Genomic DNA, 121,896 nt, shown 5'->3' on the forward strand with positions numbered 1-121,896 from the left:
TTTTAAAAAAAATATTTATTTATTCATGAGAGACACAGAGAGAGAGAGAGGCAGAGACACAGGCAGAGGGAGAAGCAGGCTCCCTGCAGGGAGCCCGATGTGGGACTCGATCCCAGGACTCCAGATCATGCCCTGGTCCGAAGGGAGGTGCTCAACCACTGAGCCACCCAGGCGTCCCTGTAAGAGGTCTTTATGTATTTTGGAGATTAGCCCCATATCAGATATGTGATTTGTAAATATTTTGTCCCAATCAGTAGATTGTCTTTTAATTTTGCTAATGGTTTCCTTTACTCTGCAGAAGCTTTTCAGTTTGACGTGTTCCTACTTACTTATTTTGGCTTTCACTGCTTTTGGTTTGGTGCCAGATTCAAAGAATCATCACCAAGACCTATGGCAAAAAAGGTTACCACCTGTGTTTTCTTCTAGGAGTTTTACGGTCTTAGGTCTCTCTTCAAGTCTTTCACCTATTTTGAGTTAGTCTTTGTGTATGATGTAAGAAAGCAGTCCAGTTTTCCCAGCACCATTTGTTGAAGAGATATCCTTTTCCCATTGTATATTCTTGCCTCCTTTGCCAAAGATTAATTGACCATATATGTGTGGGTTTATTTCTGGGTTCTTGATCCTGTTCCATTGATCTACATGTCTGTTTTTATGCCAATACCACACTGTTTTAATTACTATAGCCTTGCAATAATAGTAATATAGAAATCAGGGAGCATAATACCTCCAGCTTTGTTCTTGCTTTTCAAGATTGCTTTGGCTATTTGGGGGACTTGAGGGGTGTTTTCTGTAGTTCCATACAAATTTTAGGATTATTTGTTCTATTTTGTTGAAAAATGCCATTGGAATTTTGGTAAGGATTGCACTGAATCCATAGATTGCTTTGAGTAGTACAGACATTTTAAAAATATTGATTTTTCTAATACATGAGCATGAAATATCTTTCCATTTATTTGTGTCTTCAATTTCTTTCAAAATCTAACTTCTGATATACTTCCAACCTTGTTCTTCCCACAGTCTTTACCAATGCAGCTCCATCCTTCCAGCTGCTCAGAACAAAAACCTTGGCAACATCCTGAACAGAAATGCTGTGTTACACAACTCCAGAGGGCACCAGCCACATTTTATTCAATGCTATTGGTGTTATGCAACATGGTGACCCTGTTTCTCTTGATTCCTCTTTCTCCAACATCCTACATCTGATCTGTTAGCAAATTCAGTTGGCTCTATCTTTCAAAATATATCCCCAAATCCAAAAACTTCTCCCCAATTCCACTGCTATCAACCTGGCTCAGGCTTGTCCCCTTATAACTTATTATCCAAAAAACAACTAGAGCAATCCTTTTTAAAATATGTCAAATCAAATTTCTCCTCTACTCAAAATTCCCCAGTGCTTTCCATTTCACTCAAATAAAGAGAGCCAAAATTCTTACAATGGCCTCTAAGGTCTTGAATTGTATTTTTTTTTTCTTGTTGGCATTTTTCCCTATCTATCCTATGTATTTTATGTGTTTATCTCATTTATCGTCTGTTGCACACATATGAATATAGGCTTCATGAGTCAGAAACTTGGTATGTTTGGTCCACAGCTGAAGCCTCAGTATCTACAGTAATACCTGACACAAAGCACACGCCCAATACATATTTATAGATGAAATAAATGAAGTAGGTCACTAAGGGGAAAATCTTTACACATGGGCCAGAATCATACCAAAACACAATATAACAAGTGAAATGCTATTTGAGTGGCCAGCTAGTGCTAGGACCGAGTCAAATCTCAGGAGATGGTCAGTTCCAATCTCCTACTGTTTGTTTTTCCATTGCTTTGATATTTTTTACCTGATGAAGTCTCCTTTCTTTAGCCTCTTAAAGAAAAAGAAATTAATCTATATATAGTAAGGAGCTCCCCCTGGTGGAAGCAACTCCACCAAAGCAATGGAAAAGAAAATCCTAGAGCAACAGGCTATTTAGGTTACAAAGGAGACCACGGAGGACAAAGGAAGCAACTCCAACACTTCACAGAAAAAGTCCTCAAGAGAAACAAGGGGAACTAAAGATTAGATTCAAAGTACATGTGGGAACTTAACTTATTCTACTGTTGATGCTTTTTTGCATCTGAAAGTGAGGGGAAAAAATAATTCACTGAAAGATGAACAACCCAAGTACCTACTCCTGAGGAATTTTTCATCTGGTAGAGGATGGAAGTCTTGCATGCAAATAAGTACAAAGCAACGAGTGTGGCTGTGAATGAGTGAATGCAGGCCAAATAAGAGGAATAAACTAAGAGCTGTGACTTACTCAGGAAAGAGAAGGATGACTTTGTGTTGAGTAAATCCGGGAAGACAACCTGGAAGGGGTAGTTCTTGAGCGAGCCTTGAAAGACAGACAAAACCTTAATAAGAGAGTGTTCCAGGAAAAGGTCTAAAAGTAGGGAAGGGCACAGCATGTGGAAGCCCAGGTGGGCCAACAGGGCTCTGCACATGTCAATTTGGGTGACAACACAACTCAAACCCCTCCTTGAAAAGAGCAGACATAGACTCTCAGAGCCACCATCCTCTGCCCCTCAGTCTAGTGTGACAGCCTCCTGACTGGTCTCCCCACTTACCGCTGGCCCTTCTATGAGCCATGCTGTACATAGGAGTCAGCTCACCCAGGGATTTCTGGGGAGGAGGTAAATAACTCGCGTTTCATTTTCAACTTTTCCTCTTGAAATATAGACTTACCCTCTCATCAGAGTTGCAGAAATAGTACAAAGAGTCCTCCTATGCACTTCACCCAGATATCCCAAATATGAGCATGTTATATAACCACAGTACAGTATTGTAAGTCAAGGAAGTAATGTCCATGCAATACTATAACCGATAGACTGTACTTTCTCCCATTTGCCCAACAATGTCCTTCCTCTGGTTGAGGATCACATACTTTCTCTTGGGTTCCTTGAACCTGGAAGAGTTCCTCAGTCTTTTTTTTGGTCTTTCACTATCATGATACTTTTGAAAAACACTAGCTGGTTTCAATTTGGGGTTTATCTGATGATTCATCATGACTCAATTTAGGTTATGTGTTTTTGCAAGAACATGACAGAGAGGATGCTGTGTCCTCTTCAGTGCATCCTGTCAAGAGGTACATGGTATCAGTTTGTTCCATTACTAGAGATGTTAACTCTGATCACTTGGTTAACATTGTGTCAGCCCAGGTTTCTCCCCATGGACATCATCATTTTGCCCTTTGTAATAAATAAGCATTTTGTGGGGAGGTACTTTAAGACTATATAAACATACTGTTTCTCATCATACTTTTGTCCATTAATTTCAATATCCATTGATGGTTTTTGCCTAAAGTAGTTATTACTGTGGCACTTGCCAAATAAGTTCTTTTTAATTTTATTTATTTATTCATGAGAGACACATAGAGAGAGGCAGAGACATAGGCAGAGGGAGAAGCAGGCTCCCTCCGGGGAGCCTGATGAGGGACTCAATCCCAGGACCCCGGGATCATGACCTGAGCCGGAAGGCAGATGCTCAACCACTGAGCCACCCAGGTGCCCTGCCAAATAAATTTCTATTCCCATGATTCTTTCTACATTTTATTAACTGGAATGCTATTGTAAACTATTGCTTTTCCTTCTCCCTCATTTATTTACTTACTCAGTTATTTCTTTATATTCGTATGGACTCATAGATTCTTATTCTACTCTATGGGTTATGGCCCATTATGATCGTTAATTATCTTGTTGCTTATCACAGATTTCACCATCGGAAACCCCTTCAGGGTGACTCCTGCATCCTTCTGGCATGTCTCCATTATTCCACAGATACTTTCTTACTTTCTGGAGAAGGAAGACATTCCCAGGTCATCTTATAGTCTACCTGCCCCAGGCCAGGAATCAGCCATTTCTCCAAGAGTTCTGGTTCCTTTTATTTGGAGAATGTTATTTTGATACCCAGATCTGAGTACTAGGTGTGCTCGCTGGTGTTGGGGTGTCGCTGCTTCTAGGCCTTCTTAGCAGACAGAGCTAGGAAACATGCATATATACAAACAACTCTATTTATGTACCTATCTCCGGGTGGGTGGATGTGCACATATAAAATGATGCCTTTGTACTGATAACTGATCACCACCAGTCTTTTGTCTTTTCTTCTGTGTAACTCCTTCCCCCGACAGAGTAAGATCTGGCTCTCATTATTCACAATATATTATTTGCTCAATACTAGAGTCTACATAAAGTAGATTCGGACTTGCCTACCTATACCTCTGTGGAAAACAAAACTACTATTTTTAGAGTACAGGATTTACGTACAGTTTAGGGGAGGGGTTGGTTCACAAAGTGTGGTCCCTAAACCAGCAGAAGCAGCTTCATCTGGAAACTTGTCAGAAAGGCAAATTCTCAAGCCTCACACTAGGCTTACTGAATGAGAAATGCTGGAGCTGGAGACCATCAACCAGGGTTCTCCAAGATCCCTAGGTGACTCCGATGTACACTGAAGTTTGAGAACCACTACTGTAGGTACATAGTCAAAATACTGTTTTCTGAAGTTAGTGCATTAGTCGGCTTGGATTGACAAAACAAAGTATCTCAGATGGGTGACTGAAACAGTAGAAATCTATTTCTCACAGTTCTTGAGGCTAGAAGTCCAAAATTAAGGTGCTAGCAAGGTGGAGGGGGGCTTGGGTGGTTCAGCTGGCCTGGGTGGCCTGCTTCTCCCTCTCCCTCTTCCCCTCCCCTGTCCCCACCCCCACTCGTGTTCTCTCTCTCTCTCTCAAATAAATAAGTAAAATCTTAAAAATAAAATAAAAATTAAGAAAATAAGCTGCCAGCAAGGTTTGGTTTCTCCTGAGGCCTCTTTCTTAGGCTTGCAGATGGCTGCCTTCTTAGGGTATCCTACACAAATTTTTCTCTGTGCATATATATCCTTGGAATCTCTCCTTTCTCCTAGGGAGACTCATCATATTCGATTAGGGCCCCACCCTTGTGACCTCATTTAACATTAATTACCTCCTTAAAGGCCCCATTGCCAATTACAGTCACATCGGAGGTTAAGGTTCAACATATGAATTTTGAGGGGACACAATTTAGCCCACAACACTTAGGTTAGTTATTTTCTCCCCCTCCTTTATTATATTTGCTATTTTTTTGGAATACAGTTATGTTCCTTTGTTTCTGTCTATATTCCACTTGGGATCCCTGTGTCATCCATAGTGATTTAATTTTGTTTTAGTATGTGAAACATGACCATGGTTCTAGAAATCAGAACTCTCCATAAAAGGCAAACTCCGAAAAGTTCCCCTCCCTTCTACCTCGTTGCTAGTCCTTTCAACCCTGTTCTAACCCACCCAGTAAACTACTAATCTCGTTAGTTCGGGGTTTATCTTTCCACATAGGAGCATTGGTTTTCCATGGCTCCTGTAACAAATGACCACAAGTTTAGTGGCTTAAAATGCCATAAATGTATTATATTACAGTTTTGAAGGTCAGAATTCCATACTGAGATTAACAAGGCTAAAAGTCCAGGTGTCAGTGGGGCTGTGTTCTTTCTAGGGCTTTAAGGAAGAAGCTGTTCCTTGTCTTTCCAGCCTCTGCGCGCTGCCTACATTCCTTGGCTATGGCCCCTTTGCCTATCTTCAAATCTCTCTGACTGTGAGCCCTGCTTCCATGAGCACATCTCCTCCCTCTGTCTCTGCCCCTTCTGCCTTCCTCTTACAAGGACCCCTGCATCCTGTCGGACTCACCAGGGTAACCTCAGGTTTCCATCCTTAATTACATTTATGAAGTCCCTTCTGATATATAAAGCAATGTAGTCACATTCTGTGACTAGTATGTGAACATCTTTTTTTGAGGAGGGAGGACCATCATTCTCCCACACAGATATTTTTTAAGTTTTTAAAAACACAGAGTGACAAATCTTGGTATTCTCCTTCTTACAATCACTAAACAGCTTCCCTCTCTTCTTAGAATGAGCCTAGCCTCTTCACCCTGCTGGCCTCCTTTGCCTCCTTCCAGGTCTTTGACCCTGCCAAATCCTTGATGGCTTCCAGCCCTTTGCATGACTCTTTCTCTGCCTTGAATATTCTTTCTCCAGCTCCTCTCATGGTTGGCTCATTCTTGTCATCTCATCTCAAATGTCGCCTCTTTGAAGAAGCTATCCCCCCCCCCCAAAAAAAGAAGCTATCCCTGATCACCAAACAGGTAACAACCTGTCTCAATAATGGTGATTTTGCTGATTTATTTTCTTTATCATCGATCACAGCCTGTAATATATTATGTATCTACTAGTTTACTGACCCATCTTTCTCACTACAATGTAATCTCCATGAGGGTGGAGACTGTGTATTCCTGTATATCCCTAATACATAGCATAGTGTTGGACATACAGTAGGCACTAAGTGTTGACAGGACGGATGAATGCTGCTTCAGTCAATGGCCAATGTAGGATAAATGTGTTGCTGATCTAAATAAAGTAAATATAACAACAACCCCCATTACTGTAGGTACTGCTGATGCAGACTTTCACAATCCCCAGTACAATCCAATTTCCTATATGTCATTCATTTGTTCATTCATTCCACTAGTATTCACTGTATAGCTAATATACACACGTTTAATCCATACAACACCACCAGAGGGGAGCTACTATTACTATTATCCCCATTTTACCAACAAGAAAACTAAGGTTCATGAGACACCTGGGTGGTTCAGTCGGTTAAGTGTCTGCCTTCGGCTCAGGTTGTGATCCCAGGTTCCTGCTCAGCAGGAAACCTGCTTCTCCCTCTCCCTGAGTCCCTGCTTGTGCTTTCTTTCTTTTTTTTGTGCTTTCTCTCTCTCTCTCTCTCTCTCTCTCTCAAATAAATAGATAAATAAAATCTTTTTTAAAAAGAACAGAGAAGAAAACTGGGGTTCAGAGAAGTAGCATGGCTGAGGACATGCAGCTAAGAAGCTACTATACACTACTATATAGTAGGCTTTATGCTAGGCTCAGAGGCTATACCAGGGAATGAGTGAACATGGCCCTTGCCCTCTTGGTAGACAGCTTGAGAATGAATCCATGCTTACAGGGTAGCATGTTAAGTGTCATGACAGGGGTCTGCTCAGGGGACTGTGGGAACACTGGCCTGGGACAGTGAAATCAGGGTGAGGAGTGAGAGGAGGCTTCTGGGAGGAGGCAGCACTTGAAGTAAATTTGAAGCCTAAGTAGATCTTAGCTAGAAGAATGGAAGACCAACTAGCCAGCAACTGATAGGACTCACCAACTATCATTTATCTTGATGAAATTTCTGTTTTTCTACAGTCTGGCCTTCACCTCCACTTTGCAGGATAAGGAACCCAATATTATGAGCAACCTAGAGTTATCTGAAATTGGGAATGCTGGCACATGCTAACCAAGCTCAGGAGGGAACAAAGTTTATAAATCAGAGTGTCAGTTTGTTCATTGAAAGTGGCCATTGTCTCCACAGGCCTCCTGAGGCAGTTTTCTAGTGAGCAAAGAAGAGGGGTCCACATGCTTTTTCCTTAAAGGGCCAGACAGTAAGCACTTTTAGTTTTGTGGGTCACATATGGTCTCTGCACTGCTACTCCACTCTGCCATTGCAGGGCAAAAGCGGGGATGGGGAACTCAGAAAGGAATAAGTATGGCTGTGTTCCAACAAGACTTAATTTACAAAAATAGGTGGCAGGTTTATGGAGCCCTGGCCTAGAATAAGAGAAGTAGTTACAAGAATCAAATGCTTCATCACATCAATGTGCAACAGAGATAAACCTGCCTTCAGTATCAGATTGGGCAAGTTCTCTCCTAAACAGTGCCCAGATGGACACTGCCAACATTTGCCTCTCTTGACTTTTTGAATCCCAGCTGCCCTACAAAATCCCACCCTTTGCTAAAGTGTTGGGTATACGAAGGCTCTACTTAGCAGTAGAACTCCAAAGGGAAATGCCAGCAGTATCAGTTCACAGCTATTTCACAGAGGAAGCCTTGTTCCTTTGTTACCTGCAGGGGAGAAGAACAGTCTACATTCTTACAGAGGTTTCCCCCATAAAAAGTGAAAATTCGTCAATGTTAACACTTACAAGAGGCTTTGGCATGTAAATTCCATGAAGGGATAGATTTTTTTTAAATTAGAATCTTTTATTTTTATAAAAGCAGTATAGGCTCACTGTAGAAAATTAGAAAACAAAAATAAGAAAGTAGAAACATTATATTCCCACTTCCTGGAAATTACCATTATTAAGAGCCTAGTACAGGGGCCCCTGGGGGCTCAGTCAGTCAAGCGTCTGCCTTGGGCTCAGGTCATGACCTCCAGGTTCTGGGATGGAGTCCCACGTCAGGCTCGCTGCCCAGTGCGGAGTCTGCTTCTCCCTCTCCCTTCCCCCTGCTCGTGCTGTCTCTCTCTCAAATAAATAAAATATTTTTTAAAAAGGGCTTAGTACATATCCTTCCAGATCTTCTAAGTTTATGTAACACATAACTGCACTTTCTACCAAAATGAGATAACACGGGTACATAATGTTTGTAACTGCTTTTTATTAGTTGGTCACCTCCACCGTTACAAGTTAATAAATTTTCATCTCATCTAATCCCCATCCATATCAAATTTCCCTACTTTTCCTCAAATGTCCGATAAAGCTGGCTTGTTCAAATCAGGATCTAGTCTCAGACCATACTTTGCATCTTTAGTCTCTTTTCATTTAGAATAGTATCCTTTTTCAGGACAGGGATTTTGTCTCCTGCTCTATCCCCAATGCCTTTTACAATTCTTGGTACGGGGGATCCCTGGGTGGCTCAGAGATTTAGCTCCTGCCTTCCACCAGGGGTGTGATCCCAGAGTCCCCAATCGAGTCCCACGTAGTAGGGCTCCCTGCAGGGAGCCTGCTTCTCCCTTTGCCTGTGTCTTGGCCTCTCTTTCTCTCTGTGTCTCTCATGAATAAATAAAAATCTTAAAAAAAACAGTTCTTGGTATCTGGTAGTAGCTCAGTAGATGTTTACATAATTAATTAATACAAACTTAAGGCCGCCTGGGTGGCTCAGTCAGTGAAGCATCTGCCTTCAGTTCAGGTCATGATTCCTAGGTCCTGGGATGGAGCCCCACGACAGGCTTCTTGCTCCTTGGGGATCCTGCTTCTCTCTCTCCCTCTGTCTGCTGCTCCCCCTGCTTGCGTTCTCTCTCTCTCTCTCTCTCCTTCTCTATCTCTCTGTCAAATAAATAAATAAAATCTTTAAAAAAATACAAAACTTAGGGGACAGGGGACGGGGTAGTTTCACCCTAAAGCTTATGTCCTCCATCCATCACCCTTTATCTCCACTCTACAGATAATGAAAATTAGGACCAGATTAGGGAAGTGACTTCCCAAGGTCACGCAGCAAGTACGTGGCAACTGCTTTGCATTTCCCTGTTTATTCTATTAAAACAAGAGTTGGCAAACTTTTCCTGTGAAGGACAGAAAATAAACATTTTAGGCTTTATAACAAAATATAATGATAATATAATAATATAATACAATAATATAACACAATAATCAACTACAAGGTTTTGTAATACAGGTCTATTAATTTTAAAAATGGACTAGAAGACTAACATTTCATTTAGTTGGGGTTGAAAGTTAATGTTCTCTACAATCAAATGGATTGTAAAAGTTCATCTAATAAAACATTCTTAGCTCCCAGGTCATAGTTTGCCAACCTTTGTCCTATGCTATGCTGCTTGTCTGTGATTTGGCTTTTTCTTTGTTTAAGTGAAAATGACATCCTTCTTAATTAACAGTTATAATTGGGTTCTGGCTTAGTGATGTTATGTGGTAATAAAGTACCAATGAAAAAAATTCTCCAGCAGCTCCTTTAAAATGCACTCTCTGGTCTTCCTTCAGCACCTAACTGTTGGTAATGCCTGTTTTCTTTCGTTTAAATTGCAGGAAGGTAGGCTGTATTGTGACTGTGGCTTTCGTAATGAACCATAGGTTGATATTTGATGTGGCTGACCAATTTAGAAATCAGTGCAAGTGAAGATGGTAATTGCCCTATGTCAGGGCTATTTTTCTTTCTCAAATAAAAACATGCTATGCTAGTTAAAGATATAGAAATAAATAACCAAAGAGGTAAAAGACTAGAAAGTGGTTGCTTTGGGGGGAGCAGGGAAAGGGCAGGAAAGCTGGGGACTCCTTTCTTTAAAAAATATCATGGGGCACCTGGGTGGCTCAATGCTTGAGCATCTGCCTTCAGCTCTGGTCATGATCCCAGGGTCCTGGGATGGAGCTGCTTCAGGCTTTCTGCTCAGCGGGGAGCCTGCTTCTCCTTCTCCCTCTGCCCCTCACCCCTCCCCACCCCTGCTCATGTGTGCTCTCTCTCAAATAAATAAAAAATCTTTTTTTTTAAAAAAGTAGTGGGGCACGTGGGTGGCTCAGTGGTTGGGTGGCTGCCTTTGGCTCAGGTCCCTGGGGTCCTGGGATTGAGTCCTACATTGGGCTCCCCACAGGGAGCCTGCTTCTCCCTCTGCCTATGTCTCTGCCTCTCTCTGTGTATCTCTCATGAATAAATAAATAAAGTCTTAAAAAAATAACTATAATTATGTTTCTGTCTCCCTCTTGGAGCCATGAGCTCCTTGCATGGATGGGCTATGTATTATTCATTTCAGCAACTAGATTTTATAATATTTAAAAAGCCAGTCACCAAAGTGAAACTAACTAACCAATCACCACGCAGTCTAAGCAAATTAACATCACAATGAGATACCAAACAAAAAGACAAAGTAAGTGTTGGTGAGCATATGGAGAAATTAGAACCTTCTTCATACATTTACCAACAGCAGTATTTTTTTTATTTTTTATTTATTTATGATAGTCACACAGAGACAGAGACAGAGAGAGAGGCAGAGACACAGGCAGAGGGAGAAGCAGGCTCCATGCACCAGGAGCCTGATGTGGGATTCGATCCCAGGTCTCTAGGATCGCGCCCTGGGCCAAAGGCAGGCGCTAAACCACTGCACCACCCAGGGATCCCCAACAGCAGTATTATATGGTGCAGCCACTTTCGAAAAGAGTCTGGAAGTTCCTTAAAAAGTTAAACCTCCAGTTGTCATCTGATGCAGAAATTTCTCTCATATAGCAGGGAACGAGTGAACAGGGTCCTTGCCTTCTGGAGTGGAGAGACAAAGAATGAATTGGAGCTTACAGGGCAGTATGTTAAGTGTTATGATAGAATTCGGCTAAGGGTGCTAGGCAAGCACCAGCCAAGGGCAGTGAAATCAAAAGAATTGAAAACACATGTCCACACAAATGTTCCCAATTATTGGATTACTCTTAATAGCCTGAAAAATGAAAACAACCCAAATGTGCCCCAACCGATAAACAGATCAACCGACATGGTATATCCATACCATGGAATATTATTCAGCTAAAGAAAGGAATGACATACTGACCATGCTGCAATATAGATGACACTGGAAAACATCACACTAAGCAAAAGAAGCCAGTCCCCAAAGACCACATATTGTATGACTGCATTCATATGAACTGTCCAGAAAAAGCAACTACACAGAGACATTAGCGGAGAAATGGTTGCTGAGGGCTAGAGGTCGGAGGTTAACTGCAAACGCTTTATGGGTTTTTGTGCAGGGTGGGGGGCTGAGTGGAGTTGAAAATACCCTCCAATCAGATTGTGGTGATGGGTGCACGACTCTGGCAATTTACTAAAAATGTACACTTAAAAACGAGTGAGTTTTATAGTATGCAAAGCATACTCCAAATTAACTTCTTTTCCCCAGCTGGACTATCCCCCGCCTTAGAAGACCTGGTAAGAAGGGCGGTGAACCAAGTTTCGAGGGGTTTCTGTCCTTTGGGGCTGAGGGTTGTGCCGACCTACACATCGAAGGCAGCTTCTGTCTGTGGGAAATCGGCAGAGGTCTTGAGGTGTGCGAGGTTTTTCCCCGTGGGTGGTCCAAGTGTGGAGCCTGGACAGCCCGTGGCCACCTGCCAGGAGCAGCGCTGAGCGCGCCTGCAGCCCCTGCTGCAAGCAAGGAGCCCAGTCCGGCCAGGCACCCGCTTCTCGCAGCTCTCAAGCCCTGTCCACGACCAAGGGAACGTTCCATTAGGGCGGATCCGTGAAAATGCTGATTTGGGACTGGGGGTAATCTGATCAGCGCTTGGTGTGCAAGGATGTCCTGCCAGGACAGCCAAGTGATCCAAACTGCCCCCCGCCCCCGCCCCACGCTAGGCGTACCCCACGGCGCCCGGGGACCGCTCGTGCCCCACCGGCCATGCGGTGCGAAGGGCTGTGACAGCACCTCTCCGAGCTAGGGGAGAGCCAGAGTGAGGGGTCTCCTCCCAGGGGCTCCAGGGGCCGGGGGACTCCAGTGGCTGCATGTCAGGGGCGCCCGGAGGCGGACCCGGCCCCCCCCCTCCGCCCCGCCGCCCCAGCGATGGTGTCGCAGCGCCCCCCTGGAAGCCAGGAGAGCGCACAGCGGCGGCGCGGCGCGGGCGGGTTCCCGGGGCTCCCCGCCGCCCAGCTGAGACTTCCACGGGGGCTCGGAGTGCGGGGCGCTCCCCCCAGACCCCAACTGGGGTCGCCCAGGGCCTCTGCCTTCCGCCCTGTCCTCCTTCTCCCCGGGTACCCCAAAGAGCGCAGAAGGGCCCAATCATGATCTCGAACCTGGATCCCGGCTCCCTTCTGCCCAAGTGGAACAGAGTAAGGCAGTTTTGTTGGAGGCGGGTTTTTTTCCTTGATGTCCCTGGGGAAAAAAAAAAGTATTTTTAGGGGCCTGAATGTGAGCTAATTATGACCCTCCCCCCGAACCTCAGTTTCCTCCTTTATGAAATGGGGTTACTCTTAGGGCCTCCTCGACAAGGTGTTTGTGAGGATTAAATAAAATAATCCGCCTGTTCAAAATAAAACAGCTAGCTCCAAATGGAGTCGCTTATGCTAAGCCCCGGGTCACCAAACCCAGACCTAATTTCCTTTCCACCTCTCCCAGAAATGGAATCCTAAAGCCGGCAATCAGGAATCACCAGGTCAGTACTAGTGAAGTGACCTAAAGGAAAGTGACCTCCCCACAACCAGTCCACCTTTTGCTAGTAGCTTCCTTGCCCCTGCTCCCTTCAGTATGCAAAAGTCTTCCATTTTGTATAGCTCTTCCAAGCTTCTTTCTTCTGTTAGGTGGAAAGGTGCCCAATTCATGAATCCTTAAATAAAGCCAAGAACCTCTTTAAAATTTACTCAGTAGACACACCTAACGGGTTTAGCAGACTGGTTCAAGCTAATTATATAATTTGCTTCTCGGGGCTGAGCAAACACCTAAGAGTAAGGGGTCATCTGTCCTTGGGATTCAGGGAAACGAAAGGATTTTGACACCATAAAATAAACACATACCTAAGGTGAATTATTCATAAAAAATGGTAAATATATGGGAATTAAAACAGTCTGTTGCCACACTCAGTCTGGACACTGAGAAATAAAACCACATTTTAAGCATAACTTTGCTAGTCTGCTGTCTTCATTTGGGTTGCTTTGCCAGGACTCTCCATTCCAGGCAAAAATTTCTTCATTACAGGAACTTCCCCAAAGTCCCAACTCTTCAATGGAAAGCATTATCAGTCTACGCCCTAAGATCCTTCCCTTTCCTCGAAATTCTCCCCTTGCTGCCTCCACCAACCCTAGGATGTTGGCATCATGATCCTTATCCAATCCTCATTAAGTCTCCGTGTTGAAAGACCCTCTGCCTTAGATCAAAACCTTCATTTCTCAATAAACTGCGACCTTCCCTTTCCTCCCTGAAACACTGCCAAAGTTTGTGAGGTGGGGGGTCCCCCATACTGAGGTAAGGAATACATTCAGCCTGGTCAAACCAACAGGTCTGTCAGTGATACTTGGGGAGTCAGCACTGGACAGCTTTGAAGGCCCCATGGAGATCCCCTGGAGGCTGAGACCTCATCACTGTAATTCAAGACCTCAACTTGGAATGAGTGTCCTCCTCTGAGGAATTTTAAACTTCTTGCTTGGGACTCTCCCACTGCAAAGGTGGGGTATGTAGGTTTCACATTGGTTGAAACTCTGATCCTTTTCTTTAAGCTCCCAGTTGCTAAGGGTACTAGTCCTGTGGTCCATACATCACCCCTTCTTCTCTCCATTCCTGATCCCCTGGACTGTAGGGCCCTCCTCTGTGTTCCAACTGTCCCTGGCTCACCCTTGCCATGGCTCTCACTATACTTACTTTATTCCCAACGAGCTACTGTAGGTAAGGGTAAGCCTAGTAGGGCAGAAATACCCTGCGTTGTATTGTGAGGTCAACCTGTTTTGTGCCTGGGACCCAGGTGATCTTACAGTGATCTCTTTCTCTCCACAGGCGCCATGCCCACCATCCTGTAGCTGAGCTTGAGTTCTCTTCTTCCATTCAAATCTTCTAATAGAGCACACAAAGAGTTTTATCATTTTCTTCTCTCTCAGTTTTTATATTCATGTCCCTCATTATTTTCAGATGTTTCCACCAATTCTCTTGCTACTCCTGTGAAAACAATCATACCTACTACAAGTAATGCTCAAGATTTGTGGGCCAGTAACAACTGTGTTTATTTCTTGTAGGATTTTTCGTATGTTCTTATATTTGCTTAGACTTTACCTGGCACCCCCCCCCTCCTCTTTTTGCAAAGGATCTTTCCTTTCTGCTCTTGAAATTATTACATTTGTCATTAGAAAAAAAGCAAAAAATTATAGCTATGTATATGTAAAACTCTATAGACTATAACCTCAATAAAGTAAATTGTATATGTATCTATACTCACATGCAGAGTTAGAAAAACATTTTAAAAGAAATGTGCCAAAAGGTTCAGTGCTTACCGGTGTTTTTTTTTTTTCTGTATACTTTTATAGTTATTTAAATATTAACCATACAAAATCTTTTACATAAAAAATCTTTTACATAGTTTGTGTCATTCTGAATATCCTACCTTTAAAATAACTCTAAAATTATTTAATAAATAAAATAGTTGTACAAAACATTCTGGCAAGCAGCGAAGGAAAAACTTTGTATGTTGTCTCTTAAGTGTCAGCTATCAATGATACCAAAGAGATTCTATTTTCAATTATGTTTTCTTGAACTAAAATAGATCTTAGTTCATCCAGGATATTTAAACTCAACCTTCATTGGGGCGCCCGGCTGGCTCCGTCAGAAGTCCTGCGACTCCTGATCTGGGGGTTGTGAGTTTGAGGCACACGTTGAGTACAGAGATTACTAAAAAAAAAAAAAAAGTAAATGAACTTAAAAAAATTTTTAAGGATTTTATTTATTCCTTAGAGGTACACAGAGGCAGAGACATAGGCAGAGGGAGAAGCAGGCTCCCCATGCGGAGCCTGATGTGAGACTCAATCCCAGGACCCTGGGATCATGCCCTGAGCCAAAGGCAGATGCTCAACCACTGAGCCACCCAGGTGCCCCCCAATGTTTTAAATCGACCTTCTTCATGCTCCCTCTAGTAAAATTTCTTTTACTTACAAATTTTCAAACAGCTTTAGCCTGTGTTTAATGGACAGGAAACTGGTCAAGTATTTGTATCTGCCTATTACCCCTGCCCCAATAACTGATCTTCCACTGTGATATGGTTTTTCTCAGTAATGTCAATACATTTCTTTGAAATATATGATAGGAAGTTCACAGGCTTTGGTGGCAGGCTTACCATCTGTTTACTGCTATATAACCTTATTCTGTTGCTGTCTCTTACTGAGACTCATTTATATCCTCTAAAATGAGGTTATTAATTCTTACTAAACTATTGACATGTTCAACAACTAGCAACTGAAAATAATATTCATTGTTATTGTTATTACTCTTGATTATTCTTTATTATAAGGAAAAGAGCAAACAGTACCCCAAACATTCATATTTTGCAGGGCAGCTTTTTTAAATATTTACAACTGCACATGGAGTGACTGGGAATTTGAAACACCTAAACCTAAGGTCTGGTGATGTCACAGAGATGAAGCAGCAAAGAAACCCAAATCTCCCTCTCTGCCTCTTTAGGAGTGAATGGTCCAACTAATAAGCCACACCCTGCAAGAGTGAGAAGCAAGCAATTGATCCAGGATGTCTCCCAGGTTTCTTACTTCATCAATTAGGCGGATGGCAGTTCAATGTGCGCTGTTCTCTCCTTGCCTGTCTCCTCCCCAGCAGTGCCAGCTCCAGGAGAGCAGCCAGGCGCTTCATTCATTCCAGCTACAAACATATAATGAGAGCCAGCTTATGTTTCAGGCCGTGTTCTAGGAGGTGGGGGTGCACCAGTGAGCTAAGCAGGCTAAAACATCTGCCCTCTTGAGTTTATATTCTAGTGGGGAGAAACAGGAGTAAATAATTGATATAACACATCAGTAAACTATGTAGTTTAGAAAAGAGGCATGTGGTGGAAAGAGAGCAGGGAAGGGGAGTGAGGAGGTGGTGCTGGTGGCCAGGTGTGCAGTTTTCTTTTTATAAAGATTTTATTTATTTAGTCATGAGAGACACAGATGGAGAGATAGAGGCAGAGACACAGGCAGAGGGAGAAGTAGGCGCCATGCAGGGAGCCCGATGCGGGACTCGATCCTGGGACCCCAGGATCATGCCCTGAGTCAAAGGCAGACGCTCAACCACTGAGCCACCCAGGCGTCCCCAGGCATGCAGTTTTCAATGGGCTGCTCAGGGTCAGGCTCATTGGGAAGGTGCCATTTGAGCAGAAATTTGAACGTGGTAGAGGATCAAGGCACAGGGACATCTGGAAGGATAGTAACAACGACCACGAACACGCGTGGTGGGAGTGCGCCCGGATTCTGTACCAGAGTGTCCAAACAGCACTGCTAGGTATGGGGGTTATGAGCCTAGAGGGGGGGCCAGATGTAAGCAATGATGACAAAATGGTAAGTACCACCTAGGATATAAAGAATGACCTCGGGTGGAGCCAGGGAAAGCTGGCCCAAGGAAATGCCTGGGAAGGTGATACTAGAAGTTCCACAAGGGCTTTGCCAGGTAAGAGGAGCACCGGGCTGATGGGACAGCGCACTGGTCATCAAAGATAATACATGACTGGGGCATCCCTCTGCCGGTGTCTCTGCCTCTCTCTGTGTCTCTCATGAATACATACATACATACATAAAGTTTTTTAAAAAAAGATAACACATGACCTGGTAGACTGGTGATATTTTAAAGCCCTTTTCAAGAGGGGCCACACTTCACTTGTCTGGTTAGGCCCAGGGATGTGAAGGCACACCCAGAGTTCCGAATGCATGGCATTCCATTCCAAGCCAGGAGCCTAATTTATTCAGCCCAACCTTACTCCATGGTCTTTCAAGTTGTTTGCAGCTTCCCACTATTACCCAGGAAAGCTAGGGTAAACATCTTTGTTCATGAGACTTTTTACACTTGTTATTTTCTTAGCATGAATTTCAGGAAGTGAAACTGCTGGATTCAGGGGTTTTCATATTTTAACCTTTGATACGTTTCCCGCTTGGCCTTCCAGAAAGAATGTACCAACTCTCAGTCCTACCAGCAAGTGTGGGAGAGAGACTCTTTGCCCACATCCTTACCAACAGTTTGTTATTTTTAGTATCTTATCCCAGAAATTGTATATAAAAATAAATAGAAGGAAAGGATGGTTGCAGGCTCTGAGAAGGAAGTTTCCTAAACTGATCGGGTTTTTTCTGCCTTGTTCAATAAAAGAAATGAGGCTGAGGCCATCCTACTGCGCAGACTTTACATCGTGAGTATGACAGTTCAGAAATCCGAAGTCAGGATGCGGCCAATAGAACCATCAGCTCATTTTGTACCCATTCCCTTAGGAGGGACTCCGATAGCTTAGGAAAGACTTCTGGCTTGGGGGGTGGGGGGCAGGTCGGATGTTTAGTTCCAGCTCCAACTTTTTTTTTTTAAAGGTTTTATTTATTTATTCATGAGAGACACACACACAGAGAGAGGCAGAGACACAGGCAGAGGGAGAAGCAGGCTCCCTACAGGAAGCCCTACATGGGACTGGATCCCAGGACCCCAGGATCATGCACTGACCCGAAGGCGGTGCTAAACCACTGAGCCACCGGGGCTGCCCCTAGTTCCAGCTCCAACTCTTACTAGCTGTCTGATCTTAGGCAAGTTACTATAGCCGGTATGCCTCGATGTCCTGGTCTGTAAAATGGGGGTGGTGAACACAGCACATATCTGAAGGAGTGGTTGTAAGAGACCACATAATAAGCTGTGAGTTCTGGTGTGAGGTGACAAACTGCCCCTGGAGAGCCATACATCCTGTCAGCATGAGGCATGAGCCCCAGCCGCACTCTTCCTGCTCCCGTTTATGCCGCCCCAAGGTCCCTGGAAGTGACAGAATTTCAAGGTTACCTGGATCAGAAAGGATTCCTCAGACCTCAGTCTTGTCCCCTTCCCGCCACACACACACACACACACACACACACACACGGGAGCTTCTGTGTCCCTCAGAGATGAGCTCCCCTCACCCCGATCTGTTGCTCAGGGGCGTAGCTGGGGTAGAGAAAGACTTGGCTGGCATTGGGTTCTCCAAAAAGATGGCATGCCTCTGGGGGCCCCTGGGTGGTTCAGCAGGTGAGCGCCTGCCTTTGGCTCAGGTCGTGATCCCAGAGTCCTGGGATCGAGTCTCGCAGAAGCCTGCTTCTCCCTCTGCCTACATCTCTGCCTCTCTCCATATATCTCTCATGAATCAATAAATACAATCTTAAAAAAAAAAAACGATGGCATGCCTCTGATGTGTGGGGGAAGAAGACATTTCCGTTGACACATTAAACATTTAGTTAATGAATAAGTGTTCCCTTATCACCCTATATATCATTATCATCATATCTTCATCACTAAACTCTCAGGCATTTCTGATTCTACTCCGCGACTGTCCCTGCTGCAGCCCGACTATCACACTGTTAGATTCATACTAGATAAGGCCGGTCTGTGTGGCGTGGACAGCCTCTCATTTGTCCCTCTCTTCCCTTCTGTGGCAGAAGCATGCATTCTAGCAGAATAATAGCAACTGGCACTTCTCGAGAGCCTACAATGGACCAGCCAGGCCTGTGCCACTCAGACACAGGGCGCAACTGGGAAAGGCAGGTCACCTTATCCCAAAGGACCAACCTCAGTTTACTCAGAGACCACACGCAGATATGATCACGGCTGTGCGGTGTGGTGGCCACGGGCCAGCTGGGAAGCCACACTCCTCACGGCTCCCCACCTGCCCCGCCCTCCCCCCCCCCCAGCCTGACCTGTGGCTCCACCGCTAACTGGCTGCCTGACCCCAGAGGCAAGTCTCCGAACTTCCCAGCGTGTTTCCTCAGCTGAAATGGGTGCAAGTGGTAATGCCTAGTCTAGGGGGGTTGGTAAAAGGATTAAAAACGCTAATGCGGGACCCCTGGGTGGCGCAGCGGTTTAGTGCCTACCTTTGGCCCAGGGCGCGATCCTGGAGACCCGGGATCGAATCCCACATCGGGCTCCCGGTGCATGGAGCCTGCTTCTCCCTCTGCCTGTGTCTCTGCCTCTCTCTCTCTCTCTGTGACTATGATAAATAAATAAAAATTTAAAAAATTAAAAAAAAAACGCTAATGCATTTAAAAGACTTGGGCACAGGCTGCCAGGCCCACCGTGAGCTCTTCAGAAATCACAGCTGTAAGGATTTGTCTTTTCATTAGGAGCATGGAGGGATCAAGAAGAGGCAGGAGACTCAGCAAAGGAGATTGAGAAGTGGCACCAACAAGCTCAGGGAGGGGAGCGGGGGACCCTGAGAGAGGGGTGTCATGGAAACCAAAGGGAAAGAATGCCAGGAAGGAGAGAGAGCTAATGCAGAAGGGCACTCAGAGGCCGGTTTCTTCTGACAAGACAAAAGAGTAATTTTCATCTCTTAGCGACCGATCAGAATAAAGGCAGAGAGGAAGAAAATTAGCCTCTATATAGCTTTATATTTTTTAAGTTTTTATTTCAATTCCAGTGAGCTGACATTCAGTGCAGTATTAGGTTCAGGTGATTCCACACGCCCATGCATCACCTGGTGCTCATCACGACACACGTGCCCTCCTTCATTCGCATCTCCTGTTGCACCCCCTTCCTCTCCCCTCCTGAGGACCATCAGCATGTTCTCTAGAGTTCAGTCTGTGTCTTGGTGTGTCTCTCTCGCTCTCTTCACCCCCCACTTTGCTCATTTGTTTTGGTTCCTAAATTCCACAAATGAGTGAGATCATACGGGATTTGTCTTTCTCTGACTGACGTATTACTCGCTCCGCATTGTACTCTCTGGCTCCCTCCACCTCATGGCGAATTAGCCTATAGCTTTCGGTGAAGCCTTCCTTAGACTAACTCCATTAATCTACTCGGTGTCAGTTCCATGTCTTCTAATTAGGGAAAACACGTATTTCTTTTCTTTTCTTTAAAATGAAACAAAACAAGACAAAACAAAAAAGAAATGTCAGGCTACATCAGATTGGTGAAATAAAAATTGAGACAATCTCAAATTTACATAGCAGAGGGGAAGGGAAGGGGGGGAAAGGATGGATCACAGGACAGGTTTTCAAAGCAATGGTCTGTACCAAACCCCCAGACTGACTCCAGTGAAGAGGGTAGCAAATGGACAGAATGTGCTGACGTTCATTCCATCTTTCTGTTCTACCTGGTGCCACAAAGAGATTATGGCAGCATAAACTGGGTCTTAGGACAAATATTCAACAAGTATTTCTGGAGTAAAATTGAGAAAAAATAATCAGGAAGTGGATTGGTATTCTAATCTAGACCAGATGAGGGAGGGAGATACCTCCCAAGGGGAGATTTAGGGAGACATAGAAAGGAATTAAGTGCTGTCAAGTGTTGGGGGCTCCTGTGGCTTTGAGGGCCTGAGTGGAGCTTGCCTGGGGTGGGGGAGGGGGTTCCCTTTGGCTTGGGAGAGATGAGGGTGGCTTCCAGGGTCCCAGGGGTGCCCCAAAGAGATGCAAAGAGTGGCCCTGTCCTGGTCCGTTATCAGCTAAAGGATTTGAGGCAGAGAGGCCCACCCAGTCTCCCTCTGGCCAAAAGAGTTAAGAAGGCTGAGGCTTAAGGGGGATTTGGGGTGCTGTGGGTGGGGGAGGGGTGATGGCCGAGCACAGGAGGCTGAGCCTCCAGCCCTCACCACCATCAACACCCAGAGGTGAGTGTGGGTGGCTGGATTGCAGGTGTTAGGGTCATATGGTCAGATTGCCAACCATTGATAGAGCAGGAGCAAGAAGCCAGGGAGGAGCTGAGAGGCTGTTTCTGGAAAAAGAAGCACTTCGAGGCAGGTTCTGGGTATGGCAGCCCAGGGAAGGCTGCCCTGGCTCCTCCTGCTCCCTTGGAGCCTCATCCTGCACCCCTTTGACTCTACTGAGCTTGTCATCCCTACTGAGTTGTCATCAGCTGCTAGCCTAATTAAAACCCCAGTGTCTCTCTCTGAGCCCCTCAACCACCACCATTCATAGGACAGCACAGCCCAGAGTTCTTATGATCCCCTGGACTCTGCAATTGCTCCCAGGCTTCCTGTGGCCATGGATCTCTGTGTGTCTCCAGTCGCCATGGATCTCTGTGTGTCTCCAGTCATTGCGCCCTCACCCAAGTTCCCCTCACCCAAACAGCTCCGTGCTACTACTCCCCCAATGCCCCAGCTGCTGAGGCTCACCTCTCAGTTCGGTGGAGTCTCTATTTCCTATGTCACTAACTCTCCTGGGGCCTCAAGTCTGCGCGATCAGCTCCCTCCCCGCATCCCTCCAGCCCACAGGAATAGGGACATCCACACCTATGCCAGACACAGGGACCCTTGGGGGCGGACGTCCCACGTGTCCTCTTTTGTTACCCTCCAATCTGAGATCAAGAGATGGGACAGGGCAGATTGGGGGGGGTCCACCTCTTCTTTCTTTCCCCCCACAAGTACCGCACTGCTCACTGAAATGACTAAAAATTCGGTGTGGAGCTTCTCAATTGCTTATCACCAGGTGCCTGGCAACTACATGGCTTTTCATCCCTCCCCAGCTAGTCTCAATTCTTGGGGTGGCAAGGGGTTAGCTTGGGCACCTGCGTCCTCCAGCAGATCACTTCAGGGCTTATGGGGGGAGGCTCTGGTGCTATCTCTCAGGAGCTGAGCCTTGTGCTGGGCTCCCAGGAGGAGCTGCTCTCTCCTTTCTTTCACAGGGGAGTGCAGAGAGGGTGGTATCAGGCCACAGGAGAGATTCCAGGCTGTGACCGGGATGTCCACAAGCAGCAGCAGCAGCAGCAGCAGCAGCAGCAGCAATCCAAGGAATTCACCCAGAGGAGGAAGAGTGCTCCTCCCCAAAATGATCCAGGAACAGTGCCGCTGGAAGCCCCCATTTGGGGGCTGTTAGCTCAGCACCAGACCCCTCCTCCATCAGACTCCTTTGGACATGGTAGAGAAGCAAGCATTGGGGCAGTCAACCAGTGGGCACACTTAACCTGGCTGTGTGACCTAAGGGACAGGCCAGTTGTGGCAAGGGGCCCTGTCCATCTACCTTTGGGGACTATTTCAGCCCATTTCTTCTTCCCTTTTCCTCATCTGCAAATCAAGGTTGATAAAAACCCCACCTCAAGCTACAACCCCACTCCTTTATAGCTTTTTATTGTATTTCTCATTCCTTTTTCCTTAACTTTTCCTAAAATAATAACACAGAGGCATTGAAATAGATGCTGATATAGATATATATATATATATATATATTGACATAGAAAGAAGTCCACAACATATATCGTTTGGTGGAAAAATACAGACTATAGAACAGCACTTATATTTGATCACTTTTATCTATATGTATATCTATCTGGGTACACAGGAATAGGGAAAGTTCTAGAACACTCATCAAAGGGTTGACAATGGTTAGATCAGGGTGGAGAGTTTGGGGTAATTTGCACTTCGCTTTTTTGTACTTTGAAGATGTAACGATGAATTATGCCACTTTCACAGAGAATAAAGCCATCAAGGAAATGGGCACACAGAGAAAACAGACCCTTAGGCGGCAGAGAGGGGAGTGGGGAAGCAAGGACAGAGGTCAGGCTGTGTCTCCCTCCATAGAACTGGTATCCAAGACCCTTTCTACTCCGCTCTGAAAAAGAAAGCTGCTTTGTGAATTCATGCAACGAGAAGCTCCCCTCCCCAGTTGTCACACTGTTGGACACTGAGTACGGGTCAGGGTTCACTTAAGGCTAGGGGCTACCACCTCACTGCAGTTCAGAAGGGTCATTTTGTTCACCAGGCGCCTCTCTCGGCCCCTCCTCCTCTGTATGCGTCAGCTCCTGCAGGGTGATGATCAGATTCTCAAACACCTGGGCCCTGTTGCTCTCATTGTCACAGGTTTCCTTGGAGTGGCCCTCCTCGCCGCAATATGAGCAGCGGATTGTGTGTTTTCGCTTCCTGGCTCTACGCAGATTCCCAGAGCCATCATTCTTGTGCCCAGAACCCCCACTGGTGGAAGGAGATTGAGCCCGGGAACTGTCCGGGGAATCAATGACCAGCACTTGATCCTGAGATCTGGCCCTGCGTCTGGGGAGAGGGGAAGCTGAGAAGGACAGTGGAGGGTCCTGAGACTCTACCAGGATCACGTCCTCATCTGAGTCATCCAGGGCATCGTCTATCTCTATCACGTTGCAGTCAGCACCGTCCACCACTATCGGAGGGGAGCTCTGACATGCCACGGGGCTGGTGGCCCTCTCCACCATCGACTCAGATCTTTTGGGCCGTTTCTGTTTAATAAAAGTGTCATCCCAATCCTCCTCCTCCCTTATCATCTTGATTAACTCTAGGAAATTGGGGAGCCGCTCCTGCTCGTTTGCATACATCCTGAGAAGATGCTTCAGCCTAAAGCGCAGGTCCCCGTTCAGCTCGGCCCCTAAAAGGAGCTGGTGCAGGCGAGTCTGGTTTGCATCTTTCTGAGCTATGATCCCTGCCTGAATAGCATTCTGGAGCTGCACCTCTAAACGGATCACATAAAGGGAGGCTTTCTCCCCTTGTGCCTGCAGGGTGTTAAAAAATTTACCGTGAGCGGACACACTGCTTTCAGATTCCCCAAACACCAATTTCATCGCGCGCAAGAAATCTGCCACACTTAGGTTGGGGTTGGCCGCCTGGAGCAAAAGCATGACCTCCCTGGCGGGGCCTCGGAGGGTTTTCAGCAAGCGCTTGAGCTTTTCCTCCTCGGACATACTCCAATCGGGTAGGGCCCCATTGACTTGGATCAGCCAGTTTTCAAAGGTTTCTTCCCCCTGGGCCGGCACCACCCTCCCCGAGAACACCTTCATGTTTCTCTCTGCCATGCTGGCCATTAAAGGACCGAGACTCCTCCCCAGGGACCGCAGCATAGAATGGGCCCAGGGCGGCAAGGGGGCGTTTTGCCGCCGGCTATGAGCCATGCGCGCGATGATGCTAGCCATGACCGACTGCTCACGGCGATCGACGCTCCGGTATCCGAACACAACAAGCTGCTCAGGCTTTGTGGGGAAGCCTAACCTGCGGGCGCGCTGGGGCACTCTGCCTTCTTCCTATCTCGGTAGGGGCTGTGGAAAAGAAAAACAACGGGGAGGAGTTAAGAAGGGAACTGGCTGCAATTGGGTTTCTCCCTTCCCGAATGTCCTGCAGTACATTTTATATCTGCCCACTGCCCTAAAAATATCTTCTAGGAGACTGGCAATTACAACCTCACGGAGCCAGCCGGTGTCTCCGTGCTAGCAGGGTGCTTTTTACAGCCACATCCATCCCCTCCCGCCAGTCGTCCAGGAGGGCAACTGTTGCTTCTAATTCTAAGTATGAGAGTGTATGGAAGCTGACATTGGGCTCTCAAAATAGAGCACAGTGGTCACAGATTTGTAGGAATAAATAAGGTCTGGTCTCCTTAACCTCCTGGCCTCAGGTCCCAGCCACACCCCCTTCTCAAAGTTCTCCCCTCCCCCGTTATTTCTCAGAATCTTACAGGAGCGCAGGACCCGGCGCGCGCGCCTTTATTTCACTCCCAGCTTCTGCAACCGGTGGCCTTGGTGCGAAAGCTCGTCGTCCGGCTACGCTAGTTCTCTGTCCACCGGGGGTCGCCGATCCGGGACCTCGGGGCGTCCAGACTGCGCCGCCGCGGAGGGCAGGGGAGGGCAGGGTCAGGAGCGGCCTCATCCCTCATCCCCCTCCCTCCCTCCCCGCACCACCCCAGCTCCCCCCCCACCCCGCCGCCGCCTCCGCGGGCGGCGGGCGGAAAATTCCTCTCCCACCTTCTGAGGACGAGCCAAAGCGACCCCCGCCCCAGGACATCTCCCCCGGGAAATGGTCGGCCTACCAGCTCCGCAATCAGCCACACAGAATCCAAGTTCGCATCCGGCTTTAATGGCCTGCCACGGAGACAGGGAATAGGAGTTGGACACGCACACCCACATACTCCTCTCCAGAGGAGGAGATGCCAAGGGGGTTCAAGGCAAGACAGTTTGCGTCCGTACCCCCACCCCGACCCCGTGCCCCCTCCCCCCGAAAACGCCCCCTTCTCAATCCAGGCAAATCCTACCCATTGGGCAGCATCCAGCAGAACCCCACCTCCTCCCTCAGGCAGCCGGGCCACCGGAGTGCCCCTTCCCCCGCCACGCAGTCCTCGATTCCCCAAACGGGGAGCCGCCCAGGACCGGTGGAGCTTCCCCTCCTCTCTCCGCGCCGGGGCGATCGCGCACCCCCCTTTTTTTTCACCTGTGCTGGGCCGGTGGGCAGCGGACGCTCAGGCCTTGCGGGCGATGGATGCCGCCTTCCGCTCTCCGCGGCCCCGCAGGGAAAAGGCACGGGCACGGCCTCGGCCGCCAGGCGACCGGGAGCTGCCCGGGGAGCTGCTCCGCACGGCCTCCCGGCGAGGGGTAGCCGAGTCCCGACAGCGCGGTTCCCACGGCAGCCGCCGAGGCTTTTATCCTCTGCGCACGGAGACAAAAGAGCGTGACGAAGAGGCCGGCGCGGCCAATGAGCGGGGCGCGGGGGCGGGCTCCCGCGCAGTCTCCAGCCGGATGCTCGAGCGCGCCCGCGGAGGCGGCCGCCGGAGGGGGTGCGAGGCAGGCTGGAGGGCCGCGCGGCGTCAAGTGCAGCCTCACTGCCGGGCTGCAAGAGTTTGCGCCCCCCCACCCCCGCTTCCCCTCTTTCTCCCCTGGCTCAACTCCGCGCCTTGGGGCCGGGCGGGCGCATGAAACACAGAATGGCATCGAAATCAAAGGAACAAGAACCTTAGTTCACCTTGGGGGGCGGGGCGGGGGAGGAGCAGTAGCGCGCTCTGGGGCAAACAGGCTCGCCCAATTCTTCTGTGAGAAGAGGCCTCCCCAGGCCTCCAGGCTCTTGACCAGTACTCACTAAAGGATGGGTGCAAGGCTGGCTGCATGAGAATTCTTTTGGGGCGCTTGTTAGAAATGCAGATTCCTGGGCCCGGTATCTGGGGGATTCTCCTTTCCTAGGACTAGAGCTGGGTGTGGTTTGCGCTGTGTTATTTTTAACCAGCGCTGTTGTTCATTCTGAAAGGATGCAGGGACCATGGTGAATAAGTAAATGGACCTGCCTCCAGAGTATCTGTGGTGAAATGCAGCTCCAGAGCAGATGCCCCTACTTGGGGTCCATGGTCTTCCGGAAATTGTATGCAAAGATTCTGGAGTCCTTAGGAAACTGAATCATGGCCACCCAAATATACCAAGTCCTCATCCCTGGAACCGATAAATGTTACCTTGTAAAATAAGAGTCTTGTGCATTTGTGGGTAGGTTAGGGATGTTGAGGTGGGGAGAGTATCCTGGAGTATCTGAGTGGGCCCTAAATGCAATGACATGTCCTCGTGAGAGAGAAGAGGGAGAGCTGATGAATGCAGAAGCGGAGCAGATGGCATCAAGACAGGTGCAGGGGGTTGAGTGGTGTGGCCACAAGCAGAGGAGTGCTGGCAGTCACCAGAAACTGGAAGAGGCAAAGAACAGAGCACAGCCCTGCCCACATCTTGGGTTCCACCTTGAGAAACTGATGTTGGACTTCTGGGCTCCAGAACTCTGAGAGTATAAATTTCTCTTGGCTTAAACCACTGAGCTTGTGGTGATTTGTTATGGCAGCCACAGGAAGCCAATATAGACTCTGTCTTTTCCTGAGTCCACAGCTTTGTAGATTTTTCAATGGGCCTGTGGTCCAGCAGTGGTTAAAAACCACTCCCTTCCAGTCTTTCTTCATTAATATCTTTCTCTTTCGTTTTGTACTTGAGGAAGAAGTGTGAGGAATAGCACACAAGTGGACTGCACCCCCGAACCACAGCCCTCTGCAGGTGATATGCTTCTTCCATTTCCCAATTTGAGGACAAGGGTCTAGGTTGCCCTTCTGTGAGCTCTTGCACGAACCTCTCCTTTGCTTGATTTGGCATCACCAGCTTCAAAGAAGGAGTGACTCCATGAAAACAGCATGCAGGGCTGTCTGGAGTGAATGGGTCAGAAGCCAGTGGCTCCTCATATTAGTCTGCTAGGGCTGCCGTAACAAAGTACCACAGTAGCTAGAACAACAGGCATCTATTTTCTCACAGTTCTGGGGGCCAGAAATCCAAATTAAGGTGCCCACAGAATTGGTTTCTCCCGAGGTCTCTCTCCTTGGCTTGCACATAGTTGCTCTCTTGCAGCCTCTTCACAGGGTTGACACTGTGTGCCTGCTCTGATGTTCAGATTTCCTCTTCTTTTTTTATTTTTTAAGAATTTATGTATTTATCTATCTATCCGAGAGAGGGAGAGAGACTCTCAAGCAGACTCCACGCTGAGTACAGAGCCTGACGCAGGGCTCGATTTCACCACTGTGAGCTCATGATCTGAGCCGAAACCAAGAGGCTGATGCTCAACCGACTGAGCCACTAGGTGCCCTTCAAATTTCATCTTCTTATAATGACCCCAGTTGGATTAGACTGGGACCCACTCTAACAGCTTCATTTTGACTTAATCGCTTCTTTTCAGAGCCCATCTCCAAATATAGCTACATTTTGAGGTACTGGAGGCCAGGGCTTCCACACATGTACTGTGGAGGGACACAGTTCAGCCCATAGCACCCTCTTTTCCCTTCCTCCTGGTTCTAGGGAAGCATGTCTCCTTTCCTTAATGTACTATGTAGCTAGGAGATCCCTGTGGGACTTTGGGGGCTCAGAGTGGTGGTGGCATGCACTGCACAAGTGCAGAATTGTTGCTGTTGCTTGCTTGACTGGTGATGACACCTGGAAGTACATGAGCAACTGGATGCCCTTCCACTCCTGCTGGGTTCTTCTTTAGCCTGGCAAGATACTTCACCTGCTCTTTTCTGCTTTCATATTTCTAACCCTAGTACTTAGAATTCCTTGGCATACACCATCCAAATTTGGAGGTGAACCACCTTCCAAGCTCACGTTTGTGGCCTGTCTCTTGTGGATGGAACTGTGCAGGGTAAGGGGTGGTAGAGGCAGGGAGAAGACAGGCTGGTCCCCTTGCAGAGTCGAGGTAATGCCGGCAGTAGATTATGGGTTAACATCAGACTGTTCCTTCATTTCCCCAGCACTACAATTTCTGACCCTGGCCTCTAAGCAGTTTCTTTTTCTCAATTTGAATGGTTTCACCACCAAGTCAAGTGATCTGCCGCTGGACCTGGTGGCATCCAGAAAAACAAAGACTAGACCCCGGAGCTCTCCAACAAAAATGTTGAAAGGAAATGAATGGAGTATCAGGTGTCTGGGTTGGGTCATTAGAACAAAGAGAGGGTCTTTCCATGCAGGGCTGGGAGGAGCATCTGCTAAGCTGGCTCCAGCCGATTAATGAGCCTCCCTTATCTCTGGCTTCATGCTTTTGGGGGTGTCAGCGGACACTTCCAATTGCAACGATCCAAGGCTCTCTGGTAGCTCTAAGGAGGCCACATTTTATTTTCCAATTGCAAAACCTAAACTTTAAAAAACTGACAGGAGCTAAAACTTTCAGCTGAACCAGTAATAGCTACGTACCTTTGGTTGCCTTGCTTCTCTTTTTCAGGAAGTTTCCATCCATTATGTCACTTAAGCATCTCCAGCAGTCCTGTTGAGACAGACATTTTGCTTCCGAAGTAGCCAAGGGTCTGCAGACACTTCGCACCAGAGCTCTGGCTCATTGGAATTTAAAGCCCGAATGGGGATGTTTATGAAAGGCCCTTCCCAGACTAAGCTGGGACCCCGAGGGCGGTATCATTAATGAAAATATTCAACGAGACGGTGATAAAAAAAGATATTTTTAGACAAACAAAAACTAAGAGAGTTTGTCACCGGCAGATTGCACTAATGGAAATTCTAAAGGAGGCACTTCAGGAAGAAAATGATCTTAGAAGAACAAAATGCGGGACGGAATGAAGAGCAAGGAAAGTAATGGTACGTGGGCAATACAAGTGAACATTGATGGAGGAAGGAATCATAAAACGTCCATTCTGTTTTTTAAAAAAATAAAGTACTTTACAATATGAAAATACGTCAGAAGCAGGGTAAATGGAGCTCAAGTTTCCTGAGAACCTCATTTCATATTGGAAACAAGTTAGGTATTTACTAAACCTAGACTTTCATCAAAGGTAATTATGTATGTAGGAAGTAGTGGGATGTAGTTATTTAAACAACAGCAACAGAATGTAAATCTTCAAACTAGGAGAGGGAAAATAATTGAAAAAGAAAAAAATTCTCAATTCTTTTAAATCAAGAAAGAAGAAGCAAGAGAGACACAGGTGGAACCAATACAAGTGCAAAATAACATGGTAGCTTGAAAAAAAATGGTAGCTTAAAACCCCAATATATCAATAATTTATTAAATGCTTATGAGCTAAATGCTCAAGTATTGTCAGCTAGGATTATTAAATACATCCATATGCTGTTTAAGAGAGACAAATCCAGTGCACCTGGGTGGCTCAGTCGGTTAAGCCTCCAGCTCTTGGTTTCAGCTCAGATCATGATCTCAGGGTCGTGAGATGGAGCTGGCATCCTGCTCTGTGCTCTGCACAGAGTCTGCTTCAGTTTTTCTCTCCCTCTGTCCCTCCGCTCCCCTATGGTCTCTCAAATAAAAATAAATAAGTCTTTTCAAAAGAGAGAGAGAGAAAGAGAAATCCAAACTATAAGGATACAGGTAGGTTGACAAAAAGATGGAGAGAGATAAATCATACAAATAATTATGTAAGTGATAGAAAACTCGTATAGCGATATTCATATCAGACAAAATATACTTAAAAAGCAAAAAACAGGGATCCCTGGGTGGCTCAGCCATTTAGCGCCTGCCTTTGGCCCGGGGCGTGATCCTGGAGTCCCAGGATCGATTCCCGCATCAGGCTCCCTGCCTTGAGACTGCTTCTTCTCCCTCTGCCTGTGCCTCTGCCTCTCTGTGTGTGTGTCTCTCATGAATGAATAAATAAAATCTTTAAAAAAAGCAAAAAACATTATTAGAGATATAAAAGGTCATTTCATAACAATAAGAGATTCAATTTACCAAGAATGATCATGCATTTATAACCAAACCTCAAAAATATATAAAGGAAAAGTTAACTTAGTAGTAGGAGAAATAGACAAATATACAATCAGAGGGGGAGGTCTTTCCCTATCTCTCTCAATAGTTCATCAAAGAGACAAAAAAACATGTCTCTAAGGATATATAATTTTTGAAAAACATAATTAGTAACTTGAGCTTATAACCAATGTATAGAACACTGCAACCAGGGGCACTTAGGTGGCCCAGTGGTTGAGCATCTGCCTTTGGCTCAGGTCATGATCCCGGGGTCCTGGGATTGAGTCCCACATCGTGTTCCCTGCAGGGAGTCTGCTTCTCCTTCTGCCTGTGTGCCTCTCTCTCTGTGTCTCTCATGAATAAATAAATAAAATATTTAAAAAAGAAAAGAACACGGCAACCAACAACTACAGAATATATATACAGAACATCCATAAAATTTGACTTGCCAGAAAGCAAGCCTCAACACATTTAAAAAATTTGGAATCTGATCATAACACAGATGAGTTACAAATTGATAACTATAAAAGACAACTGGAAGATCTCTGTATGTCTGGAAATTAAAATAATACACATTCTGAAATAGCTGGTGGGTCAAAGAAGAATGATAGTGGAGCTACAAAACATCTGTAGTTGGACAATAATACAAGTACATCAAAACTTGTGGGATGCAGCTAAAGCAATGCTTAAAAGGAAAGAGTATCTGTTAGCAATGATGGAAGGCCAAAAGCTGATGAGTTAAGTATCCGTTGCAAGGTTTAGAAAAGCAAACAAGATAATCCCAACAAGATTAAGAAAACATGAAATTATAAAGAACAGAACTTAATGAAATAGCAAAAAGCTCCCCAAAACCTACAATTCAATATCTTCTCTTATCACTTCTATTCAACAATGTACTGGGGTACGACATAATGATTTATGAGAAATATATATTTTGTCATTCAAGTGACCAAAATATATTTCTCAAATATATTGAGTCTTCATTCACCATTCCTGCAAATGCTTCAGAGCCATAAAGGGGACGTGAGTGTCTTGTCATAATGCAGGTTACTTTTGGACCCCACACAAGGGCAGTAGCTGGTTGCTGGGAGGGCCAACCAAGTGATTAAAGTGTTGGAACTTTTAGTGCCACCCTTTCTGGAGAAGGGAGAGGGGCTGGAGGTTGAATCAGCCAATGGCCAATGGCTTAGTCAATCAAGACTATGTAATAAAGCTTCCACAAAAACCCCAAAGGACAGCTTTTTGGAGAGCTCCCATGCTTGGGAAACCAGAATGCTTTGGCATGCCAACAAGGCAGGCCCCGAGCTCCATGAGGACAGAAACTCCTTTGTTTGGGACCTCACCCTCTGTATCTCTTCATCTGGCTATTTTTTAAAAGATTTTATTTTTATTTATTTATTCATGAGAGACACAGAGAGAGAGAGAGAGGTATAGAGACACAGGCAGAGAGAAAAGCAAACTCCATGCAGGGAGCCTGACGTGGGACTGGATCCCGGGTCTCCAGGATCACGCCCTGGGCCAAAGGCGGCGCTAAACCGCTGAGCCACCTGGGCTGCCCATCATCTGGCTATTAATTCATATCTTTTATCATATCCTTTAATAAACTGGTGGACATAAGCATTTCATAAGCTCTTATGAGCCACTCTAGCAAACTAATCAAACCTAAGGAGGTCGTTGGAACCTCCAACCCATAGCCAGACAGAAACATAAAGAACAGCCTGAACTTGAGACTGGAATCTGAGGTGGGGGTAGGGGGCCCTCTGCTAGGACTGAGCCCTTAACCTGTGGAATCTGATGCTACCTCTGTGTAGACAGTGTCAGAATCAAGTTGAATTCTGACACCCTGGTGGTGTTTGAGAATTGCTTGGTGTTGGCTGGGGAATCACCTCCCCATGTTGGAATAGGGTCTAGAAACCCAGAAGATGAGGGTTCTAGCCAGGGAAATTAGGCCAGAAAAAGAAATACACAACATCCAGATTGAAAAGAAGCAAAATGATCTCTATTTGTAGATGGTATGACTTTGTACATAGAAAAGCCTAAGGAAACCACTGAAAAACCACTAGAACAAATAGATTGGTTCAGCATGATTGTAAGATACAAGATTGATACCCAAAACTCGATTGTATTTCTAATACCAGCAATGAACAAACCAAAAATGAAATTAAGAAAGTAATTCAATTTACAGATACATCAAAAATAAAATATTTATGAATAAATTTTAAAAGTGTGAGACTCCGACCCTAAGAACTACAAATCATTGCTGAAAATAAAGATCTAGGGGCACCTGGCTAGCTCAGATAGTAGACCACATGACTCTTGATCTCGGAGTTGCGAGTTCGAGCCCTACATTGGGCATGGAGCCTACTTAAAATTTAAAAAAATAAAGATCAGAATAAATGGAAAGATGTGCCATCTTCATGATTTAGAAGACTTAATATTGCTAAGATGGTGATCTACAGATTGATCTACAAATTCACTGTGATCCCTATCATAATTCCAGTTGGCTTCTTGGTAGAAATTGACAAGCTGATGGTAAAATTCATGTGGAAATGCAGGGGATCCACAATAGCCAAAACAATCTTGAAAAGGAAGAGCAAAGCTTAAAGATTCACACTCCACAGTTTCAAAACTTATAAAAAGCTACAGAATCAAGATTCTATGGTACCTACATGAGAATAGATATATAGATCAGAACAGACTAGAACTGAGCATCCAAAATTAAATCCATACATTTATGGTCAATTGATTTTCGACAAGAGTGCCAGATCATTCAGTGGGGGAAAAATAGTCTGTGCAACAAATGACACAGTGACAGGTATATATATCCACATACAAAATAATGAGGTTGAACCCCCACCTCACACCATGTACACAACTTAAAATAAAATAGATATAAGATATCTTATATCTTATATAGATATAAGAGCTAAAATTATAAAACTCTTAGAAGAAATCACAGTAGAGGTATATGTTTGTGAGCTTGAATTAGGCAGAACCTTCTATGACATCAAAGCACAGGCAGCAAAAGAAAATGTGGATATATAGACTTCATCAAAGTGTAAAATTTTGTGCATCAAAAGACACTATCAGGAAAGGGAAAAGACAATCTACAGAATGATAGAAAATATGTGAAAATCATATATCTGATAAGGGACTTGTATCTAGACTATATAAAACTACTTTTATAACTCAATAATAAAAAGACAAATAATCCAGGTGCCTGGGTGGCTCGGTCGATTAAGCGTCTGCCTTGGCTCAGGTCATGATCTCAGGGTCCTAGGGTTGAGCCCTGCATCGGGCTCCCTGCTCGGTGGGGAGTCTGTTTCTCCCTCTCCCTCTGCCCCTCTCCCCCTCATGTTTTCTCTCTCTCAAATAAATAAATAAATCTTTTTTAAAAAATACAAATAATCTAATTAAAAATGGGCAAAGGATCTGAATAAACGCTTCTCCAGGGAAGATACAGAAATGGCCAAAAAGCACATGATAAGATACTAAACATCATTAGTTATCAGCGAAATGCGAATGAAAACCTTAATGAGAGACCACTTTATACCTACCAAGGTGTCTATAATTAAGAAGACAGACAGTAACAAGTGCTGGCAAGGATATGGAGAAATTGGAATCCTCAGAGTTTGCTGGCGGGAATGTAGAATGATTCAGCCACTTCGGAAAAACAGTCTGGAATTTCTCCAAAAGGTTAAATACAGAATTACCATACCATGCAACAATTCCACACCTAGGTGAATACCCAAGGGAAGTGAAAACATATATCCATAACAAAACTTATACACAAATATTCATAGCAGCATTATAAATAATAGCCAAAAGATGGAAACAACTCGAATGTCCATCAACTGATGGATGCATAAAAGAAATGAAGTACTGATCCATGCTACCACACCAATGAACCTTGGAGACAAGATGCTAAGTGAATGAAGTCAGTCGCCAAAGGCCATAGATTGTATAGTTCCATTTATATGAAATGTTCAAAACAGCCAAATCCAAAGAGACAGAAAGTAGACTAATGGTTGCCAGGGGGTGTGGGAAGGAGAGAAAAGGGGGAGACTGCTAATGGGTACAGGGTTTCATTTCAAGGTGGTGGAAATGTAAAAATCGCTTGTCGTCATGACTGTACAGCTCTGAATATATTTTAAAAACCATTGAATTGTATATCTTCAAAGGATGAATTGGATGAGTGTACACTGTATGATGATAAAGCTGGCTTTTTCATTTTTTCATCTTTATTTATTTCCTTTTTTTTCAACTAGGCTCTACACCCAGTGTGGGGGCTCGAACCCATGACCTTGAGATCAGGAGTCGACTGCACTAGCGATTGAGCCAGCCGGGCGCCCCTACATTTTTATTTCTTCTTTTCAGATTGCTTTAACGTTTGTGTTTTCAAAATGTTTAAGCGGCTTACATTTTCTTTTACTATTGAGGTATAGTTGGCATGCAGTGTTATATTGGTTTCAGGTGTACAACACAGTGAGTTGACAGTTCCACGCATTACTCAGTGCTCACCGCGAGAGCGGCCTCCATCTGTCACCATACGGAGGTTATTACAATATTGTCAACTAAATTCCCTGTGCTGCACTTTTCATCTCCATGACTTCTTTATTTTACAACTGGACGCTTGTATGACTTAATTCCCTTCATCAATTTCCCTCCCTCCACCTCCCCTCTGGCAGCCACCAGTTTGTTTCCCGTGTTTTAGAGTCTGTTTGGGTTTTTGTTTCTTTGGTTCTGTTTAGATTCCACACAGAAGTGACATCCTATGGTGTGTGTCTTTCCCACGGAGCAGATCTAGAGCAAGAGAGGAAGGAGGGTGGCGTGCAGAGGCGGAAGGCAGGCCGGAAAGGCCTGGGTGCCCCCCCTGGCAGAGGGGGGCTGGCAGGTGAGCAACAGATCAGGCTGGTGGCCATTCCAAGAGTGTGTGATGAAAAAAGTGCTGAACTATGGCCTGGGGGCCTGGCTTCAAACACCATTGGGCCCACCCTTGGAACAATTCATCGGTCTCTGTGTGTGTCCCTTTCCTCTTCTTTAAGATGGACACAATAATGAAAGTATCTCTTTTATTAGATTGCCACGAGGATCGAATAAAATCATGCTATAGAAGTACTGTGGTATACAGAAAGATGAGGTGATGTGCTCGCTTGATTTCTTTACCTGTGCATCCCTGGCACCTGGGACAGAGTCTGGCACGCAGCAAGTTCTCAAACATCTGTTGAATGAATGAAGCAAACATGTACTAGATCATGAGTACTGACTATTGAGAAGACGAGGTGCTCGTGAGAAGCAAAACTAAGAGACGGGCAGAAGTTTCTGCTCCCTTCCCCTTGGAGCCCTGTCCTCTGTCCCTTTGACAGGAAGATGCCCTGGAGTTATAAATATCCAGTGTCCTCATGCTACCAGCCTTCCCTCACCCAGCCCACTTAGTACCCATCATGAAAAGAGCAATAGCTGCCATTCATCAAGAGCTTATTATGTTCTCGGCACTAGGCTTTGCATGCACATCCTCAGCTTCATCTTCCAATCTAGCCCCACGTTTAATGACTTTTTTTCCCTTGAGGGGAAAAATACATATTAATGGCTCTAAAGCTTGAGTTTTCTCATCTAAGCTGTTAAGACAAATCCTACTACAGAAACTGGCTGGGTTCCCGTCGGAGTTTCTGTTCTCAGGGCTCTTCCAGGCACAACCCAACCCCAAGCTCGATTGTATGTGACAAGGGGCCCAGCTGCCATAGCTGCGCCATCAGCTGTGATTGCCGGGGGCAGGGGCTAGGGCAGGGGGCGAGCCGCTGGATTCCTGGTTCCTGGTGGTCCCCGTGTTGTAATGAGCCGGCTAAAGACCCCCTACTGTTGATTGAGCTAAGGCACCAAGGCTATTCTATTTCTTTCACAGTTACATCGCTGGGACACAGCAGCTGTCACTCAAATCCAGGTCATCTCTTTTCAATGCTCTGTGACATTTAAGGGAGCAGATGGGACAACTTGTCAAATGCTTGTCCAAAGCTGCTCACCTGGACCCAGAAATCCTTCCCCTCAGCCAACAGATTTTTCATAAAGGAGCGCTAATCTCTCTGGCTTCCTGCCCTCTGCATCTCTACAACCCTAGATGCTGGGGCCATTTGCTAGGTTCAGAACCTTCTTGTAGGCACCCTCATACCACCACCTCCATTCTTCCTTTGTAATTCTTTCACAAGTAGAAAGAATAGAACTGCTTGTTGATTACCTTGGGGCTTCCTTGTGTCCCTACGCTCCATGACAGTAGATGGAATGGACTATCTTCTCTGCTCTACCTACAGTGCCCAGCACTGGGCCTGGCCCAAAGCAGATGCTTCGTCAGTGTTTGTCCAAGAATGAATGAACAAACCAACCAACAAGTGAGTGAGAGAGCAAAGTAGAATCAAATAAATGTGGTAATTGTTCTCAAACCTTTGAAGAGCTATCATATGGAAGAGGGAGGATATTTTATTAACTTTATCTTTTGAAATAATTTCAAAGTGACAGAACAGTTGCAAGAATACTACAAAGAGGGGCGCCTCGGTGGCTCAGTCGGTTAAGCATCCAGCTCTTAATTTCCGCTCAGGTCATGATGTCAGGGCCTTGGGGTGGAGCCCCGAGGTGGCCTCTGTGCTCAAGGCAGAGTCTGCTAGAGATTATCTCTCTCTCCCTCTGTCCCTCCCCCTGCTCACCCTCTCTCTAATCTCTAAATGAATGAATGAATGAATAGATAAATAAATAAATAAATACATAAATAAATACAATCTTTAAAAAAAAAAGACTACTACAAGGATCTTCCTAGACCATCTATCCTGGTCCCACCAATTTTGAATGTTTTGGGACTCTCACTACTTACATATTAATGTTCTTCTCTCTGCACCATTTGCAGAACCATTGTATATATCACTCCACTTTTCTCCTTCATATTTCAGTGGGCAATTTCCAAGGACAAGGACAGTGTCATAGATAACCACAGCACAGTTATCAAATTCAGGACTTTCAACAATGATACACAAGAGCAATCTGCAGTCCTTTTTCCAATTTTGCCAGTTGTGCAGGAAACTTTTTTGTTCTATTTGGTTCCCCAGGGTAGAAAGACGAACAGGTAGATAGATATACGAGGAAGATGAGTTTTGATTATAGAATGTGAAGAATGGTCTCTCTCCAACAGCAGAGAACTCCCTGTTGCTGGAGGTATTTAGGTGGAGACTAGATCACCTGTCAGAAATGAGGGAAGAGAGGAGCCCTTATGACCATGAGCTACAAAGGAAGCTCTCTGTGTGCATCTCTGCAAATGAGGTGATTTACACGCAACATTCTCAGCTTCTTTTTTTCCACTGAGCGTTTCTAGTGTCAGGGTTGGCCCTTTGTGCAGCTAGAGTAGCCAGTGTTTTCCATGGCGTGGTGTCAAAGCAACCTCGATGTTCTATCAGCCTGATAGTCTTTCCTCTGACATGTTCTACAAACAGGTCAGTGCCGAAAAAATAATACTAACACGTAGTATGTGTTTACGATGGGCCAGGCACTGGTTTAAAGTGCTTCATCAAGTGTTAAATCATTATGTCTCTAAAGAACCCCAGGATGCAGCTCCTATTATTATCCCTAATTTACTGATGAGGAATCTGAAGTTCAAGTGGATTTTTGATATCTTGCATTGGTTCAGATCCAATGCGCTAGAATATTTAAGGCAATATGTTCCAGTTCAAATGAGTATATGTAAAGATTTTTTAAATTAGATAAATTCTTAGAAAAGAAAAAAAAAGTGAAAGAAAATGAAACATAATACTTCAAGACTTTGAGAATATTAGTATTCCTTTATCTACTTGATATGTATTCTTTTCTAAAATAGGGCAAGCTAATTCAGAGTTTGGGGGGTTAATTTTGTTGTTGTTCTATATTTCTTTCTTTTTTTAATTTTTATTTATTTATGATAGTCACAGAGAGAGAGAGGAGAGAGAGAGAGAGAGAGAGAGGCAGAGACACAGGCAGAGGGAGAAGCAAGCTCCATGCACCAGGAGCCCGATGTGGGATTCGATCCCGGGTCTCCAGGATCGCGCCCTGGGCCAACGGCAGGCGCCAAACCGCTGCACCACCCAGGGATCCCCTATATTTCTTTCTTTAAAGATTTTATTTATTTATTTGAAAGAGAGAGATCGTGCACCGGAGAGGGCCAGAGGGAGAGGGAGAAAGAGTCTTAAGCAGACTGCACAGAGAAGAGAGCCCAATGAGGGGCTCAATCTCACAACCCTGAGATCACAACCTAAGCCAAAACCAAGAGTCAGACGCTTAACTAACCACACCACCCAGGCACCCTTGGTTCTATATTACTGTTTCCTGATTTTCTGATTGTTATTGTTGTAATTATTATTTTTATTTTAGACACAAACTTTTCACTGTAATTGACATGCTGATTCCAGATTCCAGATTCTCCTAGAGACCGTCTGTATAAAGCTGTTGAAGCTCCCGATTGCACTACCATCCCAGAAGGCAAAGGAACCAGGACAATGGCTCCTTTCCCAAGCCTGGTGGATTTCATATTTTTCAGCATAGTTACCTCCTGGCTAATTCCTATTAACTCTTCAAATTTCAACTTAATTCCCACATCCTCAGAAAAGTTTTTACTACCCTTCAAGATATGGTCGGATTCCCGTTAACTGCTCTCACTGCATCATTACAATCTTTCACTCAGAGGAACAGTCACATTCCATATGATTGTTTCCGGTCTTTACAGTTAGACTGTCATACAACTTTTTGAGGGGCTGCATCTCTTTTTTTCCCCAGTGTAGCTTCAGCTTAGCACAGTAGCCACTCAATAAATGTCGAATGAATGAACAAAAAAGATGAAGACCCAGTTCCACTCCTGAAACGGAGGCTGGCAAAAGAAAACATCAGTGAGTAAGTGGTGCCCCTGGAGGCACAAAGGAGGATGTTCTAGTATCAAAAGTCAAAGCCAACCAGTGACTCGATCAAAACAAGGGATTCGGTGGGTCCAGCAGAGAGCTGTGGTCCCAGTCAGAACTTCGGTCAGTAGGTACATGCAGCAGCAGCAGCAGGAAGGATCTCAATTCGGCGCTAGTATGCCACAGCTGACCGGAAGTAGTCTGCTCTCAAGGGTTAAACCCTTCTGGAAAGAAAGGATACTACAGAACACGTGCCCCATAGTGTTCTTCACTGGGGACAGAGAAATTGAGCCAGCCTAAAAAGACTTCAGGGAAGAACTCTAAAAAGCGTTTGAGAGGAGGGGTCTCGGTGGCTCCAAAATCATGTCCCCTGTCACCAAGGGGCAATCACAGAGCTGCCATTACCATTTCTCCACACAGCCCCCAGATGGCAGCAGCGTGTTACTCTTGAGCGGTGAGTTGCTGGCAAGTGCTCTGCCTCGCCTTCTTGCTGCCATCGCGTGACTGCCCTGTGGCAGGCTCAGATTTGGAGTCTTCACCTGTGCCAAGAGGCTTGCAATGTGTCTTTTGGGAGTGACCCCATTGGTCTTTCCTTGGGTGCAGGCTCCTGCAGCCCTGACCCTTGAAGTTGCTTTCCTCTCATTGCCACCCGAGTGCCCTCCGACCTGGTGGAAATCATGACCCAATGGTTTTCTCCAACAAGCCATAGTCCACATGTCCAACACAGGATTCACATTTCCCATCCACCGCGTCCCTTGCCTCTGCTCAAGCCTTTGCTATAGGCTATAGCCTATAGCATGTTGGATCTCTCCCGTCCACTTGTCAAGTCCTGGTGAGTCCACCGCTAAAATATTTCACATCTGAGCTGTCTTCTCGAATTTTCCTTGGCACAGGAGAGCCTCACCACCTTTCAACTAAGCTCCTAGCTCATCTGTTTATTTCTGTCATCTTCCTCCCATAATCCATCCTTGCCACCACCATCAGTGACTTTGCTCACACTGCTCCCAGGACAAGAATGCCCCCTTTTGCTAATCTGTTCAGATTGTACTCACCCCCCAAGGTGCATATCATTCTTTCCCCTGCTTATCTACAGCATTTCTTTTGGGCGTCCGTTTACAGCTCTGATTTTTCACACTCTGCCTTGAAGATTATGCATTATATGATAGATGATAGACAGATAGATAGATAGATAGATAGATAGATAGATAGATAGATGATAGATCGATCTCCCTCCATTCCTTAGCCCAGGATGCAACCATGTGGCACAAATTCTTCAAGTCATTCCCCCATCAGTACTCTAATGAGAGGCATCACTAGTAGATTTCAGCGGTCTTTCTACTGAGCCCAAACTCAATCTCAAAATCGTCCTTAAAACAGTGTCTCCAGGCAGAACTGGTTCGCCAGATGAAATAAATATCCATCCCTACCGTAAACTCTAAGAAACAATGAGACAGAAAGCACAGGCACATGGTGGGTGCTCAATACGTAGCTGCTGAGTTCGGTATCGTTACATACTAATCTGACTCTACCAAGAGATTACAGCTGGTGTCAGACCTGACTGGTTGGTGCCCATGTCATATAGTTTTAATATCACTCTCAGTCAAAGGAAAACGATCACATCAACAGAGAAGGCAATGGGCACCTGGGTGGCTCAATCGATTAGGCATCTGCCTTTGGCTCAGGTCGTGATCCCAAGGTCCTGGGATGGAGCCCCACTTCGGGCTCCCTGCTCAGCGGGGAGTCTGCTTCTCCCTTTTCCTCTGCCCTTCCCCCCAACTTCTGTGCTCTCTCTCTCTCTATCTCTCTGAAATAAATAAATAAAATATTTTTTTAAAAAATAAATAAGGCAAGCTTAGACTGTTCCTGGCTTATGGTGCCTTCTTCCTCTATAATTCTAGTTCAGGTCTCCAAGGGGCCCCTATGTATAGGCAAGGCAGCTCTTGGGTGTGAAGCTCACAGCAAACCCAGGCCTCCCCTTGGGGCTGAGGCTTGTCAATTGTCTGCTAGCTTCCTCAGTGGCCCTAGGTTCTGACCAGCCTTATTTTGGGCTGTGTGTCAGGGTACACATTAATCCTCAAATATTAGAGGTTTACCCTGAACTCTCATCTTGAGAAAATAGTGTGGGCTCCAAACAACCTATTGTACTGCCAGGAACAGCTATCTAGCATTTTTCCCCCAGTTTTCATCTACTCCAGGGGATGGAAGGAGGGACGGAAAGGGAGGGATGGAGGGAGACAAGGAGAGAGAGAGAGGAAGAAAGAAAGAAGGAAAGACAGAAAAATTACTTATGACCTGGGGCACATGGATGGCTCAGTCGGTTAGGCAACCAATGCTTGGTTTTGGCTCAGGTCATAATCTTGGGGTTGTGAGATCGAGTCCCATGTCAGGCTCAGTGTTCAGTGGGGAGTCTGCTTGAGGATTCTCTCCCTCTGCCTCTCCCCTCCCCCTCCCTTTCTCTCTCTCTCTCTCAGATAAATCTTTTAAAAACTACTTTTGGGGATCCCTGAGTGGCACAGCGGTTTGGCGCCTGCCTTTGGCCCAGGGCGCGATCCTGGAGACCCGGGATCGAATCCCATGTCGGGCTCCCGGTGCATGGAGCCTGCTTCTCCCTCTGCCTGTCTCTGCCTCTCTCTCTCTCTCTCTCTCTGTGTGACTATCATAAAAAATAAAATTCAGATTATTTTTTAAAAAACTAATAATAATAAAAACTGCTTTTGACTTTAAGTGTTTTTAGAAGCATAAAAAAGTTAAGATTCTAATATCCTGAGATTCAAACGTCAAAGTCTTTTTCTAACAACAGTGCAATTAGAAAATGACATGTCACTATCAGTTCAGTACAATGAAGGTAAATAGCATAACACAGTATTGTAGAAGCAAGATACATCACTGGCACCAGGATTATTATTTTCATATAAGGGTACAGGAGGGGCGCCTGGCTGGCTCAGTTGGTAGAGCCTGCAAGTAAGTTTGAGCCTCACATTGGATATAGGGATTACTTAAAATATATTTTTTAAGATTTTATTTATTTATTCATGAGAAACACAGAGAGAGAGAGGCAGAGACATAGGCAGAGGAAGAAGCAGGCTCCATGCAGGGAGCCTGATGCAGGACTCAATCCCAGGACCCTAGGACCATGCCCCGAGCCAAAGGCAGAGTCTCAACCCCCTGAGCCACCCAGGAGTCCTGAGATTACTTAAAATCTTTTTTTAAAAATGGAGAAGGGGGCAGCCCCAGTGGCGCAGCGGTTTAGCGCCGCCTGCAGCCCGGGGTGTGATCCTGGAGACCCGGGATCGAGTCCCACATCAGGCTCCCTGCATAGTGCCTGCTTCTCCCTCTGCCTGTGTCTCTGCCTCTCTCTCTCTAGCTGTGTCTCTATGAATAAATAAATAAAATCTTTAAAAAAAAAAAAAAAAAAAAAAAAAAAAAAAAATGGAGAAGGAATTAGTGCCAAAATAATGGTATGTGTTTCATAAGCTACTGTTTATTAAAGTTCCCTTTCTATGGTTTATTTCAAAACCTCACAGTAAAGTTTGAAATAGGTTCTCTTAACAGCCTATTGCAGATTAAAAAACAAAAAACAAAAAACAAAAAAGCGAGGCTCTTTCCCAAAAGTTGAACTCAAAGATAATTAATTGGAATAGGAGAGACAGATCTGGAAATTAAAGAATTCATCCAGGACACCCAATATCCAAATAATAGTTGTAGAAATAAAAAAATAGAATCATGATCATGTGAGAAATAATCCAAGGTGAAGTCTCAAACATGAAGGACGAGTTTTTAGATTGAAAGGGCTCATAAGGGCCCAGCCCCAGTAAATGGAAGGAGCTACTCAAGAAGGCATGCCATTGTTAAATTTTAAAAAACTAGAGACCCAAAGAAAACTTTTAAGGCTTACAGGTAAAGAAGAGTTAAACCTAGAAAACTGGAAATTAATAAAGGAATCAGACTTTTCAAAAGCAACACTAGAAGCAAGAATATAGTGGAATACAGTCTTCAAAATTCTGAAGGGAAATTGTTTCTAATTAGGAGTTCTTCACCGAGGGCTAGTTTTAATTATATGTGAAGCTATATTCAGACACAGAAGAGTCTTATTCAAAATTACATCCCTCACAATCATTCTAAGGAAGTTATCACAGGGTGTAATCCAGCAACGCCAGGGTGTCAAGCAAGAAAGAGGACCACCTGAAATGTGGGGAGCAGAGTCCATCAAAGAAGAGAAGCAAAGGGAGCTCCCTGGATGACAGGTGGGGGTGGGCCTTGAAGGCAAACATACAGAATGGATCAGGAAGCAAGCAAACTGCACGAGGGCTGTCTCCAAGAAAAAGAAATGGAACTCGTCAATTATGCATATGATATGTGACCATGCTGAATGGGGTTTTGTGGTTTTGTTAGTGAGTTTGGGGCTGAACTCATGACAGGTACATAGAAAAACAAACTGAATAAAAAAAAAGACAAAAAAAGAGACAATAAAGGGAAGACAAGATAAAGGAAATACAACTTAATGATACTCTACATGGATCAACTGTGTGCAACGATTATACAGTATAATGCAAATATTGAATATTTTGTTTCGTTTTTAAAGATTTTATTTATTTATTCATCAGAGAGACACACACACACAGAGAGAGAGAGAGAGAGGCAGAGACACAGGCAGCAGGCAGAGGGAGAAGCGGGCTCCATGCAGGGAGCCTGATGTGGGACTTGATCCCAGGGCCCTGGGATAATGATCTGAGCCAAAGGCAGATACTCAACCGCTGAGCCACCCAGGTGCCCCAATATTGAATATTTTAACCCCAATTTTTTGTATTTGCAGAAGTGTGAGTGCATGTGGGGTAGGTGTGTGTGCGCGCACGTGTGTGTATGTGTGTGTTGGGGACACATAAGAAAGCTAGATCCTCATCTTTCATAGCAGAAATTCAGAAATAGGTAGTTTCTAAACCTAAATAAAAATAGGAAATATAAAAAAAGGGAAATATCATTGTTAGGGTATTAGTCAGAAGAGTTATATACCAAAAGAACCAGCAAAAAATGTTAAAGCAGTTTAAAACAACACACATTTATTAGCTCACACTTCTGTAGGTCAGAAGTCCAACAAAGTATGATTGAATTTTCTGCTTGGAGGTCTCATAAGGCTGAAGTCATGTAGTTGGTCAGCCTGGGCTCCTATCCGGAGACGCTAGGGGAGAGAATCTACTGCCAGGCTCATTTATGTTGTTGTCAGGATCCAGTTCCTTGTAACAGTTTCTAATGACCTGTTCCATCCTCAAGTTGGCAACAGAACTTTGAGTCCTTTCGGTACTTCAAATCTGTCCTCCTCTTCCATTTTCAGCCAGAGAAATTTCTCTGCTTTTAAGGACTCAAGTGATTAGATTGGGCGACCTGGATAATCCAGGATAATCTCCCCATTTTAAGATCTATAATCTTAATCACATCTGCAAAGTCCCTTTTGCCACGTAACAACGTTTTTACGGGTCCCAGGGATAGGGTGAGGGCATCTTTTCTGGGAGCAGGAATCAGGGGTCAGGAGTGGTGGGGCAGGGGACCGCTGTTTTGTATAAGCCCTGTGGTGTTCTTCAACTTTATACATTATGTACATGTTTTATTTTTGAGCAAATTAAAACAAAAGGTTAAATTCAATGACCAAATGTGCAAGTATTGAATTCGAAAGGACTCTATTTTAGGTAATATATCAAATATCATTATACAAGCAACCTATATTATACAAAATCCATTTTTGTGTGTGTTTCTAGGCAAAATGACCTAAGATCTGCAAGGCAGGGTAAGGAATAGTTGTTAGGCATAATCATGGCTGGGCCCTTGTGAAAAATCTGATTTGGATGGACCACAGGGCTCATCCAATGTATCAATTCCTCTGTTCTTACCATTCTATTAAAGGAACCACTCTGCTTATTTTTGGCAGTTACTGCTCATAGCTAGCTACTTCCTGTAGCAACAGTAGGTGACTGTAAATGCATTTTCTTGATATGCAAAACAAGTCATTATCTTAGTTTTTGTTGGAAGTCAGAATAGAGCTAATCTAGTCCAATCTCCCCATTTTACAGATGACAACACTGATGCCCATAGAAAGGAAGGTACCTGCCCATGGTATTTCTAGTGTTTGTAGCAAAGATCCTCACTTCTGAATGAGTTCTACAACTTATGGCCAGTGTTATGAACTTTGCACGGAATGAAAAATTGCTAAGTCTAACATTTTCATCTTATAGATAGGGAAGCAGATGCAAACAGGAAGAAATGCCTGCCCAAGGTCATTTGGAACTCCTGAATTCTAATCTAGGTTACTTTGCCCTGTGTAAAGCACACTGATGAATGAATGCACAAATAAATCTGAAAAGCTGTAAAAAGCTCACCTAAATGGTTGAAATTCTCAAATAGCTTCTGTTTGATAAGCAATTTGACAACAATTTGAAATAAAATGTTTTTTCTTTAGGTAGCTTTCTTCCTATGACAAGTAAACATATCACTGGCCTTCTAATATAGGCTCTAATGTCAGGCTGACTTGGTTTCCAATTCTGTCTCCTTTACTAGCTGTGTGATCTTGCATATACAACCCATTTTATTTTTTTAAGATGTTATTTATTTGGGAAAGAGAGAGTGAGAGGGAGAGAGCATGAGCAGGGGGAGGGGCAGAGGGAGAGGGAGAAACAGACTCCTCGCTGAGCAGGGAGCCCAACATGGTGCTCCTTTTCAGGACCCTGAGACTATGACCCAAGCCAAAGGCAGACACTTAACCAGCTGAGCCACCCGGACACCCCCAACTCAATCATTTTATATCTCAGTTTCTTCATATGTAAAATGAATATAATAATGCCACCTATCTTCATGGGACTCACATGGGAATTTAGTGAAATAATCCATAGAACTTGGCACCTGGTAGCCACTTAATCACTATTTTCTCTGTTTATGTAATGTTTATACCTAATAAATGTTGAAAGCTAGCAATGAAATATTTTCCTGTTGCTAATAGTAAACTAATAGTGTGACCGTTAGGAAAGACAGTTAAAGGCCAATGAACCTTAAGGAAGAAATAATCTTGGAGACTGATATAAAAAATATCTAGCACATCCAAGTGACAATAAAACTCCTCCCTTGCTTAAAGCAAAAGCATGCCAAGATTTAGCCAGAGTATTCACACACACACAAAATACTTGTTTTTGATCTAATCATCATGGTTTAAAAGAAGAGTCTCTGAAATAAATGTTTCCTTTCTTTCTTCTAAAACTACTAATAACTCTAACAGCATAATGTGTTACTCAGTGAGCACAAAGTCGTGCTTATAAAAGAGCAGGACTTCATGGAAATGACAAAGTGGTAAATTATTCTGGAAGTCAAATATACTTCATTCTGGCTCCTCTCTCCGAGACAAGGTGAACATGTTTATGACTACAAAAATTTAGGGATCCCTGGGTGGCGCAGCGGTTTGGCGCCTACCTTTGGCCCAGGGCGCGATCTTGGAGCCCCGGGATCGAATCCCACGTCGAGCTCCCGGTGCATGGAGCCTGCTTCTCCCTGTGTCTCTCTCCGCCTCTCTCTCTCTCTCTCTCTGTGTGACTATCATAAATAAATAAAAATTTAAAAAAAAATTTGTTTTCCACAGATCTCCTATAGATATACAACCTTGAGTGTCTGTACTCAAATGTTTTCTGTCATAATACTCAGTGTATTGATGTAAAGCAGCAAAGCTTTCTTATTAAAAACACAACTATACTTACCTGGAAACAGATTTCTGGAATCTTCTTGGATCATTCTAGATAGTTCCAGAAATAATCTCTGAGATCAGCAGCCCCTACCCACTCCCTAGGGTTTGGCTCTTGTAAAGATTCAGGGTAATTCGTAAATGTGATCTGGCTAAAGACCCACTCGGAGAGCTTAACACTGTTAAATAATAAAAATTCAACCAAGTAAATTTTAAAGATCTAACTGGCTTTATTATTTGACTCATGAATAGAGCAATATCTCATCTATCAAGTAGAGAGGAGTTCCAAAGAGCCACAGAAAAGAGAAGGCTTTTAAAGGTAGAGAGAGCGTGGAGCCTAAGTGGCTCAGTTGGTTAAGGTTTAACTCTTGATTTCAGCTCAGGTCATGATCTCAGGGTTATGAGACGGAGCCCCACATAGAGACTTCAGATTCCCTCTCCCTCTCATTCTTCCCCTCTCCCACCTTCCCTCTAAAAAGAAACAAACAAACCAAGAGAGGGAGTGGAAAAAGGAAATTATCAGCAAGGAATCCATTGTTTTAAACAAGGTCACTCTCCTAAGAGGAACGGAAAGGGTCTATCAGTAAAATTTCCAGCACTGACCAGGAAATTCCATGTTGACGAGTTAAAGGTTACACTCTGGGAGGTTGAAACTACAGTTAGTTTAGGTATTAAGTCTTGATTTACTAGTTTATTAAGTTTGGTAAGTGACACCATTTTGGGCCTGTGGTTTTCTTTTTAACATGAATGGGGAAAAGAAAACCCCTCCATGACATTCAACCCATTTTGCTGTAGTTATAGAAAATATGAAACCACATGACCATCTCTTAAGAGGACAGCTGTTGAAAACTGATGATCAGTCTCACACCCAACCTTCTCAGCTGATTAACTCCTAACCGGGGGTCCCCCTGCCATGTATATACCATGACAGCCTCCTGAACAGTGTGTGTGTGCACACACACTTGTATTTTTCTTTTCCCATATGTTTCCTGCCACTGGTTGGGGGTCACAATCAGGTTGATGACAGACATTCTCTTCCTGGGGCAGGATGACATCGTTGGCAACGTGCCAGAGCCACTCTTGGTGAAGGTCACGCCCTGGACTCTGGCGACGTGCTGCTCTGCAGGGACGCATCCATGTCTGGGTGACACTCCTTCACTGGGAACACCCAAACCAGCAGGTATGTGGGGACGAAGACTTGCATCAGCCGGCAGAACTGGCCCCCCCTTCTTGTCCTTGGTAATGACGTGCTTTTCTGGCCCTTGGTTGAAGGAGGACAGGCGGAGCCCCTCACAGCCGCCAGCCCAGTGGTGCGGCCTCAGCTGCGCCTGGGGACCCGGGAGGCAGGTGTGTGCAGTGTGGGGAGCCCCCACCTGCCCCCCACCTCCCACCCTGGTGCAGCGCCCCCCACCCCGCCTCCCACCCTGGTGCAGTACCAGCCCCGTAGTGCATTTCCCTTAATTATCAGAACCATGATTCATCAAATACCTACGTCCCTTTTAGGTCCTGCTTGCACTGACAGTGTTGATACTAAACCCAGTACATGCTCTTATCAGAAAACACAGGTGGACCGAGAACAGCAGAGAAGCTTATGAGAAATGACTGTAAGATAAAATGGCCATCCTGGATGGTTGGGGTTTTTTTTCCCACAACATTTATTCTTTTAGCTACAATTTTTCCACCACCCACCCCTCATTAGCACTCTGCCCCCCAAAGTAAGACCAAAGGAAAACATGTGGATGACATACAAAAAGACAATATTTATTTCACTCAAGCTTTCCTATAAGAAGTTAAACAAAATGAGCCCTAGTTGAAGGCATTACCAAAAATATTGTTAACATTGTTTTGCGTATCCCTTCAGTGCCCAGATAAAGGAAAAACTTATCTGAATGAAAGAATAAGAATGACCATCCTTACAGTGGGTTTACTTAGGTATGTGGAGAAAAAAAATCCATACAGTTTAGGCATAACATAGCAAATGATCCTACGAGTTTCCCACAGGGGAAGGAAATTCCACTGATGTATTCAGATTCCCAAGAGCTCCCAAAGCCTGGGAATCACTTCTCAGCAATTATAGAACAGCCATAGGTATTCACATAACTCACTGCCCTTTTCCCTCAACTATCTTGCAGCTTAAAGCAAGAGAATGGAAACAAAATGCAATCTCCCCACTCCCGGGCTGTGACTGTCACCATCTGCAGTCCCCTGGCTAATCGTAATACCAAAGCATTCCCCCCTCCCCATTGCCATCCAAATAGGATGCCAGGAAAATTGGCTTTGGGTGAGGCGTTTAGGTGTTTTGCTTTCCAGAATTAAAAAAGACTTGACTAGGAAATAATCTTATCCCTACACAGGAAAACCAAACGTTCTTTTTAGAGAATCAGAGAACAAACTGGGACATCTACTCTGCCTGTCTCCCTTTTTTAGGTCTCAATCTGACCTAAAAAAAAAAAAAAAAGCACGGGAGGAAACACGTTGATCTCTTCCCTTGCCATGAAATTTCCTCAGAAAAGCCAGGGCACACTCCTCCTCCACTGCGGTGCAAGCAGGTGGCCACTTCCGCCCAAACCTCTGGAGAGCAGGCATCTCTGACGGCCTCCCTTCCCCTAAGAGCAGGAGTTGCAAGTGGCAGCATCTGATTGCCAACCAATGGGTGAGTGTCTGGAGAACTTGCGGTATCAAGTTTTTAAGTTCCTACCAGGAATCTGAGTTGGTGCACATGAGGAGAGAGAGTGGGGGGGAAGGGGAGATTAGCCTCTCACTTCCACACTTCCTTAAATTTGGAGGAAGGTGGAGGAGCGGAGGGAACACCTCTGTGGGTATGGTGTAGGGCTGGGTGAGAATGGAACCCTAACTTAGTATGCAAAAAAAAAAAATGAATACAAATATTGGAGCCGCAGATGCTATCCATATAAAGAAGCAGAACCTACTCATAACCAGTTGTGACTGTAAGGGAAAGGGGGAAGATATAACTATTCTTTTCTGAAGCAAACAGCGAAGTTTTAAGTGATGATAATACCTCCTTTCTGTTTAGAAAATGCATAATTAGTAAATGCTGAAAACCTTCAAAGAAATGCAGACTCACGCAGAAGTTACAAATATGTAAAAATCAGTCATTGTTTGTCTCCTCACACTTTACCTGAGATGCAAATTACTCCCTGCCCCTCTAGGTGTTCTGAGCAGCTTTAAATTCTAATTTCTGATGAACTGGGGGAAAGACACGCTGACAGGAATGTGGGCGAATGCGACAGGGGCGAGACTGGGTGTGGGAACCAGGGTCTGGCAAATGACCGGTGGAGATCAAATGGTAAGAACAGAGGAGTCTCCACGGGACTGTCAAACCCTTCGAGTGTTGCCTCACAGCCAGGGGCTGAGCACAGGCACACCTGGTGAATATCTGATCGGCAGAGATTAAGAAGACATGACCCATTGTGGGAGATGGTGTGGGGTTCAAACTCTCATACCCAACAAGTCTTTCTACCTCCACTGCCCCGAAAAGCCTGCCGCAGCTTTGAAAGGTAAAGGAGCTGCCTCTGCTGTTTCCCTAAATGTCATCTCTCATGGCCAACACTGATGCCTGGGCCTTTCAAAGTGGAGAAAATTGCTGCTCAAGGGGTGGATGATTCCAGACTGCTAAAAGTTTTAAGAGCCGCAAACATTCCTCAATGAGATCCTAAACAACAGATAATAGATTTTTACCAATTTCATTTGCTAGATGTTCTCTGTGACTCAAGTTTGGCATTAGCAACTGCACCCAAAATGAGTTTCACACAACAAATAAAATGTGTTGGTATTGTTTGACACAAAGAATACAAAGCAGGCACAGATCCCTCAGAAGTTGTCCCAACTCTTGATAAGATTAACTCTACCATCATCATTGTTGGCTGCTTTGTCCCCTCCTTTGAAGCCTTCGCAAGGGATGTCTGCTTTTATAATTCAACAAGGATTCCCCTCTCTTCACCAAAGAGCCCCTTGTGTTTAGTTTCTCAGTGCACGACTCAACATAACAACTGTGGCTCTTCTGAGCTGCCTGTTTTTAAATGGCCCAGTAGTTTTAGTTTCCATTGAACGAGTTCCCCGATCACAAACGCAGAATGGGATGAATCTTTACAAGGTCATGCTGAAGGCTAAAATAAGTTATCCCCATCACTGAGAGGCTTTCTTCAGGTTTTCAATCAGCACTACTGAGTCAGTTTCTTCTTTCGTTTGCTTCTCATAGATGTCGTACTTCCTCCAGTGCTGGAAGGGAGGAAAAAACACACACACATGAGATGTCTCTTCTAAACAATGTTCTCTCCCTGAGGAATCACAGCCAGTGCTTATTTTTAGGTTTGCGTGCATGGAACCATAAGTGTATGTTTTCCTGTTACAGTTTGGGGTTTGCTTCTTCTTTTTTTTTTTTGACTTAAGAACCATCTATTTGAGCAATTCATGAAACAAAACAGTCAGGAATTAACATTCAGAGCAGGGCAGGGGAGGGGGGTGGCGGGAAGCATGGGATTGTTACATGATGTTTGACAGCCATCTCAGAGAGAAGTTTGGACATCTCCAAAACTGGAAACAAAGTCTTTTGAGGACAAATAAAAGGGTGGTGGTGCTTTTCTTACTTAAACGTTACTACCTTTATTTTTATTGCTACTCAAATTTGCCCATTACTCCAGAGATATAATAGCCTCAAAAAAAGTCAACCAGCAGGGAGGTCAATGGCAATATATAAAATGTCCCCAAAAGTCTTAGTTGCAGTTAAAACTTTTGAAAGATCGTATATTGATAGTTTCATGTGACATCATTTGCTAGAACCCGGAATCATGTGTTTAAAAGGTAAGCTCATCTTGAACTCAATGTAAGCATGTCTCTTAACGGTGAAAGCCAATATTCTGGTCTTTGCCTTCTTTACTTATAAATCAAGAGAAAGGGTGGAACCTGAGCTCAGTCCCTTCATCTGTAAAATAAAGTTGCTAGACTAAACCAGGGATCAGCAAACTGCCGTGTCAGGGCTGGATCCAGCAGGCGGCCTGTTTTGGTAAATAAAGTTTTATTGTACCATGGCTACGCATCCGTTTCTGTGCTGTCTGTGGCTGCTTTCATGCTACAACAGCAGAGGTGAGTTGCCATTGACTATGACCAAATGGCTTGGGAAGTCAAGAATGTGGCTCTTTACAGGAAAAGTTTGCCACCCCTCCACTAGATTATTTCTAAGCTCCGTCTCTGCTCTGATGTTTTTTGGTTTCTCTAAGCCTCCAAAAGGAAACAGAAAGCAGAAAAACAGAAACAAGAGCAATGGTGACTCTTCAGCTGCCTTGGGCTGTACGATTAGAGCCTGACTGAGCAGGTCAGGAGCATCCAGTCTTAGAAAGCATGTGCAGGGATGAGTCGAGGAACACTGCTTAAAACAGCTAAATTATTCTAAACAATTTAACCTCATACTCCTAGTGGATTGGCTAAAATAAAAAATACTGACAATTTCAAGTGCTGACAAAGATGCAGAGTAACTGGGTCTCTCATATAATGTTGGTGGAAATGCAAAATCCTACAGCCACTATGGAAAACAGTTGGATGGTTCCTTATAAAATGAAATATACACTTATTCATGACCCAGTAATCCCACTCCCAGGTATTTACCCAAGAGAAATGGAAACATGTCCACAGAAAGACCCCTCCGTGAATGTTTATGGTAGCTTTCTTCATAAAAGCCCCAAACTAGAAACAAGCCCACTGTCCTTGAACAAGTGAATGGTTAAATAAACTGTGGCATGGTTGTATCAGGGAATGTTGCTCAGCAATGAAAAAAATGTACTGATAATATGCAACAACACAGATGTCTCTTAAATGTACCATGCCAAGTGAAATAAGCCAGACTCAAAAGTCTATGTATTTGTGTGACATTCTGGAAAAAGCAAAAATCTAGGTCTAGAATACAGATCAGTGGCTGCAAGGGTATAAGGTCAGAGGTGAAGAGGATGACTACTATAAAGGGGCATGAGGGAACTTTCTGGAGGAAGATGAAAATGTTCCAGATCTTGACTAGAGTGAGTGGTAGCTACACAACTGCACACATTTGCTACAGCTGCAACTATACACTTAAAAAGACTCAATTGTATTTTACATAAATCAAATCAACAAACCTGACTTTTAAAAATGTGAAATGCACATGATCTAATAAAAAGCAGTCTGAAAAAATTACATAACCTTGAAATAATGGCTTATTCAATAAATGGCACTAAGACAACTGGCTAAGCATTTGGAAAATAAAGTTAAACCCTACTCAATGGCCCACATGCATAAATTCCCGATAGACTCAAGACCTAAATGTAAAAACCAAAATCAAATACGTACTAGAAAAATATATTGCACAAAAGTACATAAATCTGAGTCAGGAAAAGTCTTTCTACACACAAAAAATACAGGAAGATTTGAATGCATAAACAGCAAAAACCATCACTAATCACCCTAAATACCATACCAAGGCAAGTGGACAAGCCAAAGAATTAATAACCAATAGATAAAAAGAGCTTTACAAACTACCAAGTTTCCAAAACATGCATATAGCAGGGAAAAAGAAATGGACAATGAACAAGAAATTCACAAAAAAATTTAATTCGAGCCCATGAACATACAAAACAATACAAAAGTTGATATATAAAATGAAAACAAGATGCCCTTTTCTCATCCGTCAATTGGCAAAAAATAAAAAAAAATTAGATACCCTCACACTGACAAAAGCATGGTAAAACCACCATTCAGACATCCTATGGCTGGGTGTATAAGTTGGTACAACCTACTTATCATCTCTGCTTCTTGTGAAAAATTTAAAAGTGTGTATCCTATTGCCCTCTTTCCTTAAAATGAAGGACTCATACTCTACATCTGTAACCAGGGTGTTTAGTTTAACAGCATATATTATGTATTTTTATGTGTCAGTAAAATTGAGCTACCTCATTTTCTTTACCCTCTGCATAATATTTCTTTGCATGAATGCACTGTAATTTATTGGCTCAGTGTCCTTAATAGATATTTAGCCTGTATATCCTTTCTGGATGACAATTCGTCAATATTAATCAAAGAGTTTAAAAAGTATAATCTCCTTTGATCCAGCAATCTTACCTGTAACAATATATCCCTCCCAAATAATAAAATATATATGCCAATATAGCTGTGAAATGATGCCTGTAATAATGAAATTTAGAATTCCTCTAAATGCCCAATAATAGGGACTTGGTTCAGTACATTATGATATATTCACACAATGGAATACTTACTAGGTAGCCAGTAAAAAGTATACTATAGGACCAGGGTTGGCAAACTTTTTCTGTCAATGGCCAGTTAATAAATATTTTCAGCTGAGTCTCCGTCTCCAAAACTCATTCTGCTGTTACAGCATGAAAACAGCCATAGATAACATGTAAATGAACAGGCATGGCTTGTGTTCCAACAAAACTTGATACTGAAATTTGAATTTCAAATAATTTTCACATGTCATGACGTTATAGTCTTCTTTAGATCTTTTCAACTACTTAAACGCATAAAAACCATTCTTAGCTTGCAGGCTGTAGACAAGCAAGCAGTAGACAAGATGTGGCCCACGGTCTGTAGTTTACAGAGGAATCCTGGGCAGAAGGTAGTGGCTGGCAGCAGTTTTTAAATGTCCCAAAATGCCACCATAAAAAACACAAGTAGGAAGGGTAACTAGGGTAGGTAGGAAAGCAAAACCCAAATCCACAGACACAATCTACAACAAAACTGGATCACAATGATTCCCCAACAAACTCTGAAATATGAACGGGTGGGACAAATCAGAGACAGCTACAAGACCACAATGAAATTAGTTATGGAGGAGTCTGGTGAGGGAACCAGCAGGGCATAGGAGAGATCTGAGAACTCTATAATAGCTCAAACCTCAGCAAGCTAATTTATGAAGAACAACAGAGACTGGCAGGGGTTTGCCTTTCCGTATAGTGACCAGGGGCGAGGAGCCCGCAGAATAGCCTGGGAGCTGCCTGCACCCCACAAACTCTCAAAATCATCCAAAGCTCCCTTCCAGGGCAAAGGCCCACTCTGAGGAGCAACTGGGGCACAAAGACTCCACACTGACCCAGACAGAGACAAGAGAGGTCAGAGAGAAAGCCAGATGAAAAGAGAGGAGGCAGGGATCCCTGGGTGGCGCAGCGGTTTGGCGCCTGCCTTTGGCCCAGGGCGCGATCCTGGAGACCCGGGATCGAATCCCACGTCGGGCTCCCGGTGCATGGAGCCTGCTTCTCCCTCTGCCTATGTCTCTGCCTCTCTTTCTCTCTCTCTGTGACTATCATAAATAAATAAAAAATAAAAAAAAAAAGAAAAGAGAGGAGGCAGACAGGCAGTGCCAGGAGATTTCAGTAAGAAATTCATGACACTTTGAATAGTGGTCAAAAACGATAGAAGATGGAATTCCAGAGCCATGAAATTGGGAGGGGAGAGGAGGGGAACTATCTTAAATTGATTTTCCTTCTAAAAACCCAGGGAAACTAGTTTCATGTAAAAATAAGCAAGAGAATAAAATCCTTGCAGAATTAAAACATACAAGACCCCTCGAAATACAGAAAATTATAGTCCAATAGTTCAAAACTAGCTAAACTATATTAAGAAAAAGTTACGTGATTTTTTAAAAATGTACATCCTATGAAAGAATATAAAAATTTAGAATAATGACACCTCAGGAATGGCAGGATAAATCTCAGGAAAGAATGAGAAGTAAAAGAAAATCATTGTAGAAATGACGATTAAGCTAAAAGGAACACAGAACACAGGGGTAAATAAACATAACAGATAATACCTTGAGAAACAGATGATGAAAATAATTTTTTTATAAAAAAATGGGGGGTACCTGGCTGGTTCAGTTGGTAGAGCATGCAACTCTTGATCTCGGGGTTGTAAACTTGAGCCCCATGGTGGGTGAAGAGATTACTTTTAAAAACTCTTTAAAAAAAAAGAGGCACCCGGGTGGCTCAGTCAGTCGAGTAGCCAACTCTTGATTTCGTCTCAGGTCATGATCTCAGGGTCCTGGGATCGAGTCTCCTGTTGGATTCCACACACAGCAGAGAGTCTGCTGGAGATTCTCTAGTTCTCTCTCCCTCAGCCCCACCCCCTCTCATGCACATGCACAAAGGTACACACACACACACTCTGTAAAATAAATACATTTTTTAAAACAATCTTTAAAAATGAAAGTGGATAAAAAATTATTCAAGAGGATGTGACAAATACACACAAGAGAACAGAATAATTAAAATCTAGAAGTCAAGACATTTGTACTGAAATTAAAAAGAGAAAAACACCGGAGACTACATACTAAAAGGGTACAGCACATTCCTCAGAAAATCAAGCCATGATCAACAAAATCAAGGATGATCAACACCACCAAGACATATTCTGGTAAAATTATTGGACTTGGAAGAAAAAAAGCTTTTGACAATCAGACAGAAAAGATCAAGTGTTTGTTTTTTACATAAGCTCTACACCCAACATAGGACCCAAACTCACGACCCCGAGATCAAGAGTCACACACTCCACTGACTGAGCCAGCCAGGTGCCCAAGACCAAGTGTTTTAATACAGAGAGAAAATCATATTGTCAGCAGACTTTGACAACATTTTGTTCCAGAAGAAAGTGGATGCCATATTTAAGGTACCCAAGGCAAGAACATGTGAGCCATGGATTTTATATCTAGCTAAAATGACTTTCAATTATTAATGCAGCAAACTCCATCAATGTGTAAATAATTCAGGAAATGTTGGTCCCATGAATCCTCCCTGAGAAAACCTTTAAAGCTTCAAACAACTCAAGTGACTGGAGAGACATGACCATGAAGACTGCTGGTGAGCATCAAATATATACACTCGCACAGAATTAAGACCAAACGGGGGCTTTCAGGGAGACACTATGGTAGGGAATAGTTACCTGCACTGACAATGCAGATACTGGACAACTTTAAAAATGGGGAGAGGACAGGGAGAACATATGGAAAAATTGCCCTTTTCAATAATCATTAAAACTCATTTCATAATTTATCAAAAGCTCAGAGATTCCTTTAGTTCTACCTGCTTCTTTCTTACCCGTTGAATTCAAATAAAATTAAATATGACCATCTTATTAAAACATATCATATGATATGTCAGCTCAGAGTCTAGGCTGGAGACTCAGGATGCCTGGGTTCGGGGCTCACCTCTGACTCTTGTCCGTTAATTGGATCTTAGCTCTGTTTTGTCCTCGCAATATAATCTGGAGCAAGCTACACATACTCTCCGCTCTGGTACCTCACCTTCTGTATCTGTGTACTGGAGATAACACCAGCTGCAAGATGGGGAAAACTTAACCAAGGAAGTGCTGAAAAAAGCGTCTGATACTTAGCAAAATTTCCGTAAGTGCAAAGTAGTATTACTGTTGTCACTGTTATTCCTTTTGCCCTTAAAAGCTCCGTTTCTCTATGTTGTTCACATAACATCAAAGAAGGTTATGTCTGGGTGTTAGGATGAAGATTTATTTTATTTTTCTCTTTTGGTGATCTGTATTTCTCACTTCTCTGTAATAAATATACTTTGCTTTAAAAAGAAAACTATTTTAATTTTTAAAAATGCATGCTGAAGATTATACCTTTGTTGGTTTCTAGTTATTAGACCCAATGGTTAGCTGTGGTGGACAGGAAAAAAAACAATCTATTTTAATGAGGTGAACACTGCAGCAGAAGTGGCTTCCAAAAGGACATTAATTTTTTTCAATTGCCTTTTTTCATTTCTAAAACTTGAATTACTCTCATTTTCACTCATCATCAGCATTGTGGCCTTTTCCTGAGGACTGCTTCTATGAATATCTCTGTGTAAGAAAGAGGAACAAATGCTCTGACCTATTATTCAATTTTGTTAATTATATGCCGGTCTATTTTTAAAATTACTTACAGAAAAAAAAATAAATCCACAAAATTACTAGTCCATAATCCAATTCTCACACTGCCAACTTTTTAAAACAAGGTAATCAACAATAGAATAATGGCCAAAGATGAAAAACACCACAGATTACAGAAAAAAAAAATTAGTGTTCGAGAGGCTCACATGACTGGCTTTTAGTTGTTAGTCATCCAATCCTAGAAAAGCAGTATGTTATACCTTTTATATTTTAAAGAAATAAACAAATTTTGTGGTTTCATGGAACACCAAATCTCAACTTAAGAATACTTTCAAGATTTGGTTATTTCCCACAGTGAATTTTCCATAGAAGCTGAGTGGGTTTCATGCCCCTAAGCACTGTGTGAAATGGTGGCCTCTTGGAGGAATACAAGTCAATGGATTCCATGCCCCTGTCTTCTTCGGATCAACATCCACAACAGAAAGTTAAACAATATGAATTGGGGCTCGCCATGCCTTAAAATCATTGTGGCTTGAAAAGGAGCCAGTTGAGAGGCACCTGGCTCGCTCAGCCAGTAGCACATGCAACTCTTGATCTCGGGGTTGTGAGTTCGAGCCCCACGTTGGGTATAGTGCTTACTTGTTAAAAAAAAAAAAAAAAAGAAGAAGAAGAAGAAGGACCAGCTGAACGTGGTGTGAAGGGGACAAATTTGGTACCATTTAAGGTGGCTATGGATCCAACCCTTCACTTTAAAAATTGAGAATTAAAGGGAAAGAATCAAACACGAATCTACCTTCCTAGCAGAAAGAGAATTTCAGAACCACCAAAGAGCCGAGTTAATGAGTCAGAGCAGTGCTTTAGAGAAAAGGGGCAGCTTATAAATGTAGATTGGATGACAGATGAGAAAAAAAATCATCATTTCAGAATGCCTGCTGAAATTATTGATTCAGTCAAGGAGACCAACTGGCACCAGAAGCATTAGCTAACAGAGCTGAGCTAAAGGGCTGACAGGGCACTAACCTAGCGCCACAGACTCTCTTCAGGTGGCAAGGGGGGAAATAAATAGAAAGTGGCAGGAGGGGACACTCTGTTATCACCTTAAGTACAGTGCTCAATCTTCGACTCACTAATGGTGGCACAACTGAACTGTCTCCTGACTCCTGGGACAGGGGGAGAAATTGTAATATGGGCTGAGTATTATAGGATATTAAGGAATGAGTCATTTTTAAAGTACAGCCATGCTATTTTGCTTCTGTAGAAAAGGGACCCTAGTTTTTCTTTTCTTTTTTTCTGTGTTTCCTAGTCTCTTTTTTTTTTCCTAGTTTTTCAATATACATACTGAAGTGGAAAAAAAAGAAAAGATAAGAAACAACTCAGCAGTATCTGGAAGTCGACTCCCAGTTAGAAAGCCACTTTCCAATCAGGAATGTAAAACTGGCATGGTACTGAAAACATAACTGGTTTCCAAGAAGCGGGGGAAGAATAGATAATTTTTTATGGATGAAACAGAAATGCAGATACAGAGAAGCCTTCCCCACTACACAGCCCCCCGCTCCCCAGACATGGCCCATAGCCCAATTAGTCACAAAGAAAAGGCAAGCAGCAAAGCCACAGGAAGAAATGCTGTTGGCCACAATGTTACTATAGTGACCAACAAAACACTGTCAAAACACTAGAAACCTTAAGGAAAACTATACAGAGGATTTTGTTTCTTTGTGGCCACACCTAAGTAAGTATTTTTAAAGAGCTGCCATGGATGGTGTAGTGGGGAAAGAAGGGTGTTCAGACAAGGCATGGTTATTTCTCAGGATGAGGAGACAGAAACTTTGGGCTACCGTGGCTTCTTGTTCAGGTCCTGTGATGACCTCGCTCCATGACAGTCCCTGAGAAATGTCTCTGGGGCCCCCACTGTCCCTACCTCGAAAATGGGTGGGGGTAGGGCTAGCATCCTCGAATCTTAAGAGTTCATGGTTAGAGGGCAGTAATTCGACATGTGAGACATCCACCTCAATGGATGACCTCTAGAGCCATGTTCCTTCCCTAATTCGATAATTCTCGAAGTCAAAGGCTCGTCTCTCTGCTGCATTTGCAGCTCAACTGAGTGAGGACTGCTGCCGTGCAGAGAAGAGAAGATTATTCATTTGCTTAAAAAGAAAACATGAACATTTGTTCTATTACCCTTTCCCCTGTCTGGTGTTTTTATTATACTTTCAGTTTTAAACTCTGATTTTATTTAATGGTCTGCAACCACCACAAACAAAAACATCTTATGCTTTTAGTGGTCCATCTTGTCAGTGTATCCGCCTCGCTAAATTATAGAATTCTCTGACTCATCGGGACAATGTATTATCCTCTAGACAGCAAATTGAAAAAAAAAAAGCCATTTTCCCATCTCTGAGAAAGATAATTGATCTGATTTTGCTGTCAATGTTACTGCCGTTCACTCTATCACTCAGCCTTAAAACCTTGAGATTATTTTTACTCTCTGTACCTTTCATCGCCCACAGAGTCCCCAAGTTGTAATGAGTTGCTTTTAATGATGTCTGTTGCGTCAATCTCCTCTGCTACCACCTAAGTTCAAGTCCCTATTATCTCTCAAACCCGGATGACCAAAATATTCTCTTTTCCCTTAATGATTCGTACAGGGTTCCTTTTTATTATGAAAGTAATACATGCTTATTATAGTCAATTTGGAAAATTTCAGAAAGGTAGAGAATAGCATCAATTATCTGCACAGCCCTTCTGCCCAGAGATGATCATTTTGATTCCTTTCCTTCCACTCATTGTTCTATGTGTATATTCACCCGTTTTTACAAAAATTAGGATTGCAATGTACTCTGTAGTTATGATGTTTCTTGGTCTTGTATCTCATTTGGCTGTGACATTAAATGCTCTGAAAACCTACCTTGCCTTTTAACTAATTCTACACTGTGGATGATTCACTGGCTACTAAGTTTTTCATGTTGGAGACAAATGCTGCCTTGCCCATCATTGTGCCATTGCTGGAGGATTAATTCCTCCAAATAGATTCTTAGAAGTATAATTATAATAAGAACAAAGATTCTTGTGACATTTTTTCCAAGCTGCCCTCCAGTCGATGCTTTGGCTGTCTATCCTGTATATATGAGTGAGTCCAAACATGTTTTCACGGATACTGGGCAGTTGTGTCATGGCACTGAGAGGGCGAGCAAACGCACACACCTTTCAGGGGTCTGGCGTGAGGTCAACGTGTGAAACCAGGTGGAAACTGGGCATGGTAGGGCCTCGGATGAACTGGTAGCGTGTATGCCACGCTTAAGATTCCAAACTGAAAAATTTTACATACGCTACACTGGCCAAACAAAAGCCTGTACTCAGCAAATTTGGGACTAGGTTCCCAGGCTGCTACCGTGCCTCCCCCTCCAATCCCTTCCCTTCAGACTGTTGGCATAATGATATTCCCTATACTTTCCCACAGAAGGCCAGCCATAATGTGACTCTAAACCTTTTTCTCAGAACTCTTCTATTCCAACCCTCTCCTTCTATCAAACAGAACTCTCAGAAGGTAGTGAGCTTCTCGAGGACACTCTATCTTGTCTTACAAGAGGTAATGTAGCCTAGTAGAAAGAGAGAGAGAACTCTAGAATCAGACAGTGCTGGATCAAATACTACCTTACTACCTACTAGCTGTGTGATGGCAATAAAGTCACCTAACCTCACTGAGGCTTCATTTCTTCATCTGTGAAAAAAAGAAAAAAAAAAGTGGTGCTAACAGCACTTACACCAAGGGGTGGTTATGAGGATGTGATAAGGAGTAGAAGCCAAGCACCTAATAATGCTGTATACAGGCAGTAGACTTTCAAGGACTGGCCAGAGGTGTGCGAGCACCTGCACTGTCTCTAACACCTGGCAGCTAATGCATTAGCTAGTGAGATGAAGAAAGAGATGGGGTGATCCTAAGAAAAACAGCCACAACAGTGATTTTCAGAGTGGGTTCTGCAAACGGATCTTGCCACAGTAGGAATTATCTGTGGCCTCCTGTTAAATATGCAGATTCCTGGGGCCCATCCCAGACTTACGTGGTCAGACTTTCTGGAGGTGAGGCCTGGGATTCTCTATTCTTGCAAGCATTCTGATTGGTGGAGACTCAACTAAAGTCGAAGACCCACGGGTTGTCATATTCCCCCCAGTTACAGTGCATCATCTCCTCATCAGGCACTGGACTTCAGGACCTACCTGCCTGGTGGTGCCTTATCCCCCAGCGGCTGGCATTGTGCCTTATCCCCCAGCAGCTGGCATGACTCAGTAAAAAAGTGACCTGGAGGGCAACCCGGGTAGCTCAGCGGTTTAGCGCCTGCCTTTGGCCCAGAGCATGATCCTGGAGACCCGGGATCGAGTCCCACATCGGGCTCCCTGCATGGAGCCTGCTCCTCCCTCTGCCTGTGTCTCTGCCTCTCTCTCTCTGTCTCTCAAGAATAAATAAATAAAATCTTAAAAAAAAAGTGACCTGGATGCATCCTTCCTTGAAAGCATATCAGCATCCCTGCCTTCCTTCCCCAGCTATACATCAGTGTTGCTATCATGAATTGCTTGCATCTGGCTGGCTCAGTTGGCAGAGCATGTGACTCTTAACCTCAGGGTCATGACTTCAAGCCCCATGTTGGGCATAGAGATTATTAAAAAAAAAAAAAAAGAACTGTTTGGGGATTAACGATAAACAGAAAGTATCAATAGTAATACTAATCACCAATGCTTACTGAGCACTTATAAATGCCTCCGTGCTAAGTAGTTTTTATGTATTAAATTAATTGAATCCATATCACAATGCCCCAAGGCAGGTGCTATCATTACCTCCATTTCACCAACAAGAACACTGAAGCACAGAAAGGTTAAGAAGTTACCTAAGGTCACATGGAAAATGAAATTTGAATCCAGACAATGTGACTCCAGAGCCCAGGCTATTATGAGCTATGCTGTACTACTTCACTAAATTAACTGCCCTATGCCTGATATTACTAATTTGAGATATATGTAATAATATTAATATTTATTCTATTTAGCGTCTGTATTATTATGTTTGGGTGAATGTACTGATCAGAGAAACCTAAGACTCTTTGGTTCCCCTGAGGCCTCAGGTTTTCCAGCCACAAATTCTAGCATGAGAGTCCTAGTTTGTCTGTCCTGCAGCAAACAAACTAACAGTTCAGGTGGGTCTCCCTTGTCTTCGGAGGTCAGCTTCCCAGGCAATCGCATGAACAAAATCTATTTTGACTGTTTACCCTATCTTTTTATTTCCCCAAATCTCCAAGAGTCAGAAGTCCTGCCTACTGGACTGGTTTCATCAGGGAGGCTCCTCTCCTTGAATTGTTTGGATTAAACAGAGTCCCTGCTCCAGAGACAGAATGAAGCATAGGGACAGAAGATAGGTATTCTGAGGACTTCTCAAACGGTATGCTTTGTCTGAGATGCCATATTTTTTAACTTATTTTTTTATTTTAAGTAGGCTCCATGCCCAATGAGGGGCTCAAATTCACGATCCTGAGATCAAGAATTGCAGGCTGTACTGACTGAGCCAGCCAGGTGCCCCTGGATACTGCATGTTAAATCGTCTCTCCTCTTTTAGATAAAATGGAGTTTAAAACAACCAATTTCGAAATAACGTTCTGACACATGCTACAACGTGGATAAACCTTGAAAATATTATGCTAAGTGAAAGAAGGCAGACACAAAAAAGGACAAATGCTGTAGGATTCCACTTACACAAGGTACCCAGAATAGGCAGATTCATAAACAGAAAATAGAAAAGGGGTTATCAGGGGCTGGGGTAGGGGGGAATGGAGAGTTTTTGTTTAATGGGCACGATTTCTATCTGGGATGATGACAAAGTTCTGGAAATAGTGATGATGGTTGCATGACACTATGAATGTACCTAATGTCACTGAGCCGTATGCTTAAAAATGGTCAAAATGGCAAATTTCATGTTGTGTATATTTTACCAACCTCTTTACAAATCCCATAGCCTTCCAACAAAAACCAATTTTGAACTTCATGAAATCAGGGCTTACCAGTGTATCATCATTCTGGTCTCCAAACATTTCTTTAAAAATCTTGCCAGGATCAGGAATTGGAGGGAATATAATGATCTTGAGCCTTTAAGAAAAAAGAGACTTTTTTTTGGATCCAATCTTCCAGCCCATAGGAATGCCCACTTTAAAAAAAAGCCACATTAAAAGAAGACTTGGACAAAAGACATGGTACACAAGTCATCTTTAATGATGAAGCAGCTGTGAAGAAATTTCCAAAAGAAGCTGAGAAACCCATGTCCTGAGAGCACTGAGTAGAGGTAGACCAGAGGGGCCAACAGGATAAGCAGACTGCTCAAACCCTATCATTTTTAAAACATTTTTCCAGCTTTACTGAGATATACTCGACAAATAAATATTATATTTGAGATGAACATGATGCTTTAATATATGTATACATTATGAAATGACGACTTCAATCAAGTGAATTAACACATCCACCACCTCACATGGTTATGACTCTGTGTGTGTGCACATGTGTACACACATGTGCGCTGTTCCCTATTACCCTTTGTTGGCCCTGCCTCATCTCCTAAGCCCTAAATGTCAGTGTGGCCCAGGACTCCATCTTTTGGCCTCTGTCCCACTTGCTGAATGAGAGCACTCTTCCAGTCTTAGGGCTTTGGGTCTGTTGATATGCCAAGGGCTCCCACAATTCTATCCCCCTGCCAAGACCTCTCCCTTATACTCTCAGTTTATCACACAACTACCCATTTAACATCTCTACTTGGTTATCTTTTTTTTTTTTTTTTAATTTTTTTTTTATTTATTTATGATAGTCCCACAGAGAGAGAGAGAGAGAGAGAGAGAGGCAGAGACATAGGCAGAGGGAGAAGCAGGCTCCATGCACTGGGAGCCTGACGTGGGATTCGATCCCGGGTCTCCAGGATCGCGCCCTGGGCCAAAGGCAGGCGCCAAACCGCTGCGCCACCCAGGGATCCCTCTACTTGGTTATCTAATAGGCATCTCAAACTTCTGTTTAAGCCTAAAGTCCTCACCTTTGTCCTAGAGCCAGGGCTCCTCACAATCTTCTCTATCTTGGCCAACAGCCTTGGTGTTCACTCAAGTTGCTGAAGCCCAAAGCCTAAACTGTCCTTGAGCCCTCAGTAGCCCTGGGACCTCCACGGACGAGCAGCCATCAGCAGGTGCTCTCAGGTCTACCTTCCAAATCCATCCCACCTCTGATCATATCTTACTACCTCTGTCGCTAACCCCCCAGGTAGGGCCCCCTGCATCTTTCCCCCCAAATGCTTCAATGTCGCCTCACTAGCCTACTTGCTTCCATCCTTGCCCAAGCCAATTCTTTGCTCAGCAGCCAGGGTGGTGACCTTTTGTGACAGTAAAATCAGGCCACATCCCTCCCCTACTTAAAACCCTCCAGTGCCTGCCCCTTGTGCTCAGGAAAAAAAAAAAAGGAAATCTCAGTTCCTTGCTGTGGCCTACACAATCTGGCCCCACCCGCCTCTCTCCTGGCACACAGAGTACCTTCTATCAGAGACAACTTGGTGAAGGTCTCTTGCCCATAGCTTCAAGTAGCAACCTGCTCCGCATGAATACTAGCCGAGTCATTTAACTCGCAAAGTTCTCCATTTCTAGAGTTTCGTTCCATAGAGCTACCAACTATCCATGGCTATGTTAGGCATGTGAAAGAGTAGAGTGAACGCATGGCCTATCAAGAATCCTACGCACACACAAAGGGAACAGCACCTGAGCGGGGCCATGGGAAACGGACCCAGGACTTTCTTCACCAGAAAATGGGCATTCTACCAAAGCCATTTATAGCCAAAGTGCTCCTGCTACCTGGGGCAAACACCAAACACGGTCACAAAGAGGAATGACTGGAGCACACAGGCTAGCAGAAACTGCCAAGCCGACTGGGGCAGTGCCTCACCTTTTGAGATAAAGCAGAAGGACTATGATGGCACCTGCAACGATGACCGGAGTGGCGAGCAACATGGTTATATAGAACGTGGGGTCGGTATTCTCACCTGGCAAAGGGAAAGCAAACACAGAACATTAGAAACCAACCTCTTTTAGAAAAGACACCAAGGGATCCCTGGGTGGCGCAGTGGTTTAGCGCCTGCCTTTGGCCCAGGGCGCAATCCTGGAGACCCGGGATCGAATCCCACATCGCGCTCCCGGTGCATGGAGCCTGTTTCTCCCTCTGCCTATGTCTCTGCCTCTCTCTCTCTCTCTCTCTCTCTCTCTCTCTCTGTGACTATCATAAATAAATAAAAATTAAAAAAAAGAAAAAAAAAAGAAAAGACACCAAGCAACGGTTGGAACAAACTAGTGAGATCACAGATACCTCTGTATTCCACCTCTCCATTCTCTTAATGGCAAACAGCAAAGTCCTACTCTGGTGTCTAAAATGTCATGGATAAATAAAGACCTTGAGGGTCTTCCAAAACCAGGCTATCTTAACTAGTTTCAGACACTACTCACAATGTTATACCTGATAAAAAGGCCATATCATTAACAGTGACAATCTTTTCTTATTGGTTACTTACCACTATTAGTAGACCTAAAATAATCCTAGCTACTACTACTTCTTAACTAAGCAGCTACCATACATGCGATACCATCTGAAGGACTTGTACATGTTTACATCTGTGCTACAGAGACAGGTAACAGCATCTCCTATTTTTACAGATGAGAAAGATAAGGCTCAGGGAGGTTTGATGGCTCATCCAGGAGGGTTTAGGAAGTGATGTGGGTGAGCCTCAAACCTGGTACTGTCTGGTTCCAGAGCTGTTCATTGACCGCCTTGCCATGCCTCTCATACACAGAATGTCGTGTCTATTTAGAGCTTTACCTTTCCCACTAGGGCATGGCCATCTAGAAAGCAATGTCAAGGCCTAGCATCATCATGTTAGCCCCTAAGATGACCCCCAAATGATCTCTGCCTCCTGATGGTCACACTTTATGTAATCTCCTCCCCTGGAGGGTGGGCTGACTTGTTTGTAAAGAACCAGACAGCTGTGGTGATGTCATTTCCAACATTAGGTTGTAAAAGTCTGTGGTTTCCACATGAGTGTCCTCTCATACACTCTTGCTCAGGTCACTTCCTTGAGCGAGCTAGCTGCTATTTCATGAGGCAGCCCCGTGGGGAGGCCCAAGTGGCAAGAAACTGAGGGAGGCCTCTGTGTTAGCTCACCAGAGCTGCCGTGGCAAATCACCACACACCAGTGGGCTTAAAACAGAAATGGATTCTCTCACAGTTCTGGAGGCTAGAAGTCCAAAATCAAGGTATCTACAGGGATATGCTTCCTCTGATGGCTCTAGGGAAGAATACCTCCTTGCTGCTTCTTAGCTTTCGGGGGCTCCCTGGAATCATCAGTGGTGCCCCTTGACTGGAGCTGCAGCAATCCATTCTCTGCCTCCATCTTCACAGGGCCTTGTTCCCTGTGTGTCTGTGTGTCTCTCGGGTTTCTGTGCACCATCTCTTCTCATAAGGATTCCAAGCATCAGACTTCGGGCCTGCTTGAAGACAGTGTGACCTCACCCTAACTTGATTACATCTGCAAAACTATTTCCAAATGAAGTCACATTCACAGGTATAGGAGTTGGGACCTGAACGTAAGTTTCTTTTTATTTTATTTTATTTTATTTTATTTTATTTATTTATTCATGACAGATAGAGAGAGGGGCAGAGACACAGGCAGAGGAAGAAGCAGGCTCCGTGCAGGGAGCCCGATGTGGGTCTCGATCCCGGGTCTCCAGGATCACACCCTGGGCCGAAGACAGGCGCTTAAACTGCTGAGCCACCCAGGGTGCCCTGAACGTAAGTTTCTGAGGGATATGATTCAACCTGCTACAGCCTCCATTTGCCAGCCAGCAAGGAATGCAGGCTTTCTAATGACCACATAAGTGAGCCTGGACAAAGGTTCTCCAGCCCCAGGCAAGCCTTCAGATGAGACAGCAGGCTTGACTGTAACTCCATGAGAGAAATTGGGCCAGAGGTACTGAGCTAAGCTGGGTCCAGATTCTTGATCCACAGAAACTGTGAGATGGTAAATATGTGTCTTTTAAGCTACCCACTGTTGAGGTACGTTGTTATGCAACAATACATAACTAATACAACTATGCCTGGCACACAGCTTGTTCAGTCCCTCAACTAATAGAGAACTGACTACCTCAACAATTGGTCTCTCTGACCATTAGGCAGCTATTAGAAAGTTCTTCAATTGGTCCTATTTTACCCCATGGAGCCACACAAGAAAAGAACCTATTCCCTCTTCTACCTAACAATAGCCCAAATGTTAGAATTCAGCAATCAGGACTCCTCACCCCTAAACTTGCTTCATCAACCACTCCTGCCGGAGTTTTGAGATTCTTGCACAACCTGATGATCTTTTTGAGGATAGACTCCAGTCTGCCACTGAACCTCCTACAACATGGTACCCAGAATAGAATACCACACACTTCTGATGTGGCCAGGACGTGGTGCCCCACCCTGTAGCATTCCCTTGTTCTGGGTGCAGTACTGTCACTGCGGCCTATGGCTGCTTATGCCTTTGGGGGATATTTATGTCAATGCTGAGTCACTTTAAGCTTACAGTTCAATAAAACCCTCTACCCTCCCCCCATAACACATGCACACGTGTGCGTGCGTGCACACACACACACACACACACACACACACACACAGATGCACGCACACAAAGCAAAGGTCTTTCCAATCTTATACTTGGGCCTGACACACAGTTTGCTCAGCTACTCCATTAATAAATGAAACTGTTGTTTTCAAAGCCAGATACAGTTTGATCTTTATTAAAGGCCATCAAGGTCACTGTTCTGCTCCTGATTCTGTCACCAGCACACAGAAGAGCCCTCTACCACTGCACAATCTGCAGATTTAATCATGCCTGCCTTCTGATATTTTTGTTCAGGTTGTTAAGAAGATGGAGACAGGACAGAAGAGAAAATAACACCTTTTGGATTGTGGATTTTCAGAGATCTGTATATTGTGAATTAAACCTGGGTGATTTGATAGTAATTAAACAGAAAATACAGTCCAGTTGTAGATCTTCTCTGAGTGACATCAAGAATGCAGAACAATCCTTTACCCCAATCTATTTTCTGCTTCAGCTTAGTTTCCATGCATCAATGGTTTAAATTTTAATGAAATCCTGTTTTCTTACCTATACTCATCGCTTGACTCCAATTACTCCAGAGTTTGTCATCCTCATAGCATAACTTATTTGTTCTGACTCTTATTCTGACTGTGTTCAAAGTATCAGGAAGAACGCCGGGGACCATGAAACAAATTGTACCCTTAGATATAAAATAAAAAACTCATGAGGAATATTACCAGTTTATTCTCTTTCTCTGCTTCTGAATCCTAAATATAATTATCTGCCAAATTCTGTATATGATTAAGACTTGGATTGCAGTCCAAATTCTCCATCTGACTTCAACTCCTCAAATAAAAGTTAGCAATATCCCACAGAACACTTTGAGTTTGTTTTTCTCAAAGCAGTTCAAATTTAGGCTGTAGCCGCTCTGCTCCACCCCCAATTATTCTATGACTTTAAGCCCAAAGAGCTAAAGTTGAATTTACTGACCTCCAGGTTTCCCTCAAATTCTGAATTCTGACATTTGGCCTCTTCAACCTTGAAGATATAAGAAAACAAATATTATTTTAAAAATTTAAAAGGCTACATTCTATCATTTAACCATTTCTAATGAGGTTTCTTTTTATCCCATCAAAAGAGGACCAGGTGCAGTGAAAGAAGGTTGGGTCAATCACAAATCCATATGAAGGAAAAAAAAGAATCTTGACCCCTACCTCACACTATTTATGAAGTCAATTCCAGATGGATTGCAGATCTAAATGTGAGAGTTAAACTGAGCGAATAAATACATAAATACTGCAAGATTTTAGAAGAAAATGTAGAACATCTTCATGACCTTGAAGCAGGAGACAATTTCTTAAATAAAAACAAAAAAATATCAACCCTAAAGGAAGAATTGTTATAAAGTCATCTATATTAAAACTGCAAACTTCTTCTGTTCATCAAAGATATCCTATTAAGGAAATTTTTAAAAGTCACATATAGAGTGAGAGAAGATATTTGCAATTCCTGACAAAGGACTTGCATATACACATATCATATAATATATACTTATATTTATACACAATACATATACATTCATATATGTATATCCCACCAATTAGTAATGAAAAGACAGACATCCCAATAGAAAACCTGGCAAAAGATTTGAATAGGCATTTTACAAGAGGGTATTCAAATTGCCAAGGAACATGTGCAAAAGTGCTCAACTTCCTTAGTCATCAGGGAAATGCAAGTTAAATCCACAAAATAACAACAATACACACTACCAGACAATACCAAGTGTTGGTGAGGATATGAAGCATTGAGCACTCTCGATCTCTGCTCTTAGTAGTGTAAATTGGCACAGCCATTTGAGGAAAGTCTTATCTATTAGAGACAATTATACATAAGCCTCTGACCCATGCATGCCCAATAGAAATGTATGCAGATGCACACCAAGAGACAAGTATGTAATGTTCATAAAGACACTGTTCATAAAACTCCAAGCTGGAAACTATCCAAATGTCCACCAAAGGGAGAATGGATAAGTCAAATGTGATAGACCAACATGATGGAACAAATGCAATGAGAACAAAACACTGACAACTACAGGCAACAATATCTGTGACTCTCATAAACATAACATTGGGTGAAAGGCGACAGATGCACACAAAAAGTAAGTTCTGAAAAAAAAAAAAAGTAAGTTCTGGGGGTGCCTGGATGGCTCAGTCGGTTAAGCATCTGCCTTCGACTCACAGGTCATGATCTCAGGTTCCTGGAATCCAGTGCCACATCGGGCTCCCTGCTCAGTGGGGAGCCTGCTTCTTCCTTTCCCTCTGCTGTTCCCCCTGCTTGCCCTCTCTCTGTCAAATATATCAAATCTTTTTTTTAAAGTAAATTCTGTATAATTCATTTACATAAAGTTTAAAAAGAGGCAACAAAACTAATTTATGGGATTATAAGTCAGGGTAGTAATTGTTCTTTGGGAGGGTAGAGACCAAAGGGGGTTACAATGGGACTTCTGGGATGCTGGTTACTTAAGTGAAAAATCATTTGCAAAAATCACTTGTGAAAAATCACTGAGCTGTACATAACGACTCGTGCAATTTTTCTATTGGATATTATACATCAATTGAAAGTTTTAAAAAGTCTCCCTTGTTGAGAGTATAATATACCAAAAATGACTGGGTTAGAGAAAAGAAAGTATAATGCAAAATTCTCTTCCACACAATTTAAATCATTTGCTGTCTGATGTAAAGAGAAAGATTAGTTCCTAAAATGTAAATATTTCAAAATTAGAGCAGAAAATCAACACATGAAAATCTGTTGCTTAGTATAAATAGTCCGTCTCCTTCTGGTCAATAGGTTATATGAAAAGATGTTCAACATCACTAATCATCAGGGAAATGCAAATGAAAACCACAATGAGGTATCACCCCATACCTATTAGAATGGCCATCATCAAAAAAGATAAGAAATACTAAATATTGGCAAGGGTGTGGGGAAAAGAAAACCCTTGTGCCCTGTTGGTGGGAATGTAAATTGGTGAAGCCACTATGGAAAACAGTATGGAGCTTCCTCAAAAAGTTAAAAATAGAAATACCAGTATAGGGAATATAATAGTCAATATTGTGATAACGATGTATGGTAACAGATGGTGACACTTATGGTGAGCACTGAGAAATGTATAGAATTGTTGAGAAAAAAAACGTTGTATACCTGAAATTAACACTGTATGTCAATTATACTTCAATTTTTAAAAATACCATATGATTCAGTAATTCTACTACTGGCTCTCTAACTGAAGAAAATGGGGGTGCCTGGGCGGCTCAGTTGGTTAAGCATCCAACTCTTGGTTTCAGCTCAGGTCATAATCTCAAGGGTTTTGAGGTCAATCCCCATATGGGGTTTGAGTCGGCTTAAGATTCTCTCCCTCTGATCCTCCCCTCACACACGTGCTTTCTCTCTCTAAAATAAATAAATAATTCTTCAGGGAAAAAAAAAAGAAAATGAAAATACTAATTCAAAAAGATACACGCAGCCCTGGGGCACCTGTGTGGCTCATATATGGAAGTAACCCAAGAATGCACCAACAGATGAATAAAGAAGATGGGGTATAGGGGGGTGTGTGTGTGTGTGTGTGTGTGTGTGTGTATACATACACAATGGAATATCATCCAGCCATGGGAAAGAAGGAGATCCTGCCATTTGTGACAACATGGAAGAAACTCAAGGGCACTGTGCTAAGGGAAGTAAGTCAGAGAAAGGCAAAAACTGTGTGACCTCACTTAAATGTGGAATCTAAAAAAGTTGAGCTCATAGAGGCAGAGAGTAGAATGGTGGTTGCCAGGGGCTGGATGATCAGGGGAAATACGGAGATGTTGGGCAAAGGGTATAAACTGTAGTTATAAGTTCTAGGGATCTAATGTACAGCATGGTGATTATAGTTAATAATATCATATTGTATACCTGAAATATGCTAAGAGAGTAGATCTTAAGTGTCCTCATCATTTAAAAAAAAGTACCTGTGTGATGGATGTGTTAATTAATGGGACTGTGGTAATCATTTCATAAGATTTATGTATCATAAATCATCACATTGTGCACCTTGAAAATAATCACACTGTACACCCCAAATATATATGGTTTTTACATGTCAATCATACTTCAATAAAACTGGAACAGTCAACTTCTATCAAAGAGACGTTTAAACATGGGGCAAAAACCAGAACACACAGCTATGATTTTTGTCCTTGAATGCTATGTACTAAACAGTTGCTAGTAGTGTTTGTGAAGAACTGAAAGGCCAACTGAATGATGAAGAGCATCCTATCAATACTTTGTATAGGGCAGAGGAAAAACTACTTTGGAATCAGAGACCTGTTGGGAAATCCCAAATACCAACTACCACTTGAAGGATCAGATTGTAGGTTCATGTCTCCTGCTCCTGGACCATCTCCCGGATATATGTACATTCCAAAATTGGCAAATCACTGTGCAAATTGGAGGTTCTGGGCTCTTGTTCAAATGTAAATTCCCTTGCATAGTTTATCAACTGCTCAGATAACTCCACGAGAAAAGGAAAACAAGGGCGCAGAGGACCAAGTAGATATTTTGTGGAGAAGGGGGTTGGTTAAAGACAAGTCATTCCTTGCTCTGTGATTCTGCATGAGCTACCTCTGACCACAGCCCCCATGTGATGGCACAAGTTTGTGTCCCGACCTACTTCCCCCTCTTAACTACAATACCAGGCAAAATAATTCCTCAAAAAGTCTTGCAAAAAGGGGGGGGAAAGGGCCTAACCAGCAGAGCTCAAAATCAGTGAGCACACAAAAAACTGATGACATTTTAGGAGAGGAAGCAGCTGGTGAACATCTGCTAGGAGAAAGAACATTATTAAACTCAAATGTATAAACAGTGCTAATTCCAAATAGACTACAGTTCTGATTTAGGAGACCAAATTCCATAGTATGTACATTCTCTTCAGTGCAGAAGTTTGTAAAAAAGATAACTCAATTCAACAAGAATTTAAGTGATAACTATGCACACGGTGTTATACCAAATGCTCTCCATCAAAGTTTAATACATGAAGACCAACCTTTGAATACATAAAGGTCATCTTATTAGCTGTGTGGCCTGTAGCAAGTTACTTTACCTCTCTGAGCCTTAGATTCTAAATAAAATATAGGTTAAAGTAGAATCATCTCATGGATTGTTATACACTACTCTATAAGAAGTACATAGAAGAGTAGCTTTGTAGCACATCACAAACACTTAATAAATGATGGCTGTTACTGTTCAGAGGAAGCTTTGAGGTGGTCCCCAGGGTTAAGAACACTGGCTTTAGACTCAGCCTTGCTGAAATCTTGACTCTACCACTACTAACTTAGGAGTTACCTCTGAGATTACAGTTTCCCATCTGTGAAATGAGGACAAAATAACAGGATCTAGATCCTTAGGGTTATTGTGAGGACTCAGCAAGATTATTGAGATCCTGTGCTTATTAAAATGCCTACCACATAGTAATCGCTCGATACATGTTAGCCACTATTAGCAGGAGCAGCATGAAGTAAACACCACTCAACTCCTCCCTGCAGGAGCTTTTATTTTTAGTCAGGAGAAAAGGCCTACACACGTGATCAGGGTAACCAGCAGGACATAATTCAGTGCCAAATGAGTAATATAAGCAGCATGTGTCTCAGGATTTCAGACAGAGGGGAGCAGTAAAAGCCAGAGTCGTCAAGTAGACTTTCACATTCTGACAGCTGACTTTGCTGTAAATCCAAGCCTCACCTTCTTCCTACTTAGAAGCCCTTTGCTTTTTCCCTTTGCAGTGCTGTATGGGGACACTGGTTTCTGGTATGGATAATGATTATTCAATTTCAGCAAACAGATTCACCTGCAAATGCCCAGAAGAGCGCTGGTCAGCTGTGGACCTGGGCACTCCCTCTGGGGTTACAGCCTGTCAACACTGGCTTATTTTTAGTTAGTGTTTTGAAACTCCCACGATGAGCTCAAGCAACTGGACCAAGGAATTTGCCCACATGCGAGATGCAGGACTCTTTTAAAAGCCATTATAAAACACTTGGTTTCTAACTTCGAAAAACTTAAATGCACACAGGGCCCAGGCAAGTGGCACAATCCCTGTGGTCCTGAGGCGCCACCTTATGGAAACCACACTCCTTGGGTACTGTGGTATTTAAATCTGGGCAAAATCTTCAAATTTAATAAAAACAATTCCCCTCGGTTTGTAGTTCAAACAAACATGTTTAAGGCCTGAGTTTGTGACCTCTACTATAAAGCGGAACAATAGGACTGATGCCCTGAGGTTACACCACATCCTGTTATGCCCAGTAGCCCACAGGGACCTCTAATTAGTGTGTTTTGTACTTCCCAACAGTGTAAATGTACATAATCCAACCAATACTGACTACTCAAATTCTACTACTTTAGTTGCCACAAACTCCAAGAAAAGGCTCTACACCAGAGCCTCAAAGTATCTACCCAATCTGACCCCAGTCTCCTGCTTACACATCTTTCCCTATCAATTTCAGCCACACTGGTCTCCTTTTTGTTTCTCACACATGCCAAACTCATTCTTGCCTCAGAGTCTTTGTACTTGTTCCCTCCACTCCTCAGATTTTCACATGGCTGGCCCCTGCTTGTCATTCTGGTCTTATCTCAAATTGGATGACTATCCAACCTCATATTCTCTAAGGCCCTCCCATCATGCTACTGCATGACCCATTTGATTTTCTTCCTAGCATTCATGCTCTGAAATTAGCTTGCTCATTTACCTACTTATTTCCCAGCAGGTAGGCTTCACGGGAAAAACAGACCTTGTCATCAGGGAGATGTATACATAAAATAGTGCCCGGCACGTGGTAGATATGTAATAAAAATTTGTTCAGCAAAAGAATTGATGAACAACATGAATCTTACAGCCAATGCTCCTACCATCAACCCTCAAACCATCCGCCATGCCCTGTTTCAGACGAAAAATTTTACCACCATCATCACCATCAGGTGACAAATTGAAGAGTCACATTTCACTTATGTTTCAATTTAGTAAGAAATTCAAGTGAAAGAAAAATATCCAAATAAAATCAACTAGCTAATAAAAACTTACGTAGAATATATCATTCGTCTCAGTCTGGCTGTTATTGACTTCTACTTGGTAAGATAAGCATCTGCTATAAAAATTCTGTGGATTCTTCCATTGCACATACAAGTTACCATTTTGGAAGAAGAGACGCTTAATATGGGGGGGATCAGGTTTCACTGAAAGACAGAAATAGAAGAACCCAAATTAGCTTCCAGAATTTTGTTTGATGAGGTTCATATATGGGTAGAGATAATGAAGGTCACGATTAACGTAGAAAGCTTATTTTAAACTGCTTTGTAAAATGGATCCAAAAAACATTTTTGGGGCATCTAACAGATATTGTGAACTCTGGCCTGCATCCAGTTAGAACATGGCCAGGGTATAATCAGGACATTTGGCTGTGAATAAAGAGAATAAAGAAGAAGAATAAAGAAAAGCACTGGGTCAAGATGTGCATCCCCCTAATGGATGATGAGGGGCACCAGGGGTTCCCCCAGCGGCCACTCACGCCAATCAAAGGCCACAATTAAAACATTAGCCTAGTTTGTCATATACCGCAACATGGATGAACCTCAAGGACATTATACTAAGTGAAATAAGCCCAACACAAAAGGACAAATGCTATAGGATTCCACCCATACGAAATATCTAAAGTAGAAACAGAAAATAGAAAGCTGGTTACCAAGGGCTGGGGGAGGGCAAATTAGTGTTTGGGGGGGGCATGGAGTTCCAGTTTTAAAAGATGAGAAAGTTCTAGAGGTCTGTTGCACAACAATGGGAATATACTTAACATTATTGAATTGTACACTTAGAAATGGTTATGATGGGAAATTTAATGTTATGTAATTATAACTACAATCAAAGTAAAAAAAATTAGCCTGGTCCATTTAGTTTTTCAGGAGTCAGCAATGCTTAAGACTAAGCAACAGAAGAGAGCGGAAGATTAGTGGAATGCAACTTGAAGATGTCATCTTCCAGCTGAGAAGGATTTCCCTTTATGTCGCCACTAATCTCTAGGAAGAAGAGTAGCAAAATGAGCTTTAGAAGGTCCATCGAGGACAATCTGCCAAGCAAGGGGAAGGGCAGAAAAGGGCTCTGCTTCAGATTATCCTACTTGGCAAGTTACCATGACCTTAATCCTCTGGCCTTTGGTCCACAATTAGAATTCACTTGTGTAACGGTAAGTGAAGGGGTGGCAAATAACAGATACTGCTCTGCCCCCAGACTTGGGAACCTTTGTCAATTCGTGGTTATTTGTCTATAAATTTTCTGTATACCATTTAACCATAATCTGAGCTCCCTATTGGGATCTTACAGCAAATAAATAAACATGATGCTTACAGTAGTCTGCTTTTGAGATCTACAAAATACCTCACATCATTTGGAACTCTGGACAGTCCTTTGAGGTCAAGAGGGACTATGGACCCTGTTTTACAAATGACAAAACACTTAGGAGTTTATACGCTTTGTCCAAAGTGAAAACCTAGGATCTCAAGCAGACTTCTGTTTTCTTTCTAAGAAACCAACACTTGGCTGCATTGGTTGTTCTGAGTGGTTGGTATTTATGCCACCCAGCATAGTAGCTAGTTTGAATATCATCTCTGATCACTCCTCCTTCAGTCGCAGCCTTTTTCCAACTAAGAGAAAGATTCTTCAGGAACCATATTTTATTTTCTTCTGCAGCATCACCCTCTCCAGGGTCATAAGCAAAAGAGAACAGATCATAAGAGTCAGACAGCCTGTTTCCAGTCTCGGTTCTACAGCTAACTGAGTGTTCAAAGTCCTATCACACTCAAGCAGATAAGAGCAGAGCATGTGGCACATGTGCTCAATAAATATCAGAATTTCCAAGCCTGCTTCTTTAAAACAAAAAAATCAAATAATGGCATACATAAATCAGTCTTTTTCTCTGGGAAAAATCTTAAAACCAAAATCATTGCTTTTTTTAATTATCTGTACTGATTGTTCAAAAGACACACTGTCATACAGGACTTCTAAAACTTACCATGAGAAGTTAAAGGCACTATATTGAAGGACGGTCTAATTTTTCCTGCATTATCCTTGACCACTATTTGGACACTGTGTTGTTCAAAACTGGAATCCTTCAAATTAGTCAGAGCAAAGGAACAACCAATGTGTTGACCTTCTCTATAGATGTCTTCGCATTGAAGAATTTTTCCCAGGCTGCTGTGCCTGCAAAATATGAGACAACCTTCTGGATTACTTTTAACGAGGTGCTCAGGAAACAAAGGCAGACATTTGTTTTCTTTTAAATGACTGAAGAGGACCATGAAAGACAACATTTGCAATATGGAAAAATAGCTTTTCTTAAAACCTTATTTTATGATTGATTGATTGATTGATTGGAGAGAGAGTACAAGTAGGGGGAGTGGCAGAGAAAGAGAGGGAGAAGTAGGCAACCTACTGAGCAGGGAGCCCGATGCAGGGGTTGATCCCAGGACCCCAAGATCACGACCCAAGCTGAAGGCTGAGCCACCCAGGAGCCCCAAAACCCTATTTTATAGTGTGGCTCCATTTCATACTCTTGGAAGAAATAAATGTTCCTTTTTGATGAACACTACTACTTTCTTTTCTTTTTTTTTCAATTTTATTATTTTTTAAAATAAATTTATTTTTTATTGGTGTTCAATTTACCAACATACAGAATAACACCCAGTGCTCATCCCATCAAGTGCCCCCCTCAGTGCCCCTCACCCATTCACCCCCACCCCCTGCCCTACCCCCCTTCCACCACCCCTAGTTCGTTTCCCAGAGTTAGGAGTCTTTATGTTCTGTCTCCCTTTCTGATATTTCCCACACATTTCTTCTCCATCGAAAGATGAATGGATAAAGAAGATGTGGTTTATGTATACAATGGAATATTACTCAGCCATTAGAAATGACAAATACCCACCATTTGCTTCAACGTGGATGGAACTGGAGGGTATCATGCTGAGTGAAGTAAGTCAATCAGAGAAGGACAAACATTATACTTTCTTTTTTTTAAGTAAGCTCTATACCCAACGTGGGGCTTGAACTCACGACCCTGAGATTCAGAGTCACATGGTCTACCAACCGTGCCAGCCAGATGCCCCAAATACTGGTACATTAAATAGCTATGAAAACTATAGGAGCCCTGACTCCTTTTCCTCTTCTGTTTAAGGGATGTTACAAGGCCAGCAGGAGTTTTATGCTTCTTGAAAATGCCTCATCTGCTGAATTCCATGGTTTTCCTCTGGTTCTTCTGCCTGCCTGCTTTGTTTTCTTGGCTTCTCCTCTCTCTTCTCTTCTCTTTTCTTCTCTTCGGGTTCACATTTTATCCTCAGCCCTCTTGCACATGCCTCTTTACTGCTTACTCCCCTCATCCATTCTCCCCCAGTTGATCATTTCTATCCCTCGACTAGAATTTCTACACTGGGGATTCCTTGGAGCTAGTCCCAGATTTCTAACTGCTGCAGTGGAGTGTTCCACTCTGGCCTCAAAGTCAATGGCCTTATGCCCTCTCTCCCCTGCCAAATAGCCTGTCTTCTGACCTTCCCCATTCCCATCAGAGCACGCTTTCTCTGGACTCCTTGATTACGGCCTCTGATATCACCCTTTCCCCTCTCCTTTCCCTATATTCCTGTCACCATATTCCATTACTTCTTCCTTCACAGAGCTCCTTGGATTCTCTCCTGCAACATTCCCAGAACCCTCACCCTGTTTAATGTCCTCATCACTTCAGGCTTTGTGTCCTCTCCAGCATGACCTCTCTGACCTTCATTATTAGTCCCCTCCAATCACTGCCAGATCAATGTTCCAGGACACAATGGTTTTCTATGTGTTTCACTCCACATTGTGGCTATAGATACCTTCCATGATCAGTCCTCTGGCATCTTATTTCCAATTTCACACCTTTATGTACAACTTTCCCCAGTGACCATCAGCACCTAGTGCAGTGCAGGCAGACAGAAGGTGCTCACTAGGCATTTTTTGTCTAGGCTATCAAAGGATTCTGTTTTGTGGTAGCTGGCAGGACAGAGTGAAGCCCTGCATCAGTCATAACCGGAGTCAGGCAAAGGTTCTACAGAAAAGGAAGGCAATTTTTAAAATGAACTAAGAGTGACAATTCCCAAACCCTTGACCTGGTACCTCTGAATCATCTGTAGTTGTATACAATTCAGATTCCTCAAGCCCTCTCCCGGGAATCCTACTCAGCAGGGTTTTGCCCGGGGCCTAGGAATCAGCATTTTGATGGCAATTCTCCAGGGGATTCTTTTGAAAATCAGGTTTTACAAAACTCAGATCTACTCTAATAAATTCAGTCAGCTAATCTTTGACAAGGGAGCAAAGACAGTCTCTTCAACAAATGGTGCTGGAACAATTAGATGTCCATATGCAAAAAGAAATGAATCTAGGCACAGCCCTTACGCCATTCACAAAACTAAACTTGGAATGGGTCGCAAGCCTAAATGTAATGTGCGAAACTATAAAACTCTTAGGAGATGACACTGGGAAAAACCTAGATGAGCTGGGGCGTGGTGATGACTTTTTAGATACAATACTAAAGACGATCTAGGAAAGAAATAATCAGTCCACTGGACTTTATTAAAATTAAAAACTTCGGTTCTGCAAAAATCAATAGTAAGAGAATAAGAAAACAAGCCACAGACTCAGAGAAAATATTTGCAAAAGACACATCTGATAAAGGACTGCTATTCAAAATATGCAGAGAATTCTTAAAATAATAAGAAAACAAACCACCCAATTAAAAAATAGGCTAAAGACTTTCAGACACTCCACCAGAGAAGATATACAGCTGGCAAAGAAGCATCTGAAAAGATGTTCCACATAATAGTCATCAGGGAAATGCAAATTAAAACAAGTTGCTACCATACACCTATGAGAATGGCCAAATCCAGAGCACCAACAGCACCAAATGCTGGGGCTGATGCAGAGGGAAAGAAATGCTACTTCATTGCTCTTCGGAATGCAAAATGCTACAGCCACTTTGGGACAGAGTCTGGTGGTTTCTTACAAAACTAAATATACTCTTACCATATGGTCAGCAATTACACTCCTTGGCATTTACCTAAAGGAGTTGAAAACTTACCTCCATGCAAAACACTGCACACAACTGTTTATAGCAGCTTTATTCATAATTGCCAAGACTCAGAAGCAACTAAGATGCCCTTCAGGGGGTGAACACTTAAACTGTGGTGCATCCAGACAATGGAATATTATTCAACATGAAAAAAAAAAGAGGCATCAAGACATGAAAAGACACGGAGGAAACTTAAATGCATATTACTAAGTGAAAGAAGCCACTCTGAAATGGCTGCATGCTGTATGATTCCAACTGCAGGAACCTCTGGAAAAGACAAAACTGTGAAGACAATGAAAGATCAGTAGCTGTAGGGGTTGCGGAGGGAAAGATGAATAGGCAGAGGACAGAGGAGTTCCAGGGCAATGAAAATACTCTGTAAGATGTTATGTTGACAGACATGTGTCATGATACATTTGTTCAAACCCGTAGTATAGATGACACCAAGAGGGAGCCTGAAGGTAAGGTATGGACTTTGAGTGATTAAGATGTATCAGTGTAGATTGTGACAAATGTACCACCCTGGTAGGGGATACAGATAATGAGGGAGGCCATGAATTGTGGGGACACAGGGGTACATGGGAAATCTCTGTACCTTCCCCTCAATTTTGTTGTAAACCTAAAATTTCCCTACAAAAATAGTCTTTAAAAAATAAACCTCAAAATTCAGATCTAATCTATTTACTCCTTCAAGGGTTGTGCAAAGAAATATTTAAATATAGAAAATGGGGGGCACCTGGTTGGCTCAGCTGGTTGGGCATCTGCCTTTAGCTCAGGTCATGATCCCAGCGTCCTGGGATCAAGCCCAGCGTCAGGCTCCCTGCTCAGCTGGGAGCCTGCTTCTCCCTCTCCCTCTCCCTGCTCATTCTCTCTCAGACAAATAAAATCTTTTTAAAAAAATACAGAAAATGCTCTTGTCCCTTATTGGATGGTACATAAAGTTTTTTTCCTAGTTGCAGGCCCCTTGTGGTTCATGAATGAATACAATCTTAGAAACTGGGATCCCTGGGTGGCGCAGCGGTTTGGCGCCTGCCTTTGGCCCAGGGTGTGATCCTGGAGACCCGGGATCGAATCCCACATCGGGCTCCCGGTGCATGGAGCCTGCTTCTCCCTCTGCCTATGTCTCTGCCTCTCTCTCTCTCTCTCTGTGACTATCATAAAATAAAAAATAAATAAAAATTAAAAATTAAAATTAAAATTAAAAAAAAACAATCTTAGAAACTAAGTACTGTGGCCAGTTTTTAGATCAGACAGCCCTGGAATGTTTTCTACCCACACCCAGAAAGTGAAGAAATTTATGACACTTTTGTTACATAACTAAAAAAAAAACATGCAGAAAATTGAATTTTTTCAACTAAAGAGAGGAACTTCTCTAATGGGCAATTTTTACTATTCCTTTTTCACTTCTGTACCTTCAGTGTTTCACATACTCTCATGGACCCCAGATAGGAAATTTAAAAAAAAATTTTTTTTTGTCGTTGTAATTTGGACAAAATAACAAAAGGGGAAATATCGGTTTTTGAACAGACAACTTTGGAGGACTTCTTGCAAAATATTAGATAAGAACCTGAGCCAGAAGACATTCAGGTGCTTCCTGTTAAGATTCAGACACTGAAATCCTCTGCAGAAGAATCACACTACAGACATAAGGAGGAAATTGACAAATTTAAAGACCATTTCCCTAAGCCTAAAGATGATTAATGTGGTAAGAAATTCCCTAAAATTCATTGGCAGAGCTAGTCTGCAGCTATTAAGGTCAGGCTCTTTCAATGCCAGCCAGACTGCCCTGCAGGACCACAAGTCACTGCCCTGGGGCTTCAAAGTAACTCTCCAGTTTCTAACTGGGGAGTGGGGAAACATTCTCTGGCAGTTCATTTGACATGATTTAAACTGTACCTAAACCAATTCCAAGTGCTTGATAATTAACAGGCCAAGCATCTGCTTTTCTTTTGTGGTTGTGATTAGAAAGGATCTCTCTAGGGGAGAGCAGGAGTGGAGGAGATAAGGACTAGCTGCTAATTCTTCCAAGTGGGGAAAGAAGCCCCCAATGTGTACTGGTGACATCTGCAAGGGAGTGGGGATGAATAATAATAATAATAATAATAATAATAATAAACAACAATAATAATAAACCAATATAGCTCACCTGCGTCGATCACTTCCTCTATATATGTTAGGAGTTGGGCACGGTTTCCAAACATGTTTCACCCAATAGCAACCCTGACAACAACCTTAAGAAGTAGCATCAATATGACTCTGCCCATTTAACAGAATATATCTGTTAAAAGAATAAGCTGCAGGGTGCTGAGGGCAGAAGAATACAGAATCTGTGCTGGCACCACCCAAGGACATTTTCTGGGTTTACAGAACTATCTACTGCCTGTGCTATCCAACGCCGGAGCCACTAGCCATGTGTGAAATTGACTAGCAAGACTGAGCAATTGGTTTTCACGTGACTTAATTTTAATTAATTTAAATTAATATGTAAACAGTCATGGGTGAGTTGTGGCTTCGTACCAGATAGTGCAGGTTGTTTACACTACAGAAAGAGTCCATATTGATGACTAATGCTGGAACCACGTATAACAAGAAGTGGTAACCCTGACACCCATCCCCCTCAGGCACCAGTGAACCACCACTCTCCTGGGGTGGCTTCATGAGCCACCTCCAATGGTTGTAGATTATCCTCTTCACAGAGGCATCAACTGAGGACTGACAGCCAGCCTAAGCACCATTTGCTCTCAACTTTGGCTGTGTCAGCCCAAATGAAGAGGAATATTTCAACCCAGAGAAAGAATGCTTTTTCAAATTGGTGGGTCCAATTTTTTTATCATTTGTTCATCCGGAGGGGGCTTAGGTTTTGCACTCTGCGCTAAGACTTGTTTTGTGCTAGTACACGCCTCAAGGTATTTCCCTATCTTTGGGTTGCAAGAACTCCAGGGACCAGGCCACTGTTCACCTCCAGCACCACCCTGACTCCTATATCCGGGTTACTTTCCCACACAGTTGGCCATGGAATGAGGTAGTTTTAAGACTTTTCCTTCCTTCCCTTGCACCTTCTATAGACACAGACTCTAAAGGTTTTCCCTGTGATTTTACCAATAGCAACTCCAGGGAGAACAGGAGGAGTTAACAGCATAATGAACACAGAGATGCTATCAACTTCTAAGACATCTCAAAAGCCTGTACTAACAGCTCTCCCCAGACTACACTGCAACATCATCAGAGCAAAGCTCCTCTTTGTAAGGCTTAGTTCCCTGGCTCCTTCACTGGCAATTCTCAGGGGAGTGCGACCTACTCAGTCCTCTTCTCTTTTTACTCCTGAACCATAAAGCTCCTGAGTGGCTTACCCCTCCTAAATCCTCATGCTAATCCCAAATGTTCTGTAAGCTTTGGACCCTACCACACCTTTAAAACTTATTTCTGGAGCACCTACCATGCGGCAGGCACTGAGGATAACAAGACACAGCCCCTGCTGTCAAGGGAGAAGGCAGCCTGGGGAGGGCTACTGCTAAGTAAACAGGAAGTGACAACACAATGTGCTGAGTATTATGACACAGGAAAGTGCAAGGTACCATGGGACACGATGACCGGGCACACATCTAGATCTGAGAGGTCAAGGAAGGCTTTCTGGAAAGGAAGTGATGTCTGAGCTGAGATCAGGACAAAGCAGGGGCATCCAGGTGAAAGGACCAGGTCTGGGACGTACAGGGACACAGCGTGCTTCCACTGTTCTGTTAGTGTTTGAACGGTCTGTTTGAGGAACTGAAAGGAGCTCAGCGAGGGCTGGATGGTAGGATGCAAGAGGGTGGAGGTGTGCAGAAGGAGGAAGAGGAGGAGGAAGAAAAGGAGGAGGCTGGGCCAGAGGGGCGGAAGGAGCCAGGTCAGAAGGGGCTTTTGTCCGGAGTGCTGAGGGGTTGGTTTGGACTTTATCCCAAAACCACTGGGGAGCCACTGTGTGGCTCTAATTAATAAAAGGAGAAACAAGTATCACAAGTGGGCAAGTGAAACTCCAAAACCTCAAATGAGAATTGTTTATCTCAGGAGAAAAAACAACCCTCAAGACTGAACCACACCACTTCACAGACAGCACTTCTCGACTCTGTCAGGAGCGCCCCTGCAATGGCGGGGTCAGAGTGGGCGGGGGGCGTGAAGGCCAAACCTGGGAGCCAGACTGGAAAGCCATAGTCTGCTGATTTCTGCCTTCTAGTCCAGGACAGACAGAGGGCTCTGAGACACCAAAAATATGTCTCATCCAGCCATCTAGCAAAATGGACATTGTAGGAGCAAAGGCCACGTTTTTCCTATTGGTTTTGGGAGTCCTGGACATGGCACTCCACACCCCATCCTCTCAGAAGCAGTCTGAAAGAAACACAGAGGGAGGGGCAAGGCCCTGTGGAGGGTACAGCGCTGACCCAAGGTCTTCTGCTTCCCCAGCCTGGCACCACACTGACAGCACACGCCCGTTCCTCAATGCTCTTCCCCAGGGCCCCATCTCGGACAACCCCCCATCTGTGCAGCCCCCACCCTTCATCCAAGCCCCCAGCCTTGCCCTACCACCACCCCAAGCTCCACCCTAGCTTCTATAAAGTCAGTGCCTCTGCTAGCCTTCATAATGCACTGTTATTTTTATACAGGTAATTGTGTCGGGTGCTGTCTCCCCCTCCACATTTTAAACTCTATGAGCAAAGAGCCATGTTTCTTATCTCTGCAGCCTCGTCAGTGCTTCACCCACACTGTGTGCCAAATAAAGTCTTACTGAATTGAAGTGATTAACCTGGTCCTTTCTTCCTTGTTCTGCTGCTAATAATCCTAGGCTCTAAAAGAAAGGAAATGCTTAAAGATTAATTTAGAAATTCAACAGATTTTGTGGATGTGCTCACAAATCTCAGATATAAGTTATTTTGTGGGAAGCAAACCTACTTTTTTTTTAATAATTGCTTTCTCATCAGTTCCTTATTTTTTTTTAATTGATGCAGGGCTGACATACAATGTGACATTAGTTTCAGGTGCTCAGTCAACTTACTTTTTATCCCTGGGCATGGTTATAATTTTCCTTTTTAAAGGTAGAAATAATCACTCATACATTGCTGGTGGGAATATAAAATGATATAGCCACTCTAGAAAATAGTTTGGCAGTTTTTTATAACACAAAATATGCAATTACCATATGACCCAGCAACTTGGGCATTTATTCCATAAACAGGAAAAGTTATGCTCACATAAAAACCTGAATAGGAGTATTTACAGCAGCTTTATTCGTAATTGCAAAAAATTAGAAACAAGATATCCTTCAATGAATAAATGTTTAAACTGGCACATCCATACCATGTAGTAAAAAAAAAGAATGAATTACTGATACACATGAGTTGCAGGGACTTCAAGGGTATTATGCAGAATTTTTTTTTAAGAAGTCAGCCCCAATTACGTGCTATGTCTATTCTAGTAACATTCTTGAAATGACAAAAATATAGAGATGGAGAACAGATGAATAATTGCCAGAGGTTAGAGACTCAGGAAGAGGAAGGCAAGGAGCAGGGTGCAGAAGGGAGGAGGGTATGGGTATAAAATAGTAACTCAGGGGATCCTTGTGGTAATGGAACTATTCTAGTTTTTACACATGTGATAAAATTATATAGAACCACACTCACACACACACACACACACACACGAGTGCATGTGACACTGATGAAATTTGAATAAGGTGGGTGGATATAACCACAGCAACTTTCTGGTTTTGATACTGTATTTTAGTTATAGATCCTATTACCTTTGGGAGAAACTGCATGACAGGTACACTGAGATCTCCCTGTACATTTTTCCAACATCCTGTGGATCTACCACTACTTTTTAAAGATGCTTTTAGAAACTAGGCTTCTAAAAAAGTAGATGCATCTTCCACTGAAGCAAAGTGCCCATCTTCTTGGGTTTGTAAAAAGAATAGGGATAAAGAAGCTGTGGTATATATACACATGGGAATACTACTCAGCCATAAAAAAAATGAGCTCTTGCCATTTGGGACAACATGGATGGGCCTAGAGGGTATTATGCTAAGTGAAGTAAGTCAGACAAAGACAAATACCATATGATTTCACTTCAATGTGGGATCTACAAAACAAAACAAACAGACTCTTAAGTACAGAGAACAAACTGGTGGTTGCCAGAGGTGAGGTTGGTTGAGTGAAATAGATGAAGGGGATTCAAAGGCACAAACTTCCAGTTATAAAATAAATTAAGGCAGGGGGATGAAAAGTACAGCACAGGGAATATAGTCAGTAATACTGTAATAATGCTGTATGATGACAGATGGTGGCTACATTTATTGTGGCGAGTACTGAGTAATGTACAGAATTGTTGAATCACTATGCTATAGACCTGAAACTAATATAACACATGTCAATTTATACTTTAATTTAAAAATCATGATAGGCAGCCTGGGTGGCTCAGCGGTTTAGCGCCGCCTTCAGCCCAGGGCGTAATCCTGGGGACCTGGGATCGAGTCCCGCATCCGGCTCCCAGCATGGAGCCTGTTTCTCCCTCTGCCTGTGTCTCTGCCTCTGCCTCTGCCTCTCTCTCTCTCTCTGTCTCTCATGAATAAATAAATAAAATCTTAAAAAAATAATAAAAATCATGATAAATAGGGGGCACCTAGGTGGCTCAGTTGGTTAAGTGTCAGACTCTTGGTTTCTGCTCAGGTCATGATCTCAGGGTCAAGAGATCAAGCACTGCATTGGGCTCTGTGCTAAGCAGGGAGTCTGCTTGAGATTCTCTCTCTCCCTCTGCCCCTCCCCCCACTGTACACACTCTCTCAAAATAAATAAAATATTAAAAAATAATAATGATAAATAAAGCCCCAAAAACCAGGTTGTTCTTTTCTCAATTTTGGTTTTTAATGAGGTTGGAGACCAACACTCCCCAAATAATCACAATCAGTCCTTCTCCCCAAGTCTCCCATACACACTCACCAATAGTAGAGAGTATAGTTGGTGTCAGGGCTTGTATTCCTTCCAGGAAGCCAAGTACACTTCATGTAGCTCAGGTTGTGCCAAACACATTGTAGCTCAGTCACAGCCGACTCAGGATCACCTAGAATATCCAGCCAAGGGTTTAGGATGCTTCTCTCCCTGTCATACAAACCTGCCAATCCCTCTGGGGCATGGGGAATAGTGAGAATGTTTTACCAGACAGCCAGTCCCTAATCTCTCATCCTATTTTACCCAGAAGGCACCCAGGATGGAGAAAACCCAAATCTAACTTGTTACAACTTTCTCTCTCACCTCCAGATACCAAGAAAATATTTTTATGATCACTGAGGGGCCCTAACTCTGTACGCCTAACTGCAGAGAGTTTAAAGGTCAAATAATATTTCAATGATAGGCAATGAATATGGAATTCCTAAATGAACATGAAAACACAAACAACCCATATATCTACCCGTCTTTAAAGGAAAACAAGTCTATTGAGTTAAAATTTACCTTCCTGTCTTCTGACTGATACTAACACATCTCGTTTTAAAGACTAAACAAATATTCCTCCTGAAGCAATTTGGGGGAAAAGTGAACTCTTGGTAGTTGTTTACTGTGTGTTGAGGAGCTCTGCAATCTTTATCATCTGAAAACTCTACCTTTATAAAGCCTTTTGTTTAAGGCATCATGTCAGCAAGTTAAATGCCTATGTTTAAAATGCAAACTTGCTATCCCTCAGGATTCTCGAAGGGGTACTGTCCGGAGGCATCATCAACCATTTTATTGTCCTAATACAATTTATGCTTTTTCAGATTATTTATTAAACTTCTAAAGAAATGAGAGTAGGGGAGGTAAGATGTTTTAAACCATGCTCCCAGCCTCCTGGCAATACCGAATTTTATTTTACAAATAGGACTTCATCTACTTTTGACCTGTGCAAGGCAGGTAGACAGAAAGGCCAACAGGCCATGTAGTGCTAAAGTTCAGAAGTGGGAGATAGGACCCTCCAAATAAGGGGCAGCATGATATTTATAGATGATGCATATCCAGCATTTACTCTTTGCCGGGCCCTATGCTAAGCACCTCATGTACACTGACTTCCATAATCCTGTCAAGGTCCTGGGAGGCAGGGACTTGTCATCAGCCCCATTTGACAGATGAGGAGAGTAAAGTGGGTAGGGGCTAAGTGATCTGCTGAAGGTCACACAGCTGTTACTTGGCAGAGCTGAGACTTAAACTTGGACATCTGAGCCCCAGTAGCCCTGCTCTTAATCAGGATAAGCTCCTCCCTGCATGCAACCCAAGTGCCAGAAGAAACTGGGTAATGGGCAGGAAGGGAACTAAGGGCCAATGACCAACCTGACTACGGGACAGCTTTTCCTAGGCCAGCGGGCTCATTTTCCTTTTCTAATGCCTTTCCCCAAATATGTTTCACATATCAAGCTAATCTTTCTATCGAATGAGGAGGGCAGTATTTGGGGTATTTTTAAGACCCTGGGCCCGTCATCTGAAGACCAATAGCAACTCACTCAGTTCCCTTCTTCCTCATAAAGTGGATCAGAGTAATAATATATGCCTTGCTCACTTGACAAAATAAGTTTATGAGGCTCAATTTAAGAGAGGGTATATATGTGTGTATATCACATTCCAAATTATTCAATGCTATAGAACTATTAGGCACAGTTATTCAAGTAGTGAGCACCTCGAAGGCAGGGACATCCTCGTAATTACCATTGTGCTGTCAGCACCTAATACAAGTGCCTGGAACTTATCAGATTCAGCACATATTTGAAAACTGAATGAATTAATGAACACTGAACATAAACATATGGATAATGTGCATTTATTCCCTAACTTCCAACAAACAGTGCTTTCAGTTACCTTCAGGTGGTGGGGTGCACTTTTCCACCAAAATGCTAGGATTGTCACTTTCATTGGTGCTGCACTGGGACCCCACTTGCAGACAAATCCTCTCATTCAGGGGTACTTCTTTTGAACGATGAGTTTCAGGAGCAATTTTCTAAAATCAGGAAATTGTACAAAGGCATTGCTCTAGCAAACATACAGCAATATGCTTAGGTAATAAAACATCAGCATGGTCAAATATGTAAAAAAAAAAAATTGAAGGTTATCAGATGGCATACACTGGTGACTCTCAACCTGCAGTGATTTTGCTCTGCCCACCCCCACCATCCCAGGAGGCCATTTGACGATGTCTAAGAACATGTGTGTTTGTCACGACTTAGGAGGGGGCTGCCACTGGCACCTAGTAGACAGAGGCCAAGGATGCTGCGAAACACACTACAATACACAGGACAGTTTTCCGTCCCCTTACAGCAAAGAATTATCCTGCACCAAATGTCACTAAGTACCACTAGTGAGAAACCCTGGTAGAGATAAAAGATAATTTCCCACATTTTAAATGTATAAACATCATGACATTTACCTATAAACCTACCATGCTAACACATCAACTGTCTAAAACCAATTTTAGGGATCCTTGGGTGGCGCAGCGGTTTAGCGCCTGCCTTTGGCCCAGGGCGCAATCCTGGAGACCCGGGATTGAATCTCACGTTGGGCTCCCGGTGCATGGAGCCTGCTTCTCCCTCTGCCTGTGTCTCTGCCTCTCTCTCTCTCTCTGTGTGACTATCATAAATAAATATTTAAAAAAAAATAAAAATAAATAAAACCAATTCTAAAGGAAACACAGGAAGATTATCAAAATTCAATTCCTAGGGGTGCCTGGGTGGTGCAGTTGGTTAAACATCTGACTTTTGGTTTTGGCTCAGGTCCTGATCTCAGGGTCCTGGGATGGAGCCCCGAGTTGGGCTCCATGCTCAGCACGGAGTCTGCTTGGGTTTCTCTCTCCCTCTCTCACTGCCTCTCCTCCTCCTTGCGCATTCTCTCTCTCCCAATAAATAAATAAATAAATAAATCTTTAAAAAAAAAATCCACTTCCTAACTAGATTCAGTATACTATCAAGATCAAGGTAAAAACTGCCTTAAGAATCCAGTAATCCGGGATCCCTGGGTGGCGCAGCGGTTTAGCACCTGCCTTTGGCCCAGGGCGCGATCCTGGAGACCCGGGATCGAATCCCACATCCCGATGCATGGAGCCTGCTTCTCCCTCTGCCTGTGTCTCTGCCTCTCTCTCTCTCTCTCTATCATAAATAAATAAAAAAAATTTAAAAGAATCCAGTAATCCTGGTCACCTCTGAGGACAGGAAGCAAAGGGGGGGGCCTTGGACCAAAGACAGACTCTTCATTAAACTTCGTTCTGTACTGTTTGACCATTCTGACTACTTCACACAAACACAGAAATCTTAAGCATAGCTTTATGCCCTGAGTATACCGCCCTCTTATTCTAAAAAAGTAGATGGGCTCTGTGGAACTACAGAAAGCCAGCTTATATACTGCATACAGATGGAAATCACAAATCTGGTCATTATGATTTAGGATCATGAGATTAGAGGGCTCTTTAGGAAATTAACATTTCCCAAGCTGACAGAGTTAGAATAATTAAGAATGAAGCTGCTTTTAATCAGAGCTCCAAGGAGTTTCCTGTTTTGCAATAGTTTCTGACTCAAGTTGGAGATAGCATTTCCTTCTATATACGTGCTGATGGCCCTGAAGTGGAAAATTTGTCATAGTTCCCTCTGTCTGCCACCCTAAGGAGCTACTCTGCCATTTCCCATGCCTACTGCCAGCAGGAGCATGAGGGCCACCATCAGACACTCCCCAAATCAAGACTTAAGGATGCTCTCCGAGAGGTAGCTAGCAAACCAACAATTAATGAATCATAGCAAAGATATGAAAAAAATCACATTAGTGAGACTAAATAGCTCTCAGGCTCAAACAAGACAGCACTCTGAAAGGCACTAGCACTTAAGAAAGGACAAAGAAAGGCATGTGCACAAACCTCTGGCAGGGAGGAAAGGGGGGGGCGGTTTGGCCCCATGGGCACAGAGCACTTCTGTCCCACCTGTAAAGCTATGCCCACCTTCAGTGAGACCTCCAGCTACTCTCAGCCAAGTACATTTTCACAACTAATTTCTAATTCTTTCATAAGAAACCTACTTATCAGGGCACCTGGATGGCTCAGTGGTTGGGCATCTGCCTTTGGCTCCGGTCATGATCCTGGGATCCTGGGATCAAGTCCCACATCCAGCTCCCTGCAGGGAGCCTGCTTCTTCCTCTGCCTATGTCTCCACCTCTCTCTCTGTGTCTCTCATCAATAAATAAATAAAATCTTAAAAAAAAAACAAAACAAAAGAAACCTACTTATCATTTGCCTTTCTATATAGTTGGTGCCTACCAGAATGGAACACATCAGTTAAGCCAACAGAAAGGATGTTTTCTGGATGTTTCTAGGATGTTTTTTCACAGTGATAGTTCTCATGGCAAAGTAAGAAACTGGCCCTTGAGAAATGAATGTGTGCTGAGGGGATGAGGGTTCTTAGCCTGTGAAAGTGAAGACCAGCTCCGCGATCATAGTAATGGTGGCACAAAAAGTCCCAAGTGCAAATTTCACCAACGTCCCAGTTTTCCTAAGCTCTAATCCTATATACTCCTAAAGGAGCCACATGGACATAAGGATCCTTGATAATTCTTATTTGGAAGCTGCCTCTGCACCCTGAAGATACCAGGGGTGGGGTGGGGGGACATGTATGGTTAAATGCCATAAATTAGCATCATCATGGGAAAAATCCCAGTTCTCTTATTATATTAGACATTGTTCCAGTGAGAGGGCTGAGGAATTTTATTACACAGAGATTTTCATTATAATCAAATTTTTTATAATCAAATTTTTTAAATTAAATACTTCAGTACTTAATCTGAATCTTATACTGGGGGCATATAAATAATAAATCAGAAAAGAGATAGTAGGGGGAAAATAATTTTTAAAATCTCTTTCTGGGGTGCCTGGGTGGTTCAGTCAGTTAAGCATCTGCCTTTGGCTCAGGTCATGATCCCAGGGTCCTGGGATTGAACCCCATGCCGGGCTCCTTGTTCAGTGGGGAGCCTGCTTCTTCCTCTCCCTCTGGCACTCCCCCTGCTTGTGCTGGCTTTCTCTCAAATAAAAAAAATCTCTTTCAAAGCTTAAGGCAAATGATATTAAATTGGCTTGAAAAAAGTAGAAACCCCAATTGTCAACAATCACCCAGCCTAGCACATCTCTATCAAACAAGGAACTAAATCCCGGCAGATCTTGATGAGGTATGTCTGATGGCTCCCACATGACTTTTGGCTGTGGTGACTCATTTTGCTGGTAGCTGCTGTATGACATTGTGCTCCACCCCTTGGGGAATCTGGGCTTCTTTGAAAATTTATTGAAAACCAAGGCCAGAGTCCTGAACTGGTCCCTCCCCTCAGGACCAATGTTCATTTGGCTGGATCACACCTTTCCCAATTCCAGATTCCTTTCTCAGTAGAAAAAGAGAGTCAGCCTCAGTTTTTGCCTTCCTGGATGCCTGTATGGAACAACAGCTTTTTAATTTATTAACCTAGTGAAACTTGCTATCTCTTGGTGATGAGAGAGATTTAATCCGATGCCAAAGCAAATAAATCAACATTCTTTTAACAAGCCAAAAAACAAAAATAAAAACAAAACTTGATGCCAGATCCTTCTTCTACCTGCCAGATTGGGAAACCAGTAGATATTGCTAAAACAATGGTGGAGGGCAGCCACTTAAAACTAATCTTGTATTTGTAAAAAATTATCTATGAATCCCGGTCTCTCGTGTTAATGATCCTCCAATTTGAAGATTGAAAATGACCCCAAGGGTTTATCTCATTTAGCAAATTAGGACCATTAGACAGTCCCATAAGCCCCCTTAACATATACAAAGTATCCTAAAGCCACTACTTCAATATGCTTCAAAGCATATATATGGCCCAGTTTTTGTATGATGATGTTAATGCTTTGTCCAAAGGATGAAAAGGGAAATCACTTCTGCCATTCACTGTCAGCCTCAGGATTGTAAACCTCAAAAGGTTAGACAGGAAATCTCCCATCATGGATTAGAAGGGATAATCCATGTTTATCACAAATGTAGCATGGACAGCCATCGACACTGTCAAATGGCTGGAATATAAATGAGCAGGCCTTAAGCAGAGGTCACCTTTATGATCTCCAGATGGTTCCTTCAGGGGCAAAATGGAGGGCAATATTAGGTTGAACCATATGTCCTAAAGAAGCAACAATTGCATGTGATTCAACCTAATAACAACGATGATGATGATAATAAAAGCTGATGATTATTGAATGTTAATGTGGTGCCAGGTGCATTACCAACATCATCTCCTTTCATATACCCACCATTCACACGAAGTAGGTCCTCCCCCAGCATTTTACAAACAAGGAAATGGAAGCTCAGAGAGGTTAAGTGACTTGCTTGGGTCACACACCTTGAAAGGGGAAGAGACAAATGCTCAAACCTAATTCTAATTCCATTGCCTCCTAAAGTTTCTTTCAAGTCTAAATGTCTGTATCTGTACTGTGGGATTAGTCCCATTTCTAGGCTAGACTATCACCATGTCTACCTGATTGATCTTTGGGTGTGCTTGGCTGGCTAGTGAATGCGGACCAGTTAGGAGAAAAGGTTACCTCTCCTCGGTTTCAATGAGATACTTAGGCAAAGCTCTTAAAGGTCTTTCCCATAACTTCTCAAGGCTGAACTAGGAAAGTTGCCACCAAGAATCCAAATGCCTATGGCCCCTCCTTAGGAAACAAGAGGAAGCCAACAGTGTAAAAAGGGGAACTCGACTCCTGAAAGTATTACAGGCTTCTGAACGAAGAGCAGCTCTTTTTCGTTTGCTTGCTTGTTTTTTTAAAATTGAAGTAGAGTTGTAAACATACAACATATTAGTTTCCAGCGCACAACCTAGTGATTTGACGTTTTTATACCTTACTTGGTGATCCCCATGATAAGCCTAGTTACCATCTGCCACCACACAGAGTTACTATAATATTATTGGCTATATTTCCTTTGCTGTACTTTTCATGTCCATGACAAACTGCAAATCTGTACAACTTAATTCCCTTCACCTGCTTCACCCATTCCCCCATCCCTTGCAACCATCAGTTTGTTTGCTGTATCTATGAATCTGTTTCTGTTTTGTTCCTTTTGTTTTTTAGATTCCGTAAGAGTGAAATCATATGGTATTTGTCTTTGGCCTATCTATGTTGTCACAAATGGCCACATTTCATCCTTTTTTATGGCTGAGTAATATTACATTTGCATGTGTGTATATGTGTGTATGTGTGTGTGTGTGTGTGTGTATCAATGGAAACTTAAGTTGTTGACTCTATACCTTGGCTATTGTAGATAATGCTGCAATAAACACAGAGGTGCATGTATCTTTTCGAATTAGTGTTTTTATTTTCTTCAGGTAAATATCCAGAAGTAGAATTGCTAGATCATAGGGCAGTCCTATTTTTAATTTTTTTGAGGAATCTCCATATTGCTTTCTGTAGTGGCTGTACCAATTTGCATTCCCACGAACAGTGCAAGAGGGTTCTCTTGTCTCCACATCCTCATCAACACTTGATATTTCTTGTCCTTTTTTAAAAAAATGATTGTTTTTAAGTAATCTCTACAGCCAGTGTGGGGCTCAAACTTACAACCCCAACCAAGATCAAGAGTTGCACATTCCACTGACTGAACTAGCCATGTCCCCCAGTATTTCTTGCCTTTTTAATACTAGCCATCCTGACAGATATGAGGTGATAGATCTAACTGTGGTTTTGATTTGCATTTCCCTGATGATGAGTGATGTCGAGCATCTTTACATGTGTCTGCTGGCCATCTGTACACCTTAGTTGGAAAAATGTCTATTCGGGTTTAGAGGACTTTTTTTAAAACGCAAATACTTCTGGGGCGCCTGGGTGGCTCAGTCGGTTAAATGGCTGACTCAACTTCAGTTCTGGTCATGATCTCGAGGTCCTGGGATTGAGTCCCATGTCAGGCTCCGTGCTCAGTGGGGAGTCTGCTTGAGGCTCTCTCTCCCTATTGTCTCCCCCTGCCCCTCCCCACTGTTCTCTCTCAATCTCTCTCTCTCTCTCTCTCTCTCTCTCATAAATGAATAAATCTTTACAAAAATTTTAAAAACAAAAAATAAATAAAATGCAAAAACTTCTAAGTTGCTTCAATTCCTTATCAGTGAACACCTAAGCCATGATGAATACCTCAGCAGAAAATGGGCAAGATCGGCAGATTAGCAAGTTTACCTCAAGAGGAAGAACCTTTTCCATCCTCACTTTATTGTGTTTTCACATATATTATGTGTCATGTCCCAGAGAGCCAGGGAAGTGCGCAGAGCCATACCTGACATAGCAGAAAAGTGAGGCTCAGGAGATTAAAGTAACTCACACAAGCCACGGAGACGACTGAGTGGTACGCCAAACTAGAACCAAGTTCTCCTGACTCTCCCTGCCACCAAGCTGCGTGAACACAATGATCTTGCGATTCACTGATCCACAGCACTGTCACTGGTAGCGACTTCTTATTCAGTCTCCTCACCATCCCAGGCAAATTCAACCCCGAATGGCCCTGCCTTCTCCCCTCACTGAAAGAAGGTATAAAGACAGAAAACGTTTGTGGACAGGTGATCTGATGCTCTGAAGAATCTGTCAACTAGAAGGAGCTACAAAACCAACAAGGCCTGAGAGAAAACTCCGCTGAATAAGACTATCATAAAGAATCTGAAATTATCCAACCTTGTTAACAAAAAGGCACTGATGCCAGTTGTCTACACCTGACTGGAAAGGCTGCGAGTTCCGCTGTCTTCTCCCTGGCCATTAGGAAACCTGGTCCACCCTATCTGCCCCAACATCTTATTTTTCCTCCTGCCACATGGCCATTTACTCTTGCATGGCCTGGGTCTGGCTGATCTGTAGGCCTGTCACCAGCAAGATGGGAAATGCAAAAGCTCCCTGAGAAACTGGCAGTATGGCATCCACACGACGCTACAGGCGGGAACACAGGAACACATTTTAACACAATTATTTGTTGAGTGCCTAGTAGATAAAGATATCTAGCGTTTCCTAACAGAGTAATCACACTGCATTTGATTATCAGATAATGAGCAAATATTTTCAAATGTTCAAATGCTCAGTTTCTTTCAACAGTCTTGTCAGTCATTTTCCAGGTGTAATTGGGAAATGGCCCCAAACAAAATTCCCACTTTGAAGTAAGATTAGAATTCCATTTATTCTCGGCTCCGACTCAGAGTGTTCACTTTACCTCATCAATGCAGTACGTTCTGTAACACTTACCTTATCCTGTTTGTTGTCAAAATGACTAAAATACCGTAAGGTGCAATTCGGGCTGGCTCCCTCGGGAGGATCCCATGTCCATATGACCGTGCAGAGGTTTTCAACAGAAACACTCAAATTCGTCACAGGTGGCTGAGTTTCTGCTCAAACCAAGCACAAGAAATACATTTATCGACATCAGGTTTTTAGTGGGCCATTGACTCCATTCCTTCCGGTCCTAGAGGCCAAGAATAATAAAACTGAGTTCACAATAGTTAACATTTACTGAGCCAGGCACTGTTCTAAGCGCTCTCCATGTTAATCCATTGGTTCCACTCAACCATCTTGCAAGATAGAGACTATTAGCCTCATCTCAAAGATGAAGCGATTGAAGTCAAGGACACTGAGTCATTTCCCCATGTCCCATAACTCACGAAAGGCAGACCTGGGATACAAACCCAGAAAGTGTGGCTCCAAGCCTCATTTTTTTCCCCCAAGCCTCATTTTTAACTACTTGCTACGGTGTGGACGCTGGACCCAGGAAGAGTATGGTCTTAAATTTACGTTTTCCTCCTGCAGGAATTTGGGGTTCCCTATGCTTGGGATTCTACACGTCACTCGATGCAGACACTTCCATCTCAGCAGTTCCGTGGGTGAGTTTAAGCAGCACACCTTTAATCGTGCTTGCTAACGTGACCTGGTAACTGTTTTTTATAACTTTTCCAAAGAAGTATTGAGAAAGATTTAATAGTCCTTATTGTTCCCCTGAGGTCTGACACTAAACAGCTGGGACTGTAGCTTTGACTAATCTGAAGAGGGAAGGAAAGAGGAGAAACTGAACCAGTATCTTAAAAATATGTCTCATTTGGAGAAAACTCACCACTCTCTCTACCAAATATTTAGTGACTCTCTTATTTTGGACCCAGCTCTATCATCAGGGAAGGGAGTTTTAATGCCTCTGGCAAAAACAGGGAAATACAGAGAGTGGGGTGGTGGGGGGAGGAAACATCATCCCAAACTTTGCTGACAGCTCCTGAGATCAGGACTACCAAAATCATCTGCCAGAAACTGGATGAGGCGTGTACAGAAACTGTTCAATCTTTGAAGTTTTTCTGTAAATTGAAGATGATTCCAAAATAAAGCTGATTAAACTACTTAAACTATTTAAAAAGAACAATCCCGCCAAATTGTCCGAAGTTGCAAACTTAATTGTTATCAATTGCTTACAGGCCACAGTTCTCTAAATTTATCAATCCAGAGAGTTGTATTTTAGACTCTATGCCAACCCTCTGGAGTACACTGGGCCTCTAACATAATCTGTAAATACTTATGCCATTACCTTCCCCTTTAACAGAACAAAAAATTCCTTTTGTCCCCAAACAGGAGCCCCATAGGCACTACATAGTTGGCATTTCCCCAGAGGTCAGTTTCATTCATAGTAGTCTGCAAAGGCCCGGGACCATCAATATTCATTCCCTCTCTCCCAACTCTTCTACCATTAGTGTTGCCACAAGGCTGACCAAAGGCCCAGCTGGGGGGAGAGCAGCCCACAGCAGGGTCGGTGCAAGCAGAAGACGCCTACTACACTGCATCAAGACCCAGCTAGGCGTCTGGAAGCACCAATGGCTGGGGCGATGGTGCCAACGTGAGGATTCAAAGTGATTACTGGCAAGTACAGCTACTCCATTTGGGCCTTTCTAACATCACATCAATGAAACTTTTGAGGGATCCCTGGGTGGCGCAGTGGTTTAGCGCCTGCCTTTGGCCCAGGGCACAATCCTGGAGACCCGGGATTGAATCCCATGTCGGGCTCCTGGTGCATGGAGCCTGCTTCTCCCTCTGCCTGTGACTCTGCCTCTCTCTCTCTCTCTCTCTCTCTGTGACTATCATAAATAAATAAAAAAAAATTAAAAAAAAAAAAAAGAAACTTTTGAAGACTAATCATTTGTCAGCTATACAGCCTCTAGTAAAACCTTTGTTCCGGGGCACCTGAGTGGCTCCATCGGTTGAGTGTCGGACTCGGTTTCTGCTCAGGTTGTGATCTCGGGGTCATGAAATTGAGCCCTGTGTTGGGCTCGGCTCAGCTCAGAATCTGCTTGAGACTCTCTCTCCCTCTCTCTCTGTCCCTCCCCACGCCCCCTCTTTCTAAAATAAATAAATAAATCTTTAAAAAAAGAAAAAATAAAGGGGCATCTGGGTGGCTCAGCCAGTTAAGCATCTGTCTTTGGCTTAGGCCATGATCTCAGGGGTCCCAGGATGGAGAAATGCATCCCCAGGCTCCCTGCTCAGAAGAGAATCTGCCTATCCCTTTCCCTCCGCCCCTTCCCCCCTCCCCCGCCCCGCGCTCATGCACACGCTGGTTCGTTCTCTCTCGGCTGTCTCTCAAATAAAATCTTAAAATAAATAAATAATAAAAAATAAAAACTTTGTTCTTCCTAAAGACTATAATCTACTTTGGCCTTTTATTGGCCTTATTCTGTACTTTTCCACAAACACATTCCAGCAAACTTGTTGACACTCTACCTTCCGACTCCCACACAAAAATTAAAGCCCTGATAATAATAATAAAAAAAAATTACCTATTTACGGCTCACATAAATCACACTTCAATTTTCAAGGCAATTCACAAAATCTATTTTTTAACCTCAGTATTTTGATAGAACAATAACTGCATGATTTCCAATCTCTTGAATGGGTTTATTTTTCCTTCATCTGTTCTTAAGTGTCCTTTAGTCAAAACTTCCAATTGGTTTGGATTTTAGGCTATTTGTGCCTATCTGCCACCTTTTTCCCCCCTAATGGTTCCTTCCATTTCCCTTGAGATTTTTCTACGTCCTATACTTTAAAATACACACATGCATACGCATACTTGTCCTGAAACTTTAAATACAATGTCCACACATGTAAATATATATGAATATGTGTGTATATGTAACACATTGGGATATGTATATAAATAAGTGGTGACTGTACTTTTCCTAAAGATCTCTAACAGTTCCTCATATGTAAGACGTAATATAATTTCAATATAGTGTAGGATTAAGAGCCAGACTCTTAACGCTGGAGCCAGACTGCCTCAGTTCCTGTCCCGGATCTGCTACTTACTAGCTGGCAAGCTACTTAACTTCTCTATGCTCTACTTTTCTTACATATAACACAAGGATAATAATAATAACCCATCAAAAAAGGGTTATTTGGAGGATGAAATGAGTTAACAGATGAAATGCTCAGAACAGTGCCTGGCACAGAGCAAGTGCTATATAAATGTTAGTCATCTACTTTCTCCTCGAAGAAACAAAACAGCTCTAACAGTTGCTTTGGTCATCTATGAACCGGATACATGTCCATAGCCTATGGACAGAACGAGTTAGACATCTAATTTCAACCATCTCTTAGAAGTTGATCACTGCCTTCCGAAAGGGAAATGGGAAGGAGAGGGAGACTCAAGCTGCTCCCCGCAACTCGACTTCAAGCCTCAAGTGAGTCTGTATGGTTATCTGGCACAACATACCGTTCTACTTAGGAACTGACATGGTCAATGCTCTTTCTAATAAGGCATGTTGCTTAGGTAACAGTTTTGCTCTCTCCTTTCCAATCCCAGGAGCTGGCAGAAGCATGCATATTCTGGGAAGAGTTAAGGAAATCACAAAAGTCATATATGAGTCACCACCTTCTTCCCTTATATCTACTCAGTAGTCATCAATGTCTGTCTGTTTTTTTCTTGCAACATCCCTTTTAATCATCCCAATCACACGAATGTGCTCTGCTGGGTCCCGTGAGGCAGGCCAACACCAGTAAATCAGGGCCCTGGACAGGAGGCATTCACAACACATCTGTCTAGGGGACATCTTCAATCCTGGAGTCCTGCGGAGCCTTACACTCCAGCAATGCCTGTCACCCGCTCAAGTCTCCCCGCTTGCTTCTCCTCCCATGTCATTCCCCTCATGCTGCACCCCACGCAGGGCCTTTGTGGGCAAACGGAACCCTTCTGCCAGGGCTGACTCTGCCAACGCACCCTCCTGCCAAGCCCAGCTGCTCGCTACCCACAAAGGAGCACCCTCTCCCCCTCACTCCTGGCTCTCTGCTCCTACTACTCTCCACCAACTAGAAAGAACTTCTCTGCCCACTCAAATTCCACCCATCCTGAAGGTCTAGCTCAAGTTTTTACCACTTCCACGCAACTACCAGCCCTCACAGCTTTCCCTCTTTTGGATGCCTCCAGCTCTTGTTGTTTGGACCACGTGCTGTGGCAATTATAAAGCAAGTCTCCAACACACAGTCAACCACTTCTTAAGAGATGACCTATACCTCTATTCAGGGGTCCCAACCAATCCTGCCCTGCCACTCTGGGAGGTGCCCAGCTCCTCTCCCAGCCAAGGACTCCCCTCGTTCTACAGAGGGCTCAAGGGCAAGACCTCTGGAGGCAGGCCGCCAGGACTGGAAGCCTTGCTCCCCTCTACCACCCACAGGGCTTGGAGCAAGGCTCTTAACCTCACTGTGCCTCAGTTACCTCATATACAAAGTGGGACTCACAGCAGCACCTTCAAGATAGGTTTTGTGTAAAGATTCAGTGAAACAACGTAAGTGAAAAACTCAGAATGCTGCCTGGCACAAGAGTATATTAAACACTAAACATATGCTGGTTGTGGTTATCAAGACATGCCACCATGTGGACTAGCAGCCTAAAGAGACTAAACTAAGCTGGTAACCTAATCATTTTTATGAACACGGAGAAGATTAGAGCTTAGGAAGCGCCCTTAGAACTTACTGATCAGAAAACTGCCAGGTGAGGATGGGGAAATGACTAGACCAGAGCCCCACAGCTGGGAAATGTCAGAGCTCTAAAACTTAAGTTCCCTGTTTCTTTTCTTTCCCCTTGGCCATATCTCCTTGCAATTCTATCAGTATTTCTAATAGTAAAGAATTTTTTTGTGTTCTAAGTAACCAAGTTACCAATGAACCGCTGAGACAAAACTGATTAAGTTGGGGGTTGCCGGGTATAGTCTAGAAGACCAGCTGTTGTTTCAGGTGTGTGTGGGAGTCTGTAGGAGGCTGGGTGTTGGGGCAGGACGGTGAAAGTCAGGAGCCTAATGAACTGGGCGACCCTCAACACGTCCCCTCTTTTCTCTGGACCGAGCTTCCTCATATGATTATGAGAATCGGATCCCACCCCCCCACCCCCCCCACCCCCCGTGAACTGGAGGCGCACGGTGGGGGGCAGTGCAGCAAGGATTATGCTGTACACCCTGAGGTTCCTACGTCAACCTCCACAGCCTGGCTCAGTGCTACACAAGGCAGACGCTTGAATAATTATTAACTGAAACCTCCAAACCTGCCCCAGGCCTCCACTTTAAATGCCACCTTTTCAGTAAGGGCTTCCCACTTCACCCTACTTATAATGGCAACCCCCTTCTCGCCTTGGTTTTTCTTCATCATACTTGGCGCCATCTGACATACCTGGTATTTTACTCCCCGCCCCCGGACTCTTCCAATAGCACAGAGGCTGCACAGGGCAGGGGCTTGCTTGGCCCGGTTCACTCGCCCCCGCATCCTCAGCCCCTAAAACACCGCCTGGCACGGAGCAGACGGCATTCGTTTTGTTGACTGAATCGACAGAGGGCATCAAGATTTCCTAATCACCGCTTCAGGCTGGGTCTCAAAGCACCACACACTGGTGAAAATGCAATAAGCAAACTGTGGGCGTTTGCGTCAATATGGTAATAAACGCTCTCAAATTCGGAGCTACTATGGTCACCCAACGTTGCCAGAAGGCCACTCGAGCCAGAAGCAGCCCATAAGAAAATCATGATGGATTTCACGCTAGAACTCTGCCAGGTTGATTACTGAAAAGCTGCCGCACGGGGCCAGGGGTACGTATCCACACGCCAACTCCCCGTAGGTGGTAGCTTGGCAACTTTCCCGTAAACCGAACAGTATTTCCAAATATAAGGGCTATTAAAGCAAACAAAAAGGCATCCACCCGGATGCTGCTCCGGGTTTCCCAACGGATTGCTCGAGCGCCAGAGGAGGCCGGGCCCTCTCGTCGTTTTCCTTACGAGGCCCGGGGTCTCCAGGAGTGCCCTTCCACTCCACCTCGGCACTCAACCGCCGGGTACCCGGTAGGGAACCCCGGCCGCCGGCCCGCCGGTTCCCCGTCCCTCATCCCCTCCCCGGGGCCCGTCCCGGGTCCGGACCCGCCGCCTCCGACGCCGCGGGCACGTTTCTGCCCCGCGCCGGGCGCCCGGATCCTCGGCTCTTCCCGACGACGGGAGGGAAGTGCGGCGCCAGTCGTCGTCCCGTTCCGCCGCCGCCCCCGACCCGGGAACGCCCGGTGGCTCCCGGGCCCCCCAGCTCGAACCGAGCGCCGGAGGCTGCGGTCCCCCAGCGCCCGCCCTCGCCGCCGCCCGGGCCCGCGACAGCACTCACCGGTGGGTGCGGCGACCCCGCCGCCGCGGCCGCCGGCGGCGCAGAGCAGCAGCGCCCACAGCCCGCAGAGCCGCGCCGGCCGCTCCATGCAGCCCCTCTCCTCGGAGCCCGGCCGGGCCGCGGGCTCGGCAGTCTCCGCCTCCTTCGCTCCCTCTCCCACTTCCCGGCTCCGCCGCCCTGGAGCCTGGGGGCCGGCGCAGACCGGAATGGCCGCCCCGCCCACCCGCCGCAGGTAACCCGAGCCGCGGGCGCGGGCGCAGGGGGCGGGGCGCCGGCCTCCCCACGCCGCGCCGCCCGCGCCCCGCGCCGCTGCACCTGGCCCCGCGCCGCCCCGGCCCCTCCGCAGCCGCGGCCCCCGCTACGCTGAACTTCCTCGGGCACGTCGCGGCCCAGCCCGGGCGCCCGCCGGTCCCGCCCTCCGCGCCCGAGCCAGCCCCGGCCGGCGGGCCGACGCGCCGGGGCTGGACCCCGCTGCGTCCCCGGGCAGGGCCGGGACGGGAAGGAGCCTCGGCCCGGGAGTCTGGAGACGCGGCTCCCCGGCGTCGGCCCTGAGCCCCGTTCCCCAGGCCCTGCCTCCAGCCTTGCTCTTCGCAGCGCACGTCCCCGGGGGGCGCGGGCGCGGCGCGGTGCGGAGAAGGCCCGCAGGTGCGTTGGGAAGCCGGCGATGACCAGGGAGTCGGCTGCGCTGGGCAGAATTCTAAAGGTGAACGACGCCGCCTTACTCCGCACGGACCTTGCGTTTTGAAAAGCCCGCAACCAACTTTCTACGTATTTCTTTTTCAGGGGTTTAAAATCAGAAGGACGGGCTTTGAATACAGAAAGTGGGTGACTATGACGGTCAACGACGAGGCTGGGGGTGGGGGAGAACAGGAACCCCTGTTACCTTCCTATTGCTGCTGGAACAAATTACCATAAATATAGTGACTTAATACAGTTTTTTTTTTGTTTGTTTTGTTTTGTTTTGGAGTTAGGTCAGAAGTCTCACTGGGCCAAAAATCAACGGGTGCGCCTTTTGGGGGTTTTTCTGAGAGCGAATCTGTTTTCAGCTTCTCCAGACCACCGAGGTTCTTTGGCTTGTTGCTGCACCACTCAGGCCACTACTTTCCTGGTCACTTGTCTGATTCTGGCCCTCCTGCTTCCTTTTTTCATTAATAAAAACTCGTCATTAGATTGGACCTACTGGATAAAATCCTCACCTCAAAATCCTTTATCTAATCACATCTACAAAGTCACTTTTGCCGTATAAAGTAACATGCTCACAGTTATCTGGGACTTGGGCATGGGCATCTTTGGGGAGGGGCATCATTCTCTCACCACCCCCCAAAAAGGGTCACATTTGGATAGAAATCCACCGACCTAGGCATATTTTGGTTGAATTAAGCTAATGCATACACCTGAAATATGTTGCAAAAAAAATAGGCCAGTAAGAATGCTGATAACACCCCTGGCCTAAAGGCATGGGGATGTTTGACCTATCTGAAACAAAGGCCTCACTCTTAGAATTATGGCCCTCGAGTTCAATATAAATATTTACTGTCCTTCCAGAAACTGTGGTAGCCACCAATTAAAAGCACGCCCCGCCAACAAAGAGCTGCAGTCAGGACAGGGGGGGCTTTCTTAAGGGCAAAAACAAGGAACTGTGGGCACACGAACCAGGGGTGCCTTCCGGGAGAGAAGGGGCAAAGGAGGCTTCCAGGGAGTAGGCCTGCCTGCGCAAAATCTTGAGATAAGTCTTGCGTCCCAGGTTCAGAATCTTTGCCTGCAACTATTATTGAACAACACGATGTTTATGAAAACGCTTTGTAAACTATGGAAGCTGGTAAAACTGAGAGATACCACCATTATTTCTACACGCCCCTGCAAAAAGACTGGCCGCTCTCTAACCTAAGACCCCCCCATCACCACACACATACACTTTGTTGACATTTGCTATAAACATTATACAATACGTTTATAATAACATTTCCAAAATGATTATGTCATCCGCCTTCTATGAAGTCTCCACTTGGAATGGGAGCCCCTGGGGACTGGCTTAGTGCCACCGTGGGCACTGTCTGGCATAGATTGAATGAGTGCTTAATGAAATGAACGGTAATGGCAGCAAATGATGAGAAAACTACAGGTCACGACTTGGCATCAGCCTCCAGAAAAGGCCCCGGAAAATCTGAGCATTGTGAGGCAAAAGACAAAGGGCAGTGGCATGACCATACTAGTACTGGCCTGCTGGCAGTGACTTTGGGTGTTCTAGCTAGTTCCACTTCCTCTCTACCCTAAACTTCAAGCCGCTTTTTTTTTTTTTTTTTTATGTTTTGGAGAGAGTGGTGAGGTTTAGGAATGCTGTTTCTTCAACATCAATCTTTTATTTGTAATTTCCGTGTACTTTTACTCAAAGCGCATCTTAGATTGAATTAGGCCACTGCTCTGGTCTGCGGGTAGATGAAGACAAATGGATAGCTTTCCAGGAACTGCAATAAACAGCTCTTATTTGGGCTTGTGTAATCCGAGTCCTGACGAGTCCACATCAAGTTTAGCTTTAATTGGTAATTCATTGAGCCCTGATGATTTGGGTGTGAGGCTACCAACCATCTTCTTTTCACTCTGGCCCTGAGGTGGCTGTAATTCTGGACTGCCCCATGTACCTCAGCCACTCCAGTTGGCTTTTGGGATCTTTACCCTTTCCACTAAGGCTTCCTCCTTTTTTTGTGAGTAGAATTGGAATAGGACACAAATAGGAAATATCTAGGGGGGGATGAACAGTGTTCCTCTTTCCAAAGCCAGGTCTCCTTCCGGCCAGTTAGAAACACCCTCCTGGGGAGGCCTGGGTGGCTCAGTGGTTGTGTCTGCTTTCAGCTCAGGTTGTAATCCTGGGTCCTGGGATCGAGTCCTGCATCAGGCTCCCTACAGGGAGCCTGCTCCTCCCTCTGTCTATTCCTCTGCCTCTCTCTGTGTGTCTCTCATGAGTAAATAAATAAAATCTTAAAAAAAAAAAGAAACACCCTCCTGAATTCAGAAAGGACATGGACACCAGCGTATATACCGAGGGCTCAGCTAACAATTCTGGACCCTTAGGTAAAAATCTCTTAAAGGGTCTTCTGCCTTTTATCAGGCAAATCAGAACAGATGCTCACTGCCACTTCAGGGCAAAGGAAAAAGGGAAACAACAAACAGGGACTTTCCCTTCTTCTGACACTAGAGCAATGGCTCCCAGCAAGGGTTGATTTGTCTTCCCCAGCGGACACTTGGCAATGTCTGGAGATATTTTTGGTGATTACCTCTTGGGGTAGGGGGTGTGCTACTGGGATCTAGTGAGTAGAGGTAGGAATGCTGTTAAACATACTACTACGCACAGGACAGCCCCACTCCCACTCACCGCAAAGAATTATCCAGCTCAAAATGACAATAGTGCCAAAGTCGAGAAATCCTTTTTTTTTTTTTAAGTCGAGAAATCCTAAGCCAGTGTGCACTCTTTGTTGTCTTTTGTACTTGCCCCTATCCACCCATTGTCCTCATGCCCACGAAAAATTAGTTGAGAGATTGATGCTAAAAGTACTTAACCTTGAAATGTGCCCTTCCTGTATCTGGTGTGCATATGGTTTCCCCGCCCAGCCATTCAGCCCCGCACAAAAACACCTCTCAGGGCAATTCTCCCCTCTGTTCACCTCCACTGTTCTCTTCAGGTCCTTATCAAGCCTTTCCCTTATGCCCTTGCAAGGGTCTGTGCATCTCCCCTCCAGGGGCCCAAACTTCTCAAGGTACCAATCTGATCATTTCATTCCCAGCTCAAGCATCTGAAGTGACACCTCCTCCCCATCAAATGCCACAAAAGAAAGTCTCCACGCCTTTTTGCCTGCGGGCTTGCTTCTGCAGGACAGACTCCCCGAATTCATCACAGTTTCTTCTCCAGCCAGGCTCCCCAAGTCCCTTGGCAGTCCAGCACTCTTAGCCAACCAGCCAGCTTTAGGCTCGAAGTCCCTTGCAGGCAATCTTGTTTGGGCCACATCATGTTTTAATTTATTTGGATTTAGATACTAAAAATGAAAAAAAAAATCAGGAGATGTTGCATGACACCACAGATTTTCAGCTTCTCTCAAGTAATCAGAAGTTCTAGTAGAGTCGAACCTGTGGTCCAGTGCACTGAAAGTCAGCAAGTGCTAACCAGGGACTGCCTCCTTATCAAAGGGGCATGTGTTCCCTGTCTGCACAGGCCCTGCGCTCCCTGGCCTGTCCTGGCCTGGCCTGCTTCCCTCACTTACTACTCGCCTGGCCACTGTTTGTCACCTCTGATGTTTTCTCCCTACAAACCTTCCCTCTTGCTATTCTCTTTACCCAGAGAGCTTTTCTGTTCCTCAAATGTCATATTTTTAAAGGTTTTTTTTTAACCCCCAAATGCACAATTCCTTACTCTCTCCCTCTTTTTTAAAGATTTTATTTGTTTATTTGAGAGAGAGAGCACGAGTTTGGGGGGGGGGGGTCGGGGAGGGCAGAGGGAGAAACAGACTCCCCGATGAGCAGGGAGCCCGATGCAGGGCTCGATCCCAGAACCCTAAGATCATGACCTGAGCCAAAGGCAGAAACTTAACTGACTGAGCCACCCAGGTGTCTCAAGATTCTAAATTTATTTGGGGTGACCCTGTCTGGCCCCACAGAGAACACAAAGCTGAATGTAACAAGGTCAATGTTGGTGACATACCATGCTCTCAGTGTCTGGGTTTTGTTGACTTAAAGGCTCTTGCTCTGGGGTGCCTGGGTGGCTCAGTGGTTGAGCGTCTGCCTTTGACATCAGGTCGTGATGCTGTGGTCCTGGGATCAAGTCCCACATCGGGCTTCCCGCAAGGAGTCTGCTTCTCCCTCTGCCTATGTCTCTGCCTCTCTGTGTGTCTCTCATGAATAAATAAATAAAATCTAAAAAAAAGATTAAAAAAAATAAAGGCTCTTGCTCTTCAGTAATTGGTTTTCCTCTACAGGTTTAGTGAAGCTCACTCGAGAGAGCACCATTTGCACAAGGGGCTTGCGACAAGACCCTCTGGGTTTAGCCTGAGGCAGAGAAGCGTGGTATCTGTCTGGGTCAATGTCCTGAGGCCAATTGACCACTAGGTCTCCAAACTTTACAGTAGTTATTAAATTGACTCTTGGATTTCCACAAGGCCCCCATTTGCTCCGAACTCTCCACCAGCCCTCAAGGCCTTACCTTATCCCACCTTCTAACCTCCTCTCTCACTGCTCTGCCCAATGCATGCTCCTCCAGCCACACTGACCTGGCTGTCCCTCACAGGAGCCAAGGGCACTCAGCCCCGAGGCCTTTGCCCAGCTTATTTTCCTCTGCTGGTTGCTCCAGCCTCCTGGGAGAGCCACGCATCTTACTCCATCACGTCATGTAGATGGCTCATGGAGGTATCTGCATGAGGTGTGCTCTGGCCATGAGCACACATGGAGGTGTGCTCTGGCTACCAAGTGGAAAATCACAAGCCCTGCCGGCACTCCCTCACTAGCCCCCTTCCTGGGTCATTCTGCCCCATTACACTGGAATGTAACCTTCATGAGGGCAGGGGATGTTTTCTGCTTTGTTCCCAGCTCTACCCCCAGCATTCAGGACTGTACCTGACACACGGCTCATAATAAATATAGGAGTGAATAAATTACACTAGGTGCTAGGTGTTGTGAGGGATACTAACCAACCAATGAAAGGCAAGGCTTCGTGTTGTTGCCCTTGGGAAATTTCCAGTTGAAGTTGTGGAAAGGCAGAGAAAACAATTAGGGAAGATGCAACAAACAAATATAAATGCGCAGAGAAAGACAAGATAGATCAGTGTGGTTGGAATTGCTTTTTTAAATAATTTAATTTAATTTAATTTTTAAAAATTTTTTATTGCAGTTCAATTTGCCAACATTTAGCATAACACCCAGTGCTCATTCCGCCAATTGCTTTTGAGGACTTCTGGAATAGATGGGAATTGAACTAGACCTTGAAGGGTAACCAGAACTTGAGAGAGGCAGATAACCAGGAGACAGAAAGAGAAAGAGAAACAAGTGAACAGAGGTCACTTTATGACTGGCTCTCATAAGCAATGAAGAACCATGGAAAACTTTTACAAGCAAGGTGGTGACATAATAAAAGTGACATTTGGGAGATCTGGTTTTCTAAGATAAATGATCAGAACTTCCTTAATTCTTGCCTGGAGGCAGGAAGGCTGGGGAAAGACTCTCTGAGGTATTGGTGATCAGGGACAGGGTCAGCCTCTCCACCATCAGTCCCCAGGGGACTGTGAAGCTGATTCTTCCCTGGACCCAACCATTTGGGGTGCTGCTCTATGAAAGAGCGTGCTCTTGGGGCCTGGCACCCCTATTCTTTCTTGCGCCCCTGGAAAGCAGTCAATATCCCCTCCAGTTACTCCATAGCCTCTTTTGCTTTAGGCTGCAAACTCTTCCTCTCTGGAATTGGCTCTGTTCTGCTTTCCAATGCTTTGGTCTCTGAAAGAGGAAGGGCCTCCACGCGTCAGCATCCAGGGCTCCTCCTTTGGTTTTTGGTTTGGGGTGCTTTTGTTGCTGCCACCATCTCAGCATCTCAGCCGGGATCTCCTGCAACCTTTTCGCTGTACCCTCTCCCCCCGGGTCTGACCCTATTTCGGCGCTGTCCCCTACCCTGGCCCAGCCAGGACGGGTCTAGTCTTTGCACACTGTCAAGGAAGGACAGCGTTTACTAGATGGCATTGTTAGTGCCTCTCACTAGTGTCCATCTGTCTGTCTCTCATCTTGCCAAGCCTCCAGACTCCTCTGTTTAAAGATTCAAATGCCTCATTTGCATGTCAGTGCTCTGCACCTTCTTGCTCTGGAAAGTCTCCAGTGTTTGTTTGCCTTAAGCAGGTAGGATAACTCACACCCAGGTTCACAAAAGCCTTGCTCTGAGAGGAGGCCATTTGCACAGCCTGGACTCCAACAGGAACCCACACTCTCATTTGCACATCCCTCTGAGGTCTTTTTGCTTCCCTGCCCCTTGGCCAGTTCCCTAAACAAGCCAGGAATGGAGGGCCTCAGTCTTCACTTGGCAAACACTGGGCTGGGGAGGGGGAAGGACCTGTACTAGAACAGCAAAACCCATCTCAACCTAGTCCCCGGAATTGCCCTAAGTATCCCACACTCCCCCTCACCTGGATTGCCTTTTCTGACTGTACTTACTATTTAGAACCAGGCCACTGCAAGATTGCAGCACAGCCTAGTTGCCGGCGTGCCCAGGGCTCAGCGGTGGCTGTGTGTGCTCTGTGCTCAGAATCGCTGCTTCTCAGCTACAGAGGCCAAGGCCAGTCATTTCACTTCTCTGCAGGCTCAGTTTCCAGGATGGTACCTATCCTTGCAAATTGAATGAGGCTTGCTTTGCCACACAATGTATAGTTTAATTTTGGAAACAATGTCTGAGAAAAACAATGTGGGCGTTAGGGACACCATCTCTGTGCCCAGCTGAAAATGTGCAAATAACCTTCGACACCCCCCACCGAACTTAGCCTACTCCCCCAGAATAGCATACTACTGATGTGAGGCTTTACTGGTAACATCAACAATCAGTTAACACATGTTTTTGTATGTTCTATGTATTATATACTGTCTTCTTACAATAAAGTAACCTAGAGAAAAGAAAATCTTATTGTGGTGAGGGGGAGCCTGGGTGGCTCAGTTGGTTAGGCTTCTGACCCTTGATCTCAGCTCAGGTCTGGATCTCTGGGTAGTAAGTTCAAGCCCTGTGTTGGGCTCCATGCTCGGTTTGGACATTACTTTTTTAAAAAAGAAAGAAAAGAAAATCTTATTAGGAAAATCATAAAGAAGAGAAAATGCATTCACAGTACTCTGCTGTGTTAGTTGAAAAAAAAAATCCGTGTACAAATAGACCTGCAATAGTTCAAACCTGAATTGTTCAAAGGACAATTGTATTCTCAGATTATGGGTCCAGTGTTCTTATGTGTGGATCAAGTTTGTGGATCATGTTGTCAAATAAATATTCTTGCTAATTTTTTTGTCTGTTGGACCTATTGGTTACCGAGAGACCAGTTCAAATCTCTCATCATGATGCTACAATGGTGGATTTGTCCAATTCCTTTTTTTAAAAGATTTTATTTATTTATGAGAGAGAGTGAGAGAGAGAGAAAGAGAGAACAAGTAGGGAGGAGGGGCAGAGGGAGAGGGAGAGAGAGAATCTCAAGCAGACTCCACACTGAGCATGGAGCCCAACATGGGGCTCCATCTCACCACTCTGAGACCATGACCCTAGCAGAAATCAAGTCAGATGCTTAACCGCCTGAGCCACCCAGGTGCCCAGGATTTGTCAAATTCTTTGTAGACTTTAGTTTTAATACATTTATGCTGATTTTACCATCTGCTTTTGTGTCACTTATCCCATTTTTTTCTGTTTCTTTTTCTCCTTTCCTCTCTTCACATCTTTTCAAGGCTGGGCTCTTGGGAGTCTTTTTTTTTCCTTACAAGAGCACATTTTTATCTTTTGTAAGATAGGCATCAGAATAGTGCCTACCACAGGGGTTGTTGTAAGGGTTAAATGAGATAAAGACACTCACAGCAAATGTTAATCCAGTGCCTAACATATAGTAAGGACTAATAAATGGGAACTATTATTAGAAGTTCTAGTACTCTCATCTTCAGGGTTCCCTTGTCTCTTACGGTTCCGCTTCTGTTGTTCTCCTTTCTGCTAACATTGTCCCATTCGTTCTCTGTCCTTTTTCTTTCATTTCTCCTTTAGTGCCATTCAGTTTCCTGTTTCCTCTTACTCTTTTGTCCCCAGGCAGGCTCCGCGTGCAAGGTGCTATGGCGAAGCCCCTTAGGGAAGAGAGTCAGCATGGAGGGGTACAGCGAGGGCTGGAGGTGTCACCAGTCCACAAGGTGACAAAGGGACCACCCAACATGAAAGCAGCCCTACGCACCACTCTGGTTGGCCGTGGCGAAATTGGATCAGCCGGGATCATTGGTTTCTGTGAAATGGGTACAAAGCTGTAGAACTCACCATCTGGGATATAGTTTCATTCCTTCGGTGCCTTCGCCCGGCCAGAGTACAGCTGAGTCCTCACTGTCCATCCTCAGGAAGGAGTCTTGCTGTGGGAGAGTGAGTGTCACCTCACTAGGAATTTGTATATGTACAAACCAGAACCTGGAAAGAGGAACCATTTGTGCTCAAACACATTGTGGTCGGAGGAAAATTTTGTCATCATTGTTGTGACAGAGCTGCAACTAAATTTAGTAAGCTGTGTATTTTTTTTGGTGTGTGTGTGTGTGTGTGTGTGTGTGTGTGTGTGTGATGCTTGGAGAAAGCAACACATGATGTTTCCGAAAAGCAAAAACTCCCCAGACCAAAAAAGAAGCCCTCTTCTGATTTGGTACTTGATTGCCATGGCGATCCCTTTAGTCCAGTTGCTTCAGATCTTTGCTTTTTTTCTGCATCCGTTAGAGCATGACATTCTTTCAAGAGACATCATGTCACTGGAGGAACATTGGCACTTGGTGGAGTTTTGGGTGTTTTTCTGTTCTTTGGTGGTTTCCACACTTGGATTGAAATAAACAGAGGTATCGAACTTCCATATGTCAAATGGGCCTCACTTGAATATCAGAGTCTAATCTTCTGTTGGCAATTAAGCGTATGCCTGTCTTCCTCACAATACATTTTAAGTAGACGCTGGTTGATATTTTTACAACTTCTTTTTTTTTAAAGATTTTATTTTTTGGGGAGAGAAAGAGCGAATGAGCATGAGCAAGGGGAGGGGCAGAGGGAGAGGGAGAAGCAGACTCCCCGCTGAATGCAGAGACCAGACACAGGGCTTGATCCCAGGACCCCAAGATCATGACCTGAGCCAAAGTTTGACACTTAACCTACTGAGCCATCCAGGCAGCCCTGAAACTTCTTCAATACAAAAGTGTAACTGCAACCTATGATGTAGATGAAATACAATATATTCCTGGCCATTTGCATATATAATCACAAAATACGTCTCTATGATTCAGAAGTTCTAAAAAAAACAAACGACATATAATGTGTTGGATCTGTCTTCATGGAAACAGGAAACAGGAACAATTTAGTTTCTTGTAAGCCACAGAAAGGATATGGAGTAGCAGATGAGATAAACATGTTGGGGATAGGGCCACAAAGTGGGAAAAGGAATGGAGATGAGTGGGAGAGAGAGTCTTCCAATTTTAGTAATCAGATAAATATTTGATTGAAGTGACTCGGAGTGGATTTTACTTCCCCTAGCATGCTCCAGACCAGAGGAGCTCCAAAGTTTTAATCTCAGGATCCCTTTAAACTCTTAAAAATGATCGAAGACCCCATGCTCTGTCTCAGAGTTTACTTCCTGAGGAACCGAACCCTGTGACAATCGTCTAGGACAGCACCTACCACATTTCTGCTTAAAGTATCAAAGCAACTAGTTTCCTCAGTTACAGGTACAGTTGACCTTAAACCAAGTACATTTAATAGCTTCTAGACACACATGGGGATTATTCATTTTGTTAACAAGTTCTTTAGATCTCTTAAGGCGTTCTGAGATCACAGCATTTATTAAACAGAAGGTGTAATCGATAGGGAAAGGCAAATCAAAACCATAATGAGATGCCACTTCACAACCAGTCGGGTGGTTATTATTTCAAAAACAACAGGAAATAAGGTTTGGTAAGGATGTGGAGAAGTTGGAACGTTTGTGCACTGCTAGCAGGAATGTATAATGGGGTGGCCACTATGGAAAACAGCTTGGTGGGTCCTCAAAAACTTAAACCCAGAATTATTGTATTGATGTAGTTTTGGAATGTTGTTGGGGCCTGGAGCCCACGGCCAAGGAAGAATTCTTGAGACATCTTTGGTGCAAAAAGGTAATTTTTTTTTTTTAAAGTACAAGGACAGGACCTGTGGGCAGAAAGGGCTGCTGCACTGGGGTTATGAGGGGTGGCTGATTATATACCTGGGAATTGGGGGAAGGTAAGGCAAAAAGGGGGTGTCCAAAAGGACTTTCATCTGCTAAAGAAGACTTTCAGGATACTGGAGGCCGGCTGCTGTCAAGCCAAGGTTGCTTTGTCTTCCAATAAGGCACTAACATTAAGACAGTTGGGAGCTTCCTGCAGGAATGTTACACTCTGCCTGTCTTGGATCCTTGTCAATGGGCTGCAGGTCATACAGAGATTTAATTTTGTTTTGCCTCGGTTTTCCACATCACTCATGGAAGGGAGGGGGATGTCAGGGCTCCAAGAAATTGAGTTATCGGTCTCTGGAAGTTAGGCTATTTTTAAAAAGATGACTTTATTTATTTATGTATTTATTTATTTATTTGAGATCACAAGCAGAGGAGAAGGGCAGAGGGAGAAGCAGACTCCCTGCTGAGCGGGGAGCCAGACATGGGAACTCAATCCCAAGACCCCCCCAGGATGTCAGGATCATGACTTGAGCCCAAGGCAGAGGCCACCCAGGTGCCCCGGGAAGTTAGGTTATTGATAAGAATGTTTTTTCCTTATAAATCACTAAGACATTGGTAAACTAAGGGAGACTCAGATCTTGCAGGGCTGTGATCTCTATCAGTGTTTGTTTTCCCCTTCTCTTAGCTTTAGAGCAGCCAGGAGCACCTGAGGAATGTCACACAGATCCCACCTGGCAGGGCGGGGAATGGGGAGGAGTTGGTGAGGTGTCAGCTTGTGCTTTGTTCTCAGCTTACTTTCTGCTCCCTCAGCAGTATAATCCAGCAAGTCTACTTCTAGGTATATATCCAAAAAGAATTCAAATCAGTGACTTGAACAAATATTTGTACACCCAGGCTCAGAGCAGCATTATTCACAATAGCTAAAACACGGAAGCGACCCCAGGGTTCCATTGACGAATGAATAAATAAGCAAAATGTGGTCTATACATGCAATGGAATGGAATGTTAATCAGTCTTAAAGAGGAAAGCAACTCTGACACATGCCAGGACAGTGATGAACATGGAAGATATTGTGTTAACAGAAATAAGCCAGTAACAAAAGGACAACTACAGTATTACTCCTCCAGATTCAAAGAGACCGAAAACAGAATGGTGGCTGCCAACAGTTCTAAAAACAGCATTGCTTAATGCGTACAGTTTCAGTTTGGGATGATGAGAAAGTTCTGTAGTTGGATGGTGGTGATGGCTGCACAACACTGTAAATCTACTTAAGGCCACTGAATTGTACACTTACAATGGTTAAAATGAAAAAAGAAAAGGAAATAAAGTGGTTAAAATGGAAAATGTTATGTATATCTTACCACAATAAAAAAATGTCAACAAGTTTTAAAGTATAAATGTTTGAAACCTTGCAATACATTGGTGAAAGAGTTGCATTAAATAGTTAATGACTCATTTTTTTTATTGCCAAATGATGGTTTATTGTCTGGATATGCCACCTTGACAATATGAGGCTAAGTGGAAGAAGCCAGTCACAAAGGATTATATATTGTCCAATTCCACTTACATGAGATGTCCAGAAGAGGTAAGTCTGTAGAGACAAGAACTAGTTTAATGGTTGTCTAGGGCTAGGAGAGGATGTGGGAGGGAAAGAGGCATGACTGCTAATGGTACTAATGGACCCAAGGCTTTGGGGGGCAGGTGATGAGAATGCTTTAAATTGATTGTGATGGTGGTCCTACAACTCAATGGATTTACTGAAAATCACTGAATTTAATTTAAATGAGCGAATTAAATCTCAATAAGCTGTTGTTTAACAAAAAGGCTAATAAAAACCAAGAGAATAGAAATACTCTCTTGATGAGTATCTTTCCTAATTGACCTAGGAAATTTTTTTTTTAATTTTTTTTTTATTTATTTATGATAGTCACAGAGAGAGAGAGAGAGAGGCAGAGACACAGGCAGAGGGAGAAGCAGGCTCCATGCACCGGGAGCCTGATGTGGGATTCGATCCCGGGTCTCCAGGATCGCGCCCTGGGCCAAAGGCAGGCGCCAAACCGCTGCGCCACCCAGGGATCCCCCTGACCTAGGAAATTAAACTTTGTTGCCCCGGTATGGAAAAGTTGATGGGTTTTCTTCTTATTTCCCTTTGATCATTTAGTAAGTATTTATTGAAAACTGTCTGTGGGCAAATAATACTACTGAAGGTACAGGGTGATCTACAAAAAAAGTATTATTTTAAAATATGCTATCTCCATAAATCAACGGAACAGAAGAGAGCCCAGAAATAAATCCACACTTATATGGTCAATTAATCTTTGACAGAGACAAGAATATCCAATGGGGAAAAGACAGTCTTTTCAATAAATAGTGCTGGGAAAACTGGACAGCTACTTACAAAAGAATGAAACTGGACCACTTTCATACACCATACACAAAAAATAAACTTGAAATGGATTAAAGACTTAAATATAAGACCTGAAACCATAAAACTCCTAAAATACAACCTAGGCAGTAATCTTTTGGACATGGGCCTTAGCAATATTTTTCTGGATTTGTCTCCTGAGGCTAGGAAAACAAAAGCAAAAATAAATGATTGGGACTACATCAAACTAAAAAGCTTCTGCACAACAAAAGAAACCATCAACAGGGATCCCTGGGTGGCACAGCGGTTTGGCACCTGCCTTTGGCCCAGGGCGCGATCCTGGAGACCCGGGATCGAATCCCACGTCGGGCTCCTGGTGCATGGAGCCTGCTTCTCCCTCTCCCTGTGTCTCTGCCTCTCTCTCTCTCTGTGACTATCATAAATAAATAAAAATAAAAAAAAGAAACCATCAACACAATGAAAAGGCAACCTATTGAATGGGAGAAGATATTTGAAAGTTATATAGATGTATATCTGACAGGGGATTAGTATCTAATATATTATAAAGAACTCATGTAACTCAACACACAAAAAACAATCTGATTAAAAATGGACAGAAGACCTGAATAGGCATTTTTCCAAAGAAGACAGCCAGATGGCCAAGAGACACATGAAAAGATGTTCAACATCACTCATCATCAGGGAAATACAAATTAAAACCACAATGAGATATTACCTCACACCTGTCAGAATGTTTAGTATCAGGGGCCCCTGGAAGGCTCAGTTGGTTAGGCATCTGTCTCTTCATTCAGCTCAGGTCATGATCTTAGGGTTGTGGAATCAATCCCCACAAAGGGCTCTATGCTGGGCATGGAGCCTACTTTAAGATTCTCTTTCTCCTCCCCCTTTGTCTCTCCCCCCACTCATGTGCTCTCTAAATAATAAAATCTAAAAAAAAAGAGACATTAAAAAAATAGAATGTTCAGATCCTGGTTGGCACAAATTAGGGATTCAATAAGTATAGAATGTAAATAAAAAATTTAGATTACACTGTTAACATTTTTGGGTGATGAGATATTTTTTCCTACTTTCTAATTTTTTTCCCCAAAATGACTGGATTACTTTTATTTTTATATTTTTATTCCTAATATTTCCAGCATTCAGAAGTATATAAAGATCAACATGATAAAGACACACATGCTCATTATTTAGCTTTATTAAACTGTGACCCTATGCCATATTTATCTGAGTTTCCTCTCTCAGAAATAAAACATTATTAACAGCGTTGACATCCCATGTGAATCTTTCAACAAGTCTGTCCCACACCACATCTCCCTAGAAGTACCATTATCTTTTTTTTTTTTTTAAGATTTTACTTATTTATTTGATGGAGAGAGCACGAGCACAGAGGGAGAAGGAGAGGCAGCCTCCCCACCGAGCAAGGAGCCCGATGTGGGGCTCAATCCCAGGACCCTGAGATCATGACCTGAGCCGAAGGCAGATGCTTAACTGACTGAGCCACCCAGGTACCCCTAGAGGTACCGTTATCTTGACTATTTTTATAGTACTACAATGAGGATATTCATAAATAATATAGAAACTGTTTTTCATATTAAAATATATATACAAATGGTAATCTGTGTCTATATCATTCTGAAACTTGCCTTCTTCATTCAGCATGTTGTCTATGAAACTCGTTTATGTTGATACATAAAGCCAGCTCTAGTTCATTCATTTCCCTTGTGTAGAGTATTCCAGAGCGTGTGTTTCCATATCCATTCTCCTGATGGAGGATGTATACATTGTTTCCATTTTTTTTGCTGTGACAAATAGGGCTGCTATGAGATTTCTTGAGTATAAGCACAGATTTTTCTGAGTGTCCGTTAAGAGGTAATATTTGCATCTTACCAGCAGTGGCTGGAAGTTTCCATTGCTTCACATCCTTGCCAAAGCTTCTTTGTTGTGTTTTTAAAAGTTCTGTCAATTTGAAATGGTGTCTTGCATGAAGCATTTTAGAATGTTGCCTGGCACATAGTAGGGTCTCAGTAAGGTTGAGTTATTATTTTAATTAACATTTTCATAATCAATGTGGACATCAGGCACCTTTTCATCTGCTTGCTGGTCATTAAAGTTTCCTCTTTTGTGAAGTATCTCTTCATTTCCTTTCTCCATTGTTTTTTTTAAACAAGGTTATTCATCTTTTTCTTATTAATTTATTGGTTTTAAAAATATTTTCTTACATTAATCCTTTGTTGCTTATGTAGTTTGTGGCATATTTTTACTTTCATTTATGGTGCCTTTTTGTCATTCAGAATTATACTTTTTATTTAAATGTACTCCAATTTAGGGACCCTGGGTGGCTCAGTGGTTGAATGTCTGCCTTCGGCTCAGGGTATGATCCCGGGGTCTTGGGATCAAATCCTGCATTGGGCTCCCTGCGTGGAGCTTGCTTCTCCCTCTGCCTATGTCTCTGCCTCTCCGTCTCTCATGAATAAATAAATAAAATCTTTTTAAAAAATGTACTCTGATTTATCTTATTTCCCTTTGGGTTGTGCTTTTTATAGCTTGTCTAGAAAATCCTTCCCTATTAGTGGTTATGAATTCTCAAGGGGGTTCTATTTTTCTGCCCAGGATCCAGGCCTAGGTAGGCAATCCTTTAATATGCCTCTTCTGCCAGTGAGCAGGTGTTTTCCTAATTTGCCAGTTCTGTGAGGGATAGCTAATTGAGGGTACAGAATTTATATAAGGTTCTTGGTTCTGAGGCCTTGGCTTCTCTCTGTGTGTACATTATACTGATTGGTGTGAGGTTCAGCTGAGAGCAACAGAGCTCCAAAATCACAGTGGCATAAACAAGAGAAGAATGTGTCTCACATAGCAGTCCAGAGAAAGGCAGTCTAGGCTGTTGTGGAGTGTTGTCCTTACCATGCTCTCAGGCACCCCTAGGCTCTTTATATCTTCTTTTTTAAGATTTTATTTTTAAGTCATCTCTACACCAACCTGGGGCTGGAACCCACAACTCTGAGATCAAGTCACACGCTTCACCGACTTAGCTAGCCAGGCGCCCCATATATCTTGTTCCATTCTATGTGGCCTCTATTTCTCAGGTCACCTTATGGTCCAGAATGGCTGCTCCAGGTCTAGCCTTCATTTTCACGTTCAAGCCAGCAGGAAAGAGTAAGAGGTTAAGAATAAGGGACATTAGGGCACCTGGGTGGCTCAGTTGGTTAAGCATCTGACTCTTGATTTCAGCTCGGCTCATGATCTCAGGGTTGTGAGATTGAGCCCTGTGTTGGGCTCCATAAAAAAAGAGTGGGGGGACATGGCAGCTGTCTTTCAAGGAAGATTCTCAGTGGCTTCCCTATGACATTTGCTTTTGTATCCCATTGGTCAGAGCTTAGTCACAGTAGCTTTTATTGTGAGTGGCCATATATCCAACTGAAAAGTAGGAGTTCTGTTACCAAGGATATACAGGAAAATGGATGTTGAGGGTTAACAGTCTTGGCAACAGTGGTCAAATCTCAAGTCAGTAGATCACAGGTGACCTGTAGGTCTTAGTTCTCTTGTTCTTTCTGGCACAATATTTTCTTATATTCTCAATGGTGCCTTTCAGCCATTTGTCCAGTAAATATTCATTAAACATCTATTACAGGCCAGAAACTGGTTTCAGAGCTAGGGTTACAGCACTGAATAAGACAAAGGCCCTGCCCTCATTAAGATTGCATTATAGTTGAAGGAGACAGACCATAAAGGAACCAGAAAATGCAATATTATGATGTTGGTGGGTGTGGATTGATATGGAGGAAAATAAAGCAGGTTCTGGGGGAATGGAGAGTGCTAGGAGTGGGGTAAGCAGTTATTTTAGGGAGGGCCTCTGTGGGGATATGACATTTGTTGTTGTTGTTTTTTAAAGATTTTATTTATTTATTCATGAGAGACACACAGAGAGAAAGGCAGAGACACAGGCAGAGGGAGAAGCAGGCTCCATGCAGGGTGCCCGACATGGGACTCGATCCCAGGTCTCCAGGATCATGGAGAAGACGTGCTGAAGGCAGCACTAAACCGCTGAGCCACCCGGGCCGCCCGGGAGATGACATTTGAATAGAACCTTGCGTTAAATGAGGAAGAGATCTATGGGGTTATTTTGGGCAAGAGCATTCCAGGCAGAGTTAAGAGCAAGTGCAAATGCCAGGGGTGGAAGTGGACACAGCGTGTCCAAGGACCAACAACGTGGTCTGTGTGATTGAAGCAGACTGGAATGGAGAGGGATAGCAGTGATGTGCCAGATGTAGCAAAGTACCAGATTGGGCAGGGCTTTGTAGGCTTTTTGTTTTACTGGACTGGTCAGAGCTTTGTAGGCTTTTCGTTTTTTTTAGAGTGAGAAGAGAAGCTACTGGAGGGTTTAAACAGAGGCATAATGTGATTTGCCTTATTTTTTTTTAAGATTTTTTTATTTTAGAGAGAGAGTGGGGGGAGGGGCAGACGCCCCACTTTATGTTTTAAAGGGAAGGCTTCAGCTGTGGAGTTGAGAATAGACCCTAAGTTAGTCAATGATGGATGCAGGGGGATAAGTTAGAAGACCACTGGGGTTGGTCAAGCAGAAGATGCAAGTTATTTGAACCAGGATGGTCGTAACGGAGGTGGCAAAAAAGGGTGAGATTATGTTTTGAAGGTAGGCCGAAAATATTTGCTAAAGGATTAGAAGCAAGTTGTGCAAGCAGAAAGGAGGTGGACCCAACCCCTAGGTTTCTGGCCTGAGCAACTGATTGAGGGGCGATGTCATTTACTGAGATGGGAAACCGGGAAGAGAGCAGGTTTGGGGACTGGAAATCAAGAATCCTGTTTTAACCAGGTTAAAATTGAGATGTGCCAGGGGAAAGAGATCATTATACAATTGGACACAGGATTTTGGGGTTTAGAGAAATCTGGGTTGAAGACACAAACTTGGGAGCCTTCAGCGCATATGTGGCCATGAGGTTGGATGAGATCAACAGGGAAGGCAGCAGGGAGGTTGGTAGATTTGGCAACAGGGAGGGCAGGGACATTCTCTTCTGATTCCTTCTGGCTTTTTCAGGGAAATCAGAAGAAAGATCATTTTCCAGTGGTGAGATGGTGGAGGAGGTTAGAGGTTTGGGGACAGGGGAGATGGTATAACATCTATCTGTGATGTGATGGATATTTTTTAATTAATTAATTTCTAACGTAGGCTCACTCCATGCCCAACATGGAGTCAACTCACAACTCTTAGATCAAGAGTCACATGC

The 121,896-nt window shown here is 43.9% G+C and overlaps 2 protein-coding genes and 1 long non-coding RNA gene across 4 annotated transcripts; 1 reads left to right on the forward strand and 2 right to left on the reverse strand.

Moving 5' to 3' along the window:
• Positions 1-22,649: 22,649 nt before the first annotated feature.
• On the reverse strand, positions 22,650-25,892 carry ZCCHC12 (zinc finger CCHC-type containing 12). Its single transcript, XM_077887393.1, has 4 exons — positions 25,664-25,892; positions 25,266-25,317; positions 24,915-25,056; positions 22,650-24,501 (listed from the first exon to the last, which is right to left on the reverse strand). The coding sequence occupies exon 4, from the start codon at positions 24,376-24,378 to the stop codon at positions 23,170-23,172; it is 1,209 nt and encodes a 402-aa protein (XP_077743519.1). The 5' UTR covers positions 24,379-24,501; positions 24,915-25,056; positions 25,266-25,317; positions 25,664-25,892; the 3' UTR covers positions 22,650-23,169.
• A 22,895-nt stretch (positions 25,893-48,787) lies between these two features.
• On the reverse strand, positions 48,788-103,547 carry IL13RA1 (interleukin 13 receptor subunit alpha 1). 2 transcript variants are annotated; one of them, XM_077889025.1, is made up of 11 exons: positions 103,379-103,547; positions 96,974-97,113; positions 89,578-89,716; positions 87,697-87,817; positions 77,654-77,841; positions 75,673-75,824; positions 69,552-69,599; positions 69,129-69,261; positions 65,876-65,972; positions 63,967-64,051; positions 48,788-51,286 (listed from the first exon to the last, which is right to left on the reverse strand). In XM_077889025.1, the coding sequence occupies exons 1-11, from the start codon at positions 103,464-103,466 to the stop codon at positions 51,194-51,196; spliced, it is 1,284 nt and encodes a 427-aa protein (XP_077745151.1). In that variant the 5' UTR covers positions 103,467-103,547; the 3' UTR covers positions 48,788-51,193. The 2 variants fall into 2 exon arrangements, with proteins under 2 accessions (XP_077745151.1, XP_077745150.1); XM_077889024.1 differs by lacking the exon at positions 103,379-103,547 and adding an exon at positions 102,410-102,590.
• A 265-nt stretch (positions 103,548-103,812) lies between these two features.
• LOC144308075 (uncharacterized) lies at positions 103,813-104,311 on the forward strand. The gene is made up of 2 exons (XR_013374708.1): positions 103,813-104,081; positions 104,162-104,311. It is a non-coding gene; the product is annotated as an uncharacterized LOC144308075 (long non-coding RNA).
• The last annotated feature ends 17,585 nt before the right edge of the window (positions 104,312-121,896 follow it).

Source organism: Canis aureus, chromosome X, assembly GCF_053574225.1.
Source record: "Canis aureus isolate CA01 chromosome X, VMU_Caureus_v.1.0, whole genome shotgun sequence".
Lineage (NCBI taxonomy): Eukaryota > Metazoa > Chordata > Mammalia > Carnivora > Canidae > Canis > Canis aureus.

Bases quoted from the DNA above. Each gene is read 5' to 3' on its own strand.
- ZCCHC12 (XM_077887393.1), bottom strand. From the start codon at position 24,378: ATGGCTAGCATCATCGCGCGCATGGCTCATAGCCGGCGGCAAAACGCC.
- IL13RA1 (XM_077889024.1), bottom strand. From the start codon at position 102,575: ATGCCCTCTGTCGATTCAGTCAACAAAACGAATGCCGTCTGCTCCGTG. The intron at 87,818-89,577 runs GTAACTGAAAGC...TGGATATTCTAG, and splicing joins GTGCACCCCACCACCTGAAG to GTGATCCTGAGTCGGCTGTG. The intron at 75,825-77,653 runs GTAAGTTTTAGA...TCTGTCTTTCAG, and splicing joins AGTGCCTTTAACTTCTCATG to TGAAACCTGATCCCCCCCAT.